Consider the following 144,179-nt stretch of genomic DNA (forward strand, 5'->3'; position numbering starts at 1 on the left):
GTACTAAAAGCTGATTCAGATGCAACTGTGGTGATTGGAATAGCTAAAATGTCTCTAGCAACCAACCTCAAAGTTGGATAACGAGTTCCCTCTAACTTCCACCAACTAAGGATGTCAAAGTTGTCATTCTCATAATTAGGTAGAGTTTCTTCTTCCAAGTATCGATCCAGCTCATTCTTACTTCTAACAAAGGTAGTAGTCTTTTTATTTGCAGCAAGTGTCTTAAAAATTGACAACATTGCAGCTGCACTAACAGTAGAGGATCCACTAGAAGAGGGATCCACTAGAAGAGGAAGTTACAAACTCTGGTTCTTTCACTTGGTAATGCTTCATCAATTCAGTTAGCAATTCATGGGCATTTAAGATATGTTGTTCAGCTACTTCTTCACCAAACAAAGCAATATAGCAAGCATGCAACATTGTCATCTTAAGGCGTGGGTCCAAAATCACAGCAACAGCCATAAGCCCATGGATGTCAGTCCAATACTTATCAAACTTTGCTATCATAGCAGCAGACATTTTTCTAATAATTTCATTCTCATCATGACCTCAATTGTTCATTTTAAGTTTAACTTCACACACTTTAGGAAAGAAAAGATTAACAGTCACATATTTTGTCCCAGAAAACAGCATGGTTAACTCATAGAATATTTCCAATTTCTCGCAAACAGTAGTTGCAAAAGTCCAATCATGATGAGTTGGGCACATATAATTTCTATCAAGGTCACCCAAACGTTCAAAAACCCTCCTATAACGGATAGCAACACTAAGCATGATAAAAGTTGAGTTCCATCGAGTTTTGCAATCTAGAGTCAATGTCCTATCCAATCTAACATTTTCATCCATAGCTGTTTTCTCAAACTTTTCATACCTCTTTGGTGTAGCAATCCAATAAGCAACACTCTCTCGAATGGCTGCAATAGATTCTGCAATAATTTGTGTACTTTCACAATGAGATTGAGAATGTGAGCACAACACCTCATATGCAACACCCTTCCTCTTAATAACATATGATTTGCACCGAGTCTTGTCACCATTAGACCAGCCATACTATTATTGGTGGTGCAATTGTCAAGGGTCACCGTTGAGACCCTACGGTCAATATCCCAACTTTGCAAACATTTGTGCAATGCGTCACATATAACTTCTGCTGTATGCGGACATGGAACATAGATAAACCTGTACAACCAACAAAAAATAGCTAGTGAACACAACAAAAACAACCAATGAAAAACAACCATGACATTTATGTAAGACAGTACGCCATGATAAAGGAATCACCTCAATATGCAGCTTTTAAGTGTCCATGAATCATCAATGAAATATCCTGTAACTGCCATATAGCCTCTTTTTTGATTATCAGCAGTCCAAAGATCAGTTGTAACAGCAACACAACAATCGATCTTTTGCAAAAATATTCTAGCTTTCCTTTTCTCCCCTTCATAAAAACTCATGATATCCCTTCTAATAGTATTCCTGGTTCCCATCTTAAACAAAGGTTGCAATGCACTAACAAATTTACGAAAGCCATGATGATCAACAATGGACAGTGGATATTTATGCAGTATAATCATGAAATAAAGTGCTCTTCTAGCTACATCTTGATTGAATACATAATTTTCTACAGCCACTTGCCCCTTTTCTGTTGTAGCAAACCTCAGATTAGTTTGTATTTTTATTCCTTTCTTCTTTTGATTATAAACACAAGACTTCAAATGCGCACGCAAATGTGATGTACCATTTCTTGTGACGCCCGAAAGTTTCTTCTTGCAATGTTTGCATTTAGCCTTCGATACCCCATCAACTTCCACTGGTTCAAATTCACTCCACACTTCAGATCTGAGCTTCCTCTTTGAGCCTGAAGAGGCAGGTACGTCCCCCTGCTCCTCTTGCTCCGATGAGGAATCCACGTCCATGGTAGGACGGTCGTCAACAAGGGCTAGAGGACCGGTCGCTGAGCCTTGTTGAGTGCTCCCACTCCTAGTCCCAGTAGTGGTATCCATCACAATTCACAACTGCATTAATTCAAGAACTTATAACAATCTAGAATATTATTTTCAAGCATACCAGAACAATAGGACAATAGGATAATTATTCAAGGGCTCAAGGCATATTACCAGAACAATAGGGAGAGGGGCGGTGGCACAGGGAGGAGGGGGAGGGCACAGGGAGGAGGGGGAGGGAGAGGGGCGGCGGCACAGGGACTGGGGGAGGGAGAGGGGCGGCACAGGGAGGAGGGGGAGGGAGAGGGGCGGCGGCACAGGGAGGAGGGGGAGGGCACAGGGAGGAGGGGGAGGGAGAGGGCGGCGGCACAGGGACTGGGGGAGGGAGAGGGGCGGCACAGGGAGGAGGGAGGGGTGGCGGCGGCACAGGGAGGGAGAGGGGCGACAGCGGCACAGGGAGGAGGGGGAGGGAGAGGAGCGGCGGCACAGGGAGGAGGGGGAGGGAGAGGGCGGCACAGGGAGGAGGGGGAGGGAGAGGGGCGGCAGCACAGGGAGGAGGGGGACTGGGGGAGGAGGGCGGCGGCGGCATAGGGAGGAGAGGGAGGGAGAGGGGCGGCGGCGGCACAGGGAGGAGCCCAGGAGGGGGAGGGAGAGGGCGGCGGCACAAGGAGGATGGGGAGGGAGAGGGGCGGCGGCGGCATAGGGAGGAGGGGAGGGAGAGGGGGGCGGCACAGGGAGGAGGGGGAGCCGGAGAGGGAGAGGGGCGGCGGCGGCACAGGGAGGAGGGGCGGGCAGAGGGGCTGGCGGAGTGGCGGCTAGGGGCCTGGGGCTGGGGGCTTCGGCGGCTGGGAGCTGGGAAGAGAGAGTAAAACCCTAGATTCGTGTATATATATAAGGATACGTGGGCCCACATGTCAGCGGGTATTTCGGGTATACGGGTTCGGGTATCATTTTTTCATACCTATTTACAAAATATCCGTGGGTTTGAAGTTGTACCCGTGCCCGTACCCGCGGGCACAGATCCAGACCCGTATCCGCGCCCACCGGGTACGGTACCCGCGGGTACGCGAGTATTTTCTACCCGTTGCCATCCCTAGGGAGGAGGTTTGTAGAAAAAGAAGAAAAGGAAAGGAATGGAGGTGAAATTGTGTGTGTGACCCCCGGGGGCACGTACTACGTTACCCACGCAGCCGTGGGCCCGGTCGCGTAGCTACGGCCTACTACGGCAGGTGCGCGATGACCCCGCGCGACTTGGCAGCGCGGCGCGAGCAGGAGCAAGCAAAGCGACAGCGGCGCGGCGCGGCCACGCGGCGTACCCGCGGACCCGCCCGTCCGCCCGCGGAGCCCGAGCCCGAGCCCGAGCCCAGAAAGGTAAAAAACAACACCTCACGCCGTCGCATCGCACGGACCACCCCGATTCATTCGGCCTTCCCCTTCCCCTTCCGCCTCCCTACCGCGGCTGCTGCGGCGACCCAACCCGACCCCACCTCCCTCCGCCGCCGCCGCCGCCGCCGCCGCTCTCCGCGCCGTTGCCGAGCAGAGCTAGGGTCCCGGCGGCCGCGAGCCCGCAGCGCCTCCATCTCCGTCCACGCGTCCGCGCGCTACCGGAGGCTCTCGCGTCCTCGGCTCCTCCGCCCGTCCCCGGCGGCGATCCGGCCGGCCCCAGAACCCTAGGGTTTCGCCGCAGCAGGTAGCTGATCCTCCCTCGCACGGGGCCTCTCTCTCGCCTCCTCCCCGCTCCTTCTGTCGGATCAGGATTCGGGACGGGCGGTGCGCGGGCCCGCCCTTGGTCGTGCGCTCGAGATCGTAGACCTAGGCGCAGTGGATTAGATCTGTGGGATTGGGGGCGCGTGGGCTCTGGGAAAGCTCTGGGGCAACCGTTGCTGGGGTCGGATTTTGTCTGAACCCGCTTCTGCGATCCAGATTTTTTGTGCCAATGTGATGGGCTAATGCCTTTGAGCTAGTTACCTTTAGCTTTGCTGGGTATGAAACAATTTTAATGTAGCTTTGTGGGAGTTCTGTCTCTGTGGACGCGTTGCTGCTAATCCAGCTGCAGTTTAGCTCCAGCTAGCATGACACGGGCAGTGCCATCAGTTGCAAATATACAATATATGATGTTGCATCTAGCCAATCATTTTCTGTTTCCAGTAATCGACTTTTTGTCATTGGGATCCTGTTGCTTGTGTTGAGATGGTGTTGCATCTAGCCACTCAGTAATCATGACGGTCCCAAACTTAGTCTTATGTAATCTCATATGACTCATTCAGTTTTAACAGCTTATACACAATCTCCAATTGCACACTCTGTTAAGGGAACTGTGAAAGTATACCATGATGACTTAGACCACATGAAACGACCTCCTGCAAATTTGCTTTTTAATATGTTATCATCCCTTCCATAAGAAATTCGTTGGGGCGTAACCCTCTTAGCGACGCGCTACATCGGAACCCGGGTGTGGTGTTAAATGGGCAAGGGCCGGGTCGTCATCCCCTCAGGGGTGCGTCGTATCGTGATCCGGGTACGATGATAAGTGAGCAAGGGTCGGGTCGTCGCAACCTCTGTGGCGCGCTACATCTGCGCCCGGGTGTAGTGAAAAATGAGCAAGGGTCTTCGCATTTCTCTCGACGGGTGTGAAGGGTAAGGAAGCTAGCCGAGCCAACTAGGATTCGTCTAGGTAGTTGGAACGTAGGGTCTTTAACAGGTAAGTTAAGAGAACTAGTCGATGTAGCAATTAGGAGGCGTGTAAATATTCTATGCGTGCAGGAGACTAAATGGAAGGGCAAGAAGGCGAAGGAGGTGGAGGGTTTTGGCTTTAAGCTTTGGTACACGGGGACAACTTCAGGTAGGAATGGTGTAGACATCTTGATCGATAAGAGCCTTAAGGATGGAGTTGTAGATGTTAGGAGGCAAGGCGACCGGATTATCCTAGTGCGGTTGGTCATTGGAGATTTGGTTCTGAATGTGATCAGTGCCTATGCCCCTCAGGTAGGTCTTAGTGAGAGCTCCAAGAGTCATTTCTGGGAAGACCTCGATAGCATGGTTAGTACTGTGCCTATCAGTGAGAGGCTCTTCATAGGAGGAGACCTCAATGGCCATGTGGGTGAGAGTAATGTAGGATATGAGCGAGTACACGGGGGTTTCGGATATGGTAGTAGGAACGAGGGGGGGGGGGAGGATGTTTTGAATTTTGCGTTGGCCTACGACCTGCTGTTAGCGAATACCCTCTTTAGGAAGAGGGAGTCCCATCTAGTGACCTTCCATAGTGGACAATACTCGAGCCAAATCGATTTTATCCTTGCTAGGAGAGAGGATAGACGTGCCTGCTTAGATTGTAAGGTGATACCTGGGGAGTGTGTTGTCCCCCAACATAAGCTTGTGGTGGCGGATTTTTGTTTTTGGGTACGTGCCCACCGGGACAAACATGCCAAGATTGCGAGAACGAAGTGGTGGAAGCTTAGAGGGGAAGAGGCACAAACGTTTAAGGAGAGGATGCTAGGCGAGGGGCCTTGGGAAGAAGGAGCAGATGTAGATGATATGTGGCTAAAGATGGCGACATGTGTTCGGAAGGTGGCCTCAGAAGTGTTTGGTGTGAGTAGGGGAGGCAAGCAGGAAGTGAAAGAGACTTGGTGGTGGAATGACGAGGTGCAAAGGGCTATTAAGGAGAAGAAGGAGTGTTTCAAACGCCTTCACCTCGACAAGAGCGCAACCAACATCGAGGGCTATAGATTAGCGAAGAGGTCTGCAAAGCGAGCTGTAAGTGTAGCGAAAGGTCAAGCTTTTGATAATCTTTATCAACGGCTAGGTACGAAGGAAGGAGAGAAGGACATTTATAGGATAGCTAGGGCCCGCGAGAGGAAGACAAGGGACATAAACCAAATCAAATGCATCAAGGATGGGACAGATCGACTTCTGGTGAAGGATGAGGAGATCAAGGACAGATGGCGAGAATACTTCGACAAGTTGTTTAATGGGGAAAATGAGGGTCCTACCTTCGAGCTGGACGACTCATTTGATGATACCAACAGACGCTTTGTGAGGAGGATTCAGGAGGCAGAGATCGGGGAGGCTCTGAAGAGGATGAAAGGAGGTAAAGCATTGGGTCCCGATGGCATCCCCATTGAGGTGTGGAGATGCCTGGGCGAGAGGGCGGTAGTATGGTTAACTAAGCTTTTTAACCTAATTTTCCGGTCAAACAAGATGCCGGAGGAATGGAGGAGAAGTATATTAGTACCAATCTTCAAGAACAAGGGAGATGTTCAAAGTTGTACTAACTACCGGGGGATTAAGCTGATGAGCTATACGATGAAGCTTTGGGAGAGGGTTATCGAGCATCGCCTAAGAAGATTGACAAGGGTGACCCAAAATCAGTTTGGGTTCATGCCTGGGAGGTCGACCATGGAGGCGATTTTCTTAGTACGACAGTTGATGGAGAGATATAGAGAGGAGAAGAAGGATTTACACATGGTCTTTATTGATCTAGAGAAGGCGTATGACAAAGTACCGAGAGACGTCATGTGGTGGGCCTTGGAAAAACACAATGTCCCTACTAAGTATATTACCCTCATCAAGGATATGCACAAGGATGCGATGACTTGTGTTCGAACATGTGATGGCGATACCAATGACTTTCCAATTAAAATAAGTATATGATGTGCGACTTTAGCCCGACTAGGCATGAGGATGGGGACGTTAGCCTTGAAGGTCAAGTGGTGGCCAAGAAGGATATTTTCCGGTATCTAGGATCAATGCTTCAGAAAGATGGAGACATTGATGAAGATGTTAGACATAGAATTTCAGCTGGTTGGTTGAAGTGGCGGCAGGCTTCGGGCGTCCTCTGTGACAAGAAGGTGCCACAGAGGCTAAAAGGTAAGTTCTATAGGACGGCGATTCGCCTAGCGATGTTATACGGTGCTGAATGTTGGCCTACAAAAAGGCGACATGTCCAGCAACTGAGTGTAGCAGAGATGCGTATGCTGCGTTGGTTCTGCGGGCATACAAGAAGGGATAGAGTCCGGAACGAAGAGATTCGAGATAGGGTCGGGGTGGCACCTATCGAGGAGAAGTTGATTCAACATCGGTTGAGATGGTTTGGACATGTACAACGGAGGCCTCCCGAGGCGCCGGTGCGTAGTGGAGTTTTAAAGCAGGGCGATAATGTAAAGAGACGTAAAGGTAGACCTAGACTAACTTGGGACGAGACGGTTAAGAGAGACCTTAAGGAGTGGAATATCGCTAAGGAATTAGCTATGGATAGGAGCGCTTGGAGATTAGCAATTAACGTACCTGAACCGTGACCTTTGTTACTTTTTGTTTAACCCCTAACTTTGGCTTGTGCCCTTTTTGTGTTTCTTATTCTTGTTTTCTGGGGGTTTCATCTCTAGCCTACCCCAACTTGCTTGGGACAAAAGGCTAAGTTGTTGTTGTTGTTGTTGTTGTATCATCTCTATATGTTCTTTGTTTCAGCACACTTTTTTCTTGAAAGATAATTGAAACTTGCAGTAATTCATTTCTTAGTAGTGTATTTGTATACATAATGTAGCAAATTGGATTCACAATCTAGATACATCGCATTGTAGAACTTCATTGTTATATTGCTACCTTTGCTCCAGTTGCCATTGCATGACCTTGTTTGGTTGTGTGCCAAATGAGTTATGTGCAATCTGTCCAGCTAGCACTTTTTTCCGTAGTTTTTCTGCTTTTTATTAGCTTTATAAGGTTGATAATGCTGCTTCTGATCTAGATGCCTCCATGGCAGACTTTTTATAGAGTGCATGAAATCTTTATAGGTAATGGTAACCACGCAAGCAGATCTTACACAGCCATTTAACTAGGATATGCTTAAGGTAATCATGTAACCATAATATCATAGTATGATGACCAGCTTCTAAATACTTGTTCTCTGATCAGTTTGTCTCTAGTAATCAGTACATTTTGTATCTGGTGTATGCAAAGCTAGTAATCAGTGCAATTTGTGCCTGGTGTATGCAAAGCTTTCTTATTATACTCAGCATTAATTCTGAGTTTCTTATACAGGAATGATGAGTCATCAACAGCAAATGGCCCCTCCGAGTAGGGGTTCTGTGAATGGATTGCCCCATCGAAAGCTGGACAGGGAGAGCAGCGGGAGGCATGACAATAAAACAAATTTAGTGAGATCATCATCTGGTGGTCTTAGTGGTGCAGGTGAACATCACACCTCATATTAAATGCTTTACTACTTCAAAATTCAAGAGCTATTGTTGATAATCTTTTTTTTTAAGAAAATGGCATCAAACTTGGGCATGCAAGCCATTCGAAGGATCGGCTAATCTATGTTCTAACGCAACTTATTGGGCATCACGTGGATGTGCATGTGAAAAATGGGTCTATAATCTCTGGAATTTTTCATGCAACAAACTCTGACAAAGACTTCGGTACACCTCTCTCTTTATCTTTTCCGGCTTTCAAGAATCCTTTTCAGCTTTCTATTAGGAGTCTCATTCCTTAATTGTATGGTCATATTCGCTCAATACTTAGCTTGAAGCTTCTTCTACAGGAGTTGTCTTAAAAATGGCTCAGGTCATAAAGGATGGTTCTGCCAGAGGGCAAAGATACGGTGCTGATGTTGTAAAGAAGCCTGAGACTATGATAATACCAGCAAGGGAGCTTGTACAAGTTTTCGCCAAGGTTTCTTTTTCATTTTCATTTTATGGTCTATGGTTTGCAAATTTTTCACTTGTTCCCTCCATCATTATTATTTGTTTGATTTCTGTGGGTATCTTTGATGTTTTTATTGGTTGAATTGACAAGGTGTCATGTATTAGTATTCTGTTTCTGTGTCATTAATTTATTAAGTTGTGACTATCTATTATCAATTATCAGGATGTAGCACTTGGTGGTGATGAGCTGCCAAAAGGTCCTGGCCATGACAAAAGGAAAGACTTATTGATTGATTCTGCTATTTCCCGCACTCATTATCTTGAAGAGAGAGAACTTGAGCGGTGGGCACCGGATGAAGGAGATTCGGAGTGTATCGAACTGGAGAAATATGACAGAAAAGGGAATAGGTATCTCTTGTGCTTAACCAAATTTAAGCTTTTTTCTTTTTCTTCCATTAGTTGCAACAATCAACCTGCTTAACTGATCAAGATTTATGTCTCATCATGTCAATTGCTTTATCAGTTTCTGTTAATTGTTTCATGCTGATCCATTGTATAATTAGATCAACAACACAGTAGAGAACCGAGCGTGACATGTTAAACAATGGAATAAACAGACTGTATAGATAATAATATTGATCAGCAATATGTGACTGACCATTGTGCATTGTGGTGCACTTTTCTTTTATAGTAATGCCCTAATCATAGTGCTCTCATCAGTTTGTATGTTTTGGATGGAAATATTGCTGGAACATGTCTGGCTTCACTGTAACTTGTACAAAACTATGAATGAAGAAAAAATGTTTTATGGAATGAATGTTGCATAATCATTCTGGTGTTGATATATTTTTTCATGTGCTTTGGTTGTACAAGGCTGCATGGTAATTATAGCAATCATATGTTTGTAGGAGCTGGGACCAGTTTGAAACCAATGCAGCTTTGTTTGGGGTAAAGAGTACTTTCAATGAAGAAATTTATACCACAAAGCTTGAGAGAGGTCCTCATATGAGAGAACTTGAAAAGCATGCTTCAAGAATAGCTAGAGAAATTGAGGGAGAAGATACCAAAGATATTCATCTTGCAGAGGTAAGCCTAGACATATCTGTTTTTGGTCCCACTCTTGAAAGTATTCAATATTAGTTAAGACTGAAGTGCATAAAATATATTATACAAGCAGATACTTCTTAGTAAAAATCTGAAGTATTGAGATTACATTTGCAGGAAAGGGGCTTATTCCTGGGTGATGACTTGGACCATGATGAAGAGATAAAATATTCAGCAGTGCGTAGAGACACCGATAACAGCAAATACAAGTCATTTACAAATGTCCCAAGCAGTACACGTCATATTGATTCATTTAACAGGACAGCCAACATTGATCCCAAGGATTCACTGGCATGTTCATCAACAATGGTACAGAATAACTTTATATGAATGTCGTTAATTAAGGTTTTAGATGTTTAGCAGTCTCTACTGTACACTTTTGCTGGTTAATTTAATTTTTACAGCAAGTTTGACTGCATGCATTCTCAAAAAGCTGGTGTGTAGGAGGATAAGAGTCTGTCCTTTACATGTTTCTTTTTAGCCAGAAGTTTGGGGAGTGTTTTTCTTTTGTTCACTTGCTGCATTGTTGGATTTTTCATTCTAGAGGATCTTTCAGGCCAAATTACGATTTTGTTTCCAGAGTATGACCTATCGACACACTATATACATAGACAATAGCTATTGTAATGCAGTATTTCAAAGCATGACATGTACAATTTTCTTAGTTTGTATTTTTTGATGTGCAGGATGAAGAATCATCTTCCTACATATTTGATGATACTGATTCATATGCCATTATCCAAACCAATAATGTTAGCCAGCCAACATCTGATGACCCATCAAATAAGCCCTTTTCCATTGACGAAAGCAGGTACAGAATCCTCCACGAGCCTTCAATTTATGAGCATATTAATTGCATGGAAGGCAGTCCCAATGAGTTCATGTTACCTTTTACATAACTACATCAAAATGTTATCTTTTTATGGTGTAACCTCAATTACATCAAAATGTTGATTTTTAGGTATTCTGTTTTATCTCATCTTCTCCATCCATGCACAGCCCTGGTACCTACCCTTCTGATAAAATAAATTCATTAGCTCGATAAGCTTCTCATGCTCATGTGAACAACGATTACACAAATGTGTGCCATGAACCGTAATGAAAGTATTTTGAAGCATGTGTTGTAATTGCAAGTAGTGTCAAAGACCACATTGCCTTAGATCTGCAGATGTTTTCGCTGTTGGGGATGGGAGCACGGTGCACTCTATTAAGAAACATTAAACAGGACATAGAACAGAATGGGGTGTCTTTAGAAATAGAAGAATGCTGGTTCATTTACTGAACATTTCGTTGGTCAAATCACATTGATGGGGTAAAAAACAATTTCAGACCTTACCAATTGGCACGCATGCCACCGACTTCATTTCTTTAGATCTTCCTTACATGCTGCTGGACGTCTCAGAATTTTAACTTGGTGCAAACACAACTGATGGTGAGTGGGTGGTCATCTTGCTGCTGACTGCCGCGAATTTCAACTTTGACTTCAGACAAATCTTGGAACTATGGACAACGCTAGAATACAGTTAACTCTTAATCTTTTATGATAACTCTGAAAACTCACTTCGTCCATTGTCTCAACTAGTGAACTGTTTAACATAATACAAATTGTCTTCCTCAAGTGTAAATGTTGTTTGGCATATAACTGCTATGCTCATTGTATATGTTCCTGCCCTAGTCCCATATATCATTGTGCATAGTTTCCTAAAATTCTACTCATCTGGAAGGCTTTGTTGCTGTTGTTTTAGTGATACAAATATGGAACCATTAGAATTCATTCCTATCGTCATGATTTTATTGTTACTAAATTATTACATAAGAGAAAGTTGTGATTGAAGCTTAACTCAGAAGATCATAAAATGTAAATTCTGTCTTGTAAAATTGGACAGAAGCATTCCAGTGTTAACTGGTTATACTCGACATGTTTTCCAACTGGACACTTTAATAGTTGCTATGGTAATGCACATTGTCCATTGGACTGTACTAATAAGAACATGTTAGGACAGATGACAACATAGTTGATTCATACAGCAAATTTGATATTGTTGGGTGCCTTAGGTTGGACAAGAAGCTAAGCAAAGATGGTAATGACAACTTGGATAAAAGAAAGTTGCAACCTGAGAATACTGTAAGTTTATGCTACTGTGTTAAATATAAATATGAAAACTTTTCTTTTCATATCTGAGGGTAACTTATTTTCTTTTTAGCAGTTATCTGGTGGTGGCAGACCGCTTATTTCTGAAGGTGAGTGGTAATTAAGGATGCAAGTGGGTATCCAATAGTGTTTTTTGGGTCAGCTAATTAATTACGATGGCATGCCACTCTAGTTCATTTCTCCTCCCAAATTATTTACGCAGAATGCCATTCTAGTTCATTTTATCAACATTTTGGGTCGACCCAATGATCCAATATATATATAACTTGCATCCCTAATGGTAATGCATCAGTTGGAAATTTGCTATACTTGTAGCTTGCTATACTTCTTCTCTCTTTTCTTTTTTTTTTTGGGGGGGGGGGGGGTTTGGGGGGTGGGTGTTGTTTTTTGGGACCTGGTTGTTGTTTTGTCCTATTAGCTATTACTGAATGTACGAAGATAAATTCTAAATGAGTGGTTCCATCTAGTTACATTACATTTACAGCTGTTACTGTGGACTTCTGCATCCCACGAGCAAATTCAACATGTTAAGTGTTCCAAAAATTTGCGGAAAAAATCATGTAACATAAGTTAAGTAAACCAGCTCTAGATGTCAAGAAGAAGCAAATAGACTATTCAATCCAGTGTTGTTCATCCTTTGCTTTGTTCTTTCTGTTATTCTGACTTCTATAAACTGCATCCAAGTTCAACAGCATACCTTATGATGCTCAACTATTTTCAGGGTTGGATGGGCCACCTTCAAGTTCACATGCATATGAACCCTCATCTTCTGGTCAAGGATTCAAATCTCCAGAAACCCTGGATTCAACAGTATCTGTCAAACATCCTTCTGCTGTGGAACCTGTGACTTCCTCTCAAAGACCTGGTAGTTCAACGTCTTCGACGTCAGAGCGCATTGCTGCAAACTCGGTTGCAAGTGCTCCTGGCTTGTCGCCAAGCTCTTCAATAGGATCTCTTACCTCAGAAAAGTCAACTCTGAACCCAAATGCTAAGGTCTGGCTGACATAAAGTTGTTTATATACCCCATCCGGTCACATTTCATAATGAATCTGCTAACATCAATCTTAAGTTGCAAATCTACCTAACTTTCTATATATTGGACATCAAAGTTTAAAAGTTTGACCGTAGGATTTAAACAATATGTATTTATGATCTGACGTATTATATAATCAGGAACTGCATTGAGACTGATGAGCATCTCTCCATTTAGCTTCTTTTGGCAAATTATCAACAACAATCATAGTTGTTTTTAATCAGGAATTCAAGCTAAATCCTAATGCCAAGAGCTTCACTCCATCGGTACCTCTGAGGCCACCACCTCCTCCAGCATCTGATGCATCATACTACTATCCTAACAACATGCCGGCGGCACCACTTGGACCTGGTTTACCAGTGGGCATGGGGGTGAGCATTTTAGTACCTTTTCCATCATGATAGTAATATTATCGTAATGGTGGTTTACATACAAATTATTTTCCCTGAAACACTGACTTTGGATCTCTTGTTTTTCGGGAAGGACCTCACTGATGATATATTTGTACTGTTTTATTGTTCTTGAACATTAATGAAGTGTTAACTGTTTTGAGTAGTAGTTCTTCTCAGTGGGTTGTACTTAATTTGTTGTCTTTGCTTCCAAATGAGTAATACATTATAGTCACTTACTTCATTTGCTTAAATTAAATTACAGTTCCCTCCAGCATATGGTGGCCAGCCTGTCATGTATAATACTCAACCAGGAACGCCGCCCCAGGGTTACATGCATCCTGCTGGGCCGCAGGTGAGAAAGCTTCACCTGTAATCAAGTTAACTTCACGTTTTTCAGTTTGTTAACACATCCCTTGATATCATGTCTTGGGCAATGCTTGATGTTATGCATGCCAACCCCCCCCCCCCCCCCCCCCCCCCCCCCCCCCCTCTTCCCTCTCCTCCTCTGCGGCAGCTTGAATCCACATCTAGTTTATTCATAGTCCCTTTAATTCTCTTGGATGTATTATCAACACAGTGCTGGTATCTCATGTATGGCTGACCAAATGAAGTGGATTTAAAAATATGCTGTCTGCAAACTGTTTTATGATGAACTTTTGCCATTTATTGTTCATTACTTTACTTAAAACTGCTTTGTTGGGCAATACCTCTCTGTCTGTCCTTTTTTTGTTCTTCCGTCTTATGGTAACCATTTTGATTTCCAATGATTAGCAGCTTTATATCTCAACTTGTTCATGTTTCACATATTGGCATTATATGGAGCACCTTGTGTCTAATTGGAACGTGATGGTGTTGCTCCTTCAAGTTAGTGTTTGGCTAAGTCGCCTTCTTTTCTATGTGCAGTATGGGCAGCAGATGATGATGGGACAGACTCGTCCTGTTTATTATTATGCACCTGTAAGATAACGACTTCTCTTTCATATGCGCTTGCAACACGAGATAAGCCTACATTAGTCAGGTTCCCTTAATTGTTTTTGTTTGAAATATGTTTTGCAGGAGATGCAACAATACAGAGGAAGAAACTTCTAAAGCATACTATTTTGAACTGCTGCTGGATGAAAGTCGCAGCGACCCCCACTGATTACAACCAGGCAAAAACCGCTATTAGAATGGAAAGAACTGGCGATGATCTCACACCGACTTGTGTGCTGCTTGGATTGCTTTGACAAAAGGCTCATCATTGCTCCTTACCTGTGTTCAACTCTGGAGGAAGTTCATTATTTTTGTCAGACTTTTGATGCTGTAAATTAAATTGTGGGTCGTCTGTTGGACCCTAAAATGAAATTCATAAATGCGTGAGTTTGTCCCATTGTAATGTTTATGCGTTGCGTTCCTTCAGCTTGTTCTGATGTAAGATTTGAAAGGAATTCTCAGAGTTGAAGGCGATTAAACTGCTAACTTGATATCTGCCCATTTGATGGATTCTGGTTTGCGTGACGCATTTCACTTTTTGGTAGCGTGAAGTGTCAGTGCGCGCTCTGGCAATCTACTACGTTTTTTTTTCCGAAGCCGCGCTTAGGCCTCTAAAACTGCCGCCTCCCTGTCCGCTCCGCGCCGTGCTTGTTGGTCCCAACCGCCGTTCTTGCCATACACTGTGATGCTTGCGTCAACGTCTAGATTGATCCAGGGATAGTATCATGGTCCACTGCTCTCTTCATAATGCAGCTTGTCCTTTATGTAAACTTTCCTTTATGTTTGTCTTCATGTATTTTAGCTTAAAACTCTATAACGTAAGAGTCCGGCAATTTTTGAACCTGGTCCTTAGGTTACCTATGTCAAATTTTAGAGACTACCCTACCGCGATTCCGCGCTGGGCGGTCACATTCACCAGAACCCTTGCGTGCTGCTTGGCGCTGCGCCGTCGTTCAACGCGTTGGTTCTTCTTTAGTTCACCTCCAGAATCAGACGGATATGCCTCCAATCAAACAGCCATCAGCCCATCAGTGCTCACCTTTTACTTTTTCTACCATGTCCAGGCGTCCAGCATTACGGATTAGAGGTTGCATCTATTGCTTTCTACTGTTCTTTGAAAACAATGGTTCTATCGTCTATGGTGTCCAAGCCTCCGAGGTGCAATAGCCTCTCCTGAAATTAAGCCTACACATGGATATTAGAATAGCATTTTACGTACTAGTGTTAGTTTTCCGCTGTGTGAATGTTTTCTCTTTTTTTGAGCTTTCAGATCTTTTGCTGGTAAGGAAGCAAATTTCAGATATTATTTGAGATCTGAATTTGTTTCAATAATAAATTTGATCAAAAGCATTTTCCATCTGAGAAAGTTTTCAATTGACAAATTTTAGTGTCTCAAGGAATGCTGACAAGTTTTTAGTAGCAAATCCTTGTGTGTATTCCTCCTCCTAATGCACAATTGTTCCTTACCGTGAAGTTTCTGGCTTTCGTACGATGGTGGAGTACTCCCTAGACGTCATTTCTGTAGATATCAAGAACATCTTTATTGAGCCATCTTCAATGTTTTGGTGTATATAGTACTAGTGGTGGATATGTACGTGCCACATGTATGTTTTTTAAAAACATAGTAACCAAAAAGTTTCTATGGTAAATTAAAAATGTTGAACATCTTCAGTTAATATCAAGTAAACCGGCAACTCTCCATATATTTCACCAAGCAGAAGTTTTATATTCAATTGGACCAGACACCATTTGAATCAATCGTTTCTAGACCCTAAATAATTATGAGCGAATCTGTAATTCTTAAATTTAAAATTCAGATTTTTTTAAAAAATTATTTTATTATATGATACACGCTAATATAACGAAAACAGAAACAAAATTGAAATACGGGTCACAGTAAATGCAACAACGAATAAAAAACTAATTGAAAGGATATCATGCAAATCAATTGACCAGTTTAACCCAGTCGGTTGCACAATCAATTTTGCAATAAATAAATAATTGAACACCATTGGTCGTTGTAAATTCAATGAATGGAAAAAATTTTTGTAACTTGAAAGATATTGCAGAGCAATTCAATTGATCAGTCGGTAGACCAGCTGCTTGCATAATCAATTTTTCATATATACACAGAGTATTTTATAACCAGATAGTACTAACAAACTATGAGACTGAGAGTTTATTAACCAAATATTAATAAACTCACCTGATGTTTTTACATCGGTAGATTCTTGATGGCGAGCACTCAACTTTGCTTAACAATTAATATGGACAAGCGAAAATGGCGTAGCTGAGCATGAAAACACATGTAACACAATTCAATTGAAAACTTTTATAGATGCATGCATACATAGCACATTGTTGACTAAAAAACCGTCGGTTTTTTGCGTGGCCACACATGAGGACCTTAGAGATTTGCTTTGCTCCAGGCGAAGGCTCCAATTAGCTTCACGTAGGTGCTAGACGTGCCAGACAATTTGTAATTGATAAGAAATAAAGCAATCGTCAAATACTAGAATGCATCGGCTGGATTTCCGAACCGTTCCAAAGAAGTATCGGCTAGAAGCTCGATACAGATTTAATAAGAAATCGGCTAAAAACAGCCGATTCTACTATGAGGCAATACCGATTACTCAGTACTACTTTACGAACAACCCTTAGATTCAGATCTAATTAGCTATATTCTATACGAGTAACTTAAAACAATAAAATGTAACTGTAGCCAATAGAAAACCTAAGATCTAAGCTGGATAAATTGTGATAACTAAACTACACAAGATTAAACAATATTAAACGAATCAACCTTGCAAATTATAACAAATATTGATAACGGTGAGGAAGCGATGCGCCGTCAATCAAAGATCTAATTTGCTCGATAAACACGGAACTTACCAGTAAGCTGGAGATCGAAGCGATGCATCCCTGCTACCGGAAGAACTCGTCAAAAAGAAAAAACTATGAAACTAGGGTTTGGCTAAGTCGCCGATAATGAAGATAAGGGTTTAATGTATTGATTTTCTGATTATTATGATTACAAGCGCGCAGGCCAATATTTATAGCCTAAGCTAACAAACCCTAGTCGATCACGACACAATATGACTTGACCAGAAAGAAAACAAACTTTCTATAACTAATCAACTAGTAAACTGCTCGGACTCCACGTGGTAACTTGCTGACGTAAACCATCAGCGCCAACTCCATTCCATCGGCTGCGACACCATATCGGCCAGATGATCCTGCTTCTATCGGCTATCTTTCTTGTCTCAGTATCGGCCAGACACGTGTTAAAAAATAGTGTCAACACATGCCCCACAGTTTTGGAATAAAATATTTTTTGTTCCGAAATTCTCTCCAGTCATGATTGTCTTTCTAATTCTGTGCGTGCATACACAGTGTTCAAACACTCCCTTGCACTCCGTGCGGGCGGCGCTTCAATTTCCATTTCAATCCCTGAGTGCAGAAACTATAAAGACTCACCCACCACGACCTTTCTTCTTCCAAGCAAACTGCTCTCAAGCATTCTCTCTCCTCAAGAACACATCCCCATTTTCTCCACCAAGCGATTCGTAGGCGACTCTCTTCAACAACTCTTCAGCATCTTCTATAGCGACGGAGTTCCTCCTCAACAATCGGGGCACGGATCTGATCTGCATCAATGGCTTCCCTCTCAAACATCCCCATGGTACGAGATCTCAACTGTTCATTCCTTTGCATTTTCCGTCCCATCTTATGAAACTTCACTTTGGACTTGTAGGGCGTTAGAGACAGAATCACCATAGCCATAGAAGACAAACCAGGACTAGTTCTGTTAGGCCCCATGGGGAATCCGGATCCCATAGATCTGATCAATTTAGAAATCGGCCACATTCCGCTCAAACACTCCACCATGGCTATGCAAGATTGGAATAATGTCTTTAGGTCCTGGCCAAGTGTAACCCCTGGATAGAGAAACTGGTACCTTAGAATGGTTGCCTCCAAGAGAACAATCTGGGATGAATATGACATCGGTCAGTGTATCAACCTTTCCTTATCTAACATGGCCAGAAATGAATCTATGCTCATTGCAGCCTCATATTTCTGGTCAGATACCCTTAATGCATTCCTGTTTGGTCATGGTCCGATGACTCCTACCCTACCCGATGTCCTCATGTTGACAGGTCTTAACATCTTGGCCCCTGATTACGCTTATAGTCTCATAACGAAACCTTCACATCGGCTAGAGACAAAGAACATTGGTGGTTGGAAAGGTTACATTGATTGCCATGCAAGAACATGGCTGATAAGGGATAGGGAACACACAGCCTTCTTGAACATGTGGCTAGAAAAGTTCATTTTCAGCAAAAAAAACTGTCGGCCCGACCACCAACATGCAATCTATAGCTCAATCTTTAGCCACATGACACTTGATTCCCTTAGGCAAACATCTCCTGGGCTCAGTCTACTCTCTATTGCATCAAATTTCTGTTGAGTTATCGGCTGGACAACCAATTGGTAATCTCGGTGGTCCTTGGTGGTTCATGAATCTATGACTGAATCTGTACATGCGCAAGGTTCTGGGTCAGGATCTCCACAAGATGAGCTTCCCATTAGACCACACTGAAGAGGAGAAGCCTAAAACACGCCGATGCATGTCTTATGGCAAAACGACATCGACATTCTCTTGTGACAAGCTAACTCTACCGGAAGTGGCTATTTCTCCAGATGCTTTTACAACGGTTTCACCCAAGAAAAACCGTTTGGTTGCTTACTATGGTGAGAACAACATATTTGAGTTGCCCGTCAAGTTCAGCATCAAATCTATTGATATAGATGCTGATAGTATGACAAGTTTTGGCGAAGCAATTACCCCAGGGATCCTCCCCATCGATTTTTTCACCGGACAAAGCCATCAACCATCATACGAGTTCTACTATCCATCCATAGTAGCTCGTCAACTTGGCTTCGGCCAGTTACCAGTTCGCCTTTTCTTCACCGATCTAGTGAAACCAAGAGAGACTGTCAGCAATCGCTTGGAGTATGACCGACTGAAGAGTCTGGTACTCGATGCCGAAACCATTGACCTGGAAGGCTGGATCACCGGTTCTTTTACTACCAAACCCTTCAAACAATGGTGCTTAGAATGGAGTCTCCATCTCTTTTGTGCATCAGCCAAAACATACTACCAATAGTTGGACCCCGACTTCATTGTGCCTGAAAATGAGGTAACCCGCGTTTTACTATTCCATAATTCTGCATCAAAACATTACCTGACATTCCTTTTCCAATTATTATGCTTACAGGATACCGATACCACTCCTCCAAAGACCAGCAGCTCCAAACGTGCGATCAACTATGCTCCCCCTTCGGTAACGCCATACATCGGCCGCAACACACCATCCCTCAAAGACGTAGCCGAAGGCCGATCTTCTAAGCGCAAGGCTCGGAGTACTAAAATGTCTGCGCGGAAGAAACCATCTAAGGGAGCATCTCCATCAGTTCAACTAGCCAATCCGGCAGTAGTGGCAAGTCTGCTAGTGACAGCTCTCCAGGTAAATCACTAAGCCGATTATCACCTGAATTAACAATTAGTTGCAACACTTATCCTATGGAAAATCCTGCAGGCATGACAAGCACCAACTTCATCAGTGCCGGTGTCATCGGCTCCTTTACCTGCCCATCCAGATACAGCTGATCTGTCGCTGCTGACCAGTAAGCCATCGGCAACATTGAAAACTCCAGATGTGCACATCCCATCGGATCCATCTAAGCCAACAGAGTTGACGTTGGATCCCCTAGCACCTCAATCTCTTCTGGTATAACACAATCCCCTCAAAAGATTTTCGCGCAAACGTGGGTATTTTATGATCCTCTCAACTCTTTACCATACGTTGACAACCATCATTCAAGAATAACCCCATGGAGCTACCGCATCGGCCCAGTTCATTCTGCTACCAGAAGAGCAAGAGGACAAAACACAGGGAACCGATGTAGGCACCAGTTCAAGAACTGAAACACCCCTTGCTGAACCGATAGAAAAGCAACCTTCCACAGTTCCCATGATGACGATGCCTACTCAGTTTGATGAAATCAACTTAAAACAAGTAATTATCTCACATCTTTCATTGACTTATTATCGCAATATCATTTTTAACTTGATCCATCTATGTAGGCTCAAGATACTCCAAACAATAGCCTCTTGTCTTATCAAATTGGAGATCTCCTGGAGGAGGAAGAAGTCACATCAAGAATCGTAGCGCTGGGAGAAGCTCCTGATGATGTAAAGACCAAGCTTCAAGACATTCTACAACTCCTGAATCAAGACATCAGCTTACTGGTCCAAGATGCAGAAGGAATAAGGGGCATATTCCGCCACTTAAAGGGCCAGTTACCAGCCAATGTTGAGGTTGCACTGCTTCCCGCTGCCTTCATAGAGGGCCATCAATTTAAGGTCCTTCAAGCCAAATAGCGTTTGTTCGATCGTGCCTCGCAGGCGGAACTAATCACTCAGAAGGAGGCTAGCCGATCTTGAGCAAAATGATATCAAAGCTAGAGTTGAAACTCTCAAGAATTCTTGCCCCATCATCATGAGTGAGATAGATCAGCTCAAAGCAAGAAGGGCAGAACCCTCGCGCTAGCAGAAGAGGAAAAGAGGCTGGAGCAACTCCCCAATGCTATTGGAAAGATGAAGGCTGATATGAAAACCCCAATCCGTGAAGCTATTCGCCTCCGTAAGCTCATCAAGCCAATTCCGGGATCTGCTGAAGACGACCACTGGGAGATTGACGAGGTGGACTAAATCCGCCTACGTGCGGTTGATGCAATTCGGAGTTTCCTCAGATTATTGTAACAAACTCTTTCCAGCTTACAGTTCTGCGATCTGAAGTTATCATGATGATGCAAAACAATCTTTTGTTTGTAAATATTTTTACACTAAGGGCGACACATGGCGTGTCAGCCATGAAGTAACCGATAATTGCTAAGCACCATCGGCTAAAAACACATCTACTTTGTGCGTTCCTCTTCCTAATCACACGTTTTATGCTAAAGGCGATACCTCTTGTATCGGCTGTAACCTTTATTGACTAATTCTTTTTACATTCCAGATCTAACTTAAACTGATGAACGTCGGCCTTGATTTGTCATTGTCTCCAATGACATGTTCTAACTTATCGCCCGATGTAAATCTATGCCTCAGCCCGCCTTCATAATCTAGCAGGAAATCATTCATCACGATGATTCTTCAAAGCTGACTGCTTGGATGGGCTTTAGTTTGAAATTGGACATCTTCAGGAAAACACCTTCCCAAACCTTGCCTGATATACACTCCATGCCATCATACCCCTATACCTGAGGATCGGCTGTTGCACAACTGAGCGATGAATCGGTGTAGGCTGTTGCACAACTGAGCGATGAATCGGTGTAGATGATCTTCACAGCGTCCTTCAACTATTGGCTAAGACATTGATGCGTGGTAGATGGAATACAACAGTTGGCATGGATCCAATCCCGGCCCAAGAGCAAATTATATGAACCCTTGCCATTGATGACGAAGAAAATAGTTGGGAGGGTCTTACTTCTGATCATTAATTCAACGTTTATTGCCCCCCGAGCTGGTGAGGCTTTTCCTTCGAAGTCCTTGAGCATTATATCGGTTTTGATCAGATCCTCTTCGCCTTTTCCCAGCTTCCGCTACGTGGTGTATGGCATCACATTGACGGCAGCCCCACCATCGACTAGCATCTTGGTCATCGGCCGGCCATCCACGTATCCCTTGATATACAAAGGTCTTAGGTGCTGACGCTCCTTCTCCTCCGACTTGTCGAATGTAGTTGGCATCGCCTGCTCCTTTGTTTCTTCATCATTGGATGGAGCCTTGAACTCCATCGACAAAAAGAAAACCGTATTAGCCGATGCTGACGATAGGTACGCTGATGCTCAATCTCACGGTTCAAAGGTTCTTCATCTGGCACCAGATCATTGGCATCGTCCTCCAGCAGATCTTGCTCCTCAACCCTGGCTCCCAGCCGATCATGAACAGGAACACGTTTCTCCTCGTGCCTATCTCTGCTGATCGGCCAAAGGCTCCTATCATCATGGCACTGTCTCTTGGATGAATGGAAATCTTCACGTGACCTGTTACACTCATGATAGTTGTCGGTGGATGACAGTCTCCACCCCTCGTTCCAATAGAAAGCAAAAAAGGGCACCGCCAGTGATCCTCGTCGCATCGGCTTCTTTCCTCTTGATAGCGTCTCTCTCTATCTTGCTGATGCTGATATTTATTCAATATCATTTGGGACGTGACAATTCTGCGAGGCCCTCCGGAGCTTTGCCCTTGGTCATATCGGCTTTGACTCTTTAATTCGTTAGCTGATATCTACATTTTGGGGTCTACATCTCCTATCTGCTTGGCCCGTTCTGAAGTCAACACTTTCGCTTTCCATTTATTGCTAGGATCATTGATTTCTACCATATTTGCCGAAGGGAAAGGATGCACATATATCTTCATTGTCTTCGCAGGATTTTCAAATTTGATCCTTCCTTGCTCAATGGCCAGCTGGATCTACTGACGGAAGGTCTTGCATCCGTTAGTATCATGGGACACATCATTGTGCCACTTGTAATACTTACAATTTTTTAGCTCCTCGGCCGATGGGATCGTATGATTAGGAGATAACTTGATTTGCCCTTCCTACAGCAGCAATCAAAGATCCTATCGGCCTTGGTGACGTCGAACCCGTACTTCTCTGTGTCCTTCTTGGCGAACCGGCACGAAACTAGCTTTTTGTTACTGGTCCACTCTGCCAAGCCGATTTCAGCCCCGTCTTCAAAATCAGAAGAGTATTCAACGTTATTAACTTTCTTCTGAAAGGTGTTCCCTCTAGAATTCTGTACGCAGACTTCAACATTCGACAGCCTCTGAGCAAGATGACTCAAGCTGTCAAACTCTTGCGAGGAGAACTTCTCCTTGATGTGAGAGGTAAGAGTCCTTGAAAAGCCAATTCAGCTAACTGGATATCGCTGAGAGATAAGATGTAGCATCGGCTTCTGATGTCCCGGAATCTCTGGATGAAATCGGGGACTGGTTCATCATTCCTCTATTTTATTGTAGTCATATATGTAAGCTTCATCTCGCAAACACCAGCGAAGAAGTACCTGTGGAATTGCTTTTCCAGATCGGCCCATGTGATAATGGAATTTGCTAGAAGAGAAGAAAACTAGGCAAAGGCTGATTCAGAAAGAGACAACGGGAATAAATGAATTTTTAAAGTGTCATTCCTGGAAGCTTCCCCGCATTGGACTAAGAACCGACTGATATGTTCGATTGTTGTTACATTGTCCTATTCAGAGAATTTGGTAAAATCCGGCACCCTCTACTGGTGAGGCATGGCAACTTGATCGTAGGCCTCAGGATAGGGCCTGCAATACATGTAAGTTGGCTCCTTAGGCTTTAAGCCAAACTGACTCTTCATCACATCATCTATTTGGCTGGCCCAATCAATGCTCTGGAAGACATCACTTTGTTGTTGTACTGCCGGGTGTGATTGTTGCATTAGAGACTGAGGCTGATAAGTAACATGCTGGTAAGCCATCGCCTGTGGCTAACTAATGTGTTGCATTAGAGGTTTGGCCATCGGCTGCGGAGGCGATGCACCTATTTGATAATCTTCAGCCTGCCTGTTGATGATACGGGACCATCGGCTGAGTAGCCGATGTATGCGTCTGGGGGCCACTTGGCTGCTGCTAAAAAGTCAATGGCTGGGTGAATGGTATTGGTGGCTGCGACCCCTGAGACATGAACGATGTGCCCTGAGCTGATCCCCCTGTACCTGTAGCATTTTGAGTCTGGACGGGCACCTCTGTACTAGCAAAGATCATATATTTAGGAGGCATCCCTAAAGATGTATTAGGTATGTAACCATTCGGGGTGCTGAAGAGGCCTGCATGTGCTGATGACACCTTCAACGGCAAGCTAGGAGTGAACACTGGAGCTGTCGGGATAGGAGTCACCATTGGCTGATGAGCCGTGGCTGGAGCAGATAAGGTGGCATCAGATATCCTCCAGCGCCAGTCTGCGCCGTGTTGAGTTGTGGTTGAACGCCAACGCCTGACATAGCAGTGCCTCCAGCTCTAGCTCCTGCTGCAGCCGATGATTCTAGTTGGGAATAGCACGGCCCTTTATAGCCCATCTACATACCGCTGGCCATAGTTTCCTTGACGGCATTCGGAATCAAATTCATGAGGATGTTCGACTGGTTGATCATTGCATTATGCATAGCTTGATCGAACATCTCTTGGAACTTGGCCGAGTCTTCGGTGACTGTGATTCCTCGCGGCTTTGGGAGGGCAGCTTTCTGTATGGCCTCTCCTCTTTTGGTGATACTGAAGGCTCCGAGGCAGGCCTGCTTGTAATCTTCTATTGCCTTCTCCAACTGCTGCTTCTTAGTGACGTTGAGATCTTCCTCGGTGACCTTGAATATGTTATCATTGTCCACTTCAGATGGCTTCTGGATGGTCATGGTGAAGTTGTTGTCTGGTCCCACTGGGCGTGCCAAAAGCGTGTTGACACAAAAAAATTGGCGATCAGCTTTGTGCGTGGCCACACACGAGGACCTAGGAGATTTACTTTACTTCGGCGCAGGCTCCAATTACCTTCGCGTAGGTGCTAGGCGTGCCAGTCAATTTGACCTGTAATTAACTAAGAAATAAGGCAATCGTCAAATACTAGAACATATCGGCTGGATTTCCGAACCGTTTCAAAGGAGTATTGGCCGGAAGCTTGATACAGATATAATAAGAAATAGGCTAAAAACAGCCGATTCTACCGTGAGGCAATATCGATTGGTCAGTACTACTTCACAAACAACACTTAGATTGAGATCTGACTTAAAACAATAAAACGTAACTCCAGCTGATAGAAAACCTAAGATCTAAGCTAGATAACTTGTGATAAAAACTAAACTACACAAGATTAAACGAATGAACCTTGCAAAGTATAGCAAATATCGATAACTGGTGAGTAAATAGATCGAGAAGGAAGCGATGCGCCGTCAATCAAAGATCTATTTTGCTCGATAAACATGGAACTTACCAGCAAGCTGGAGATCGAAGCGATGAAGCCCTACTGGAAGAACTTGCCGAAAAGAAAAAAAACTATGAAACTAGGGTTTGGTGAAGTTGCCAACAATGAAGAAAAGAGTTTGTTGTATTGATTGTGTGATTATTATGATTACAAGCCCATAGGCCAATATTTATAGCCTAAGCTAACAAACCCTAGTCGATCACGACACAATATGATTTGACCAAAAAGAAAATGGACTTTCTATAACTAATCAACTAGTACACGACTCGAACTCCACGTGGAACTTACTGACGTAAACCATCAGCACCAACTGCGTTCCATCGGCTGTGACACCATATCAGACAAATGGTTCTGCTTCCACCGGCTATCTTCCTTGCCTCAGTATCGGCCAGACACGTGTCAAAAAATGGTAGCAACACACGTACCTATGTCTGGGTTGGATTTAGATCCATGCTCTCCCAACAGTTGTGAATACAAGTCATCAGACGTCGGGATGGAGATGCCAGAACAACTACAATAGAGGTTATGTTGTGTGTGTTTGGGGTACAGCTGTGGCGCCTCACTTATATAGAGGCAGACAGAGAATGAGTTAATAGTATTAAAGATAGTTAATTATAGAAGAAAATAATAATCCATGATTACAGTCTTCCTTAATAGTAGAAGGAATCATCCATAATTATAGTCTTCCTTAATCATAGAAGGAATCATCTATGATTATAACTTTCCTCAAATTACTTGCAAGACATGGGAAAGAAGAAACACTAATGTGATTATTTGTGTGCATGTCAATTGTGGTAATTTTGGAAGGCTGGGAATAGACCATTGACTTAAATCCAAACATGTTGACATAGGGAATGCTACCTAGATGGTCAATATAGCTAGAAGGGATAAGAGAGCCAATGAAACTTGCATGTGTCAGAATATAGCAAAAGGATGTTTGAAAGTTTCCTTAACTTGTAGGAGTTTTTCTACTTTGTAATTTCCCCATCGTCTAAACTTAGCATGTCTACATTACTTGTTTGTTCCATTATTAAAGAATCATTTGAAGGTGAAGATTAACTTCCTAAGTAATGTAGACATGGTATCATCTAGAGTTCATACCTTTGACAAGAAGAAGAGCACACTCTACCTCCTTAAGAAGAAAGATAACAAGGTGGTGGCCCACTTGATCAACAAGCAAAGCAAGGGGTGGAATCAACCTAAGCTATTTGGGTGCCTAAGAAAATCATCTCTACCATGAAGGGCTCCAAGAAGGTTTGGGCTCCAAAGGCGACTTAGAGTCCATGGCACTCAGGGGGATTTGCAGACTTGGCTACATAAGAAGAGCAATTCAAGCCAAGGCCAAGTACACCAAGATTTGCAGACTTGTGTAGGTTTGCATGAGCATATTTAAATTCCTTTTCATTGCCTTGAGTAATCTTTCCTATGGTAGGTTGCTTGTGTTTCTTTCTAACCCATGAGAAACCTACACGTTTTATTAGTTGTAGGAAAATGGCACTATCCTTATTTCTTATCTTATGTGCCAAATCCAAGTCATAGGATAACTTCCCAATGTCGTCATTGATTAGTGCATGTCTTCCAAGAGTAATTAGATTACTTGTATGCACATATTTAGGGGGAGCTATCTTATGGTTTGTGATTTTGATATTAACCTTATTTGCAAGCTTATCATGTGTGTAGTCTCAGTTGAAAAAAGAACATCCCCAGGTATATGCATGAATCTCTCTTCAATTGGTTTCAATCTACAAGTGGTATCTTCATCTTTATTGATTCCATATCTTTCAATTCATTTGAAGCTATCTCCATGCAAAATATAGATTAATCTCATCATCTTGTCTTAGTTAACTAGTTGTGCATATGCTTTACCTTCCGCCATATGTATGCACACACATAGGGGGAGCTTAGTTTATGTTATGTGAGTTTCATGTTCATGATCTTGTTTGCGTTCCACATCCAAAAGATCATAATCTATGAAACTCTTCCTTGTGCATTTGGTGTCTTTCTTTTCGGTGTTTGATTCCAAAGGGGGAATTTTAGCGACCAAAACAAGTATACCTTAAGAAGGAGCCGCTCTTACGGGGGAGCATGCAAGAAAGCAAGAACCTTAAAGTACATATCGCAAGTTCATATCACTATCTTGAAGGAGATTGCAAGAATTTGGTCCAAGAAAAGGACAAAAGTGGCATTCGAACAAGGGGAGGTCTCATGTCCATTGTGACCACATAAAGGGGATTTATATTTCAAATGGTAAGAGCAAGGTATGATCATCTCCATTTTCTCAATTTGTATCTTTGTATATTTCAATTAGCATATGTTCTTGCTCTTGCATTGCATCCAAGCAAATAGTTGTTTTAAATTTATATTATTATCATCTCTTTCTTTGGTTATGTTGTCATCAAGAACCAAAAAGAGGGAGATTGTTAGGAAATTCCTTAAGCCATTATTTATGATTTTGGTGATTGAATAACAACATAATCATTGTGACTAATGTATTTGTCAAGATATAACTTTATAGGAGTTTATAGGTTTCAAGGATGTAACGGAAGCCATTCAAATGATCAAAGAAGCAAGGAAACAAAGGCAAAATAAGCGCAGAACCTCATCGACGCATTTGACCGATCCATTCGGTGAGGAGAATATGAAGCACCGAATTAACCATTGATCAAGGGCGGCAGAAGCAGAAGCTACCGGTATGGCCGATTCATTCCGTCATGTCCATCAAGTGGAGTCGGTGGCACTGGGAAGCTGAAGATGGTCTCTCGAATGACCAACTCATTCGGTCATAACTATGAAGACCACCACCAAATCAATTGGTGGCTCTGGAAGGAAGAAGGACGGCTTTGGAATGAACGATTCACTCGGTCATGTCCATTGGAGCACCACCAAATCAGTCGGTGAGGCTCGTGGAGCCCGGGAGCCAGTCGCTCAACGTCTACCTTGCACAGTTTCACCGATTCATTCGGTGGTTGCTTTGTGAGCTGACCGAATCAGTCGGTCAAGGCAGAATTTCTATCCGTTGGAGCAATGGCTAGTATCTTTGGTTGGGGCTATAAATACCCCTTTACCTGGCCATTTCAAGGGTGTTAGAGCTTGGAGAAGCTATAGGGTTGGTTCCTATGTATATTCAAGTGCTCTATCTATCAAAGTGCTAAAGAGAAGATTAAGGCAATTAGCAAAAGTCTTAGGGCTTCATTAGTGCTAGCTTAGACCTGTTAGCGTATTGCTTTGGGTGTAAGCCTAGAGTTAGGTGAGGTTTGCACACCTCTTTGTTATCGGTGCTTGCGCGCACCAAGAGTTGTAAATCCGGAGCTTGTAAGTCTTGCAAGACCCTCCAACCGAGTTTGTTGAGTGGCCGCCGGTGCATGTGATAGGGAGGAGAGGCCCTAGGCATTTTGCCAAAGCTCTTCCTAGTGAAGACGACAAGAAGCAGCTGAGAAAGGCAAGGAGGAGACCCACTTTTTTTTAACTGAGGACATCCCCCATTTCTATTTCATGAACGGAAATACCGATAGTTCATACAACAACAGGGAGGAGTAGAGAGGGGGAGGAAGGGGGGAAGGGGGATAACCGGCATAAGTCTGAATGAGACATCCGATGGGACTGACATTTAGTCCACCAAGCGCCCAATTAACCGATTACCCTTAAACCTAGGCTTTCTAGGCTAAGTCCTGGAGGAGACCCACTTGTGCGTGGGGAAGGCCCGTTGACTATCCATGGAAGCTTGGCCCTTGCGCGGGCATTCCCTCGCGATGGGCTCGAACAAGGATTGGTGGAAAGCGAGAGCTTTCCGATACCTCGGTAAAAAGTCATCGTGCCAGGAGTTTGCATTCTCTATCTCAATTACATTCCATAGTACTTCTTGCACTTACCTTCCGTGTTTTCCTTTCCTAGAATTGCTTTGTGTAGTTTGTAGGATTGGATCATAGGGTGCAAAACTTTTGTATGGTAGAGATAGCAACACATAGAAATACCTAGTGCACATCTACATAGATTTTGAAACAGGTTTTTGTATGTACTTGGAGCCTTAGTTTTTAGAATACATAATTCACCCCCCTCTAGGGTGTCACGGTCCTTTCAACATGGTTTTGACATGTAGGTAATATAACTGTTGATGCAAAAATCGACCTCCTGACTTCTGATAATTACTTTTTGCAAAAATCTGGTGTCAACAATAATAAAAGAATGTAGATATAACGTGGTTGCTGCAATAATGCATGCATTCCCTCTTTAATGTTTTCCTATGTTTTCGTGGACCCATTACACATCATTCTGATTCCCTCACTTGTGAGTGGAAGATGAACTCGGGAAATGCCATGGTGATATCCGGCATATAATATGAATACTAGACTTAGCATACATCACTAGACATAACATAAACATATTTTTAGTACTATCGAGCACTTGATTATTCATAAAAATCTAGCAAAAAATTCATTTAAGTTACAATTACTTTAACGTTTAGGAGATTCACCTATTTTTTCATCAATGCTGCTAATTTTCCATCAATCACAAAAGAAGTAAACTACTTCCAAAAGAATGTATTTTTTTTCAGAAAAAAAAGAACCCCTTCACAATCACTACATGATATCAGTTGAGTTGAACTCTTTAACAACAAGTAGATATTCTTTCTTTTCTATTTGCTTAAAGTGGGAGTTATGAATTATCCTTACTTGAGGTATGTGAGTGTCATATTTTTCAGCAGAGAAGGATGTTCCATGACAAGACTGTGCCACTCCTTGAAATCAATCTTCCCATCTTTCTTTGTATCTGCTTCTTCAAAAGTCTGCCATGACAAAGTTATTTAATTTGATACACAGCACTCTCGCGTATTCGAGAAAAAAGTAGTTTAACACTTTAACTTGCACAATTGTTATTTGTAGTTTTAAAAGGCCTGGGTAAGTTATTTTTTATGGTTTTAACTTCTATCTGTGTGTTACATAGAAATTTAATACCTTGTCAATGATGATTTCAATAACCTCATTTGAAAGATTTACATTTGACTCGGCAAGGGTTGCCTCAATCATTTGCTTCAGCTGTAACCAAGCAAAGGTCCATCAGAATTGAAGTGTGATCAGGTAATGTAGTGATAACAATGTGGTTGGCCAATTTCATGATCACCTCTGGTCTTTCGATGAAGCCTTGGTTTTTTATATCATACGGTCTGAAAGCAACTACAAAAATAAAAGTGTGTAACCACTCCTTATTTTTAATATTTTAAGCATGGGGAGATATTATACTTATCACAATACAGAAAATCATGAACAACCATTGATACACTATGGAGCTTGCCTAATAATGTAAATCTCCATTTAATCAAACTATGATAAAGAATCAACAATGTTAGACCCGGGGCTACGGGACTGTGTACATAACATAGTTCAAACAGGGTTAGGAGATAAGTTTTGTCTTATCTCTTATTTATGTTGTTCTCTACTTGTATGAGAGTAGGACTAGTCGGTACAGAAGGAAACTACTCGAGTTGTACTCGGGTACGATTCCTTGGCTAGTATTGGACTAGGATTCATGAAACCCTGTCCTCCCGAATATATAGGGGGGGTAGGGATCCCTTCAAAACATAACATCTACACCCAAGGCAATACAAACCACCATACAGGACGTAGGGCATTACACACATTGCGGCCCGAACCTGTCTAAATCTTGTGTTCCTAGTACCTTTGAGTTCCTGATCTCGGCTTCTCCTCACCTAAACTTACCACCTCGGGTATACCCCTCGGTGGGCAGCCGGTCAAACACCGACAGCTGGCGTGCCAGATAGGGGAGCGCATCCAAGATCCACCGGCGAACTCGATGGCATCTTTCCAGTTCACCAGGTCAGTACCCTGTCAGGGCACGACATTTTTTTGGCTTGTGGGTCTGCGTCGCAGATGGCGCGGGCAGTTCTCGTCGATTCCTCGTCAACATGAAGCCGAAAATTCCCGTGGCGAGTTTTCCTAGCGACCTCGATAAGTTCGTCAATAATCTCGACGACTTGTCAATCCATGGATCCGCTATGAGGACCGAGGAGGAGTCTGCTTTCGGCGCGACTCCATCCAGCGCTGCAACAACCTTGCTTGGGTTGGACTAGTTCCAATCTGAGGTCTCGCGTAGCCGATCACGACTCGGTCTACGCAATTTGGCCACTGATCTTCAGGAGGCCAACATCTCCGAGTCCCTCTCCACATTGGAGAAGGACTTGGACTCTTTACTCCAACTCGGAAAGCCCGAAGCCACCACACGTCGAGGGGCTGCGGGTTGTTTTCGTGCCAATGGTCTGGTGACCACCTCCACTCCAGAGGGGCGTTTCGTGCATTGGAAGGGCATGAAACTTTCTGATCTACTTAAGGCCGAAGACCGGCTTGTGGCACACCTTGATCCCTTACCTTTTTAGGAGGGCAGGCCATTAGCCACCGTGGCAGAGGAGTCGACCGAGCTAGTTGACGCGAGCTCTGATGAGCTCATCTCACGCCAGGTGCTGATGGCGGAAGAAGGCGAGGATGATGGCGACTTGCCCATCGTCGACTTTGATGCGGTATCTGAAGATGAGGCCACAGCCAACGCCGGCGATGAAAACGACACCGATCGTGAGGCACGGAGGATCAGGAACAGAGCTCATGCAGCCCGCTGAAGGAAGGTCAATGAGCGCATGCGATCTATGCATCGCGAGCTTGATGCCGAATTCGCTGCCGTAAGCGAGCGGGGCTTCAGGACTCCGGTGGCCAACATCGCCAGGGTAACGGCTATACTCGAGCACAGTAATGATCCAAATGTGCATCAAGCACTTCGTTACGTACAGAGGGCTTGGATTTAGCTTGATCAACAAAACCCGGCGTCTACCGTTAGGGAGGAGCGCATGGGCGAAAGCCGGAGCCAAGCTCACAATCGAACGGCAGGCGGCCATCCTCGACCTCAGCGCAGCAACATCAACGACAACGCCCGCGGGAGTCAGGCCCCTGGTGGGAGGCAACAGCCACCTCCAGGGGGTAACCCGCGTCCGGCCAATCATCGGTCTCCTCCAGAAGACCTGCGCCAGCGAATCAATGAAGGACGCGATGCGGGGTCAGTAATCGATTCCAGGCGCAGAGAGCGCGAAGTAGCCGAGACAGAGGGTACTGACTGCAGCGACTGTTTTCCAGCTTTCTCCGCACGGTTTAGCAGTTACAAGTACCCTGAGGACTTCAAGCCGATCAGCATCACCAAGTATCATGGCAAGCAAGCTTCTCAGCAATGGCTACATTGCTACTCCACTGCCATTGAAGTCGCAGGGGGCTCCAACATCACCAAGGTCGTCTACTTCCCGATGGCTTTGGACCTTGCGCCGCTCACGTGGTTGGAGAGTCTCAGCAACAACTCAATCTACTCCTGGGAGCGGCTCAAGAAGGTCTTCATCGACAGCTTCTAGGGGGCGATCACTCGCGCAGGTACTCATCACGATCTTGCTCAATGTAAACAGGAACATAACGAGCTCCTACGATCCTATACACGCCGTTTCTTCGACGTTCGCGCTACTATTGCGAATATCTCGAAGGAAGACATCATCGACTGCTTCTACAATGGTATCACCGACCCAGCCATCTACAGAGACTTTGAGCGGAACAGATCGAAAACTGTTGCAGGGCTTCGTGATATGATGCACGACTGGTCCGAGCAGGAAGAAAAGATGCAGGAGCAGCTCCTGAGGCGCAATGATAGCAGCCTGAGGCATCCAAATGACAACCGTAACGACAAGAGCCAGCGGGACTACTTGGGTCCATCCCGAAAGCGCAAGCCAGATGATCTCGTCGTGGCTGTGGATCATCCCTCGCGAGGCAAGAAGACAACAACGCAGGAGGAGTTCGAAAAGCTCCTGCAGAAGAAATGTCCATGGCATCCAGGTGCCAATTATGCGGCAATTGATTGCTACCACCTCCGGAGGACATTTAGCAATTCCGATGGCGGAAAGAAGAACAAGCCAGTGGACAAAGAACCAGAAGACAACGACCAAGGGGACAAAACGCACAATGTGAAGTTCTAGGATGCTTCAAAGACCGTCAACGTCATCTTCGGGGGACATGGAGACTTCGGCTCCAGGCGGGACCAGAAACTGCTTCTCCAGGAGATCATGTCCGTCGAGCCGGCGGTACCACGACCACTCCGTTGGTCGAAGGTCCCCATCTCATTTTCCCGCGATGACCAGTGGACAAGCTTCTCAGAGCCCGATAAGTTCCCCCTGTCCTGGATCCAGTGGTGGCAGAAGTCAGGCTCACCAAGGTGCTCATCGACGGTGGGAGTGGTCTCAACCTTATCTTCGCCAGCACTTTGAGAAAGATTGGTCTGGACTTCACGGACATGCTGATTCCGAGCAAGTCTCTGTTCTACGGCATTGTCCCAGGTAATACGGCGCACCCACTTGGTATGGTGGTTCTTCCAGTCGCCTTCGGCACGAGGGAGAACTACCGCACCGAGTTCATTAAATTCGAAGTTGCTAACTTCGAATCTTCTTATCATGCCATACTGGGCCGACCGGCACTCGCCAAATTCATGGCAGTGCCGCATTATGTTTATTTGCTTCTCAAGATGACAGGACAAAGTGGAGTACTCAGTCTCCAAGGTGACTTGAAGAAGTCATATGATTGCAACAAGGAGGCGATCCAGTACGCTTTGACTACGTGTATGCCAGATGCTTCAGGGGAAGTACTCGCGGCCGCACAGTAGCTCTCCCAAGCTGGGCTGAGATTCCTTCAAGAAAGGACAGCAAGTCGAGCATCCAGTCAGCTGGCGACGTGGCCCTCAAGTCGATCCAGCTCCAAGAAGGTGACTCATCCAAGACCGCCATTATCGGTGCAGGCTTCGAAGAGAAATAGGAACTCGCGCTCGTCAGTTTCCTTCAGGCTAACCGAGCCATATTGGCGTGAAAACCAGCGGATATGCTAGGGGTGCCCAGGGAACTGATCGAGCATAGTTTGAATGTACACCCACAGGCTGTGCCCAAAAAGCAACGCCTTCGAAGATTTGCTCACGATAAGCGTGAGGCAATTAAACGGGAAATAGCTAAACTCCTCGCAGCTGGCTTCATTAAAGAAGTAATCCATCCAGAGTGGGTAGCTAATCCTGTCCTTGTAAGGAAAAATAATAATGAATGGAGAATGTGCGTTGATTACACCGATCTTAACAAGCATTGCCCAAAGGATCACTTCGGGCTACCGTGCATTGATCAAGTCGTCGACTCGACGGCGGGTTGTGTACTCCTCTACTTCCTTGATTGCTATTCAGGATATCACCAGATCGCGCTCAAGGAGGAAGATCAAATTAAAACCGCTTTCATCACCCCGTTTGGGATGTACGCTTACAAAACTATATCTTTCGGGTTGAAAAACGCAGGAGCAACCTATCAGCGTGCGATTCAGATGTGTTTTGCTGATCAGCTGCATTGGAACGTTGAAGCCTACGTGGATGACGTGGTCATTAAGACTAGGAAGCCCGATGACCTGATTGTAGACTTAGAAGAGATGTTCAGCAGCCTACGCAGGTTTCGGTGGAAGCTCAACCCAACTAAATGCATTTTCGGAGTACCATCAGGGAAATTGCTCGGGTTCATCGTCAGCAACCGGGGAATTGAAGCCAACCCTGTAAAGATTTCGACCATCACTGATATGAGGGCTCCGACCACAATCAAAGATGTGCATAAGCTAACAGGATGTATGGCATCCTTGAATAGGTTCATCTCCCGGCTCGGGGAGAGAGGACTGCCCTTCTTCAAGCTCCTAAAACGCCAAGACAAGTTCCAGTGGATGGAGTAGGCCGAGCGAGCCTTTCAAGATCTGAAATATCACCTTCGGTCTCCTCCGGTCCTTACAGCACCATTGTCGGGAGAAGATCTACTACTCTACATTGCGGCGACAACTCATGTTGTCAACAGCGCCATTGTAGTCGAGCGCAGCGAGAAAGGCCATGCGTTTGGAGTGCAAAGGCCCATGTACTTCGTCAGCAAGGTACTCTCCGAATCAAGGGTACGATACCCGGTAGTTAAGAAACTCTTATATGCAATTCTGATTACATCGAGAAAGTTGCGCCATTACTTCGACGAGTTCAAGATCACTATGATTACGGATTTTCCGTTGGCAGATATTCTCCATAATCAAGATGCCACGGGGCGTATATCAAAGTGGGCAGTGGAACTGGGGGCTTTATCAATCGATTTCAAGCTATGCACTACAATCAAGTCTCAAGCTCTAGTCGATTTTATGGCTGAGTGGATAGAGAATCAAATTCCAACTCCAGTCGACAAGCCAGATCACTAGACCATGTACTTCGATGGATCTCTCAAGCTCGACGGCGGTGGCGCTGGAGTCCTATTTATTTCTCCAAGAGGCGAACAACTGAAGTATGTCCTCCAGATCCTTTGGGAGGTATCCAATAATGAAGCCGAGTATGAAGCATTGCTTCACGGGCTACGTTTGGCGATATCACTAGGCATCAAGCGACTACTTGTATATGGCGATTCACTTCTTGTCGTTCAGCAAGTCAACAAAGAGTGGGACTGCAACAAGGAGACGATGGACGCTTATGTACAAGAAGTGCGCAAGCTGGAAAATAAATTTTCCGGCCTGGAGATTTATCATGTGGTACGGGCGCATAATGTTGGCGCAGATATACTGTCCAAGCTAGGATCCACCCGCGCATAGGTTCCAGCAGGAGTTTTCGTTCAGGAGCTGAAACAGCCAGCCATCCTCAGGTAACCACTGATGCTAGCCTTCATCAGCTTGATCGGGAGGTTATGACGCTTGGAGAGGACTGGAGAGAGGCTTATATCGACTTCATCCGGGATCAAAGACTACCAGCGGGGATGGACGCAAGAAGCGCAGAGGCAGCTCGTGTCATGCGCATAAGCAAAGGTTTCGTCCTAGTCGACAGTAAGCTCTACCGGCGTGGCGCACTGTAACACCCAAAGGTAAAATATCGAGATTTATAATGAATTTAATTGGGCTCCAGTAATTCTTTTCTAAGGATTTATTTTGCCTAGCTGGCATTTATTTATAATTTAATTCACAAAGAATTAAAATTTATTTCTAGGTTCAACATGTTTGTGCATTCATGCTGGTGCATAAGTTTTATTTGGTTGGGCGCATAGGAGTTGAATTCAAATTTGAGTTGAATTCAAATAGTTTTGAGTTGGTGCGGGAAAAGAAAAGGAAGGAAACGGAAAAGTAGGTCAGTCTTTTCTTCTTTTCACTCAGTCATTCCTTATATTCTCAGTCATTCCTTATATCCTTAGTCATTCCTTATATCCTCAGTTATTCCTTATATTCTCAGTCATTCCTTATATTCTCAGTCATTCCTTATATTCTCAGCCATTTCCCCAGCTCGACCCCACCTGTCGGCCCCTCCTTCCTTCTTCCTCTACCGGCCGCGCAACGGCCCCCGAAACTTCCGGCGAGCTCTCTCGCTTCGGGCCCGCACGCCAATGTGGGCCGCTGCCCTACAAGAAGGTTCCGCGCCCTAGAACCCTAAACCTAGCCGCAGCAGCACCTCTGGAGACCCGCAGCGCCGCCGCCTCCTTCTTCCCTCCGCCGCGCAGACACCTCGTCCTCACCGCCGACCGGCCGTTCCGCTGCACCCCGGACCACCACAACCCCCGGGTTCGCTCCCTCTCGCCATCCCGAAGCTCCGCGAGCCCAGCATCGAAGCCCTACGCCTCGGCATCTACCGAATTTCCCGAAGGAACCTTCGACGGTGAGCCGCTCCGCCGTCGGAATTCCTCATCGTCGTTGCATCCTGATCCGTCTTAACCCCCTGGTTACCTCCGCAGGGAGTTCCCCGACCGATCCGCGCGTCCAAGGGACTTCGAGCCCCTCTGCAGCAGCCTTCCCCACGAGCGCCGCCGTTTCCGCCGCTCGGACCTCGTCGCCGACCATCTTCCGCTGCCTCTCCGGCCCGTTCAGGCCCTCGGTGAGCATCAGCACGTTCCCTTCTCCCTCTTACGCTAGCAATCATGAACCGTAGGCCGCACCCGAAGTCGCGACGCCGTCGCCGGCATGCGCCGCTGTGCAGACCCGCCGTCCCCGCGAGCCCAACCAGATCGGACCGTCCGAACCCCGCTATTCAAATCGGACCGTCCGACCGGAATGCGTCCGAACCGTTCGATTTAGATCCAACCGCCCAGATTAGAAGCTGCGTACCCCCCCTTCAGCCGTGGCAGTTTTGTTAAAAAGCCCCTGCCCTTTTGAGGAATTAACCCGCCGTCCATCTCTAGTTCAAAAGTTTTCGCAGACAGGTCCTTTCCTTCCATTTTAACCCCTGAGCTTCCTGGAATTAGTGCCCGCAGTCCATGCCTTGCGTTTTCATGTGTTAGCCCCTGCGTCTAGCCTTTAATCATGTTTAAGCCCCTGGTTTTTGCGCAGAAACCCCTGGAAGTTCTGTTTTTCTCGCAGATAGGTCCCTGAATCTTGTTTTAGCCCTAGATTTCGCGTCTTAGCTCCGTTTTAGGTGTTCTTTATGTTCACGCGATCGTTGTAACGCGTAGAATAGTTCTAGCATAGTTTTGTATGCGGTTTTGATGAAATGTTGTACTGTTTCTTATCCTTTGTCTTTGTATGCATGTATGTGTATGTGTTGGACCATGTTTTGGCGTTGCGATCGTGAGTAGACGCTGAGCCTTTGGACCAGTACCAGGAGCCACCATCTTCTGAAGCTTTTGAGCAGCAGCAGGAGAACTTTGAGGAAGGCAAGTATAACATGAACATCCTATCACTTTTAAATACAATTCATACTGCATTTTAATATTGTACGCCTATAAGGATTTCCTAGCCACTTTTATCCGGTATATTATACCCTGGGTTGCATTTTGGTTAGTTGTGCTAGGTTGCTGCGCTATAACAAACTTGGTCCTTTTTAATTAAATTTGATTAATGGTCTTATGCAACTTAATCCTGAGCGTGGCCCTCTGTGCTGTGTGCTTGAGTGGCTCACGTCTCCGTAAAAGATGTTTTGTTAGAAACTTGGTTTAGGGGGCCAGCACGGTGCTTAGTGCTTGGTTGGCCACTCTCCGTAAGGACCGGTTCATAGAGCGACAACCTGGGACAACCGCGCAACCACAAGACTGGAATGGGACGGTCTTGACTTACTAATCAGGTCGTGTTGGTTCGGAAGTAACTTACCTGCGTGGGCAAGAGGGGTGGTAAGCTTCAATGGTCCCTGCTCCTCCGGCTTGGTCTGTGCTGTGTGTCTTGTACCCCCGGAGGTGGGCCCCATCGTTGTTGATCCAGAATCCTTAGCGGTTACACCTTACCAACGTGATCCTTTGTAACAGTCTCGTAGTGTGCTTGCTAGCCATCTCACCTAAGGAAGTGTGATGAACAACTAGCGTAGCCCACGACTTGGGGGTAAAGTTGTGCAACCTCTCGAGAGTGTAAAATTGATATATCAGCTGTGCTCACAGTCATGAGCGGCCCAGATCCTCCTTTTGATTAGTGGGGTTATCAACCTTTGATTAGGGAGATTTTCCCGGGTGGTTTTGGTTTGGTTGGTTTCTCAGTAGTTCTTAATTAATATTGATTAATTTCTTATGCAATATGGGTTTATGGTAATTCATCCACTTATAGTAAATAGTTTTAATAAAATTTGCCAAGGCTAAAAGCTACTGCAGTTGAGTCAGCTAACCCTAGAGCCTCATACTCGTGTTATACTTGTTGAGTACAAGTTGTGTACTCACACTTGCCTCTTCCTCTCTTCTGTTCTCTTTGGGATATCTTCGACTGCTGCCCAGTACCAGGCGACGTGGAGGACTACTTCAGCGGACTCGACGATTTCAAGGCGTTGTCTCCCAGTTGACGTCCCTGTGGCGTCCTACTCTTCATATATTTATTTTACGCTTCCGTATTCCTTGAACTGATTCTTGATTCAGTTGTAATAAAGATATTCATTTTATAATTTATACGCTTTTATTCGTGACATGTGTTGTGATATCTTGATAATCTGTTGTATATATGCGTGACTTGATCCTGGCGCATATATGATTGCTCGATTTATGTTCTTATAAATCGGGTGTGACACGCACGATCAGGTGTGCTCATGAAGTGCGTCACGAGAGAAGACGGCTAAGACATACTGCGGGAGATACATGAGGGCATTTGTGGCAACCACGCAGCTTCAAGAACGCTAGTGGGGAAAGCATACCGAGCTGGTTTCTAGTGGCCCACCGCAGTGTCCGATGCTGAGGACCTCGTGCGGAGATGCCAAAACTGCCAATTATTTGGCAAGCAATCTCACGTCCCAGCTCACAGTCTCATCACCATACCGCCATCATGGCCGTTCTCTTGCAGGAGCCTTGATATAATTGGGCCCTTCACAACGGCGCTAGGCGGTTTCACCCATGTATTGGTGGCTATCGACAAGTTTACCAAGTGGATCGAGTACAAGCCGATAGCCAAGCTCATAGCAGATCGAGTCGTTGATTTCATCTCCGATATCTTGCATCTCTTCGGCTTCCCAAACACCATCATCACAGACCTGGGATCAAATTTCACGGCCAACCAGTTCTGGGAGTTCTGTGAAAATGCGTGCATCGAGGTCAAATATGTCTCTGTTGCACACCCAAGAGCCAATGGTCAAGTCGAGAGGGCGAACGGCATGATAATCGAGGGCCTCAAGAAAAGACTCTATGATGAAAATAGCAAGAAAGGAGGAAAGTGGATACACGAGTTGCCACATGTCGTCTGGGGGCTCAGGACTCAGCCGTCCAAAGCCACAGGACAAACACCTTTCTTCCTTGTCTACGGCTCCGAAGCTATCTTACCGGCTGACATCATGTGGAAATCCCCAAGGGTTGAAATATACAATGAAGGTGAGGCGAATGAAGCAAGGCGGTTAGAGCTCGACTCTGTTGAGGAGGATCGCTGCACCGCTCTTGTTCAGTCAGCTCGATACCTGCAGGGGATCCGGCGATATCACGATTACAACATGAGGGAACGGTCATTCAGTATAGGTGATTTGGTCCTACGCCACATCCAAGATGAGTCCGGCTTACACAAGCTCAACTCGAGGTGGGAAGGACCGTTCGTCGTCAAGCAGGTTACAAGATCGGGGTTGTATCGACTACAATACACCGAGGGTCAAGACGTCCTAAATTCTTGGAACGTTCAGCACCTGCGCAAGTTCTATCCATGAGAATACATGCGGGGATAGCTGTTCTCTGGGCGCCTAGGCGGTCTTTTTCTTTAGAATCAATTTGGAGGCTACGTGTCACAAAATTCAGAATGTAAATTTTTTCTGATAACATACGGAGGCTGTAGCCACGTTCATGTTTTATATGAATCAACCTCTCGCCATGAGTTTTGACGGAGGCTACGACCATGTTCATGTTTTATATGAATCGACATCTCGCCATGAGTTTTGACAGAGGCTACGGCCACATCCATGTTTTATACGAATTGACTTCTCGCCACGGGCTTTGATGCTCGTTTGCGACGATGATCGCGTTTTTCCCAACAAGTTAGATCCGTTCGATCGGATTATATCTAACTTGTTGGACGGGCTCACATGAGGAGCTATTTCAACTACGCCCAGAGTCGTTGCACTCAGGGTAGTTTCAACCTCTTGCCATAAGCACGGCAGTCACGCGACGATGCTCGCGTTCTTTCCTAACTGATTAGACCAGCTCGATTGGGTTATATCTAACTTGTTGGACGGGCTCACATGAGGAGCTATTTCAACTATGCCCAAAGTCGTTGCACTCGGGGTAGTTTTGACCTCTTGCCATAAGCACGGCAGTCACGCGACGATGCTCGCGTTCTTTCCTAACTGGTTAGACTGCTCGATCGGGTTATATATAACTCGTTGGACGGGTTCCTATTCGGAGCTACTTCGACTACTTCCAGGGTCACTGCACCCGGGGTAGTAACTCCTACTTAGCCTTTGAACTTGGATGACAATTCAGAAGTCATAAGGCACATACAGGTGGAGACATCAAAGACAAATATATACAAAGAGAAGAGTACTTGTTTTTATGACATCTCAATCCTGTAGTACACTTTTTACTATCTTCTCTGCTACAGGTTGGGCTTCTTGGAGGTACTCGTTGAATTGCTCTTCAGAGCACTCTGCAGCCACACCCTTCGCGAACGCCTCTAGTCGAGCCTCCGGCCAAAAGGATTTGACAAAGCTAAGAGCGTGGCTGACACACGCGATGGGGGCTTTAGTGAGGAAATTGAGGACCTTCTGCGGCGCTCCGAGAAGTCGCTCCAGCAAGGACCACTCATCTGCTTCACCGCCTTCTTGTGAATCCACCATGTCCACAAGCTTCTGGGCGGCTCCCTTGAGGTCCTCCAGCTCCTTTTGCTGCTGCTCCTTCTCTTCATCCAGCGTCTTGATCTGCTGAAGATAGTCGGCGAACTGTTGTTCAGTATCGGCGATTACCTTCTGTAGCCTCTCGACGTCATCTGTATGATGATATATCATATTCTTCACGTCAGTAAGCATCTCTTCTTTATATGTTAAGATTTTCCTAAGCTCTGCGGTGAAGATATTTTCAGAATTCAAGATAAATTGTTAAGTGAAAGTACTCGAGGGAAGAAAGGGCTTGCCTTGGTGCGCCTTCTTCTGTTCTTTGAGTTGTTCCTGGAGCTTGGAGTTGGCCTTCTCAAGATTGCAGAGGTCGTTCTTGAGGAGCCATGTTTCTCGCATCCGCTCCAGCTTCAGATTATCGAGCTCTCGCTGGAGATATATGTTTTTCGTCAATTCCTCTGATATGTGTTTATCCTTTGCGTTAAGTTCCTGGAGGCCACTCACGACTGCTTTCAGCTTTTCGGACTTTCGCTGTGAGAGTTTGGCCACATCCTGCATAAGGGGAAGGATTAAGACAAGCAACTCGACAAAGTATAACGGCAGAGGAGTAATCATGCCTTACCACGGTATATTGGTACATCTCTTTGAAGATCTTCTGGAAGTATCGCATGTTGCTGATGGTCAAGAGTGGATCATCCACTAGATCTGTGGTAATGATGTTCTGGTATCCACTCCCGGGCACCAGCAGATCTTCAGAATTCCTTGAGGTACCCGTCGCGTTGTCAGTCAGTGGTTGCGGGGTACTTGCAAGTCAAGACACATTCAGTACGTGAAGTTTGTGGTCTAAGCAGTTAGCCAGGGGAGGTCAGACATTTACTTGTGCCATCTGCAGGAGCGACATCAGTAGCCTTGACTTGTTCTTCACCACCGGCGTTGGCTTCGAGTTGCTGGGGCTCGGGGGGTGATAGGTCGGGCAGTGTTGTGTCCTCCTCAGGGGCTGGCTCCTCGGGTGCGAGCTCCTCTAGGGCTGGTGGCTCGGGGGCTGGAGTAGCTGCGGTAGGCTTTGGCTTGTACCTCATGTCGATTATAAACCTAATGAAGCAGAATCAGTTATATTATTACACAAGTCGAAAAGAACAGGATGTTCATTATGCAAAAAGGATCTACACTTACACTGAAGACTTCTTCATGACAGCTTTCTTTATTCTCAGGGCCCGTGGTTTTTTAACCACGGTACTCGTTGCCGGCGGCGGGGTCACACCAGCTGGTTGCAAGGTTCCCGCCACGGCAATGGTTACCATCCTTTCTGAAGTACTCGATGGGTCCGTCCTAGCAGTTTCTGCGGCATCATCTGCTGGAACATCATCCCTAGCAAAATCGGTCCTGGTCACCTTTTGGCGCTTGGGGTCGGGTGGAGAAGCCGAGGGACTGCAAAACAGACAATGTAAGCATGCAACAACTTTGCTATTTGACAACTCTACAGGACAGCAACTTCATACCTGGGGGGTTCGACTACATGCGCTTTGCATTTGCGCACTATCCGATGACCCCGAGGGACCACTGGCAACGCTTCGACCAACTCCACGGATGATCCAGGGGAGTTGTTCTTCGCTTTCCCTTCGGCTTCCTTTTCCGCCAGGGGGCTCCCGCTTTCAGTGGTCTCGCTGTCGGGCAGAGCCTCGGCCGCTTGAGCCCTTTTCGCTTCGGCTGCGGCGCTGGGGAGAAGGTGGTCCGGTCGGGGGATGTCGGGTTGTGGTGGATAGCTCCGGTACAACTCTGTGTGTCCCTGCAGAAGATTTTCAGTTAGCAGTGGCAGAACAGCAGAGCTTGTTCTAAAAAAGTAGTCGAATATTTACAGGTTTTGGAGGAGTTTGCATAGAAAACAACTGCGGGACGTAGGGAACTGCGTTCACGTCTAGCAGCACTCGCTTGACCCGGATGAGCACGGCATCGTCAGTCAATTCCTCTGCGCACATCCGAGAGGGATCTTCAACGCCTATGTACTCGAAGCCTAGTGTGTGGCGTTGTTGGATTGGCTGGATCCGGCGTTTGAAGAAAGAAAACATCACAGACGCTCCGATCACTCCTATTTCTTTATGAGCTGCTATGATGGCAAGCAACTCGTCGACTTGGTCCAGGTCTCCTCTGGAGAGTTCGGTGTTCCATTCCGGCCTAATGACAGGGGGTTTTCCGGATTTTTCAGGTAGCTGGGGGGCATGGTTCCCGATGTAGAACCAATGGTTTTTCCATCCTGAAATATTGGAGGGGAACTTGTAGGAAATGTACCTATCGCCGGCTTGTTGTCTAAACTGGATGCCGGCGCCCCCTACGATGGATGGATTTTTGGCAGTGGGTTGCGGCTTTACTCGGAAAAGGAAGCGGAAACGATCCCAGTGGGGTTCAATTCCAAGGAAAGCTTCGCAAAAATGGATGAAGATGGCTATGTGGCAAATTGAATTCAGGTTGAGGTGATGGAGCTCAAGCCCGTAGAAATAAAGAAGGCCTCGGAAGAAAGAGCAAGAGGGGAGGGCCAAACCCCGTTCGGAAAAATGGTAAAATGTGACGATTTCGTCTACATTTTCCATGGGAAGAGGTTCGCGAAAAGAGGGGCGTCAGATGACAAGACTTTTTTTCTTGAAGCAAACCCTTGGAAACAAGTTTTATGAGATCATTGTTGGAGCACTTACTGTGAGTCCATTCCCCAGACGGCGGCTGCGACTCCTTCTTTTTCCCATCCTTCTCGTTGGATCTTTTGGGCGCCATTTCTATATCTGCTCGCCACAAGTTGCTCGGGGGCTGCGGAGAAAGGGGCGGAGAGATTTGGCTAGATTGGGGCTTTTTTTCAAGGGGGTGAAGGCAGAGTGTGGCTCTGATTGGGGGATTCGGAAATTTCTTAGCAGATTGCATATTGGAAGCACGGATTTTACCTGGCGTTACCGCGGGGTTAAATAACCAGCGGCCGGGTACAGGATTACTGTTTCGAAGTTGAAGAGTCGTTTTAGGGAATATTCCGAAGTTGAGGGGTCGTTTGATGGATTTTTTTAGATAAAATATTTGATTAATCATTTCTTCAGGGTTAATTGTGCCGAAAAAAGGGATTTTTCGAATTCCATATCTAACATTCATCCTCTGCACCATCACACTAATTATTTATCACGGGAACATTTTTGTACTGTATGCCATGACCTTTGGATCCTTATTTCCAAACCTGAGAGATTTGGATTCAAGGCTCGGGGGCTGCGGGATACGTGGCATCGACTATTTATTTTTTCAAATTTATTTGAAAAGTAAGTAAGGAAGATTCAAAATATGACCCTCAATCTGATTCTCCAATTCAACCTAAAGCTCGGGGGCTACTCCATATGGAGTGCGATTTTTCAATCGCACACCATACCAAATTCGGAGCATGAGCACCTCATAACTTCGATGCAGCTAAGAAAGTACTCGAAGAAGAACTTCAAGACGGAGTTTTAAAAGAAGCCGAAGACTATTTCAAAAGTACTCGAGAAGCCTGCAGTACTCAGCTACGAAGAGCTCGGGGGCTTGTCAGATGCGGGGCTACGGGACTGTGTACATAATGTAGTTCAAACAGGGTTAGGAGATAAGGTTTATTTTATCTCTTATTTATGTTGTTCTCTACTCGTATGAGAGTAGGACTAGTCGGTACAGAAGGAAACTACTCGAGTTGTACTCGGGTACGATTCCTTGGCTAGTATTGGACTAGGATTCATGTAACCCTATCCTCCCGGATATATAAGAGGGGCAGGGACCCCTTCAAAATATAACATCTACACCCAAGGCAATACAAACCACCATACAGGACGAAGGGCATTACGCACATTGCAGCCCGAACCTGTCTAAATCTTGTGTTCCTAGCACCTTCGAATTCCTGATATCGGCATCTCCTCACCTAAACTTACCACCTCGGGTATACCCCTCGGTGGGCAGCCGGTAAAACACCGACAAATAAGGCAATAATGAAGTTTTAGCATAGTTATTGCAAATGTTTAATTAATATTTGAAAATAATGAATAATAGAGAGCAATCTAGCTACATGGTATGGATGAAGACAACCATAGTAAGATTGACTTACAGTTGATCTTATCATCAATAGGGGTGTCAGGATGGAAGACCGAAAGAGCACGTGCAAATTCCTCAAATTCAAGTCCCTTAGTCTCATTTGAGTCAAACAAATCAAATAACAAAAAAAAAGTATAAAAATATAAGCAAATAAAAAAAGTGTGCATGTTTTATTCATTCCTTTACCCATAACTACAAACGATGCCATTTCTAGATGTCTAAGCATGGTTTTGGGAGTAAAATAAATTAATTTTCTCTGTACCAATACCAAATTTAGCAACTTCATCCTTAACTAGCATGCCGAGGGCCGTGCTTGAGGGCAACGTGAAAAATGAGGATGAAATAAAAACATCAGCCTCATGTGAGCATGTAACGTACCTGGTCAACAAAAATAGTGTGTTGTTTGCTGGCATGGTACCAAAGACTTTGAGATTGAACTCTTCCTGCAAACAAAAGGATACAACCATGAAAAAGATATAACATCGATGGATGGACACAACATGTAAGTTTCCTCGAAATTGAAGCACAAAAGAGCCAATAAAGAGAACTGATGTTGGGCCTTGCTCGCTCGTCCAATTCTAGTAATAGTCTCGATGCAGGTGTTTATCATTTCCAAGGATCGAAATGCGTACATGAATACGGAATCCATGCAAATATACCGGTATGTTGCACTATGTTGAACAATTAGGTGCACTAATCTTAGCAAATTCTTATTTTGGAGTAAAAGTTCACTCCGTTAATTAGCACTTCTGAAGCAGTATAGCAACTTGCAACATTCCCTAAGTCCATATAGTGAAGTACTCTCTCTTCCAAAATGTAGACCTAAGTCAAACTTTTCTAAATTTTGCATATAAAATAACAAATAAATGCATTATGAAGATATATTTCATGATGTATTTAATGAAACTAATTTGATGTTGTTGCTGTTGTTGGTATTTTCCAATAAACATGGTAAAAAATAGAGAATTTTTAAATTGGCCAAAACTAAAATGTCTTATAGAGTATTCAACAACGTTCATGTTATTCTGTATATACCACCCCCTCCCTTCCAAATTGTAAGCCGTTTTGGTAAATCTAGATATATAGTTTTTCTATATATCAAGACGTAGTGTATGTCTAGGTGCATAGTAAAAGCTACCTATCTAGAAAAACTAAAATAATCTATAATTTAATTAGAAAGGAGGAAGTATATCTTAGTTTTGGAAACCCAAAAGCTACACCGAGAGGGCTCTCAATATAATTTAGAATATATCAAGAGCCCTCTTGTTACTCCTATGATCATAAGAGGGTAGTAACTTCACCAAGAAGAAAGTAATAAAGGGAGGAAGAAAAAAGTTCAGGCAATGGACGGTGCTCTGGCGACGTTAGGCTTTGAGGTTCTTGTATGCTCCCAGATCTAGAGGGAGCTCTGGGGAGGCGTTCGGCTCGGTGGTGAGGTGAGGTGGCGATGACGCCGCCGACCGGGGTGGTGGAGGACATCCGGTGGCGGCATTCGTTGAAGATAAAGATACGGAGGGGAGGGATAGAGTGGGAGGAGGGCAGTCCTCGCTAGCATCGGCGGATGGAGGCCATATGGCTTGAAGAAAGGGGAAGCGCAAGGGGAGGAGAGGGAGAGGTGGGAGGAGGGTGGTCCTTGCCAGCATCGGAGGCGACATGGGCGAACGAAGCGTGCAATCGGGTTTTTCTCACCCCCCCCCCCCACCCCCACGTGATGAGCGGATAAGGGCGGGCAGGGGCCTCTCTTAGGTGCAGCCTTGACTACAGCATTGCAGGCATGCAGGCGTCAAAATGGAGCTTAAAACTAATCAAACTTCATATCACAGCTCAGACCGGACCATGAAATTTCAGATCAATATGTCAGAATTTGTCAGAATTCAGACGAGAGCATCAGATTGGACCTCAAGAGCAATGAAATTCAGATCAGAGCTGAACTTCAAGTGTTTGCGTGTAGGCGGTTTATACCGTCGCTTGTGTCGTACGTGTACACCTTTATTCTTTATAGGTGAGAACGTCATTGGCAGGATTCATGGGCCCTGTTTTGTTTCAGCTTTTCTGAGAATTGATTGTCTGAGAAGCTGGATTTGCTACGAATTTACTATCTGGAGAATCCATTGGCTGGCTGGATAAGGTGGGCGTTTGGCAACCTGATTATTTGTATTAGATTGTAATGATCTGTATGCCCTTGATTATTTCCTGCCGCCCCGCCCCGCCTCCTCCCTCCAGACGCGTCGGCGCCATGCAGCACGGACTCCTCCCTCCAGCCAAGTCGTCCCGCCGCCTCGCGCCACCTCCCATCCACTCGCCGTGCAGCACCGCCGCCTCCCTCCAGCCGCGCCGCCCGGCCTCACCCCAGCCGCGCCGCCCGCCCTCCTCCCCACGCCGTGCAGCCCACCCTCCTCCGGCCTGCCGTGCCGCCCGTCGCGCCTCCCCGCTACGCCCGCCGTGCGAGTCCGCCATGAGGTCCTCCATCCTCAGGCGGCACGGGATCTGTGGTGCGACCGAAGAGGAAGATAGCAGACTGGGGGGTGGCGCTGACGAGCTCGCAAGAGGAAGGGAACGGGAGGGAGGAGAGGGTATCGGTGGAAGCGGAGGAGGATTTTTCGTACCGCAGGGGCAAGTCGCGTTTTGACGGAAGGCAAGCTGCGGTGGGGGACGGGGCGTCGCGACGCGGCCATCGCGGGGCGTTCGGCGGGATTTTCCACGGTCCGCTGCCGCACCGCGACCACACCGCCGTCCCAAACGGGGCCATGAATTGCTACGGCACCGATGAAACTGGATTTGTGTTGAATTAGCTCTTAATACTCTGTCAAACTAGAGAGATTTTCCAGAAAAGGAAAAGAGAAAAAAAATGTAAGCTCGAACAGAAGATGGAGCAACGAGGTTATCAGGAGAAGCTCCAGCCATACCCTTTCATTCACGCGCTCTTCACCATCTGATCATCTAACACGAAATACGAAGCAAACCATGCAGATATGGGGAGTAAAACAAAGCAAAGACGTGCGGATTAGGGTCTAATGATTAACTGAGCCCCAGCCCCCAAAACAGAGACTAGAAATAACAGTCACACACCATGAGACCGTCAGCGCCATGCAACATCAGAGGGAGCTCCAAACCCGCCCAATTCTGCTTTTCTTCTGTTGAATGCGTAGTGCCATGAACTGAAAGTGGAACAGACGGATGATCACCAGAGATCAAAATCCTGGCTCCTGGATGGTGTCCGAAGCATCAGGTATCAGATGGCATGCCACTCTTCGTGCTGATTGCCCTTCAAATCCAAGGTGCCCCCTCTTAACATTACAACGGAAAGCTCAATCTTCTGCAGTATACATTCCTCGTGTATTTGACCTGCACGTTATCAGCGATCCAAGGTCAGACTTTCCACTGTATCTACCTGATGCATTTCCAATGCAATGGCTTTGTGGTTCTTATTGCTAAGCCAATCTTGCCAGCCACCAATTTTCACAATTTCAGCAATATCAAAACAGAAAATAAGTGCAAAATTGACCCGATTCCATTGCAGAAACTATAGTTCCGGTTTAACAACATTATTTTTACCAAGTTCCCTGACTTTTATAAGTTTGCAACATCCTTTTCTTTTTCCCTCGATTACACAGAACTACACGTCATTGTATCAGGATTATGAAAAGGTTTTATTACAACACACCCACGCACGCCTTGCTTTCAAAACAATACACCTGTGCCACACTGGCTTAAAGACCACCTTTCTAAACAAAGCAGACACACGATCAGATTTACCATAGAAAGTATTAAGCCTTTGCTCTGCTTCCCTTATTATGTCAGAAGCAAAGCCATTCAATACCTGGTTCGGGACCAAGAGCTAGGACACATATAAGAAATGGAACAGTGTAAAATGAAATTTAAAGAATATTATTAACACAGTCATCACTCTGGTTGTAGTATTATCCAGATAATCCGAAACATGAGTATAGTTCAAAACTTATAATGCACTAGCATTGTTGCTTCTATTTTTCCACGGGAGCACTTAAAACAATTTGCTCTGTTGCCTAGCTATCTTAAAGTTTTACCTTGGCTAAAGATTTCATGACATATGGCATAACATCAAAGTTTCTAGCACTGCTTAAATGATTTTGTAGAGTTAGCCAAAAGACAATGAGAGAAGTGATACAGATCATTATATTGTGTACAAGTTATGCATAGGAGAGTGACCAGCAATTGGTCAACAGAATTGAGACGACCTTGATGCATGCAGCGTAAATGTCAGAAATGATACATATAAAGTCACAGCGCCAACAGCAAGCATGCCATCTTGGGCCTCTATAACCTGTCAAAGGACTATAATTCAGTGTTCTGCGAGCCGCAATTATAACATCTATACAATATAGACAGTGAATATACAAAAGAAGGATACAGCCATATTACACAGTTCCAACCCACATTTCGCAGCTGGTACGATATGCAAGTCAATAATAAAATATTCAAGAATTCATCAACTGCACATTATATGACAGATGATTGATAAGAAACAGCTAGAGTTTCATCAAATAACTTCACAAAACTTCAACTTGCAAGAAGTATGGCAAATTCATAATACCATATAATTCATTAATGTCAAGAATATACAAAATTCACCTTGATCAGGTGATCTAGGAATGCTTACTTCAAAACTTGAGGCAGCATGGTTTGACAATCTGTCCATTGATTGAAAGAGCGCTGTTTCAATATCAACAATTCATTGAAAAAATATATTTCTTTAAAAATACAAATAAAAATTACATGCGAATTCCTAAAGTGAATACAGCTACAGTATTTAAAATTTACACGTCATTGAATCTATTTATTGATTTATTCTACAAATACGACAGCAACCAAACATGCAACTCATAAATATGCCAGATATTCTACTAGCAAATAGATTGTAAAGTTGTATTTTCATCATCTATCAATATCATGACTGCAAGGTAAGCTGATTACGAACATAATTAGGTTTAATAACTTGTCGCATTCATCTTTCATGATAAGTGTATGATAAAAGGAAAAAGAAAAAGGAAGGCACATTCTGCCTTAGGTTACATGCCTGCAACAAACCTGATGCTGCATCCGGATCCAGAATTTGGTAATTTCTATAAATTTCTGTAGAACATATTTGAATCCGTCATTAATGGTTTCAGCATCCCTGCATGATTAAGATTACAAAACATGTCCAGATATAACAAGAGTCCCAACTCCCAGCTCAATGAAGTAGAACTAAGTATTAATAACTGCCACATTTATACTTATCCATATTCAGGCAGGGTCACTGCCCACTGGAGACAGAAGTTGGAATATACAAATGTGCGCTCAGATATGGTTGGAAAACCTCTTGCAAATTAATGACAGAAGGTTGATGACAAAGTCAGCAATCAATGCACAGGAAGTTGTAGCACTGAGATGAGTACAAAACTATATGAACTATGGAGATTGAAGAGTACACAAGGGGCGACTAGTTGCATTAGTGCCAGTGCATCCTATGAAAAAAAATAGTATATGATTTGTTAAAATAAAAAACTGTAATAATAATTGAACAACATCATATTGACATCATGTGGTTCAGATCTAATGCTAAGTTTACCATAGCTGTTGAAGCAATGTGTGGAGGTACAAAGGTATCCTTTGACTTGCACAACAATCAATGGTATCCTCTGATCATGGCACATCCCCAGTATTCAAATATAAGAGCCAAGGGCCAACTGACAAATATGTCGAGTTTCAGTAGTAGGTTATACACAATGACACGAAGATAAGTCGACACGAGAGACCCAAGAGTCGAACCATCTGCCAGGTCCTGGAAAATCAGTCCCAAAAATCTACATCCCTAAGCTGAAGGTCACAACAATCATGACAATTGTTGATAAATAGTTGTTTTTCATCACTGACATTAATACCAAAAGCAATGTACCACATCCAGCAAGTTCATTACAAAGGAATGTGCAAGTTGATAACAGCATGGTGCAAGTTCAGGACTCCACACTATTCTAAAGCAAATGTTAGCTGCACGTGATGTAACTCTGCAACTGCATAGCCATAAAAGCAATGTCCAGCTCTTCGACCAGCAACACATTAAATGCAAACAGTTCATGTATGAACTCTACTGGCCTCGACGATTACTTCATTAGAGTGATAATGTGCAGAACTGTAGCTTTGTGCAATATTATGATACCTTATCATCCAGGGATGCAAACCTACAATAATAGCTCACTACTTTTTGTGTGCATGCAATTGCAATAGTCTAGAAACACAAAATACAGTAGTTTACTCCAATGCTAGCATATTTATGAAGCAAGGAAAAAAATGCTGGAAAACAACAAAAGGAGTTGTAAAGAATACTGAAGAAAAATTTACTTTGTTATTTCAAGATCTGGTGCATTTTGTACGGCATTCATGAAAAGCCACACTGAAAAGAATATATTGTGAACTCCTAAACTATATGAATCAACTAAGCTGAACAGTTGTAAGAAGCCTTGTGAGTTTACTAAGGGTTTCTCGAGCAGAAACAGTGTCAGGATGGTGCTCGCCACAGATAGAAGTGCGGATAAATATTGCCTTTCTTATCAGGTCATCTCCAATGTCATATTGTCCACCTCGGAGCATCAACTTGGCCCTTGTTTCCAATACAGAAGCTTTCAGAAGAGCCAGCTCCTGCCAAAGATAAGTGTACTGGGTTTCCGACTGAGCTTGCCTGAAGCAGGAGAATGATGTTTCTCTCCATTTGCCAGCATGAGCAAGCATGGACTCAGCTGCTCTCTCTAACGCATCAGTGCACAGGCGCAGCAGCTCCAGTGCTGCGTTACAACGGGAGTATGTTATAAATGTGTGTATAGCAAGTGGCACGACAATCTGTTTCACAAAGAACATCAGTTCAGATGGCCTCAATTCTACCAGCAGTGGATCAGAACCAAATCCAAAAACCATGAAGCAGGAAGCCCACAGGTGCTCAGAAGAATGTTTGATTGAGCCTTGGAGGTACACTGATTGGACCACAGCCTGAGCTGTTCGTGTGCCTCCTCGCTGTCGAGCATATAGCCTGATCAGATCATGAAACTGTACATGTTCAGGCTTTGAGCTGCATCTCGCAATTCCAAATCTCATTAACATTGCAGCTGCTTCAGCTTCAGATCTCTTCATCCTAGAAGTTGCAAGGCCACAAGTTAGTGTCCGCCACAACTTCTTCCACCTTGGACCCCTCCGGTGCTTCTTTGGGACTTTATGTGCAGCCAGAGCCAACATGTGAACTGGAATCGCAGAGGGTGCAAACCAACCACTCACTTGAACCATCCGAGTTGCCAGACTCCTAGGACCATCTGCATGGTCAAATATCGATAAGCACACATCCAGCAGCCGTACAAGAATTTCATGATTTTTCAAGCTGAGAACTTCTCTCTCGTTCCACGAGAAATTTCTTATGAGTGATGTCCGATTCAATGAGTCAAGTAGCCTAGTCGGAGTGATTGGGAGCTCCGAGAGTATAGCTCCAACAATACTTAGGCCAAGAGGAAGTCTTCCAAGCTTTTCCTCAATGGTTTTGAGAGCATCAATTTCCACCAGTGGATAGTCTTTGACACCTCCCTTCATTAAAGCCATTGCCTCAGCACCAGATAAATAAGAAAGCTTCATTGGCTCCAAATTCATCATGCGTGGAAGACGTGTTGTTATAATGAAGTGAGTCTCCCCACCAAAGTGGGGCAGAAGGTCCATTATTACTCTCTTATCCCACCAGTCCTTCTCACTCTCCAAATTATCAATTATGACTAAGAATGGTATGTCGCACATCAATTCTTGCCGGATTTTGGCAATGGCTTCCTCTTCCTGCTCTTCAAAGCATCGGTCACTTCCCTTTTCATGCATGTGACTATCCACGCTTAAATCTACTTCCAGAAAAGTTCGCAGAGCCAAATAGTTCTGTTGAATATATCTGTTTTCCCCTCTGACCCATAAAACCATCTTATATCTCTGGAAGAATCTATACGCATACTCCAAAACCAACTCTGTCTTGCCAATTCCAGGCTCCCCTGATATGCAAGCAATACCCTTTCCATAAAGTATCTTCCTAGATCTTCTCTTCCTTCCATGCCTTACTCCATTCTTCACTCTCAATGGACGCCCATGTAGTGATGGACTACCCAGTCTCTGCATCTCAATGTCTTTCTCAGTCTCCTTCCACAAAACTGGCTCCTTACCTTTGCTGTCATCGGTATTTACTTGCTCATGATTGTTAGCAGACCGCCTAACCGCGAGGCCTTTTCTTCTCTGCTTTGTCTTGAGCTCAAAATATTCTCTCTCTCCATCTCCCGTGACGTCACCAAACAAAATGAGCTCCAATTCTGAGAGTTCTTTTTTCCTGCCGACAAAATCGCCGTTACGGGGGAAAGGAAATTCCTCCTTCTCCATCCTCCCTTTCCATCTGTTCACCCTATCAACCACACTTCTCCTTCCTAATTTTGTGGCCAAAAGAATAACTGCTTGCAGTATGCAATCTCTCCAGTTGCCATCATTCGCTTCTAATTGCACATCTACCACCCGAGAAAGAGAATCAACTGATTCCATCCACTCATGTTCCATCCCACCATACAACATCCACAGCTCACCACCATGTTTCTCCCACAGTTCTCCTCTCTTCTCGATGATATCCCTGGCAAGGCAATCGGCTGCATCCAAGTCGAAAAATATAGGGATGAGATTTTTCTTGCCAAAGAAGTTCCTGAGCTCCTCAATGGTATAAGGGTTGCCAAATGACTTCTTTGTGAGAATAACAACTCCATATGTGGAAGCATTCATTATCCTCTCAACAGCATCGTGGCTGTGAGAATTCCGGCATCTAGACCTGTCAGAAACAAAGCAGCTGATTCCATGGATCTCTAGTTCTGCACGAAGCCAGTTTGTGAACCTCAGCAGCGAAGCCTTGCGGCCATGAAATCCAATGTACACATCATAACTCCGAAGCCTACTGACAGAGGCAGCTGATGTTGTCGGTTGGGACGATGAAGATTTCCGATACATTGCCCCCAGCCTCTTCTGCTTCTCTTTCCGTGCCGAATGACCACCATTGCTGGTTGCTGATGAACTACCTTGACATGGGCCATTGAAAGTGGAAATGAAGCTGGGATTGTTGTAGACAATTGCTGGAGTGCCAAAGTTGCTTGAAGTGCAAAGGCTGATAGGAGGAGATGCATCTGATGGCAAGACCCCGACGTTGGCTGAAGGTAGCTGCTCCGGCTGTAAGAAGGAGTCACCAGAGAGTATGTCACTGATTTTCAACGCAATGCCATTCGCGGAGCACTTGTTCTCAGGACCAGCATGCTCAGGGGCACGAGCAGACAGCGAGCGTGGTGTGAAGAAGGGGGACTGGTTCGCTGAAACAAATGCCGAGGACGAGGAAGAGAGGTTCCTTGATGCTGCCGAGACCAAAGCCTCGGCATCGGAGGTTTCATGCTGAAGCTTCATGAAACCATTTTCAGCACTGTCCCGCCCTCAGACTAGCTTGGAGTCCAGCTCATCCCTCCCATGGCAATGGTTATCTGCAGAAGTTAAAGAAATAATCCACTTAGTGATCTGAACGTACAGGACAAACTGACAATACATTGGAGTGCTGGCAATCAACATGATGTGTAAGCAGTACAGAAGAAACGCCAAGCACTTGAGTGATCTTTGAGATGAGGAAACAGACAAACAAGTACTAGCAGCAACAATGACTCAAACAGGAGCAAGAGAGACTCAAATAAAGAGAGAGAGAGAGAGAGAGAGAGAGAGAGAGAGAGAGAGACAAGGTGTAAGCTTAGCGGCGCATTAAATCGGTGATCCAGAGAAAGCAGCCAATCAATGGCTCAATCAGTAGCACGTACAGTAGTAGCCGACCAAGTACCGCGAGACAAATAAAACCACTCCAGAAGGAAAGCGAGGAGGAGGAGGGGGAAAATGTACAAAAAGGCGGCGATGCCTCAGTGTGCGCGTGCTCCGCTGTGTCGGCAATCAATGCGCGGCGCGGGCACGATAACAGCGGCGTCACTGGGTGAAGGTAACCACGGGGATGGGGGTAGGTAATTAGACGATGATGCTGCCGAAGGTAGAAAAGCACCTCCGAGTACGACGAACCTGGAGGGGCCGGAGCGGCGGCGGCGGCGGGCTCGGAGCGCGGCCGCGCCTTCATCTGGCGGGCGGGAAGTGCAGTCCGGCGGACCTCCGGCGTCGTCGGCTCGCGGCTTCGACCTTGAGGCGGCGCTGAGGATGGAGCAGGGATCACCTAATAATCGGATCGAACAACAGACGGAGGATGGATTTGGATTAGCAGGGGCGGCGAACAAAACAGCCGAATACAGAGCGAGCGAGCGAGGGGGAGAGAGAGTGTGAGATTCGGATCTGGATGGCAAACGTACCAACCGAATCTCGGGGGGAGCGGGAGGACTCACCGGCGACACGAGTCCCCGCCCTCCGCGCGGATCTCGGCTGGAAGAGTACGCTCCGCCCCGCTCCGCTGGACGTGGGGAGGCGGCCGCCGCTTTCGCTGCTGGTGGAGGCCGGAGGGAGGATCCAGCGGGGGGGAGCACGCGGGAGAGCGCGCGGGCGGCGGGGAGGCAGCGGAAAGGTGAGGCGAGGGAGTGAAGCGAACGGGGGTGGGATTAGTGGGGGGAAGCACCGAAGCAGAGAGGCTAATCGCCGGGGGTGGGGTGGATTAGGATTAGATTAGAGTGGCAGTAGTAGTCTAGTAGAGTGGTGCGTTCCATGCCATGCCGCGTTCCCATGTGTGGACGCGGGGTGAGCGCTGGCTGCCAGTGCCAGGCCGGATGGCTCGCGGATGGGGCAGGAGCGAGGCCGACACGGCGCCCGCCCGACAGCGGAGCCAGGCGGAAGCTGACCCAGGCGGCCAGGCCCGACTGGCGAGTTGCGTGTGAACGAACGAACCTGCTGCGCGCTGGAGGGACGGCGCAGCAAGCACGATCCCCACCCGGACCAGTGGCATAGGGCCCAATGGCAGGGAGAGGATGGCGGGATGTTTCGGAGAGATTATCGCGTCCAAGATAGAATGCGTTATCGTCGCAGGACCATTTCACGAGTCCTGATTAGTGGTTTTTAATATATCATGATCTTAATGTTATCTTCACAGCCAATTTGACTCTCATTTATTTTTAGTTTAAAATATTTATAAAATATAAATCCGATCGTTAGATTATCTAGTCTAAGTTTTAAAATACATTACCACCCTTAGTTCTGATAGAATAATACCTTTCCTCGTTAGTATCAAGCAGCTTCGTCACGGAAGGGGGAAGTTGCTTTGTTTACAATATCATCAGCAGCACTCCCTCCTTTCTGCTTCGATTTTAATGTACAACAAGATGAAAGCTCTTCGAACTCTTGAATACCAGCAAGAATCGGTAGTGTGCTGAGTGTAAATTCTACTTGCACTGATTCTCCATTTAATTCTAAACATGAATTTTCATTTGCTCAGTTGACAAACTTTCTTTCTGTTCCAAATACTTGTCCAAGCCAGTTTGAACACCGACATTTTTCCATATTTTTTTCTTCTTGTAAAATTCGCACCATGGCATCTTGCCATAAAACTCCCTAAGGTGAATGACAGTGTGAGATTCGGGGTAGGGTTCCATTATCCGGTATCCTCAATCTTACCCTTTTTTTCTGGATGGATGGATGGATTAGCGACGGGTAATTATTTCTTCATACCGTATCATACCCTATTCTTTTTTATCAGAGAACATTTTGGAGCGGATAATATCACAATAGCTTTTGGTTGGTAGGATAAGTGTCAAATATCCACTCAACACAGCAGATTAAATAATATAGGGGTGCAATAAAAAAAAGCACAATGAAAATGCTTGTGGAAACAAGAGCACACATTATTCTTTTTGTCTACTAGTTGGTGGCAATTTATCCATGTGGTTCCATGTTCTTAAGTGAACAGTAATCAAAATGTACTTGAACATTAAACTGAACATTTGAATATGTACTTTGGATGGACACCCCTAATCCTGTATCTTATCCAGTTTTTTTCCCTCAGAGTCGGAATCAGGCATAATTAGTGTCAAAAAACATTGTTGCATGCCTGCATTCCATATCGTGTTGCCAGCGTTTAATTGGTCAAGAAAAATGTGGGGTGGGTGGGGGTTGGGGGGGGGGGGGGGGTGTCCAGGTTGGCAAGAAAAGAAATCTTGTTATGGTTGTCAGATTATAATCAAAGTTTCTTGAAAGGAATATTTCTATAGTTAGTTTTTTTTCTGAATTGGTTCATTTTATGTTTGGTTCATATCTATATGTTACGATACTTTTTTTTGCCAAACCTTGTTTATGGTGTGGCTAACAATTTGTTTGCCACACCTTTAGCAAGGTTCGACAAAGCAATGGGCCAACGACACGTGTGACATGTGGCTAGCCATAATCGTGACTAAGAACCAAACAACTGACTAAGAAGACTAACTGTGTGTTTGGTTGGGGAGCGAGTCGGAGTGGAGCCGCTCCGCTCCCCTTTTCTGCGTGTTTGGTTGGAAGCAAGCAAGAGCGGAATGGCTCCACTGCGGAATATTCGTGTGAGATTCGGAACCAAAGCGCTCGCCTGAAACGACCGGACGGGAGCGCTCGTTTTTCCTCTCCCGCGCGCGTGAGATAGGGGCACTGCTCCTCTGTTCCCCCCACGCGGCCACCGCGCGCCGCCCCCACGCGTTGCCCCCCGCCCGCCGGCCCCCGCGCGGCCTGCTCCCCGCGCCGCCCCGCGGCCACCGGCCCCCGCGCGGCCTGCCCCCCGCAACGCGCCAGCCCCCCGCGTGGCGCCCACCCCCCACCCCCGCCGGCGACCGCCTGGAGCCCCCTCGCCGCCGCCCGCCGCCACGGCCCGCCACACCCCCCGCCGACGGCCGCCTAGAACACCCCCCCCCTTGCCCGCCGCCCGCCCCCAGCACCGGCGGCGCCCGCGCCCCCTCCCCCCACCCCCACCGGCGGCGGCCTGGAGCCTCCCCGCCCGTCGCCGCACAGCTCCCGCCAACCCCCCCCTCGGGCGCCCGCCGCACGGCCCCCACCAGAGCCCCTGGCCACATGGCTCCTCTGTTTTTTTTTGTTGATGATCTATTCGGTTTTAGTGAGATAGGTGGTAAGCTCACCCCAACAAATCAGAGTAACCACACTCACCTGGCTCTCCAACCAAACACAGAATGGAACGGTTCTACTCTAGCGCACTTTCCAACCAAATAAAAAATGGAGCGGCTCCATTCTTCTTACCAAACGTAGAACGGAGCGGCTCCATTCTCAAAAATTGGAATGGAACCATTCCATTCAAATTGGCTCCCCAACCAAACGGACCCTAAGAAGCCTGGTGTGACGAACATTTGGTGTGGCATTACGAATCAAACACGCCAACAACAATTCAAAGTTTTTAACCTTTACCTTTTTTATTATGATAAAATATCTTTGCATGTCCTCTATGTTTACATGCTACTTCCTCCGTCCCAAATTATTAATCGTTTTGATTTTTATAGGTGCATAAATTTTACTATGCATCTAGACATATATTATATTTAGGTGTATAGCAAAATATATATATATAGAAAAGCTGAAATAATTAATAATTTGAGATGGAGGGAGTATTTACCGTGGTTCAATGCTGCCTTTCAGCCGATCAGGATTCATGAAAACTAATTGCAGATGAGAATTGTTCCATGGGTCCTTTGAGAGAACCTATGTTATAATTATTCTATCATTACTTAATTACCTAAATAACAAAGAAACTATATCCTGACAAAATATATTCTAAACACACTTCTAGAGGAGATAGTGTAAATGAAGTTTGTTAGATACAGACAATGCTGTTTTCTATTTTGCTTTGGGATGAACATTGCTCTTTTCTTTTTAGAAGGGGAATAGTGTTTTCCCCTTTATTGAAGCACAGGGAACAAACAGTCGTGGACTGGCGCTGGCCCATGATCCCTGCTCCGTCGCGCCCGGGCCGGCCCAAATATGCGCCCCGCTCGTTGCCAAAAAAAGAAACTTCTACTGTGCGCTGCTGCTCCAAACCCCACCTTCCAGTATTTATAGCCTCCTTCCCCCAACTCTCCCCCGCCCTATTCCTTCCATCATTACTGCTGCCTCACCAACAAGGAGAGAGATTGAGAGAAGAAGGTGGAGATTAAAAAAAAAAATCAACCAGAGAGGCAGAGAGCGGAGATGAACGGTGGTGTGAATGAGGTGAGCATGGAGGGGAAGGGCGGCGTTGGCGGCGCTGTTCGTGATGGCGAGATGGGGGCGGCGACAGAGGCGGCTTCGGTGGCGGCGGTGAGCCTGGAGGCGCTGCGGAAGCGGATGGCGGACTTCGCCAGGGAGAGGGACTGGGAGCAGTTCCACTCCCCTAGGAACCTGCTCCTCGCCCTGGTCCGTCCCCCCTTTACTCCTCTTTTCCGTTCTCTTGTGATCTCCATGGCCAATTTACGTTTGTCCATTTGGAGATTGCTGCTCTAAATTAATCAGCGAATTAATTAGTTTTAGGGTTTATTTTTGTGGGGGGGGGGGGGGGGTCTTGGTTGATTCTGCGCCGGGGTTTTTTTTAAAACAAAATAAAAATGGGGATAAGGATGGGTGTAGACGGTCCAGTTCTTGCTCAGACAGAAGAGAAGAGAGAATGATTGGGCGCAGAAAAGCCTTTGCCGTCCTCCCCATAGTTGTCAGGTCTGCCCCTTTTTGTTCTCTTTCAGGGCCACATTGCGAGGAGCTGCTGTCCTGGTCGAAATCCCACGCGATGCGTATGGTTTCGCCCACGGGGAACAGAAGGGAGAAAAGAGGGTACTAGTGGAAAGGGAAGGCGCTCAAGAATCGAACGAACCCTTGTTGAAACGATTCCCATATATTGTGATGCGGAATGCCTTTCATTATCTGATAAAAAATATGGGCGGTCAAATGAAATGCTAGTCGTGTTGATGTCGCAGGGAGGACTGCATTGTAGCGGCTAGAATGCTGATCTGTACGGATCAAACAGTGAAGTGCAGTCCTTTTGGGGGAAAAGAGTGACGTGCTACATTGCTTCACCTTTAATGCTGGCATGTATGGACCAATGGTCCAAAAATACATGTATGTTCATTTGCCAAAATCGTGGTCAGTAGCAGCAAATTTTATTAGGGGGCGTTGCATCTGCCAAAATCATGGAGTTCATATAGATTTCATGTGCCTCGCAGCAACCCATTTTTCATTTACGTTGAACAGGGATATGTATGGATGGCTGTATTTCCTTCATCAGATATACCCCCTCCGTTCCAAAATGTAGGTCCCAAAATGTAGGTCGTTTTGGCAAATCTAAATACATAATTTTTTGCAATGTATCTAGATATAGTGTTTATCTAGATGCATAATAAAAAATATGTATCTAGATTTGCCAAAACGAACTACAATTTGGAACGGAGGGAGTACTAGCTTTAAATCTTGATGATACTAGAAATTTGGCTTGTCATATGAAAAGTTGATGACACAAACCTAACTAGAACTTGTTTTGCTGCGGCCCTCATGTTCCATGAAAATCTAGTTCATCAATCTGGTGTCTAATACCTTCTGAAGTTGTTTATTTGGTTGCTGAAATGTTCACAGTTTTCTTTGAAGAAAAGAGCATTAGACTCTTCTACCTTGTTGGAAATGTGTGCTCATGATTATCGAGGCAATCCACCAAAGCAAAAGGTTTAGTAGGAGAAATTGATTTTTTTGTGGACATTTGTTGTGGACCATGTGAAGGATTTTCTCTTAACCTTTCCACTAGTAATTTTACTAATTTATATGAGGGAAATGACGGGGTACTATAGGCACTTGTTTATTATTTTTTTTGCAAAATATGAAATAAAACTAAACAATATATAACTGCTGCTGCTTACTCCAACCTTTTTGAAAAGCTCTGCTTACTCCAACCTAGAAACGGCATAAGCCATCCATCATCCATGCCTGAATGGGTTCTCCCAGAGAGACTGTGGAAAAGTACAGCAGACAAAAAAAAACAAATCTTCAATCCTGTGTACATGGGACTATGGGAGTGGATGCCCATATGCATCCTGTTGCAAGTTCTCTTTCTATTTTCTTTTTCACCATCAGATTATCCAAATCAATAGTTTGAATGAGTTGGCCTTAGGCAACTGGCTGCACCAGATGCCAGTTGGCTCTCTCCTTCTGTACTCTGGTGTTGGTGGGGGCTAACAAAAAGTTTATACAGCACCGCTTTGTGCCCAAGTGTTGCCCAGCTAGGAGATGCCCATGAAGGGCGATGTGGGAGCAGTACCAACTAGCTCCTGGGCCTAGTCTATCTGATTGGCACCCAGCAAAACCTTTTTTCATGGATTTTCATGTCCCTGATCATGCGTGCTTGCTTCATATTGTGCAGGTTGGGGAGGTGGGGGAGCTATCTGAGATATTCCAATGGAAAGGGGAGGTGCCCAAGGGGCTGCCAGGCTGGGATGAGGCTGAGAAGGAGCACTTGGGCGAGGAGCTCGCCGACGTGCTCCTCTACCTGGTCCGGCTGTCGGACATGTGCGGTGTCGACCTTGGCAAGGCTGCCCTTCGCAAGATGGAGATCAATGCACGCAAGTACCCAGTTGGCCAGTGCAAGGGCTCATCCAAGAAGCACACCCACTATGGCTCCACTAACAGCGTTAGCGCCAACGACAATGTTAACACCATGAACAAGGAGCATAACAATGGGGTCTAAAAAGATACCAGAGCCCTTGAAATGGTAGTTTGGCTGGTCCTGCGTTACATGACCTAGGTTAAATGCTGATGAAACGGGGATCCTCTATTTTGGTGGTAAAGGAACAAGTATGTGGGTTCAAGTTCCCCTATATATTAGATGCCAAAAGAACCAAGTGTTAACCATAAAGCTCTGTAGGCTACATATGTAATTGGACTGGCATTTAGCTTGTGCTGTTTTGGTTATCCAGCTGCATATGATGCAAAAGAAAATCTGGCTGCTATTGACACTGCTTAGTGATGCAAAGCTGCTTTCTGGCAATTTCGCATATGATGCAAAGTCTTCAATTGAGCCTATGCATGGCATTGACGCTTAGTCCTTGTATCAGTACAAATGAACGAAGATTATTATGAGGGCTTTATGAAGAGAGGCTGACAAGTGGACCTGACATGTCCAGGTTCATCAAGCTTTGCTAGTAAGTGGAGTGCAATGGATGCTGCCCCCATTTACTTGTTGCTTGGGGGACCGCCAGACTGGAACCACCATGTAAACATTGTGGGGGGCTTTTTTCTGGGTGTTCTGAATGCTTCCAAGTTACCTGATTCTAGCAGGCCCTGATCAACAATTTCAGGATGGATTATCTCCTTCCAAATGAAATAAATGCCAAATTGTTAGTACTAGGACCGGTTTGGATGGGCTAAAGTTAAGTGTAAAATTTTAGCATCTATTAGTACTTGTACTCTTGTAAAGTTTTTGAGTCTTGGCTAAAGTTTAGACCACTCCATTAGCATTGCATTCCTATTTGGATAGACTAGTGCTAAAGTTTAGCACTATTGGGTATTATCACTTGGATCCAAATACCCCCTTATTCGTATAATGTTGAGACACTTTTCTGTGTTGTTATTATTCATTTGGAAGAAGGTTACGCGTATTCATTTGGAAGAAGGTTTGATTTGTCCTAGACTTCTCGTACGTGCTGTTGCATATAAAATGTTAAACCAAGCTGCTATGGAAGCATTAACGTTAACAATGCAATACTGCTGTATTGCATATTCATAGTTATATGTTCTGCTGCAGACAGAGGTTTAGGTTCTGCCACCCGGCTCCCAAGTCGTACCCTATTCAGAAATCTCACGCCGTTGAGTGCGCAATGCTCAACCACAGCCAGGATCTGAGGATCAGCAAAGAATTAAACGCCAAAACAAAAACTGAGAAAAGAAAAGTTAATTGGAGGATGCGATTCGTAAGTCGGGTAGTTAGTACATCATATATGCAGATGACTGGCAGTACCTGCAGCACGGCCTTTTGTCTCGGTTATCCGACACAAGATTTGTTGGCTGATCATTGCGTAGCCTACTACTGCCTCCAGCGTTTCAGACAGAAAAAATCAAACTAAAAACAACTAGCTTTCCCTGTCGGAACGTCAACGAGACAATTATAACCGACTACAGATAGCAGCATGCATGAAAGGACAAAGAAAATATTTCGCATAATTGGTTCATTGTGTACCTGGAAAGATACGTCTATGCATCGCCGTTCTTTCTCAAAAATATAGAATCTCGCAGCAGAGCTAGAGCTGCCGAATGCCATACATTAGAACAGCATGACAATACTAATTTGCATCTATCCATTCCCTAATGTTTTAAGAGAAAAGAGTTATTTCCGGCCTATACAAGTGCACCCAACCAAGTTCTTACATAAATCTTAGCACAAACGTTGATCATAGATAATAGATGAAACAAGCATATATAAGAACACTAGTACAAAACAGCTCTTCATCCACCTTTTTAGTCCCGGCCGGGTTGGGCCCGGGACTAATAAAAGCATTAGTCCCGGGTCCGACGGCCGGGGGGGGGGGGGAGGCGGAGCAGGGAGGGGCCTTTTGTCCCGGTTGGAGCCACCAATCGGAACTAAAGGTCCATCATTAGTTTGCTAGCAAAGCCAACCTGGTAGTGGCAGGGAAGTCTTTGATATGGTAAAGGATATAGAAGTTGTATTTGTGTCACACCCAATTTTGTAAGCAAAACCGAATGCATCATACATGTGATAGATGTCATAAGTGAACATATCAAAAGACAATGTTCAAAACGTAAACAAAAGAGTAAATAACTTTATTACACTCCGATAGTTTAGACACGAAGGTCTTTAGTCGTTCCACCAATATCCTAGACGAACTCTGTAGCAACGGCTTCTTCCACAAGCACTTGACTGATGAACACGCTTAGAACTCCTCAAAGTCGCTAAAGTGCTCCACTTCCATGTTCTCTTCTGAACAACAGTTAAGCAAGGGTGAGTACTCTTATGGTTGGTACTCAATAAGTGGGGGAAAGATGCAAGGCCATTAAGGATAGGCTGAAGGGCTTATAGCGGTTAGCATTTTTAGTTGATCATATTTCATTATCAAGCATCTATTTAACTAGGCGTAAGTTTATACCAACCCCAATATTAATCATAAATGAACAACGATGTTATAACAAAACCAAGGAACCACAAATTAATTTATTATTTAAGTTTGATTATCATGTGAGGGTCCAAGCCGCTCGTAACCGTGAGCACGGCTGATATATCAGTTTTTACTCTGCAGAGGTAGTACACTTTCACCGTAATTTGTGTTCCCCAAAATCGTCTGGGTTTGCAAGGCCCTTGAACACTTCCTTTGCTGAGTAGCGTGGGGTTCACTACGAAGCCTTTACAAAGACACATAGAAAATTAAATAGCCCGTTAGAGTTTCAGTAGCGGTGTGGACCATAACCCTCCCTAGTGGTCAGTACCTTAGCAAAGGCTACTACCCCAAGAGGACTGGGCTATGCCCCTACACCTACCCTCTTCTTGCCCTTTCAGTAAGGCTATCAGTTATCCACATGTCTAATTAATTGGCTAAGGTCAGAGCTATGTGACAATTGTTGTTGTACGATTTTCTTAGGTGGTTTTTCTCCATGTTCCATTTAAACAAAGTGATCTTGTAATTATTCAGGTATAACAACAAAGTAAAGCCATGATTAACATTTTCAAAAGATCATGATATCACAATTCCCAAAGTTAAGCAACTAAGCATTTGTACCCAACAAAAGATTAAACCTGGTGTTCAAGGCTTGGGTGAAAAGGCTACGTAAATTCTTAATAGGTATCCCGTCAAGTTATGCACTACATAAATAAAGTAGAGTGTATTATCAGACTGCTAGGTCTCTTCTTCGAATTGCTGCTCTAGACCGTCCTCTAACGTCATGTCGTCTACATGATCACACAAGAAAAATATACAAAAAAATAAGAAACAGCACAATAAACAATACAAACAGAGAAGATAAGGTGATAAATATATAGAGCATGCTGCAAGGGTCGTGTGAGCGCAAGAATCGATGAAAATGGAGGAGAAACGCTAAAGATATGACTAAAACAAGGTTCCAGGGGCTTATTTGTGAGAGATTTGAACTTCAAGGGGCTAAGATCTAAAGAAACCAGGGGCTAGAACCTAATTACACATATAAACAGAAGGGCTAACGCGCAAAAGAACGAAGACAGGACGGTTGGCGGAAAAACAAGAAAGTTCAGGGATCTAAATAGAAGAAAAAGGACCTTTCTATAAACACTTTTGAACTGCGCAGGACAGCGGGTTGAATTGTAGGAAACAGAGGGGCTCTTTAGCAAAACTAGCTAGGTTGACCGGTATGTTGACTCGGGTTTGACTTGGATATGATCCGTTGGATCAAGATCCACCAGCAGGGCGGCGCTGGGGTGCCGGCTCCAGGGTCTGCGGCGGCGAGCTCGCCGGAAAATTGTGAAAACGTGATTCTGGCCACGGTTTGGCTCGGGAAAAGGACTGGGAGAGAGAGGGGAGCACGGGGAAGGTGATGGCTGGCTCGAGAAGGCAGCGCGGCAGCCACTGGGAGGTGGTCGATGGCGAGCGGTAGAGTGAGAGCTCCGGCGAGCAATTTCGCCCATGGGAGAGAGGGAGAGAGGAGGAAAAGAGGGGCACTACCTCGCTTACCTCAAGGTGGAGCTCTGGCAGCGGCTAGAGGTGAGCAGAGAGCAGTGAGGAGGCGATGCAAGGGTGAGCCGAGGGCTTGGGTGGCAGCGGGGTTTAGGAGTGCGGCAGCACTGCACAGAGGTGGCGGGGCGGGGCTCGAGAGCGGGGAAGGAGCGAGGCAGGGCTCGGGTGTGGCTTTTATAGGGCAAGGGAGGGAGAGGAAAGGCCGGCGGCCAGGGGAGGGGCGGGAGCTTGGGTGCGCCATGATGGCGAGTAAACGGAAGGGAGGCGAAGGGGGAGAGTAATGGCCGGCTCATCACGGGCCTTGATGGCGGGCGCAGAGTGAGGGAGAAGGCGAGTGGGCGCGGAAACGGCCAGGCGGGGCGTGCGGCATGGAGGAGGGGGTAACGGCTGGAGGTAGAAGAAGGCCTGACGGGTGGGGCCCACCTGTCAGCGAGAGGGAGAGAGGAGAGTGGGAGCGGATCGGGCCGAGGCAGGTCGGGAGGGGCGAGTTAGGCCGTGCGGGAGGGAGAAAAAGAGAGAGAGAGAGGGGGAGAGAAGAGTTGGGCCGGGCTGGAAAGGAGAGAGGGAGAGATGGGTCGGGTGAACTTTCTTTTTTTTTTGTTTCTTTAACAGGGTGTTATAATTTTGCAAGGGACCTGGTAGCTAACTTGTTCCGAGCGAAAACGGAATGGCGCCCATGTGAAAGAAGAAGTCTATTTTTTGGGAGCTACCATATTAGGAAGTCTTAGATGTTTGCAATGCAATTGACGTGATGCACGTCACGAAGAATTTTTGCATCAAACTGATAGGATTCCTGGGAGTGTACGGGAAGATAAAGATACACTAGAAGCATGACAGGAATTGCAATGTACGGAAGAGCGAGATGGCCTACATCCAAAAATGAGAGAAAATGGACGATACTAGTTAAGTCATGCAAGCTATACTCTTAGCAAAGAAGAGAAGGAAAGCATGTTTGAATGCTTGAGCAGTATCAAGATCCCATCTGGATACTCCTCAAACATAAAAGGAATTCTAAATATGTCAGAGAAGAAATTCACAAACCTAAAGTCTTCATGAGTGTCACGTGCTTTTGACTCAACTTCTTCTGGTTGCGTTGCGGGGGATTTTGCCTGAGAACGTTCGATTAACCATCGTAAAGCTATGTGCTTTCCTCAACGCAATTTCTCAGAAGGTAATTGATCCAGACAATCTCATAAAGCTGCAGAACGATGTGGTACAATATCTAGTTGACTTTGAGTTGATATTTTCACCATCATTCTTCAACATTATGACACATCTCTAGTTCACCTTGTTAAAGAGATTGATATTCTCGGACCTGTATTCCTACACTATATGTTCCCTTTCGAGAGGTTCATGGTGGTGCTAAAGAAATATGTCTGTAATCGTGCTCATCCTGAAGGAAGCATCACCAGTGGATATGGAACAGAGGAGGTCATCGAGTTTTGTGTTGACTTTATTGATGACCTTAAACCGATCGGGATTCCTGAATCGCGGTATGAGGGGAGACTACGTGGAAAGGGCACACTAGGAAAGAAAGCATATTGAAAGGATCTCAAGATGCCTAGAGGGGGGGGGGTGAATAGGCAAATCTGAAACTTAAAGCACTTTAGACAATGTCAGTAACACAGATGTCCGGATACTCTGGGTTTTGTGTCCGGAGTTTCCGGAAATATATTCCAGAGAGTCCGGGTATGAAACAATGTTTGCACTAACAAGATATTGATGCTGCAATTTAGATCGAGTAAATTTAGGCAAGCTAGTGGTACTAGGAGTGTTTCTAAACAGTTGTCTTGCTCTAGAGACTAATATAAATGTAGATTGACCTCAAACCCTACAAGACTAGTCTCACAAGCAAATATACAATAAAACTAGTAAGAAGCACAATAAGGAGATAGAATTTGTTTCTCGAAGTTCACTCCCAAAGGAGCTACATCTCCGTTGAGGAAGGATTCAAGAGACGGTGCTCAAGAATCCCTATACTCCTCTTCCAAGGGTGAGACCAACGCTCAAACCCGAGGATACTTACTATGAGTTCCTCCACGAGGAATGAAGATTACAAACTTCTTGTGGTGCTCACAACTTGCTTGAACACTCACAAGCGACGCCTAGCCGTCTAGGAGCTTGAAACTCCAAGAGTAATGAACTTGAATCCACCGGCTAAGGGTTTTGTGCTCAAGAGATGGAATGGAAGCTTGCTAGCACGAATCTTTGCTCTTACAACTATCTTACTTGATTCCCCTAAGAAAATCACTCAAGAATGAAGAGGGAAAGTGAGAGAGCTCTTCTTTTGCTTGTTGGCTTGTTCTATTTCGAAATGAGCAAGAGAGAGGTAAATGAAGGGGTATGGGGGGGGGTATTTATACCCCCTCTCACAGAAACTAGCCCTTGGGAGAAGGATACCCGAATACTCCGGGTATATGTCCGGATACTCCGGACATAGGGGTCCAGAGACTCCAGTCCCAGAGAAACTTCAGATGAGTAACAGTTATCCGGAGACTCTGGGCTACTGTCCGGATACTTCGGATCACAATGTCCGGATATATTCCGGACATTGTGCCGGACATTCCGGATAAACATGGATTTTCACAAGAAGGCTATTTTTAGTGGTAGGTTTGATTCTCATGGCTTTTGTAGGTTCTCTTGAGTACAACTACCACATCAACACCTGTGGATCAAAGTCGCTCTTGATAGTATGGCGTTCCTATACTCAATTTCAAAATAAAATCTAATTCTTGAAGTAAATTTGAAACACCACTTTTCATTTTCCTTTTTGAGGGGTCATATTTTTGTAATACGCTTTGCTTCATCATTCTTAGCCCCTGCACACATGCTCGATAATATGATTAGATATACATGTGCTTTGTCATCTTCCACCAAAACCCACTATGGGGCCTAGATATCTTTCACATATTATGTACAGATGGCTCATTAAAAAAAGCACATTACGCGGTTCTTCAACAGTCCTCCTTGGTGGATCCTACATCGATGAACATAAGAAGATTGTGTGCTCCGAATTCCTAGAAAAGTCTGAGGCCTGGATTACACGTCGACACATGGATTCTTTCACCAATTGTTTGTGGAAGCATCTAATGCATAACATGGATATACCAGAACAACTGGCGTGGTTGGCTAGGGGACCATCTTGGAATATCCTAACATTCCAAGGGTACGAGATAAATTGAAAGATATTTTATACGAGAGGGTAAGATAAAAAGAGCACCAACCAAAATAGTGGTGTCCGTATGGATGCCACAGACAACGACGGAGACATATTATGGTTACATAGAGCAGATATAGGAACTGGATTATGGACCTATTTTGAAGATATCTCTGTTTCAATGCCAATGGGTGAAGCTGACTCGAGGAGGGGTAACAAAAGATCAGTACAGAATGACAATAGTGGACCTCAACAATCTTAAGTATAGAGACGAGCCATTCGTCCTAACCTAGGATGTCGCTAAGGTTTTCTACGTGAAGGACATATCAACAAGCCAAAGAAAGGGATAAACAAGCAAACAGAACAGCCAAAGCAGTACATAATTCTTCCAGGAACGTTGGAGTCGAGGACCAGACAGACGTGTCATAGGATTATAATAAGTTTGTTGAGATTCCGCCTTTCGCGGTGAATGCTGATCTATGCATCCTGTTAGCCAATGAGGATGCTCCATACTTACGCCGCGATCATAAGCAAAGGACATATGTGAAGAGGAAGTGTGTTACTGTACGAGTAGTAGATGCCGATCTTTAATGTATTAGAATCATTATGTATTATTTTATAAATATGTGATGAACAATTTGTATAATTCAATTATATGTACTTTATATTTGTTTGTTGTATTTTATATAATTTTTTAGTTTGCTACTTCATTATTAGGTTGAAATAGAATTTTTAGATAATTTTTTAGGTTAGTACTCAATTATCTAGATTTATTTCATCAAACTTATAGTAACACACACTCACTCACTAACACTACTCTCTCTCACACACTAACGCACACACTCACTAACACTACTCTCTCTCTCTCTCTCTCACACACACACACACACAGTAACATACACAAACACAGACACACACACACTTATTATTTATTATAGTGATTAAAACAAGGTAAAAATTCATGGATATCGCATAAAAAAGCTTATTATTGGCAATAATATTATGCCAAGGCTCATTTTAAACGTTAATATGGTGAGAAAACTCATTTCCTCTCGAAAAGCAATGATTTCAAACATTTCATTTAGCTAACACATATTGCATAGTCAAAATAAAAAATATAATGTGTGCCAATTTATGTATTTCATAGATCAAAACTTATGATTATAAATTAAAGATTTTTCTTATGTATATCAAATCTAACAATGCTAAAAACTTTGTTTGGCATTTTTTGGACCCATATTTTATTTTTTATGCAATTAACAATAATCAGCCCATTTACTAATAGAAATAAAACAAAACAGTAAGATAAATGAAAACAGCCCATTTAGTCTCTGGTGAAGTCTCGGGTGAAGTCACCACCCGGGATTAAAGGTGGGTCGAAATTTTGCCACGGTCCGCCAAAATGACCTTTAGTCCGGGTGAAACCACGATCCGAGACCAAAGGGTCTTTAGTCCCACGTCGTGGATTCACCCGGAACTAATGGCCACCCCTATATATCCCTGCTTCTCCTCTCCCTCTTCTTCCTCTTCTATACTCAGGCGTTTCTAGATCTCCGCCGCTGCCGCCTCGCCATCGTCGTCATCCCGTGCTCCTCTGCCGCACCTTCGCCGCGCTCTGCTATCGCGCCGTCCCCAAGTGCCGCGCAGCCGCCACCGTCCTTGATCTGCGCACCACGCGGGCGCCCCCGCCCCGGCCTGTACTGAGCGCCGCCACCTCACCATTGTCGTTGTTGCTGTGTTCCACTGCCACGCTGTCCCCACACTCCTCTTCCGCGCCGTCTCCATGGTGCCATCCCCGATCGTCCACACCATCATCGCCGTCCTCGATCCTCGCCCCGCGTGCGCACCCACTGAGCGCCGCAGGCGTCCGTGCGCCCACGGTCTGTCATCACCCGCCCTCACCCGGCCGTCGTCCATCGTGCCGCGTCCCTATGCCCACTGGCCCCCGGCCTCCTCATCCCCGTACGTGCTGCGCCCCTGGCAAGCGCACCGGCCGCCGTCGTCGGCCGCCGGCATGCAGTGCGTGTCTGTGTGTGTGGGTTTGTGAGTGGGCCCCCATGTGGGCTGTGGGTGTGTGAGTGGGCTCGTGTGTGCAGTGTCAGGTGTGTGTTTTTTTATAAAATTAAGGTGTGTGTATATGTGTATGCATGTGTGTATGTGTGTAGTGTATGTGTGTGTATATTTATTATAATTTAACTGATTAGTAAATTTTCATTTATGTAGTCTCTCGCGCGCTAATGTCCGATCCTCACCAGCACCGCCGCCTTCGCTCCTGCCCTCGGCCTCGCGAGCTGACATCCATCCTCGCTGGCACCGCCGCCTTCGCCTCCCGTCCACAGCCTCGCGCGCCGGCGTCTACAAAATTGTACGTCCTAGAAAATTACTAGCAATTTGTATAGTGACTATTTTGTCTTGATTAATTTGTAGAAAATTGCATTGTGACTTTAGTGACTAGGAAAAATTCTAGATGAAATTTCATGTATATTGCATAGTGACTACAAAAAATTCTAGAAATTTGTATATTTACTTTAATACTAGAAAAATTTCTAGAAAATTTGTATAGTGGCTACTGTGACTAGATTAATTTGTAGAAAATTGCAAGTGACTTTAGTGACTAGATTAAATTCTTGAAAATTTCATGTATACTACTTTGGTGTATATTTCTTGAAATTTCATGTATAAGTCCTTAGAAATTGTATAGGGCTGAGTTTAGCGTTATTTTACATAAGTAAACCTGAAGTCTATTATTATTAATTACGTATAAGTCTTTAGAAATTGTATAGAGCTGATCCTTAGCGTACATGTATTAGTGTTTGGTTCATTTGTAGTGTTTGGTCTAGTGTTAGTGTACATATATTATTCTATTGATTTTTCAAAGATGATGTATGTAATATATATTACTTAATTATAAAGTGTTATGTCATGTACAAGTGTTATATATGTGTTATTTTGTGGATTTATTGATTATTTCATAGATAATCAATTTTGCACTCACACACATACAATGAATTAGTGTTTTTTCTATAGATTTGTGTGTAGTTTGTGGTTTTCACAAAATCAATTACTCCGGCCAATTACTTATATTAATGTCACACACACAGTAACTTAGTTGTATTCTATTATTAGTTAAGATAGACCCGAGATGTGATGATAATCAGTTCCTGATGGACATGATTGCCGGGGGTGATGCTCATCATCATGTCGAAGAAGAAGCCACGGGTGATGCCAGCAATACCGACATATACCTCAATATGTCCGGTGACGGAATTGAGCAATCCGATGATGATGCTGATCAACAAACCCATAATGCTGACCAAGATGATAATGTATATATCTAACATTTCAATTCTTTTATGTCTGTGTGTGTGAAACAATGTAGATTATTATTGAGCATGAATAATATATCTTTTATTTTTAGCTTCGGCATCGGCGAAAAGAAGTAAAGAAGGCCCAACCAAAAGATTGGAAGGGCGATACATTATCACAGAAGTGGCACATGATGGCGAGCCAATTACTCCCACCAATGCTGCAGGGAAATACGAAGACAATGCGGACGTCTTGTGAGGGATTATATCCCAATCAGCTGTAGGTTATGGAAACCCAACAATCCGTATGAGCGAAGTGTGGTGCCTTAAAGAGAAAAGGAAATGGTTTGGCATGAATTAAAGCTGCAGTTCACACTTCCAGCAGGATCTAAAGAATTAGTTAAGCAGTGGACTCTTAATAAGATGGCCGAACAATTCCATACCTTCAAGAAGAATTTGACCGATGCTTATATCAAGCAAGGGAAAATGCCAAAATTTACTGGAGACCTTGAAAAGTTGACGGACCACTGGGATGACTTTGTGGAATATAAGTGTTCGGATATTGGTATTCAGTGGGTGCAAAGGAACAAAAAAATGCATCGAAGAAAGTATATCACCAAAAGCAAGGGCAAGGTGGCTACAAGCGTGCAATCCCTAAATGGGAGAAGATGGAGCAAGATTTGCTTGCTAGAGGTATCATACCTACGACTATGAACTGGCCTGAATGTTCAAGGAACTGGTTTTATGGTCATAGCGAAAGCTTGAACCTAGAGAATGGCGAGTGCATCTTGATGAGGACATCTCTTCTTTGCATACAATGCAAGGACCGATCACTAGAGCACGGGCCCGACAGTTGGATCTCCAGGTACATTCTAACCTTGTCAATTGTTTTTCAGAACTTACGCTTGGTTCCATGAATGTTTTATTAATTAGAAATAATGGAGAGGACCAGCAAGGACTTGGAGAAGGTCAAGAAGTCAAGGAGGAGGAGCTAGGACGTCCACACCAAGGAAGAGTCCATGTCCAACTCGATTTTGACTCCACCTCGGATTCCAGAACCTGACTTCACCAAAATTGATGTCCTGGCCACATACGGAGTCGGATTTGGACGTTCTATATATGGTTGGAACCAGAATTTCATAGAGCTTCCAATGGAACCAGTCCCACTTCAAAAGTCCTTCTGAGTCGACAGGAATCGTCGACACAAATGGACATCCAGAATCTATTAGGGTGCTATGTCACCGTCTATTGGGCCGTTGGCCCGTGTCCCGTGTTGGAACCCATTAGGGTTGCGTCTAGGGGACTTGCACACCCCTAACTACTTTTTATTCAGTAGCCATCACCATATTAGGGTTTGGGTTTTTCTTAGATTCAATCTGTCATCGAACAGTGTCGCCGTTCATCGGTTTGTGAGATCCCATCTTGTAACCAAGTTGGTTTGATTGCATCTCCTGTTCTTGCTTGTGTTCTTTGTTGCACTTGCAGGGATAAGCCTTCATGGCGAGGTCATTCGTATGTCACAGGTGATAACCAACAGAGCAGTGGTGTAGTGATTGTGAGGTTTTGTTCGTTTTGAACCTTGGTTCATCAACGTCGAGTTCTCCACCAATCAAGTTTACCATACCTCTCGTAAGATCGGGACTCATCTTCCTATCAAGTGGTATCAGTTATCAGGTTGCCCGTGAGGTATACTCGTGTGCCTTTAGATTCATTTTGTTTCCATCCTATAGTCCATAAAAAGCCACAAAATTTTTTACTCTTTCCGACCTACAACCCTCGCTCAGCCTTTTACACAATTTAGTTTCAGAGTCCGTAGTTCTACAACCCTCGCTCAGCCTTTTACACAATTTAGTTTCATAGTCCATAGTTCTGAGTTCGTATCCTAGGTTGAGTTTGGTTGCTGGTTTAGATTTGTTTTAGTTCAGTTTTGTTTCTTCCATCCACTGCCATCTACACAAAAAAAAAATCAATCTATAAAAATTTTTCCATCCACCGATTCGCATCCGATTTAGTTTCCACCGCCACAAAAACCTAATTCGGATGGTTCTCCTTAAAATGGGTATAACTTTTCGCTCGGAACTCCGATTGAGGTGAACTTTTTTTCTCGGAAAGCTCTCGAAAAATTGCACATGCGATTGCCCAGAGTGCCAGGTAGGGCGTTCTAAAAAAATTCAAAAAAATTCAGGAAGGCACTTGATTCGAGCTCCGAAGTTCCAGCACCAGTTTTTCCAAACGCTCCTGAATTTGTATCGATCACATCTTTCATTAGTTTGAGCTGATATTTGGTGCTGTTCATTCCTTGTGCCCCTGGTTGAGAAAAAATATAAAAAAACAAAAGCAAAAAAACAAAAATATTATTCCTACTAGTGCTAAAAGACAAAACAGGGGGATACTTGCTGTTTTTCTGTGTGAGCTGTTGGATACTTGCTGATACTGCCTTTGTTGTTAATCATCTTTCATTCTTGTTCCTTGCTTGTTGCCACAACTGTTCTAATATATTTTTAGGCCAGCAACTAGGTCAAGTTCTTTGGACACTTATTCAGCATTGCTATCTGTTACTAACTTGTGTGCCACATACATATACTGCATTTGAGCCTTCCCAAGCTCCACCTTCTCCCGAACAGAACAGGTAACCTTTGCATTCACACCCACTCTTTTCGTGTTGTCATACCGGTCACCGTTTGCCACCTGCAGTGCTGGTAAGACACTTGTAAGAGCGGGGTAAGACACATCTGACTGCTTGTTTTCCACTTCCACTTCAGAGAGTGTTGTCGTAGGGTTCATAACGTTTTGCCTTCATTTCTGTTTTGTTCTAACCATGACAGGAAAGGCGCCGATGGATGAGACCTCTCCTTCTACATCTCTAGACGATAATGAGTGCGTGTCCCATATGGAACTAAAAGACATGATGCGGGCGATGACTGATGTTTTCAACAAGTACTAGACCACTACAATAGCCACCTTTCAGAGGATTCATACAAGTGTTGAAGGTCTTGCCGCACGGCTGGACATTGTGGAGGCTCGTTTTTCCCACCATGCTCCAGCCCCCATCGTCCTTGCTGCGGTGGCCTTGCTCACAACGACACAGAGGATGAGTTCGACGATGACGAGGTTGATGCACAGCAGCGCTGTTGCCTTCTACGTCATCGACAAGGTATGGGAGGTAATGGTAGACGTTGTCCTCATGCTCCTGAGCAAGATAATGATCATTATGCTAAGATTAAGTTTTTCATTCCACCGTTTTATGGATCTTATGATGCTGAGACTTACTTGGATTGGGAGATGACGGTAGAACAGAAATTTAGCTCCCATCTTGTTCCCGAGCATCATAGAGTTAGACAAGCCACTAGTGAGTTTAAAAATTTTGCTATCATTTGGTGGAATGAACTTGTCAATGCACGTAATGCCCCACAGACATGGACTACGTTAAAAGAAGAGATGCACGCTAGGTTTGTTCCTTCATCATATAGACGTGATCTTCATAAGAAATTACAACGCTTTGATCAGGGTGACATGTCTATCCAAGAGTACTACCAAAAGTTGCAGAAAGGTATGCTTCGTTGTGGGGTAGTTGAGGATCAGGAAGACCAGATTGTTAGGTTTTATGGGGGCTTACAGCATGAGATCCAGGACATAGTTGATTATAAGGAATATCATTCTATACAACATTTGTTTCAACTTGCTATGTTGGCAGAAAAAGAACTGCAGGGTCACCAACAGCAGCGGCGGAACAACACCTTCACGCCACGGCCGCTTCCGGCGCTAGCCAAAGCGGCGCCCTCCTCGAGCTTACGTGCGGCCACACCTTCCTCCACTGGTGCTGTACGCAGCACCGCACCTTCAACATCAAATGGACAAGACAGCAGCAAGTCCCAGACGCCTCTTGGTGTTGCAACAAAGGCTATGATGCCCAACACTTCCATTGGTTGCAGGCTATGATGCCCAACACTTCCATTGGTCGCACATCTGACATCAAGTGCCACCGCTGCCAGGGATTTGGCCATATGCAGCGAGATTGCCCTAGGAAATGGACCATCATTACTATTGCTGACGGTGGGTATGCTAGTGCTTCTGATATTGAAGATGAAAATATTATTGCAACTAACATTTCAGGTTCCGATGACGGTGCTGAGGAGGTTCTTGGTACATCTGCGACCAAAAACTACATGACCTTAATTTTGCACCGAGCTTTGAGCGCCACGGTTGGAGAGGAGGACAAACGCCAATGTCACAACCTTTTTCAACATGTTTCTTGTCATCAAGGACTGCCGTGTGCATACAATCATTGATGGAGGTAGCTGCAACAATTTGGTGAATGTTGAGGTGGTCAAGAAGCTTGGCTTGTCCACGCGGGAGCATCCATATCCTTATCACATTCAATGGTTTAACAACAACGGTAAGGTAAAGGTAACAAAAATAGAAAGGATACATTTTTCAATTGGGTCTTACCATGACTTTGCTGATTTTGATGTGGTGCCTATCGATGCTTACTCTCTTTTGTTGGGACATCCTTGGGAGTTTGATACTGATGCTCTTCACTATGGTAGATCTAATAAGTATACTCTCATGCATAAGGGCAAGAAAATTGTGTTGCTGCCAATGACTCCCACTGAAATTGTGCAATTTGAGAATGAGAAAAATAATAATGCTAAACAAAAGGGTGTTTTCAATTCTGAAAATCAGCAACCTATTAAGTTAAAAAATCCTGTTTTGTTTGCAACTAAATCTGATCTTGATGAGTTATCTGCCTCTACTGGACCTTGCTATTCTTTAGTGTGCAAACATGCTTTATATTCTATTGAGGTCGCGTCCATTGCTTTGCCACCTACTGTTGCTAACCTTTTGCAGGAGTATATAGATGTCTTTCCATCAGAGCTACCCCCCGGATTACCACCTGTGCGAGGCATTGAGCACAAGATTAATTTGATTCTAGGGGCGAGTTTGCCAAACCGTGCTGCCTACAGGACCAACCCCGACGAGACTAAGGAAATTCAGCGACAAGTCCAAGACCTTCTGGACCGCGGGTACATTCGTGAGAGCCTTAGTCCTTGTTCTGTTCCTGTTCTTTTGGTTCCTAAGAAAGATGGCACTTGGCGCATATGTGTTGATTGTAGAGCTATCAATAACATTACCATTTGATATCGCTATCCTATTCCTCGTTTGGATGACATGCTTGATGAGTTGAGTGGTTCTGTTATTTTTTGCAAGATTAATTTATATATTGGATATCATCATATTTGTATGGCTTTAGGGGATGAATGGAAAACTGCCTTTAAAACCAAGTTCGGTCTTTATGAATGGTTAGTCATGCCTTTTGGTTTAACTAATGCGCCCAGCACTTTCATGAGATTGATGAACGAGGTTTTACGTGCTTTCATTAGCAAATTTGTGGTGGTTTATTTTGATTATCCTTATTTATAGCAAGTCATATGATGCACATCTGAAACATTTGCTTGCTGGTTTTAATATCTTGCGCGATGCACGTTTATTTGGTAACTTTGAGAAGTGCACCTTTTGCACCGATCATGTGTCTTTTCTTGGTTATGTTGTTACATCGCAGGGCATTGAGATGGACGAGGCAAAGATTGTTGCCATCACAAGCTGGCCACTTCCGACTACGGTCACACAGGTTCGAAGTTTTCTTGGTCTTGAAGGTTTTTACCGGCGTTTCGTGCGGGATTTCAACACCATTGCAGCACCTCTCCACGGGTTGACAAAGAATGGTGTGCCGTTTCGATGGGGACCAGCACAACAACAAGCTTTTGATGCTCTCAAGTCGAAGCTCATATAGGCACCATTGCTGCAACTTCCTTATTTTGTGAAGACCTTCGAGCTTGAGTGTGATGCAAGCGGGATTGGTATTGGAGGAGTGCTCATACAAGGAGTAAACTTGTTGCTTTCTTTAGTGAAAAATTGCATCGTCCTTTGCTGAATTATTCTACATATGACAAAGAACTTTATGCTTTAGTGCGAGTCTTACAAACTTGACAATATTACCTATGGTCTAAAGAATTTGTCATACATTCGGATCATAAATCTTTGAAGTACCTTAAAGGGCAAGCTACTCTGAACAAACGTCATGCTAAATGGATTGAGTTCATAGAGTCATTTCCTTACATCGTTAAACATAAGAAAGGGAAAGAGAATATGATTGCTGATGCTTTATCTCGACGTTATACCATGCTGTCCCAATTTTCTCATGAAATCTTTGGTTTAGAGACCCTAAAGGGATTATATGCTACTGATTTGGACTTCAAATCTTCTTTTGAAAATTGTAGAGAGGGAAGAAGGGAAGAACGTGGCAAAAATTTCTGCTGCGTGAAGGCCTTCTCTACCGTGCTAACAAGCTGTGTGTTCCAGCTAGCTCTGTTCGTCTTTTGCTATTGCAGGAAGCGCATGGCGGTGGTTTGATGGGACATTTTGGTGTTAAAAAGACGGAGGACGTGCTGGCCGCTCACTTCTTTTGGCCATGGATGCGGCGTGATGTGGAGTGCTACGTCTCTCATTGCACCACATGCACCAAAGCTAAATCTCGAACTTAATCCACATGGTCTTTATATGCCTCTTCCTGTTCCTCATGCACCTTGGGAGGATATTTCTATGGACTTTGTTTTAGGATTGCCTACATCAAAAAGGGGGAGGGATATTGTCTTTGTGGTTGTTGATCGTTTCTCTAAAATGACGCATTTTATACCCTGTCACAAGACCGACAATGCTTCACATGTTGCTGATTTGTTCTTTAATGAGGTTGTGCGTTTGCATGGTGTACCAAATACTATTGTTTCTGATAGGGATGCTAAGTTTTAGAGCTATTTTTGAAGAACTTTATGGTATAAATTGGGAACAAAGTTGCTATTTTCTACTACTTGTCATCCACAAACTGATGGGCAAACGGAGTTAGTTAATCGTACCTTGTCTACTATATTGCCGGCTGTTTTTAAAGATAATTTGAGGTTGTGGGAGGAGTGTTTGCCACATATTGAGTTTTCTTATAACAGATCTATTCACTCCACAACCAAGTTAAGTCCGTTTATGGTAGTATATGGTTTCAATCCTTGTGCTCCAATTGATTTGCTACCTTTACCACCTTCTAAAATTTTAAACTTAGATATTACACAACGTTCTGAATTTATTCTTAAGTCGCATAAAACTACTAAGTTGCAAACTGAAAAAATGAATGAAAAGTATCGAATTGCTGCTAGTAAAGGTAGGAAGGTGGTAAAATTAGAACCCAGTGATTTGGAGTGGGTTCATTTGAGAAAAGATAGGTTTTCTGATTTGAGAAAGTCCAAGCTCATGCCACGTGCCGCTGGACCTTTTAAGGTTCTTGAGTAGATAAATGACAATGCATATAAACTTGAGTTACCTCCCGAGTTTTGTGTTAGTCCCACATTTAATATTTCAGATTTGAAGCCATCCTTGGGTGAGGAAGATGAGCTTGAATCGAGGATGACTCTAATTCAAGAGGGGAGGATGATGAGGACATCTCTACTTTGCATACAATGTAAGCACCGATCACTAGAGCACGTTCGTGACAATTGGATCTTCAGGTACGTTCTAATCTTATCAATTATTTTTCAGAACTTAAGCTTGGTTCCATGCATGTTTTATTGATTAGGAACAATGGAGAGGACCATCAAAGACTTGGAGAAGGTGAAGGAGTCAAGGAGGAGGAGCTAGGACGTCCACACCAAGAAGAAGTCCATGTCCAACTCGACTTCGACTCCACCTCAGATTTCAGAACCCGACTTCACCAAAATTGACGCCCTGGCGACATACAGAATCGGATTTGGGCGTTCTATTTATGGTTGGAACCAAAATTTCATAGAGCTTCCAATGGCACCAGTCTGGCCTCAAAATTCCTTCTGAGTTAACGGGAATCGTCGATACAAGTGGGCGTCCAGAATCTGTCAGGGTGATGTGTCACCGTCTGTTGGGCCGTTGGCCCGTGTACTTTGTTGGAACCTATTAGGGTTGCATCCAGGGGACTTGCACGCCCCTAAATCCTTTTTATTCAGTAGCCATCACCATATTAGGGTTTGGGTTTTGCTTAGATTCAATCTATCATTGAACAGTGTCACCGTTCATCGGTTTGTGAGACCCCATCTCATAACCAAGTTGGTTTGATTGCATCTCTTGTTCTTGCTTGTGTTCTTGATTGCGCTTGCCGGGATAAGCCTTCGTGGCGAGGTCATTCGTGTGTCATGGGTAATAACCAACGGAGCAGTGGTGTAATGATTGCGAGGTTCTGTTCATTCGGAGCCTTGGTTCATCAACGTTGAGTTCTCCACTAATCAAGTTTATCATACCTCTTGGAAGATCGGGACTCATCCTCCTATCACATCTTTTGCCAAAAAATTCAGGATGGAGCCAATAGGCTAAAAGAGGCAATAGAAGCAGTTGCCTAGGGAACATTCAAGCCTGGTAGAGAAAAGAATGAGTTGACTTACGCCCTTCAGAATCCAAAACATCCAGGCCGAACATGGGGGCAAAGGCATGATTCTGTGGAAATATGGGTTCAGTGAGTACATCAACTCTTACAGAAATTGACAAAGAAGGAAGAACGAGGAGCAAACGCACTTGAGAAGGCTTGAAGAACAGTTGTTATCTCAAGATGCTAGAATGGCGGAGGAAATAAAATGACAAGTTGCCATAGCAATGAGCCAGCAGCAACAACCAGGACCGACTCCAAAGCCTAATGTCAATGCATCAAATTTGTCTTAGCTAAGAAGTAGCTGTGCTTCCACAGGTCTACCTGTCGACAGCGCAATCCCCGCAATTGAAACCAGCCCGCAGTGCTATCCTGTGGATGATATCACTCAGCGGACACCTTGTGAGCTGCAAATTCATTATAAGGGCATAATCAAAAAGGTTGCCTTTGCTACCGCTATGACAACCCTAACAGGCGAGGTCTACCATGGACAACCGATTCAGGTTTTTACGCTATAGTCGGCATGGAGAAGGTGTGCATGGGTTATGAAACGCTCGAGCTCGATATTCCTGGAGGTGACGGGGAGAAGACACTAGCAGAGGCCATAATGGTTATATCCTGTGGGAGAAGCGCAACATCATCCTCAAGCCTACCGATCAGGCATCAAGGCCAGCATCTCCGCAACCTCCTCCAAGGGCACACAGCACGAGTCCACTGTCTTCGCCGACTGCACCACAACATTCTCCTTCACCATCATCTCCTAGGCAGCCGACGTCTCCTGCTTCACCTCCTCCTAGGCAGACGTCTCCTGCTTCATCATCTCCTCCGCCGCGGGCAGCAAAGAAGCAAAAGAAGCAAGCTAAGAAGGCTCCTAAGCTACCGTGGGACAAAACTTATGAGGAATGCTGTGAGGATGCTAAGAAAGTGGTTGATGACCACTTCAAACCGAAGAAGCCAGAGAAGAAGATACCCATAAATCCAGCCGATTCAGGCTTTTTCTTAAAAATGACTGATGCAAATTGGAAGAAGTTCATTCCACCATTAGACTACGACCACTCGATTATCAAGTCATACAAGAAGAAGAAGAACTTTGCTGGGTCATCATCTGATGTTCCACAGCTCGGAGCCCAAAAGAAGCAATCAATTGAACCGCTCGTCGTGCTACCAATAGAACAACAAGGGCTAATTGATTTTCTGGGCACCTCGGGTCTCTCGGCGGTTCAGGTTGTAGGGCATAAAGAAATTACAATACACCCTGGAGTTGCTAGATGGACATATGAGTTTGGCAAGAGCCTTGTTCCCAATAAAGTCATGCATGAGCTTCCATCGCAAATGCGCAGGCTACATGATTACTATATGCTCGCGTCTAGCCATGGCGACATCATGCTGGGTGTATGGATTAAAGATGAAGATTACTTTCATGATGAGGATGTGATATGGTTGAATTTCGAAGAATTATACCAACTATACCATCAAGACGCTCTCGACATCTCTTTCGTCAGCACCTAGCTTCTATAAGTGGTGTTCTTTATTTTTCATTTACATAATTAACGAATCTTATTACATACCCTCAATCAATATCTTGTTTCTTTTGTATCATGTAGAATGGAGATTTAAACTTGCAGGAAGAATGATTACTTTCACTTGGGTTTCGTCGACCCAATGGTTGTGAATTGCGTTATCCTAAGGACAACCCTCAAGAAATATTTGATAATTTATACAAGTTCTTATCCATTCAGCATTACAAGCGGAATATATTGTTTCCTTACAACTTTCGGTGATTGTTTTCTGCTGTGGAACACTTTTACTTTTGTATAATTAATTTTTTTTAACCCTAACAAAAAGTGGTTCTATATAATCTTGCAGAAATTATTGGATTGTAATTGTGATAAATCCTGACATGCGCTTAGTGATTGTTATGGACTCATTAAAGAAAGATCCAGAAGATTATGAAAGCATGACCGACTTGTTCAAAAGGTAATTACTAATTGTGATAATTCCTGATATGCGCTTATCGATAAATATATTTATTCATTCTCGATCATGCGCAGGGTTTGGAAAAAGTTAAGTGAAAAAGAACCAGGTAATTTCATAGGCGAGCTTAGATTCGAGATAAACTTTCGGTTCATACTGGATGCTGATTTGCATGTTTTATTTGTTTTATTATATATTCATATGGATACCTGATGACTTCTTTTTTCTTAAAGTGTTTGAGGCAGGCACAAGGCAATAATTTATGCGCATACTATATTTGCGAGAAGATTCATAATTTTATAGGTCCATACAAGATATATACTTCTTAGGAAGTGGAAGTAAGTAATAAACAACATTTCGCAATGTTTCATCTAATTTTAAAAATTTTTCATAATTAGTATTTTTCACTTTTTTATATATCGCTAGGATGCGGGATCATCTGTTGGAAATTTTTTTGGCGATTCAAGAAGCCCTAGCAGGATTTATTTATGAGCAAGTCGTCAAACCAAATGGCAAATTCCACTATGATGGACACGATCTTGATAAAAGTAGTAAATATAGCATAGATGTTATATAAAACTTTGTTGCACTTTGTATGTATATGTGTGTGTATATATTAGTGTATTTTATACTCAGCTCGAACAAGCATGTAGGAACATATAGCAGTACTATAGAAGACTACGTAATTTCGAATATCCAAATATAACTGAAACAAAAAGGAAATGAATGGAAAAACACAGGAAAAATAAAAAACCTTTAGTTCCGGTTGGTGACACCAATGGGACTAAAGGTCTCCATTAATCCCGGTTGCCTGACCCGGGACTAAAGGCCGAGCCTTTAGTTCTGAATTGGTGGTCCCGGTTGGGAAACTCGGGACTAATGAGCATTTCTGTAATAATGGAAGAGAATAATCAAAAGCATTATTGCTTCTTGATCCATCTGTTCTTAGTGAAGATGTCCAAGGCCAGGACCTTCGGTGCCTGGCTTGCCGAACGGACGACCTCTCTCGTGCTGTCACTCTGCAACTGGGATTATAATAGCAGCCAATATACTTCCTTGAAAACTACCTGCATAAACGAAGAGAATCATTTTTTTCTCAAACATCAACTCATTACGTCGCACAAAGATTTATTTTCTTTCTTTTCTTATCAATGCTTGTTAATTAACCAGTTCCAAGCATATGTGCTATTAATCTTTGTGGGATTATCCTTGTAGCATTCCCTAATTGCCACTATGATTAGTGTAAATCCCTCATCGAGTCACCGAGAAGATCTAATCAAGTTTGGTGGTACTGTAGCCTAAGGGGATCATGCAACGACAGAAAGATTAACCATCATCGTGGGAACGCCAAAGTGTTCTGTTCAGAAGAAGAAAAGAGCTAGCAGCAACGGGGACATGCTGGGCCCGCTGTTCCTTGGACTGAATGCGTGGGCTGGACAGTGAGGTGATGTGGTGGCATTCCGGAGACAAAAAGCTCCCCAGCAGGGTGCTTATCCGCTTATCTGCTATGCCTCTCGCCGAGGGAACGTGATCATGGCAAGTCCTGTCAGCTGGGATCTCGTCTCCGATCTGCTACGTTGTTCTTTTCTTCCGAACTTTATCTGCTCGGTTGTCGATGGAGATGGCGACGCATATGGGTATGGAGCTGGGATTTGACGCCATTGCTGGGCATTGTTCATCCTGCCCACTAGCAAACTAGCAAGTGTGAGGCTTAAAGATGGCACGGTATCAATGTATCATGCATGTGCCCTTGTGGCTTTGTAGGCTCCTACAGCATGCACAATTATTGGATCTACGAATGAGCTCTCCAAGACTCCAGTGCAACAAGATGTAAACCAAAATTGTTTTCGACAATCAGGTGCTGATGTGGGGGTGACAGCAATCATTCATGCTGATTTGAACTTACGAAATAAGAAAGGTTCCTTGTGTGTATATCGGCGCATTGGGGAAGGTTGCTGCTGCCCACATCATAGAACTTCAATTTTTTCAGTTTTTTTTGAAGTGTATAACATTACTCGCTAACACATACTAATGGTTTTATTAATTTGGTTGAGTGAAAGGAAGGATAGCAAAGACGCAAGTGGTAACAAATTGTTACCATAGTATACTCCAGATCTATGTACTATTTCTCCTTGGTCCATATATTGACAAAGCTAAGGGTCTCTCCGTGTATAGCAACCCAGAGTAAGGAAAGACAACAAAACAAAAGTGCAATTTCATTCGTTTCAAGTGTAAGCGATATAACTAAACTTATCAGACCGAGATCAAATAGGGTGCAACGGTGGTGATGGAGTGACCACGAGTCTTTGCGCTGCAGCCTTCACTGCTACAAAAAAGGTTTCTAGGGCAGGTAAAAACGTATTTTTAGGGATGCGTACCACACCCGCCCTTACTTCTCGCACCTAAAAAGAGCTAATGTAGGGACGAGTAACGCGTCCGCCTCTACAATCTTTTTGACGAAATATGCACCACTTGCATCACCCGGGGTTTGAACGGGGTTTGAACCGCTTACCTCAAGCCTCGCGCGTACTTCCTCTCCACCACACTACACAGTCACTTATGAATCTATGGGTATGCTATTCTTTTATATTAACTCTGAAATTGATTTCTAGAGGCGAATGATGTAAAAATATTTTCTATTTTATTCTGAAAATTTATTTAAATCTTTATATATAGCAAAACAAATAAACAAACTTCTACACTATGGTTATTGTGAACTATAGAGTATATTTTAGTGTATATAAAGGTTAAGATTGTGAAAATCTCAAAATATGACTTGAGTTGTATGAGATACCATATAGTCATAGCTGTCAAACCCGGGACTACGGAAATGTCTACATAACATAGTTTATACAGAAATTGGGGATATGACATGTCCTATATCTTATCTGTGTTGTACTCTACTTGCATGTGAAGTAGAACTAGTCGATACAGAAGGAAGCTACTTGAGTTGTACTCGAGTAAGATTCCTAAGCTTGTATCGGACTAGGATTCATGTAACCCTATCCTCCCGGATATATAAGGGCGGGCAGGGACCCCTTCAAAACACATCAACACCCAAGGCAATACAAACCACCAAACAGGATGTAGGGTATTACGCACATCGCGGCCCGAACCTGTCTAAACCTCGTGTTGCTTGCACCTTCGAGTTCCTGATCTCGGCGACACCCTACCTAAAACTCACCACCTCGGGTATACCCCTCGGTGGGCAGGCGGTAAAACACCGACAGCTGGCGCGCCAGGTAGGGGTGCGCATTGAAGATCCACCGGTGAACTCGATGGCATCATTCAAGTTCACCGGTGTCGTGCTCCCCAAGGGCACGACGCTCATTTTCGGCTCATGGGTCTGCGTCGCAGACGGTGTGGGCGATTTCCGTTGACTCACCATCGACGTCATGAAGCCGAAAACTCTCGCAGCAAGTTTTCACAGCAAGCTCGCGAGTTTGTTGACAATCTCGATGAGGAGGAGTCCGTTTTCAATGCGACTCCACCCTGTGCTGCAACAACCATGCTCGGATTAGACTTGCTCCAATCTGAGGACTTGCGTAGCCGATCACGACTAGATCCACGCAATTCGGCCACTGAACCTCAGGAGGCCAACAATTCCGAGTCCCTCTCCGCATTGGAAAAGGACTTGGACTTTTTACTCCAAATCGGGAAACCCAAAGCCACGGCATGTCGGGGGGCTGCGGGTCGCCTTGGTGACGATGGTCTGATGATCACCTCCACCCCAGAAGGTCGTTTCGTGCATTGGAAGGGCATGAAACTCTCCGATCTACTCGAAGATGAAGACCGACTCGTGGCACACCTTGAGCCCTTGCCTTTTTAGGAGGGCAGGCCATTAGCCACCACGGCAAAAGAATCAACCGAGCTAGTTGAAGCGAGCTCCGACGAACTCATATCATGCCAAGTGTTGATGGCAGAAGAGGGGGAGGATGATGGCCTCTCACCCAACGAAACACTTGACATGATAACCGAAGATGAGGCCACAGCCAACGCCGGTGACAAAAACGACATCGAGCGTGAGGCACGAAGGGCTAGGAACAGAGCCCGCGCAGCCCGGTGAAGGAGGGTCAACGAGCGCATACGATCTATGCATCGTGAACTGGACGCCGAATTTGCCGTCGTGAGCGAGCGGGGCTTTAGAACCCCCGTGGCTAACATCGCTAGGGTAACCGCCATACTCGAACGCAGCAACGATCCAAACCTGCGCCAAGCACTTCACTACGTGCAGATAGCATGGATCCAGCTTGATCGACAAAACCCGGCGTCAGCCATCGTAGAAGAACACATGGGCGAAAGCCGCGGCCAGGCTAATAGTCGAACGGCAGGCGGCCGTTCTCGACATCAACGAAGCAATAACAATGACAACGCTCGTGGAAGTCAGGCCACTGGTGGGAGGCAGCAGCCACCTCCAGGAGGCAACCCGCGACAACCTAATCATCCCAACCATCGGAATCCTCAAGACTTACCCATGGAAGACCTGCGCTAGAAAACCAATGAAGGACGCGATGCGTGATCCATAATTGATTCCAGACGCAGAGAGCATGAAGTAGCCGAACCAGAAGGTACTGACTGCAGTGATCGCTTTCCAGCGTTCACAGCACGGTTCAACAGTTACAAGTACCCTAAGGGCTTCAAGCCAATTGGGATCACCAAGTACGATGGCAAACAAGCTCCTCAGCAATGGCTATGATGTTACTCTACCGCCATAGAAGCGCAGGAGACTCCAACACCACCAAGGTCGTCTACTTCCCGATGGCTTTGGACCCTGCACCGCTCACATGGCTGGAGAGCCTCAGCAACAACTCGATTGACTCCCAGGAGGGGCTCAAGAAAGTCTTCATTGACAACTTCCAGGGTGCGATCGCCCGTGCAGGGTACTCGTCATGACCTTGCTCAATGTAAGCAGGAACGCAATGAGCTCCTACGATCATACACGCGCCATTTCTTCGATGTGCAAGCCACCATTGCGAACATCTCGGAAGAGGACATCATCGACTGCTTCTACAATGGCCTCACCAACCCAGTCATCTATAGAGACTTTGGGCGAAACAGACCAAAAACTGTTGCAGGACTGCATGACATGATGCACGATTGGTCTGAGCAAGAGGAGAAGATGCGTGAATGGTTCCCGAGGCGCAACGACAACAACCCGAGGCACACAAATGACAACCGTACTGACAAGAGCCAGCGGGACTACTCGGGTTCATCCTGAAAGCGCAAGCCAGACGACCTTGTCACGGCTGTGGATCGTCCTCCATGAGGCAGGAAGACAACGACGTAGGAGCAATTTGAAAAGCTCTTGCAGAAGAAATGCCCATGGCATCCAGGTGCCAATCATGCGGCAATCGATTGCTATAACCTCCGGAAGATATTCAGCAATCCCAGCAATGACAAGAAGAACAAGTCAACGGATAAAGAGCCCGAAGAGGACGACCAAGGGGACAAATCGCACAACGCGAAGTTCCAAGATGCCTCAAAAACCATCAACGTCATCTTCAGAGGTGACGAAGAGTTCAGTTCTAGGAGGGAACAGAAACTACTACTCCGAGAAATCATGTCCGTCGAGCCGGCGGTACCACGACCACTCCGATGGTCGGAGGTCCCCATCTCGTTCTCACGAGACGATTAATGGACCAGCTTCTCGAAGCCCGGCAAATTCCCACTGGTTCTGGACCCAGTGGTGGTAGAGGTCAAGCTCACCAGAGTACTCATCAACGGCGGAAGCGGTCTCAACCTCATCTTCGCCAGCATATTGAGAAAGATGGGCTTAGATCTAACGGACATGCTTGTCCCAAGCGAGTCTCCCTTCTACGGCATTGTCCCAGGCAACGCAGCGCATCCATTTGGCACGGTGGTCCTTCTAGTCACCTTCGGCACGAGGGAGAACTACCGTACCGAGTTCATTAAATTCGAAGTTGCCAACTTTGAATCTTCATATCATGCCATACTAGGCAGGCCAGCACTGGCCAAATTCATGGCAGTGCCGCACTATGTTTATTTACTTCTCAAAATGCCAGGATGAAGTAGGGTACTCACTCTCCAAGGCGACTTGAAGAAGTCATATGACTGCAACCAGGAGGCCATCCAGTACGCTTCGACTACGCGTGTGCCAGATACTTCAGGAGAAGTACTCGCGGCTGCGCAACAACTCTCCCAAGCCGGGCTGAAAATCCCAACAAGGAAGGCAAGCCAGTCGAGCATCCAATCCATCAGCGACGTGGCCCTCAAGACGATCCAGCTCTAGGAGGGCGGCTCATCTAAGACCGCTATCATCGGTGCAGGTTTAGGTGAGAAATAGGAAATCGCGATCGTCAGTTTCCTTCGGGCTAACCGAGATATATTTGCGTGGAAACCAGCGGATATGCCAGGGGTGCCCTGTCGGTGTTTAACCGGCTGCCCACCGAGGGATATGCCCAAGGTGGCAAGTTTTGGGTGAGGGGACGCCGAGATCAGGAACTCGAAGGTGCAAGGAACACAAAGCTTAGACAGGTTCGGGCCGCAAAGCACGTAACACCCTACATCCTGTATGGTGGTTTGTATTGCCTTAGGTGTAGAATGACCTAGATATCTTGTTTTGAGAGGGGTCCCTGTCCTCCCTTATATATCTGAGAGGCCAGGGTTACAAAGATACTAACCAACACAAGCTAAGTAATCATACCAGAACATGTCTCGGGTAGATTCCTTCTGTATCGGTTAGCTCTATCTCCTATTTAAACGGAATAAATAAGAGATAAACGAGATAAATAAGAGATAAGACGAACTTAATCTCTTAAACCTCTTTAAACTACGTTATGTACACAGTCCCGTGGCCCCAGGTCTGACAAACCCCCGAGCTCTTCGTAGCTAAGTACTGCAGGCTTATCGAGTACTTTCGAAATAGTCTTCGGCTTCTTTTGAAGCTCCGTCTTGAAGTCCTTCTTCGAGTGCTTACTTGGCTGCATCGAAGTTATGAGGTGCTCATGCCCCGAATTTTATTTCTGTTATGGTGTGCGATTGAAAAATCGCACTCCATATGGAGTAGCCCCCGAGCCTTAGGTTGAATCAGAGAATCAGGCTGAGGGTCACATTAGTCTTGAATCCTCCTTACTTACTCTTTCAATTAAATTTGAAAAAATAAGTAGCCGATGCCACGTATCCCGCAGCCCCCGAGCCTTGAATCCAGATCCCCTAAATTTGGAGATAAGGATCCAAAAACCGTGGCATGCAGGCTAAAAATGTCAACTTGATAAATTACCAAAATGATGATACAAATTATGGAATTTAGATCACGAATTCGAAAAACCCCTTTTTTCGGGCTTATGAACTTTGAAAAAATGATTAATCGAATATTTAATCCAAACAGTCCACCAAATGACCCCTCATCTTCGGAATATTCCCAAAAATGACTCTTGAACTTCGGAACAGTAAACATTTCCCCAACCGCTGGTTATTTAACCCCACGGCAGCAGTGAGAAAAACTGTGCTTCCAATCTGCAATCTGCCCAAAGCTAGAAAAATCCCCAAATTGAGCCGTGCACCCGCCGCCAACCTCCCAGCGAAATCCTCCTGCCCCGATCTCCCCGCCCCTCTCCCCGTAGCCCCCGAGCGACTCGTGGCGAGCGAATTGGAGATGGCGCCCAAAAGATCAGAACTCGAAGGGAAGAAGAAGGAGGCGCATCCACCGACCGGGGAATGGACATACAGTAAGTGTTCCCTCCATGATCTTAAGAGGCTAGTTTCTAAGAGGTTGCTGCAAGAGAAGAATCTTGTCAACTGGCGCCCCTCTCTCCGTGAACCTTTCCCCATGGAAAATGTTGACGAAATTGTTACATTTCACCATTTTGTCGAACGGGGATTAGCCCTCCCCTCTTGTTCTTTCTTCCATGGCCTTCTGTATTACTACGGGCTTGAGCTCCATCACCTCAACCCGAATTCCATCTGCCACATTTCAATTTTCATCTATTTCTGCGAAGCTGTCCTCGGAATTGAACCCCACTGGGATCTTTTCTGCTTCCTCTTCCGCGTCAAACCACAGCCCACCTTGAAAAATCTTTCCGTTGTAGGGGGCGCCGGCATCCAACTGCATCAGCAGGCCGGTGACAAATATCTATCATACAAATTCCCCTCCAACCTTCCTGGGTGGAAAAATCATTGGTTCTATATCGAGAATCATGCTCCCCAACTCCCAGCAAAATCAAATAGACCGCCTGTAGTGAGGTCGGAGTGGAATCTTGAACTTTCCAGTGGGGACATGGATCAAGTCAAGGAACTGCTAGACATCATAGAGGCGCAGAAGATGATGGGAGTGACCGGTGCCTCCATCATGTTCTCATTTTTCAAACGCCGTGTCCAGCCGATCCAACAACGCCACCGACTTGGATTCGAGTACACAGGCTCTGCTGATCCTTCTCGCATGTGCGCAGAGGAACTATCAGATGAAGCTGTACTCCTCCGAGTCCAGCGGGAGTTACTGGACGTGGACGCCGTGCCTTACGTGCCTGAGTTGTTTTCCACGCGGAATCCGCCCAAACCGGTGAGTATTCGACTACTTTTTGTTGAAGACGAACTCTGTTCTGCCGCTGCTAACTGAAAACCCTCTGCAGGGACACACCGAACTATACCGCAGCTACCCGCCGCGACCCGACATCCCCCGGCCGGACCACCTCCTCCCCAGCACCGCTGTCGAAGCAAAGAGGGCTCGCATAGCCCAGGCTCTGCATAGCAGCGACTCCACAGAGGACGAGAGCCCCCTAGTGGAGGAAGAAGCCGAAGGAGAGGCGAGAAGGGACAGCTCCTCCGGGCCAGCCGTGGAGTTGACCGAAGCTCTACCTTTGGTACCACAGGGACATCGGTTGGTGCGGAAGCGGAAAGCTGAAGCAGTCGAATCTTCCAGGTATTGATTTGGTGCTATGGTGAATTGCTGAACATCAATATTGTTATACGCTGACAGTGTCCTCTTTGTAGTCCTTCCACCCCTTCAACCAGGACCAGGCCCGAAGAGGCGGGAGCAGCCCCATCAGCCGCTGCGGCCGTCACCATCGCCGTGGTGGGGACCACGCCACTGGCTGGTGAAACCCCACCGCCGGCAACGGAAACGCCACGACAGGCCCTGCGGGTGAAAAGGGCCATCAAAAAGAAGTCTACACTGTAAGTTTGCATCTGGTTGCACAATAAGCGTTCTGATTTTTTGACTTGTATGACTGACTCGACTTCTTTAGGGCTGCAAGTGCCGTGGACCTCCAGCTGAAATCGATCGCGACTACCCCAACCCCCGGGTCATCGACCCGAGAGGAGTCTGCAAGCGCGGGGCCAGTCACAGCTGCTCCAGCCCCCGATCCGTCAGCCCCCGAGGGGTCGACGCCCGCGGAGCCAGCCCTCGAGGCAGACGCGACGCTTCCCGACTTGCCGCCTCCCGAGCTCCAACAAATCGAAGCCGAAGCTGGTGGCGGTGAACAAGTCGAGGCCCCTGATGCCGCTCCTACATATAGCACAGGTAAGCATCTGACCGCCCACGGCTAACTGCCAAGACCTAGGCGCAATATTCTGAGAAACATTTGCACTTGTAGGTGCCCAGCAGACACCACCGGAAGAAACCGCCAGGACATCAAAGGATCCCAGAGAAATGCTGAAGGCCGGGCCTGGATGCAAGGGCATCGTCAACACCAATCTGGTGGACGACCCGAGGCTGACGGCCGAGAACATAAGGGGCTTCAGGAAAGCCTACAAGGAACTGTATGACTTGTATGCGTTGTCGAACAGTTTTGACTCGATCTCTTCTTTTATACAGGATGTGATCACTGACTCTTAGAAGAAATCAGAAAAACTGCGGGAGGTTGCGAGTGATCACCAAGAACTCGCTGCTTTGGAAAAGCGCGTCGACGACGAGAGGACGAAAAACTTGCGTCTCGAGAGAGCCAACTCCGAGCTCCAACGACAACTCGAGGAACAGAGAAGGGCGCTCGAGGCACAAAAGAGCACGCATCAAGAGCAGCTCAAAGAGCAAAAGAAAGCGCACTAAGGTAAGCCATTGCTCCCCTCGAGTACTTGCACTTATCGATTTATCCTGGATTCTGAAAAAGCTCTTCACCACAGAATTTAGGAAAATGTTAATATATAAAGAAGTGCTGCTTACTGACGTGAAGAACCTGCTATATCAGCGTACAGATGACGTCGAGAGGTTGCAGAAGAGGATCGGCGACACTGAACGACAGTTTGTCGACTGCCTTAAGCAAATCAAAGTGCTGGGCGAGAAGGACGAGCAGCGGCAGAAGGAGCTAGAAGACCTCAGGGGGGCCGCCCGGGGGCTGGTGGACATGGTGGATCCCCCAGAAGAAGGCGAAGTGAGCCCACGGCCCCTGCTAGAGCGACTCCGTGAAGCCCCGAAGAAAGTGCTCAAATTCCTCACAGAGGCTCCGGTCGCGTGCGTCAGCAACGCCCTTGCCATTGTGAAGTCTTTTTTGCCGGACGCGCGACTAGAGATCTTTGCTTAGGGCATGGCTGCGGATTGCACCGAGGATCAATTCGACCGATACCTCCAAGAAGCCCAACCTGTATCAGAACATATAGTTCAAAGTGTACTGCAGGAGTAGGGTGTAAAAAACAAGTATTGACTTCCTTGTGTATATATTGTTTTTAATGTCTCTACTTGTGTGTGTGCCTTGGCTGAATTGGGATCCAGGCTGAAAGGCTAAGTAGTAGACATACCCCGGGTGCAGCGACCCTGAAGGTAGCCATAGTTCCAAGTAGGAACTCATCTAGCAAATTAGCCACAACCCGATTGGGCGGGTCTAAACTGTTAGGGAAGAACGCGAGCATCGTCGTGAGATTGCCGTGCTTAAGGCAGAAAAACTACTCCGGGTGCATCGACTCTAGATGTAGTCGAGGTCGCTCCTCATGTGAGCGCGCTCCACGAATTGGGTAGGAACCGGATTAGTGGATCAAACTCGTTGGGAGCAAACGCGGGCATCACCGCGGGTCTGCCGTATGTAAGGCAAACAACGAAACTACCCTAAGTGCAACGACTCAGGATGTAGTCGAGGTAGCTCTTCATGTGAGCCCATCCAACAAACTGGGTATGAACCAGTCGAACGGATCGGTTTTGTTGGGATAAATGTAGTAGTGAGCAACCATTCAAGGCCGCGGTGGAAGTCGATTTGTAGAAGGTAAAAACAGAGCTGAGGCTGCCGTCAAAACATGAAGCTGATAGGATATGAACGTGGCCGTAGCCCCTGTAAAATTCATGACAGGAAGTCGTCTTATATAAACGTTGCACGTGGCCGTAGCCACCGTATGTTCACGAAGAGATTTACAACCCGAATCCTGTGGCATATGGCCTCCAAATTGATTCGAGGAAAAAGACCGCCTAGGCGCTCAGAGATTCAGCCATCCCCGGACATCTTCTAATGGGTAGAACTTGCGCAGGTTCTGAATGTTCCAAGAGTTCGGGACATCTTGGCCATCAGGGTATTCTAGTCAATATGACCCTGGTCTTGTAACCTGCCTGACGACGAATGGACCTTCCCACCTGGAGTTGAGCTTGTGTAGGCCGGACTCGTCTTGGATGCGATGTAGGACCAAGTCGCCGATGCTGAATGACCGTTCCTTCATGTTGTGATCGTGATATCGCCGAATCCCCTGCAGGTATTCGGCTGACTGAACAAGAGCGGTACAATGAGCCTCCTCAACATAATCGAGCTCTAATTGCCTCGCCTCGTCCGCCTCGCCTTCGTTGTACATCTCAACCCTTGGGGATTTCCACATGATATCGACCGGCAAGATGGCTTCAGATCCGTATACAAGAAAGAAAGGCGTTTGTCCTGTGGCTTTGGATGACTGAGTCCGAAGCCCCCAGATGACATGTGGCAGCTCATGTATCTATTTGCCTCCCTTCTTGCTATTTTCATCATAGACTCTCTTCTTGAGGCCGTCGATTATCATGCCGTTCGCCCTTTCGACTTGTCCATTGGCCCTTGGGTGTGCAACAGAGACATATTTAACCTCGATGCTTGCATTTTCACAGAACTCCCAAAACTGATTGGCCGCAAAATTTGATCCCAAGTCTGTGATGATGGTATTCAGGAAACCGAAGCGATGTAAGATATCAGAGATGAAATCAACAACCCGATTTGGTGTAAGCTTGGCTATCGGTTTGTACTCGATCCACTTGGTAAACTTGTCGATAGCCACCAACACATGGGTGAAACCGCCTGGTGCCATTGTGAAGGGCCCAATCATATCAAGGCTCCAACAAGCAAAAGGCCGGGATGGCGGTATGGTGATGAGGCTGTGGGCTGGAACATGAGACTGCTTGCCGAAGAATTGACAGTTTTGGCACCTGCGCACGAGATCCTCCGCATCGGATACTGCAGTGGGCCACCAAAAACCGCCCCTATATGCTTTGCCAACCAGCGTTCTTGAGGCTGCGTGGTTGCCACAGACACCTTCGTGGATCTCTCGCAGTATGTCGTAGCCATCTTCCTTTGTGACACACTTCTTGAGAACACCTGACCGGGCGCCGCGCCAGTAAAGCTTGGTGTCGACTAGGACAAAGCCCTTGCTTCTGCACATGACGCGTGCCGCCTCTGCCCTCCTGGCGTCAATTTCAGCCGGTAGCCTTTGATCTCGGATGAAGTTGATAAAAGCCTCTCGCCAGTCTTCCCCCAGCACCATAACCTCTCGATCGTGTTGTTGGGGACCCGCATTGATGGTTACCTGCGGAGAAGACTTGATGGATGGCTGCTGGAGCTCCTGGACAAAAAGTCCCGGTGGAACCTGAGCACGAGTTGACTCGAGCTTGGACAAAGCATCTGCACCAGCGTTGTGCTCCCATAGCACGTGATGAACCTGCAAGCTGGAAAATTTGTTTTCCAACTTGCGCACTTCCTGCACATAGGCGTCCATCGTCTCCTTGTTGCAGTCCCACTCTTTGTTGACTTGCTAGACAACAAGAGAATCGCCATAGACAAGTAGTCGTTTGATCCCTAGTGATATCGCCAAACTAAGCCCGTGAAGCAATGCTTCATACTTGGCTTCATTGTTGGATACCTCCCACAGGATCTGAAGGACATACTTTAATTGTTCACCTCGTGGAGAAATAAGCAGAACTCCGACGCCGCCGCCATCGAGCTTGAGGGACCCATCAAAGTAAATGGTCCAGTGCTCTGGCTTGTCGACTCGAGTTGGGTCTTGATTCTCCCTCCATTCAGCCATGAAATCGACTAGAGCTTGAGACTTGATTGCAGTGCGTGGCTTAAAGTCGATTGACAAAGCCCCCAATTCCACTGCCCACTTTGATATACTACCCGTGGCATCTTGATTATGAAGAATATCCGCCAGCGGGAAATCCGTAAACACAGTGATCTTGTATTCATCGAAATAATGGTGCAGCTTTCTTTATGCGATTAGAATTGCATATAAAAGCTTTTGAACGGCGGGGTATCGTACCTTGGATTCAGAGAGTACCTCACTGACGAAGTAGACAGGCCTCTGCACTCCAAATGCATGGCCTTCCTCGCCTCGCTCGACTACAATAACACTGCTGACAACATGAGTTGTTGCCGCGATGTAAAGTAGTAGATCTTCCCCCGGCAATGGTGCTGTGAGGATCGGAGGAGACTGAAGGTGATGTTTCAGATCTTGCGGAGCCCGCTCGGCTTTCTCCGTCCATTGGAACTTATCTTGGCGTTTTAGGAGCTTGAAGAAGGGTAGTCCTCTCTCCCCGAGTCGGGAAATGAACCTGTTCAGGGCTGCCATACAACCTGTTAGCTTCTGCACATCCTTGATTGTGACCGGAGCCTCCATATCAGTAATGGCCGAAATCTTTATAGGGTTGGCTTCGATGCCCCGATTGCTGACGATGGACCCAAGCAATTTCCCTGAAGGTACTCCAAAAATGCACTTGGTTGGGTTGAGCTTCCACCGAAATCTGCGCAGACTGCTGAACGTTTCTTCCAAATCTGCGATCAAATCGCCAGAATCCCTGGTCTTGATGACCATATCCTCCACATAGGCCTCAACGATCCGATGCAGCTGGTCCGCGAAGCACATCTGGATTGCACGCTAATAGGTTGCTCCTGCGTTTTTCAACTCGAAGGACATAGTTTTGTAGGCATATGTCCCGTACGGGGTGATGAACGCTGTCTTGATTTGGTCCTCCTCCTTGAGCGCAATCTGATGATATCCTGAATAACAATCAAGGAAACAAAGAAGGACACAACCAGCCGTCAAGTCGACAACTTGGTCAATGTGCGGGAGACCAAAGTGATCTTTGGGACAGTGCTAGTTGAGATCAGTGTAGTCAACACATATTCTCCATTCATTGTTCTTTTTCTTTACAAGAACGGGATTAGCTACCCACTCTGGATGGATTACTTCTTTAATGAATCCAGCCGTGAGAAGTTTAGCTATTTCCCGCTTAATCGCCTCACGCTTGTCGTGGGCAAACCTTCGCAGGCGTTGCTTTTTCGGCACCGCCTTTGGGTGTACATTCAAGTTATGCTCGATCAGCTCCCTGGGCACCCCTGGCATATCCGCTGGTTTCCATGCGAATATGTCTCGGTTAGCCCGTAGGAAACTGATGAGCGAGAGTTCCTATTTCTCACCTAAGCCCGCGCCAATAACGGCGGCCTTAGATGGTTCGCCCTCCTGGAGCTGGATTGTCTTGAGGGTCACGTCATCTGTCGACTGAATGCTCGATTTGCTGGCCTTTCTTGAAGGAATCTCCAGCCCGGACTGAGAAAGCTGCTGCGCGGCCGCGAGTGCTTCTCCCGAAGCATCTGGCACACGAGTAGTCGAAGCATACTGGATCGCCTCCTGATTGCAGTCATACGACTTCTTCAAGTCGCCCCGGAGAGTGAGTACCCCACTGAATCCTGGCATCTTGAGAAGCAGATAAACGTAATGTGGCACTGCCATAAACTTGGCGAGTGCCGGACGATCCAATATTGCATGGTAAGAAGATTCGAAGTTAGCTACTTCGAATTTGATGAACTCAGTGCGGTAGTTCTGCCTCGTGCCGAAGGTGACTGGAAGAACTACCGTACCATGTGTGGCAGAACTGCCTGAATTATTCCGGCTCAAGTGCGCTAGTCATCGCTACTCAGCCGATGCTAACTCAACGCACTTCAAATGGAACAACCCATTGGTCTGTTGGGTCTCCGCCCGATACAACCACGGTTCAACAGGATCAAAGCAGGTTTACCTTGCATGAAGGCGAGTTTATAATCACAGTACAGCTCATCAACTTTTAATTTATAGATACGCAAATATTATTACAAACCCTGTTCAAACTTAATGTAAACTTATACAAAACAGTGTTTAAAATGACAAGCTAAACAACTTGTCCATGCTCACAGTGGAAGGAAAATAAACACGCGACTACACACATCGCGAAGGTTGACACCATGCTCAGCCCAAAGCCTGGTGTCACTCAGGAGGGTCACTGCCAGCCGGGGACGGATCCCACTCCACGGACCAGCCATACGGAACAGAAGTTGGCCATGCAGAGTTATCCGTGGGGTTCTCGAAGGTTATACCTGAAAATGTTACTAGCAAGACTGAGTATTCTAATACTCAGCAAGGCTTACCCGGGATTGGGTATACTTAGCCCATAATTAGACTCATGAAGGCATTGCAAAGGTTCTGGGTTTCATTTCAGCTGAAAAGCAACAAAGAGTATAATCTATTTTCCAATTTTAGCTTTCAAATTCTAGTTGATTATCCATTCTAGGTAAGCACCTACACTAAGCAAGCAAGGTTGAGATTAACTTTCATCAAGACAATTCCATCAATAGTTACACTTCTTACTCTATGTGGCAGAAGGAATAAGCAGTCTCAATCTCTGCGAGAAACGGATGATTTTGAATCGAGTTTCAACCTTGCAAGGTAAACCTAACTCACACGCTTGGAACATCCAAAGATCGTTCCGAAGCAACCGTTTCCCTCATATTCCGGGTTATGGATCAGGGCCACCACAAGCGACTGCAGGACCGTACACACACCAATTGTGCAGAACGTACGTCTGTAGCGCGACTACATGATCGTACTCCTGTCTGCCATGCAGAACGCACTCCCACACATCGGTGCGTGTGTACAACAGAACTTAAAATGATCGAGTGGTGGAGACATGTCCATTTGCCGGGCCATTCAGGTACTAGGCTTACCGCTTTACCATATTTCGCGGCATATGGCTAGTACTTTCAAACGCTTAGCCACCACTACCACATATTGTGACCTTAAAAACTTTTATCAAAAGAGACAGGGTAAACCTCCTGGTCATGATACCGCACATGACCCTGTCCATTATCCTTATAGTGATTGCAGAATAGTAAACATGCAACTCCTATATCGCGCGAGTGACAGGAAATCACTCGACTTTTACCGGTCCTATTAAGCAGAGCATCTATACGATAAGGACTCGGGTACAATACATTGGATTCCTAGGAGTTATGCAACTAGGGTTTCATTTCAACTCCTAGACGTAATGCAATATATAAAATATATAAGTGAAATAGTAATAAATTGAAATACTGGGGTATGCATCGGGACTTGCCTTCTTGAGTGGGATTGGGGGCAGGAGAGTCAGAGACTTCCGAACTTTGGTTCGGAGCTTCAGTTAGATTCTTGGCGACGTTTGTCGGGTCTTCAGAAAACCCCTGGTCTTGTTCCAAGACTAGTTCGTAGTCTCCGCCGTCGAGCGTTGTCGGTTCTACATGACATGTAATGATTTAAAAGAGATGGTACTTGAGTTAAAGCTCTTATTTCACAATAAAGTTGTAATCCAACAATTTAATCAATATAGACTTATAAAGCAAGGGGGTTTAGTCTTAAGTTACCATTTACACTTAAGTTATGGTTAGAGTACTTGAATTACTAAAAACAGAAACTAAAACATTTGAATTTGAATTCTAACTGCAAGTTTAAATTCAAATCTTAGGTAAATAGAATTATAAAGTCTTGAAAATCTAATTATGAACTAATTATCAATATATTAGATTATGGTAAAAAGATCTAAATAAATAAGCTTTAAGAACATGCTTAATTAACTTCAAATCATTTCAAATTGAATTGCCCAAATTCAAAAGAACTTAAACTATAAAATAATACTAAACTTGAACCTTTGATACTAGCTTACACATGATCTAAAGATGCTTCTTACCAAAAATCTTAAGAAGCTAAGCTTGTATGCAAGAGTTATGTATAAAATACTGTCGGTGTTTAACCGGCTGCCCACCGAGGGATATACCCAAGGTGGTAAGTTTTGGGTGAGGAGACGCCGAGATCAGGAACTCGAAGGTACAAGGAACACAAGACTTAGACAGGTTCGGGCCGCACGGAGCGTAACACCCTACGTCCTGTATAGTTTGTATTGCCTTTGGTGTAGAATGATCTAATGATGTCCTGTCTTGAGAGGGGTCCCTGACCTCCCTTATATATCCATGAGGCCAGGGTTACAAAGATACTAACCAATACTAGCTAAGGAATCGTACTAGAACATATCTTGAGTAGATTCCTCCTATATCGGTTAGCCTTATCTCCTATTTAAACGGAATAAATAAGAGATAAGTAAGATGAATAAGAGATAAGACGGACTCAATCTCTTAGACCTCTTTAAACTACGTTATGTGCCCAGCCCGGTGGCCCCGGGTCTGACAAATACCCCTTTTACTTAGATTTAAAATAGATTCAAAAGTATTTAGTTTCATGTGACAGTTCATGTACTTGTAAGCTAGACATATATTTTGTTAGTGTGAAGTATGTGCTTGTTAGTGTAAAGCTTGTGTGTGTTTATGTAAAGCTTTTGAAAAATTTAAAGTGCGAGTAAAAGGGGTATTTTTGTAATTATGAAAAAACTAGGGTTGTTTTTGCAAAATGTAATTGGATAGGAGGTAACTTCAAAATAAGTGAAGGGTGGTTTTGCAAACATGTTTTTCTTACTTTATGTCCTATAAAAATATATATTTATCCAAAAAGTTACATTAGAAATGCATGTGTTGAATTGTATAAAAATTTGGGTAAAGTTGTGAAAATAGGGGTATTTATGTAATTTTATAAAAGTATAAGTCCTTTTGTGCAAGTAGTTGATTTACAAAAGTAAATTTCAAAGTTACTCAGGACTAAAGTGTAAAAGGTGCAAGTCATCATGACATGTCTATCCAATCATTATAACGTGTCTATCCCGTCATCATGACGTGTCATAAATGCTTGCATTTAGGTCCTAAATTTTATAAAGTTACACTCTTTAGGACAAAAGTAATTCAAATCCGACCTTTGTTCAAAATTTAACGTTAAAAGATATAAGCTTTGAGTTTTTGAACTTGAGCCCTAAAGCAATGTTGTAGAGATTGAAAAACTCTCCAACTTTCATTTTGGGCATTTCTTCATTAGGGTTTTAGATTAATGAGAAATTTATGTTTTACAGACAGGTCCCTGTAGTTTTCTAAATTTATGCATAAGTCCTTGGGAAGTCTCTTTTCTCTTTCTCCTCTATTTCTCTTCTCCCTGGCGCCCTTTCTTTTTCTCCCCACCGGCGGCACCTCTCTCTGGCCCCATCCTTATCCCTACCCCGGTTTTCCCCCCTCTCTCTCCTCCAAGCGGCGCTGGCGACCGCGGCGCGGACGCAGGCGCGCGGTGCGGGCCACGGCGCGGCGGATCCAGGTGCGCGCGAGCCGGCGCGGCGGCTCGGGCGTGGTGCAGGCGGGCCACGGGGGTGGCTCGGCTCGGGCGCGCGGGCGGTGCCAGGCTCGGGCGGGGGCGAGCGGCTGGTGGCAGCGCAGGAGCGTGGGCGAGCGGCTGCTGGCGGCGCTGGAGCAACGCGCGACGCGGGCGTCGCGGGAGCTAGCGGCGCAGGCGACGGCGTGCGCGAGCGGCTCGCGGAGCAGGTGCGCGCGAGCGGGCGTGGCTCCAGGCGGCAGCGCGGAGGCAGGCAGGCGCTGGCGGCGTGAGCTGGCGCGGGGTGGCGCACGTCAGGGCTAGCACCCGCGTCGTGCGAGGCAAGGGCCGGCGGCGCCCGCGGTGACGTGCGAAACAAGGGAAGGCGACACCCGCAGTGGCGCTGGCGGCTGCTGTCCAGGGACGGGAACCCGATCTTCAGGCCGGCACCGACACGGGCGGGCACGAGAAGGAGGCGGCCGCCAGTCAGGGGCGCCGCCACAAATGGAGCATGCATGACGAAGGCCGACGGATTGAAAGGAGAGGCGGCGACCGGACGCGATGAGCTCGGAGGAGCCGCGGTGCAGCCAGGCACGACGAGCTCCCTCCACCCGTGCGTAGGTCGAGGCAGGAGCAACGCGGCGCGGGTTCGACGCGCAGCGCAAGACCAGCAGCGGTGGTAGGCCGGCCCTAATGGTGTCGCAACAGGTGGAGAGGACGGCGGAGTTGCAGGACCCGGAGGTCCGAGCGGAATTGGACCGGCGCATCCGCGGGTGCGAGCGGGAGTGTTCGGCCGATAGCCGGCTCGGCTCGATTCCACAGGCGAGTGCGCGTGCAAAGCAACAGGCCACGCGCGAGCAAGTTGAGGGCCAGTGGTGTGAGAGCAGAACGGGAACAGCGCGCAGGAGATGCGACTGGGCGCGGTGATCCTGCAGGAGGCTACGCAGGTGTGCCGACCGTGTTTCTGCAGCACACGCGCGTGAGCAGTAGAGGCTTAGCCCGTGAGCAGGAGAACCTTGAGGTTCGCGGAGGAGTTGGCATAGCGAAACAATCCGGCTCCATCATCTTGTCCCATGGTCCACGACATCCAGCAACTCCTATTCCTCGTCGATCGTCCGAGCAAGACCGCAACACCTCAAGAAAGCTCCTGGACCCTCTTATCGAACCTCTCCGAACCCCTTCGCCGAAACATCGTCGCCGTGGCAAAGCCGACTACCGCCACCACAAGTTACCGTGAGGACTACCCCTCCGGCCATCCTCCACCCACCACAATCCCTGGCCAGCTTCTTCGTCACCCACGGAACCTCGTCACTGTCGAGCACTTCTCATCGCCGATCGTGTTCACCATGGGAATTCATTTTCCACCCGTTCTCCCCCACAACCAAAGTTACCCCAAGGTTTGCCCTGATCCACTGAATCTTCCTAATGCCGGCGACCCCTTTGCCGGAATATCGTCGTTATCTTCCTGTTCTCTGTTTTCCCCGACCAGGGACTTAATTGCTTTGATTTAGAAAGTTCTAGGGTGTTCTTTGTAAATTTTCCAGAATCTTCTTTATTTCAAACCAATGAACTTCTACATTTCATAGGAATTAGTAAGAAGTTCATAAAATACAAAAACAGTTTTGTTTGAATCTTTAGGTCAAAATCTACAAGTTTTATGTTGTGATCTTGAGTTGAAAGTCTTTGATTTGTGGTCTAAGTTAAATATTAGAAAATGAATGCTTTATTTGTATCTTATGTGATATGCATGTGTTGTAGCTGAAAGGTAAATCTTAGGATGTATGTCTCAAGTGGAGATATGTGATATTTAGTTAATCCTTTCATATGAGTGCTCATATCCCTGCCATCAAGACGTTATCCTTGTCTTGATTGCAGTCTCCTTAGGTCCTTTTCGTATAGGAATCTTTGTTAGTTCATGTGCATCTACTGCTTAGCTAATACATCTCTGCAGCTATACTTCAGCATCGGCTATCAGCTCAGCCGCTAAGCATCTGTTCCTTTGAGTCTATGTTGTTTCTGTGTAACAGCTGTCAACCGATGCATTTCTTTTGATATGCTTCTACCATCGGCTGGTTAGCTGATACGGTTGATATCTTTCTATTATCGGCTACTGCCGATACAATTCTTTTGTTCTGTCCTACATCGGCTGCACATAGTCGATGCATCGGAGATGCACACACGATCTTAAGGTTCTTACTATCGGCCGATCCAAGCCGATTCTAGTTGTTTTCCCTATCGGTCAAATATAGCAGATCAATCCTTAGTCTTCCCACACACTTCTATCAGCCGATTTATTGGCTGAGAGATTGGCTATATACCTATCGGTCACATACCCACAACCACACTCCTATCAGTTGCACATCTGTAAAACATGTCCCATCGGCACAAACCCATCATCCACATCCTCTTTAGTCTAATTCCGTACTTGTGGTCTCGTCAGCCTCGTCCGATATTAGTGTTCTGTCCCACCTAATTCCTGTAACAGGTCTAACTTAGATAACCCCATCGGCTATACATCACTCAATTGTGGTGCTGACGTAATCAAGCCAATACAACCACACCTAGTTACCTAGGATAACACTTAAGCACATCTCAGTTAAGACATAGCTGCTTTAGGAATCACCCCTTTGCTAAAGTAATCGATGCTTTCATCGATCAACTAGGAATCCGATACACCTATCAATCGGCTACACAGGCCAAAGTACCCAACCCTAGATCAGTAAGATAGCATAGTCGACACACCTCTGTTAGGCACGACCAAAGCACATCAATCGGCTAAACCTGATGCATCCTCATCGGTTAAGGCCAAGACCAATACACCAACCAATTAGATAGACCAGAAACATGCTGATAATCCAATCGGCAAGATCCTCCCTTGATCTACCTTTGAAACACTGTGCCTTTAATATTCCTATCTCTATCAGCCATTTTAACCTTTGGTGAAACCAAACCGGTTAATCTCTTCTACTCATATACAGAGATTGCTCTTACCGATTTCCCTTCCAAACAAGAAATCAGCAGATTTTCTAAAACTGTATAGATAGCTCCCCTCTTTATCAATTCTATCAGTTAAAATCTTTTTGTTCCCAATCGGCTCTATGATAATCCTCAACATATAGCCCTTTTTAATCAGTTGTCCTATTAAAGCTCTACCCAAGTTAGTTTCTAATCCTTTTTTATTGTTATGTGAGTAGTATGTTAAATGAGTGTTGAATTGCAACCTTATCGTGAATTAAGATAGTTTCATATGCACACTTTGAATGTAATGTTGCATTGCATGTAGATACGACTACTTCTGCAGACAGTACCCACAAGATCTCCCAAGAGTCTGCAGAGGATGTTTCTGAAGACCAAGTGAACATCACCAAGGGATTATCGGAAGCCCCGAACCAAAGTTCGGAAGATAATAATACTAACATCCCTGACTCCAGCCCCACCAGTAAAGGCAAGCCCCGATGCATATCCCAGTATTTCATTTTATTACAATTTCACTTATATATTTTATTTCTTGCATTACGTCTAGGAATTGAAATGAAACCCTAGTTGCATAAAATCTTAGGAATCCAATATATTGTACCCGAGTCCTTATCGCATAGATGCTCTGCTAAATAGGACCGGTAAAAGTCGAGTGATTTCCTGTCACTCGCGCGATATAGGAGTTGGATGTTACAATTCTGCAATCACTATAAGGATAATGGACAGGGTCATGTGCGATGTCATGACCTGAAGTTTTACCCTGTCTATTTTAAATAAAGTTGATAAGGTCGCAGCATGTGGTAGTGGTGGCTAAGCGTTTGAAAGTACTAACCACATGCCGCGAAATATGGTAAGTGGTAAGCCTAGTACCCGAATGGCCCGGCAAATGGACACGTCTCCACCACTCGACTTTTATTTTATGTTTACACGCACCGACGTGTGGGAGTACATTCTGCAAGGCAGACAGGAATACGGATCATGTAGTCGCGCTACAGACGTATGTCCTGCACAATTGGTGTGCGTACGGTCCTGCAGTCGCTTGTGGTGGCCCTGATCCATCACCCGGAATATGAGGGAAACGGTTGCTTGGAACGATCTTCGGATGTTCCAAGCGTGTGTGTTAGGTTTACCTTGCAAGGTTGAATTCGATTCAAAATCGTCCGCTCCTCACGAGGATTGAGACTGCTTATTCCTTCTGTCACATAGAGTAAAAAGTGTAATTGTTGATGGGATAATTTTGATGGATGATAAACTCTATCTTGCTTGTTTAGTATAGGTGCTTACTTAGAATGGCTAATCAAACTAGAATCTGAAATCTAAAACTTGAAAGTCGATTATACTCCTTGTTGCCTTTCAGCTGAAAATAAGCCCAGAATCTTACAATGCCTTCATGAGTCTAGTTACGGGCTAAAGTATACCCAATCCCGGGTAAGCCTTGCTGAGTATTAGTATACTCAGTCTTGCTAGTTATATGATTTTCAGGTAATGTCTTTGAAGACCCTACTCTTCTCCCCTGTCATGGCCCTGTGCTCTTCCAGACGGTTGGTTCGTGGAATGGGATCCGTCCCCGGCCAGCATGGATGACACCAAGTGATGTCATGCCCGGGCTTAGCATGACATCCATCTTGACGACGTGTTGTAAATCATCGCGTATGTTTTCCGCTGCCAAAAACCATAACTTTAACAGTTGTAATAATTTGTTTTCTAAATTTAGAACCTCATACTACTTTTGGGAACCCTTGTATTGTAATTCCCTGTGATGTACAATATGATGGTGACTGTATCTCTAGACTCACCTTCGTGTGAGGTAACCTTATTTGATCCCGACAGGCCAAGGGGTTATACCATTTGAAGTACGTTGGAGCCCTCTGAAGTGGACTTGCGTACTTGAGCCGGTATAATTCAGGTTGGTTCTGCCACATTTCATACCCAACTCTATTAATAATATTTGTAGAGCTTGAATTCTAGTTTCTAACAAAATCGGTTTGACAATTTTTGGAGTTTCCTACAATTTTCTACGAATTTTAAAAGCTAGCTGCTTTGCACACATGAAATAATACAAGAGTTCACAGGTATGCCCTCGGGTTCTTACACTAAGGCCCTTGGAACAGGAAAACTATTCATAGATAAGCCCTTGACTCTCCCCGACGTCGCCGGTGGATCTTCTCCGGCGCGTTCTCGCCGACGGCGAGGTCTCTGGCGAGGATGGATGGGCTCAGCATGACCTACGGGACATGTGGCACTGGTTGGGGGGGTGATGTGCTCGACTAGCAATGGCGGAGCACGGCCGGCGATGAGAGATGGCGGCGGCCGTGGTGGCGCGTCGTTGTTCCCGGCGAGGGGCCGGCGAACATGGAGGAACAAGGCGCGCGTGAGCACCGGGGGAGTGCGGGGATGCTTTCCCCCAACTTAATTTGGTCGGAGACCGAGCAGAAGGTGGTAATCGACGGCGGGGTGGATCTCGGGCTCTTACCGGCGGCGATGGCGGCCGTCGTTCTACAGGCTGGGGTGACGGAGGGTGGTGAAGGAGGGGCGGGATCGCTTCAGGAGGATGATGTGGTGCGGATGGTGCCTTTGGTTGGGGTGGAGGGGTTCTATACCGGCTGGTCGACTGAAGGCCGAGTGGCGGCGGAGGAAGGAGCTCGTCGGAGCTACGGGGAATGGTGCTGGGATGCAGGAAACCAAAATTGGAGGGGTTGAGGAGCACTAACGAATCACGGTGTAGCTCTGACTGCACTGGATCGGGGTTCAGGGGTGATGTGGGCGGCTGTCGACGGTGGCCAGGGACGGCGACGAAGGCCGGGTGGAGGAAGGTGATCGGAGCAGAGAAATTGAGTGGAAAAGAGATGTGCAAATGCCAGGACATGTGCTAGAGAAGCTAGAGGAAGAGCTCGGGGTCCAGAAGAGGATGTGGCCGCGCCCAAGCAGGAGCTGGCGCACTGACAGCGCGCGTGGTGGCACGGCGAAGCTCGGGAGCGGTAGTGCGTCGTGGAGGACGCGGGGCTAGACAGCACAGGGTCGAGAGGGCGGCGGCACGGCAGGGGAGTGATGCGTGGGATCACCGGAAGCAGGAGGTGGTGCTGGAGTCGCTGCGATGGCGAGCGGCGGTGAAGCTCGGCTCGGGCAGACGGCGGGCGACGTGGCGAGGCAGGGAGAGACAGCGCGGCTCGGGAGGGGGGGGGCAGTGGCGCTGGGCGGGGATGGCACGTGGCTTGGCCTAGAGCAAAGCAGGGACGGCAGGGGCGGCGCACATGGCCGGGACAGCGGTGGCGGCGCGCGGCAGAGAAAACAGAGGAGAGGGGGAGAGAGGTAGATGAAGGAGGACCCAAATGCAATATGACAGAAATGCAGGGACCCTACTGTAATGCTCTAATAACTTTCAAACCAGTGCCCAAATGAAGATGGGTCCAAAAGCAAAAATGTTTGGTTTTTCAAAATGGACAACTTTGCTTTAAGTTCATCCGCAGAAGAGCCAAGGATTTGAAGTTAGTATAAAACTTAGCAAAGTTTCCAAACTTTATACAAATTCTATTTTAAAATTGCACTACACTTACATCCCATGTGTAGTTTCACCTACATTTACGATTTAAGCACAAGTTTTCGAATTTTGCAAAACAACCCTCATACATTTAAATTCTACCCTCCATGCTTACCAATTTAACACTAAAGGACCTCTATTAAAGTATAATTATATAAACAACCCTTTTTCCTTAGCATTTAAATTTCTAAGCACACTTTTACCACATTTTGCACACAACTTCATACTAACATCTAGGGTGTGACAATACTAATTACCTGAGTGTCACAGCCTTCCCCCCTAGAAAGAATCTCATCCCGAGATTCCAGAACAGGATAGAATTGAATGATCAAGTTCGGAGGTTGGCTTGAAAGAAGTCTGGAAAATTATGCTGAAGGTAAGATTCAGTTTCCCAGGTTGCTTCTTCTTCTGTGTGATGATTCCACTGAATCTTGAACATTCTAATGGTTTCTCTTCTAGTGCTTTTCTCTTTAGTGTCTAGCACTCTAAGTGGATGTTAGGCCAGATCAGGTTCGATTTTGATGGCTTGGGAATCGATGATCTCGGTAGGAACCTTGACGCATTTCCTAAGTTGAGATACATGGAAGATGTTATGGATGGCCGCTAACTGAGAAGAAAGTTGAAGACGGTAAGCTACGGGTCCACAAATTTCAAGGATTTCAAAGGGTCCGATGTATCGAGGAGCAAGTTTCCCTTTTACGCCGAACCTTTGAATACCTCGGGTAGGAGATACTCGAAGATATATGAAATCTCCAACTTGAAACTGTAATGGTCTTCTTCATATATCAGCGAAGCTTTTCTGTCAAGATTGGGCTGCCTTCAGATTGTTTTGAATAGTCTGCACCTTTTCCTCCGCATCAGTGACAAGGTCCGGTCCAAAGATTTTATGCTCGCTGGTTTGTGACTAACTCAAAGGAGTTCGGCATCTGTGACCGTACAATGCTTTGAACGGAGCCATCTTAAGACTGATAGCTGTTGTTATAAGAGAATTCTGCTAATGATAAGCATTTGTGCTAATTCTTGTCATACTGAAGGACGCAGGCTCTAAGCATATCTTCGAAGATCTGATTTACTCTTTCAGTCTGTCCGTCTATCTGAGGATAATACGAGGAGCTTCGGATTAACTTAGTTCCAAGAGCATGTTGAAGTTGCTCCTAGAACCGAGCAATAAATTATGCTCCACGATCAGAAATGATCATCTTGGGTACTCCATGAAGACGAACAATTTGATCTAGATAGATCTCGGCATATTTCTTGGCATTAAACGTAGTATGGACATGAAGGAAATGTGCAGTCTTGGTTAATCGATCAACGATTACCCAAATTGAGTCATGTCTCAGAGAAGTACTGGGTAAGCCAACAATAAAGTCCATACTGATATCCTCCCACTTCCAAGAGGGGATAGGTAGAGGTTGAAGAATACCAGCAGTTTTCAGATGACTGGCTTTGACTCTTTGGCTTATATCACATTCTGAGACATACTTGGTAATTTCTCGTTTCATACGAGTCCACTAGAAGTTCTGTTTCAGATCCTGGTACATCTTTGTACTGCCAGGGTGCATAGAGAATTTGGATAGGTGGGCTTCATCCAATATCTGTTTACGGAGCTTATGGTCCTTAGGTACAACGATATGTTCGTTGAACCATAAAACCCCTTCTGGATCTACTCGGAAGCACTTATACTTCCCTTCTCCTTGTGTTATCTTCTGCTTAATGATTCTGACCCCTTTATTGCGCTGTTGAGCTAGAACAACGCTACCCCTAAGCGTGGCTTCAACTGAGATATGGTTCAAGTCACCTTGGGGAACGATTTCTAGATTAAGCTTTCTCATTTCCCAACAAAGAGTCTCATTGAAAGCTTCTACAGATAAACAAGAACAATGTGCCTTGCGGCTAAGTGCATCCGCAACGATATTGGCCTTGCCTGGATGATAATGTACTTCCAAATCATAGTCTTTGATAAGCTCTAACCAGCGTCTTTGCCTCATATTTAGGTCTGCCTGTGTGAAGATATACTTGAGGCTTTTGTGGTCAGTAAAAATATGACACTTCGTACCCATCAGATGATGTCTCCAGATTTTGAGTGCATGGATGACAGCTGCAAGTTCAAGATCATGGGTAGGATAGTTCTGTTCATGAATCCTAAGTGCTCGAGATGCATATGCAATTACTCGGTTGTCCTGCATAAGCACACAACCAAGTTCGGTTCCTGATGCATCACAATAAATGTCAAAGGGTTTTGACACATCTGGTTGAGCTAAGACTGGAGCAGTTGTAAGATGATCCCGGAGAGTGTGAAATGCATCTTCTCATTTTTTATCCCAAGAGAATTTAACTCCTTTATTTAGTAGTTCGGTCATAGGTTTGGCTATTCTGGAAAAGTCAGGAATAAAGCGGCGATAATAGCCAGCTAGACCAAGAAAACTACGGATTTGATAGACTGATGTTGGAGGTTTCCAATCCATCACTTCTTGTACTTTACTGGGATCAACAGATATACCATCACCAGAGATAGTATGATCTAGAAATTTCATAGTATCTAACCAGAATTCGCACTTGGAGAATTTGGCGTATAAGTGGTAGTCTCTTAATCACTGAAGAATGACATGAAGATGTTTTGCATGATCTAGGTTTTTAGAGTAGATCAGAATGTCATCAATAAAGACCACAACAAATTTGTCGAGTTCTTGCATGAAGATAGAATTCATGAGATACATGAAATATGCTGGAGCATTAGTAAGACCAAATGACATGACCAGATATTCATAGAGTCCATATCTGGTAGAGAAGGCTATTTTTGGAATGTCACTTGGCCGGATTTTAATTTGATGATAGCCGGAACGAAGATCAATTTTGGAGAATACTTTAGCTCCGGCTAGTTGATCGAAGAGAATATCAATGCGGGGTAGAGCATATTTGTTTTTGATAGTCACCGCATTGAGAGGACGGTAATCTACACATAGCCTTAAGCTGTTATCTTTCTTTTTCACAAATAAGGTGGGACAACCCCATGGTGATGCACTTGGACGAATAAAGCTCTTATCAAGGAGGTCTTGGAGTTGGATTTTTAACTCAGCTAACTCGTTAGGAGGCATATGATAAGATCTCTTAGAGATAGGGGCTGTGCCAGGTTGGAGTTCTATGATAAACTCGATATCTCGATCTGGAGGCATTCTGGGTAAATCGTCTGGAAAGACATCTGGGTATTCACAGACGACACGGATATCCTTTAACTTAATCCCGGTTGCAGCGTAGGTGTAAGAGTTACTGTACTCCCGTTGTGGAAGATAGAGAATGATAGGTTCATACTCAGGTGAATCTATCTCCATAGTTCGGGAAGAGATATCTAATGACACATGGTGCTGGGTCATCCAATTCATACCTAAGAGGACATCCATTCCTTCTAGGTCCAGTAATGTAAATCTGTCCTCATCAGATTTTTACCCATTTGAATTGGCACGCTTCTACAAACTTGGTTTGAGGAGATTTTACCGCCAGGAGTTGCTATCATATATACCCCACTAATAGGGTAAAGGTCCAAGCCTAATTTTGTTCTACACTTTGAACTGATAAAACTATGGGTGGCACCAGAGTCAAAAAGAACAATTACGGGATGATGGTTGATAGAAAAAGTACCCGTCATTATTGGTGTCCCCTCGGGGAGTTCGGAGAGAGTGGTGAGGTTCACCCTTCCCTGGCGGACTTGGACCACTTGCCTCTTGCCCTTGCCCTTGCTGGTTGGATTGGGTATCTGCCCTTGGAAAGATTTCCTAGGTTGAGGGTGTCTTCCTGGGTTGTTGTTTCCTGGGTTGGCTGGTAGAAAGCTCGGTCGCGGACCTTGTTGTTGTTGCTACAGAGGTTGTGGTGTCGGTGGTCGATTAAATCGTGCCTGCTGGGGTGGTCTAGCTACCCATATGCCAGGCAAGTTGCTTCGGGGCGGGGCTCGAGGAGCAGTGCTCGGGACCAACCGATACCTTGACGGTTGCATAGTTGTAGGCCTTGTGGGTGTCTTCCTTTTCTTTTCTGCTTTGTGAGCTGAGATGCAGTCTTCCTGAGTGATGGCCATGTTGACCAACTCATTGAAATTATCGGCCTTCACCAAATTCAGTCGTTCTTTAAGTTTAGTGTTCAGGCCTCGGCGAAAATGATCTCGCTTGCGGGCATCATTGTCCTTATGGTATCCCGTGAACTGGCACAAGTGGTTGAAATCTTGTCCGTATTGCATGACGGTGTGGGTTCGCTGAGTTAAATTCAGAAATTCATTGAGCTTTTGCTCAATGAGTCCTTCGGGAATGTGGTGTGCTCGAAAAGCGGTCCGAAACTCATCCCAAGTGATGACATGATCGGCCGGCTGCATGGCATGATAATTATCCCACCAGATGCGGGCAGTGCCATGGAGTTGTTGGGCCGCAAAGAGCGCCTTGTTCTCATCTGAACAGGGGGCAGGCAATAGGCGAACTTGGACTCGATTGTGGAAAGCCAAGCGTCAGCGTCAAGGGGTTCGTCTGCCTTATGGAACAGTGGAGGCTAGGTACTGAGGAAATCTTGATAATTTGCCACCAGGGGGTGAGGATCATCACGACCTCCTCGTGATTGCTGGCGGTGTTGGTTCTGCTGTGCCTGCACTAGCAGATTGAGGAGTTTTGTTTGTCGGGCCATAACCTCGGTTAGATTTGGAGGTGGTGGTGGCGGTTGCTGGGCTCCGCTGGCCTGATCTGCCCGGAATCCTTCCGGGGTTCCGCGAGTAGCTCCAACCATCTGAAACAAAGGAGATATTCATTATCAATCATATCCTTAATCCAATTTCAGATGATATACAATTACCAAACAGGAACGTAATTCATATGCTCCATTCAATCAACTCATTTCAGATGCAAGGATATCGAGAAAGATGATAAAGCACGAGGTTTAGATTTCTACCAAACACTGGGGGTCCTTACATCTTACATCAAGGCACTATAACTACTGCATGCCATTCCTTGAGTACACATGCCACATGTAGCACAACAAGTGGCTCTAGATCTAAGTAGACTACGCACTATATTTGTCACATCTTTCTACACTAATTACAGCTAGGTTGTCACCAACTTAAACAAGACTAAAAGTCATCATAGTTGCCCACGGATGACTGACTGCCTGAAGAGGAGTGATGGGGACTCAGGACAGGATCTCCATGCTCGGAATCGAGGTCTGAAACTCCCTCGATTTCCTCTGGATCTTCTTCTTCGGCTTTGGGTGCTGGTACAGCAGGAGGTGCTAGCTGCTGTTGGAGATCGTTGATTTGAGCATGGGCATCATCAACCTCCAGGATGAGGTCGCGGATCTATTCCTGGAGAAACTCAATGATTGTGTTGTGTTGGGTGATTATCGCATCAGTCTCATTGATCTGGTCTTCTCGGTGATGAATGGTCTCCTCTCGTGCAGCGATGATTTCTTCCTTCTCTGTCACCGAAGCTTGAAGCTGTTGTATTTGGGTGACTTGTCGATCAGCATTCCTGAAATGACCTTGCGCGATACTGATCAACTGACCCATACCGCGACGTAGTAGAAGCTGATAATGATGCTGAACATTCATAAACCGCATAGTACCCTGAAGCGCTTCTTCTGTTGAGCCTTCCAACCTGTGACTTTCAGGGACTTCCCTGAGGTTCCACTCAGGATCATTTGGATCCGTTGTAGGGAATAGACCGATAGGCCGTCCTGCAACTTTCCTTGGATGCTGGTTGCAGAAGAGGTGGATGGCTTCCAGAGCTGCTCCCTCAATTGTATCCACTATCCGATAACCTACCACGTCGACTTCGATAGGTTGCCATTGGGAGCGGAAAGGATGTTGAGGAATAGTCATTCTGACTCGATATCGGCGGACACCTTCTTCTAGATACTCCACTGCGTCATACTGTGGAGGCTCCGTATAAAGGAACGATCTTAGTGATTCCCAGAGAAGATGAGGAAAACCCTCCCAATGCAAGGTATTAGTGTGGAGATGCCCTGCAGGATCCCAGAAGACATTGGAAGGGGCTGCCATCTGCAACAAGAATGCAAATGGTGAGACTTATTTACCTTGCTAAAAATTCACAAGGTAAATGGAACGAGATAATCAATTCTGATAACAGCAAAGACTGGAAATCAGATGGATGCTTTAAGATACTCAACTTAGAGCTACCACGAAAATCCTATTAACCTTCTAGAGATAGGCAACACGCTATTCATCCTTAATAGAACAAAACATACATTGCATTCATTTATTTGATGATGGATTATGCATGCACGTACTATTCGACCTCACAACCAAAAACAACTGCTGAATATTTCCGGACTTACGTGGTTAATTTCGGTGGCATTACCCATACGTCTCTCCCTAATAACTAGTCGATAAGTCCTATCCGTCTTAACCTATTAATCGTGGTTAGTATACCTGCAGAAGATCACATTTATATATTATGAACCTTTCATGGCAGCACGACATGAAAGCGTTCCCAAACAGTACTGTTCACTATAGAAACAACATCTGTATAATTACCGCCGTACAGACAACTTTAACATACGTCGTTAAACAACGTATTCATGGGGGTACCGCAAAATGCGGGGGTATGAACAGCGATCGCCATACCCTGCGCCGAACCATATACTCCCAATATAACCAACCTAAGTTGATATATTGGCAGCATCTCAAGTAGGCCACTGCTTGAGAAACAGCGTTCGGTTTGCATCACCGACGGGAAGGCTAACTCCCCAGTTAGTTGAGGACCCTTACCTTCTTACCTCACAATCGAAGGTGTCGTTACAGAAAGTAAAATTGGGTTGTACATGAATTTAAGTTTTGGCGAAAAGTAGTGCTGCAAGTTAGAATTATACCCTATACATATATATATATATTCTAGCAGCCACCTAATATTACCCATATACATCCCTAGGGCTTTGCGTTCACCAACCTTAACGGGTCCAACGCACTTTGTAAATTCATTTGTTTAACAAATTTTACCCTGAAAACACTTTTTTTAAGAGCTACTGCAGTTGTAAGAGCAAACCTACAGCTCTGATACCAGCTGTGGGAGAACCGCCTGAATTATTCTGGCTCAAGTGCGCTAGTCATCGTTACTCAGTCGATGCTAACTCAACGCACTTCAAACGGAACAACCCATTGGTCTGTCGGGTCTCCGCCCGATACAACCACGGTTCAACAAGATCGAAACAGGTTTACCTCGCACGAAGGCGAGTTTACAATCACAGTATAGCTCATCAACTTTTAATTTACAGATATGCAAATATTATTACAAACCCAGTTCAAACTTAATGTAAACTTATACAAAACAGTGTTTAAAATGACAAGCTAAACAGCTTGTCCACGCTCATAGCGGAAGGAAAATAAACACGCGACTACACACGTCGCGAAGGTTGACACCATGCTCAGCCCAAAGCCTGGTGTCACTCAGGAGGATCACTGCCAGCAAGGGACGGATCCCACTCCACGGAGCAGCCATACGGAACAGAAGTTGGCCATGCAGAGTTATCCGTGGGGTTCTCGAAGGTTATACCTGAAAATGTTACTAGCAAGACTGAGTATTCTAATACTCAGCAAGGGTTACCTGGGATTGGGTATACTTAGCCCGTAATTAGACTCATGAAGGCATTTGTGGCACCCTAGGTGTTAAATATAGCAAGCCAATAGGAAAAATTGTTGTGTATGGTTTGAATTGTGTGAAATTTGAGTGAAGTTATAAAAATAAGGGCATTTATGTAATTTCACAAAAATACAAGTTCCTTTTATGTAAGTAATGGAATGGTAAAAGTAACTTTCAAAGTTACTAAGGGATAAAATGTAAAAATGAAAGTAAACATGACCAGTCATAAATGTTTGCAGGTAAGCCCAGCATTACATAAAATTCACATTCCTAAGGACAAAAACTTTATTAAGTTTAAGTTGAGTGCAAAAGTGTAAATTAGAGCAGTATACTTTAGGTTTTGAATTTGAGTCCTAAAGCAAAGTTGTAGGATTTGAAAAGTTCTACAACTTCTATTTTGACCGTTTCCTCATTAGAGCTTTGGATCAGTGGGAAAAATTTAGTTTACAGTGCAGTCTAAATTCCAACGAGGTCCCCCGGACCTCTTCCCCTCGTCTTCCTCCTCTGGCACCTCCTCTGCTTCGCCCGCTGCTCCTCTGCCGCCGGTGTCAGCACCGCTTCCCCAGACATGTGCTGAGCCTGAGCCGCTCCCCAGCGCCACCTCCAGCTCCTAGCCGCTCCATGCGTCGCCCCCAACCCGAGCGCCTCTCTTGCGCGCGTGCCACGCCGTCCCTCGGCTCTGCCACCGCTATCTCGCCGCCGCTGTGGCACTGCCCGTGCATGCCCCCTCGCTCCATCTCTTCTGGTTCAAGAGCAGCACTAGCTCCCTCTCTCCCCATTCCATTCTCGTTTCTGCTTTCTACTTCCCCAGAACCCCGAGCACCACCGCCGCCATCTCCTCCAACTCCGGCGCCATCCTGTTCGCCGTGGGCAGCCCACTCCAATCCTCCCCGCACCACCACAACCCCCTAGGAAGCTTCCCCTCACCTCACTGATGCTCCCAAGCCACTCCCTGTGACCGGACCTCCACCGGAGCTATTTCGCCGCTGTTACCGCTTCACCGGTGAGTTCCTGTCCGCCGTCGAGCTCTTACCTCCAACCCTCCTTCGTCCAATTCGATTACTCCAATAGCTTCCCCTCATCCTCCTGCAGCTATCATGCTCGAGCTTGGCCCTCCTCCTCACTGGGAACCTCCTCGTCGATGAGCACCCCTCCGTCGACGCCTCGGTCACCGTGGGAACGCCCCCTCCGACCATCCCCTTCCCTTTTCCAGGCCCCCAGCAGGTGCGCCTTGAGCTCCTAATGGTCGTTGACCACTCCTCCTCCAATCCCCGCCATTCCCCTCACCAGAATTTGGCTGGCGACCTCCCTGTCCTTCTTCCCCGACGAGCCAAGGGCATATGTGCGAAGATTTCAAAAGTTCTAAGGGTGTCCCTGTAAATTTCCAGAGCCCCCCCCCAATTCAAAAGCTGTGAACTTCAAAAATATGTAGAAAATTGTAGAAAATTCAGAAAAATGCTAAACTAGTTTTGTTGGAATCCTTGAGTTAAATTCGACTACTTTTATGTAGTGAATTTGAGCTATATGTGTGTATTTTCTGATGTAGATTAAATACTAGAAAATGAGTGCTTTATTTGTATCTCATGTTATATGCATGTGTTATAGCTGAATTTTGGAACCTAGGTTGTATATGTCATGTATAGCTCTGTGTAAAAATCTCGAGTTCTTTACTACTCATTTACTTAGAAATTGGAGTACTTTTGTTATATGTTGATGAAATGTTTAATTTTTAATTAAGGATGTTTCTGTTAGTATTTTTAATTGAAATTTATACCATAACTTCCTTTTTGCATTTCTAATCCATAGTAAAAATATTAGGATTATTAGTAGTCCATACATCAAGTTATGAATTTTTGCTTGTTCCCAAAGATAATTCATTATGCTAGTTTTTATTCATGAAAAATTAAGAAAATATTTTGAAGTATTGTTCTTGAGTAGTGTAATACATTCCCAAATTCTCAAACCATGATCAGGTGTAGAACAACTAAAATAAATAAAACTTGTTAAGTAGATCCATATTAATTAATAACCTAGGGTTATTAAAGTTAATTAGCTAGTCCAATAATTAAAGGTGTCAAGTGTAATTAATTTAAATATCTAAGATAATCACACATGTTGCCTTATGCAGTTAGTTAAATATTTAAGGTTACCACCCATGTTACTTAATGTAACTAAGTGGTTTAATTAATACTCGATAAATGACTGCCCAGTAAGGGGCAATTGTGCTGTTTGTTTATATGCAATGTTAAGTTTATTGAATTACAACTTTATTGTGAAGTAGAATAAAAACCTATGCATTTGCTAAACTGCATCCTTTACCTCACATATAGATTCGACGCTTTTCGCCGACGGTGATTATCAGATTCTCCCGGAAATTGGAATAGAAGTCTCTGAAGACGCCGGGAACATCATCGAAGAATTAACTGAAGCCCCGAACCCGAGTTCGGAAGAATTTATTAACGTTCCTGACCCCAGCCCCGCCAGTGAAGGCAAGCCCCGGACATAAACCCAGTATCTTATTTACACTACAATTTACCTTTATATATTTATATACTTGTGCATTAAGTTCTTAGGAGTTGTCTGGAAACCGTAGATGCATCTCCCTAGGAACCAATGTACTGAATTTAGAAACCGAGTCCGACTAGTGCTATGCTAATAGGACCGGTAGAAGTCGAGTGATTTCCTATCACTCGCATGATATAAGAATTGATTGATTACAATTCTGCAATCACTATAAGGATGACGGACGGGGTTATATGTAGTATCTAAGGATACCCCGTCTATGTTCATGAATTTGGTTAAGGTCGCAGTGTGTGGTAGTGGTAGTTAAGCGTTTGAAAGTACTAGCCACATGCTGCGAAATATGGTAAGCGGTAAGCCTAGTAACCAATCGGCCTGGCAAGTGGACTCGTCTCCCACCACTCGACTTTTATTTTTATGTTTACACGCACCAACTGTGGGAGTACGTTCTGCAACGCAGACGGGAATACGGTCATGTAGTCGCACTACAGACGTATGTCCCGCACATTGGATGTGCGTATGGTCCTACAGTCGCTTGTGGTGGCATTGTTCCACGACCCAGAATAAAAGGCAAATAGTTGCTTCGGAACGACCTGTTGGTGTTCCAAGCGTGTGAGTTAGGTTTACCTTGCAAAGGTTGAAATTCGATTCCGAATCGTCCGTTTTTCGTGGAGATTGAGACTGCTTAACTCTTTTGCCACATAGAGTAACAAGAGTAATGTTGTAGATGAGTAATACTGGTGTATGTTTAAAAAAAATCTACCTTTCTTGAGTAGTTACAGGTGCTCACTTAGAATGGTTAAAGGAACTAGAATCTGAAAGCTAAAATATGAAAGTAAGGATCTACTCTTTGTTGCTTTTCAGCTGAAACAAAACCCAAAACCCCATTAAAGCCTTCATGGTCTCGTTATGGGCTAAGTATACCCAATACCGGGTATGCATTACTGAGTATTAGAGTACTCAGCCTTGCCTTATGATTTCATTTCAGGTAATGTCTCTGAAGACCCTACTCTTCCCATGCCATGGCCCTATGCTTTGACTGATGGTTGGTCCGTGGAGTGGGAACCGTCCCCGGCCAACACCGACCATAACGAGTGAGATCATGCCCTGGCTTAGCATGATGTCCATACTGGCGACATGTACAGTTATCGTACCTTGAATTCCTCTGCTGTGAACTTGAATTTTTTTTAAACTGGTGAAAGGATCGATGGACCAAGAGGGGGGGTGAATTGGGCCTTTTTCAATTTCTAAAACAAGATAAAGCAACCTTAACCTATGCAAAACTAGAAAGGCACCAATTCACCAATCGGATAACCAAACAACCTACACAAGCTAGATAAGATAAGAAGAGATAAAGCCTAGCAAGGTAGAGCTAACCAGTGATCCCTAAATCAAGCACATGAATGAATTGCATGAAAGATAATGCTTGAATAAGTAAAATGGACAAGGGACAACCGGATTTTTCCCGTGGTATCGATGTGTTGGCACACACCCCTAATCCACGTTGTGACACTCACAAAGAGTATTGTCACCTCCCAAGTCACCAAGACGAGGGCGCTCACTAAGAGTCTCCGTTCACCATCCCGGTGTGGTGGAGATCAAGCCACGTACAAATCTCTTCTCCGGGCTTCCACAATCCTTGGCAAGCTCCGCGAGAATCACCTCGATCACCAAGATCGCCTAGGTGATGCCAATCACCAAGAGTAACAAGCTAAGGCCTTCACTTGAGCAAGAACCAATCACAAAGAATGGATGCACACAAGCTTCTCTCTACTCAAGTCCTTAATCTTGCTTCCTGAATGATTGAATGAACAAGTGTATGAAATGTTGAAGCTCAAGGTGGCTCTTGACTAAAGTAAGTGTGTTTGGGTGTTGCCTGGTGTCAAGAGTGGTAGAATGACCCATTGGAGGGGTATATATGGGCAGCTCACACGAATAGAGCCGTTGGAGAAAAAGCTGCCAGAAAAACTGCGTAGCGCCGGTTAATCCGACGTCCCTCCAATAGTCATCGTCGGTTTAACCGGTGAATGTAAACTGCCCCTTCTGAAAACTAGCCGTTACAGCTTGGGCAGATTAACCGTCGTTGCATCGGTTTAATCGGTGAGTGTAGTCATCCATTGATCAACTGAAATACCAAGTCACTGGACAACTGCACCGACGTCCAATTTCAAATAGCGTCGGTTTAACCGGTGAGTGTAGTTATCCATTGATCAACTGAAATACCAAGTCTCTGGACAACTGCACCGACGTCCAATTTCAAATAACGTCGGTTGAACCGGTGAATAGACTTGTCAAACTCAGCTGACCTTGTTTAACCGACGTATAGAAGAGTTGAAGCGTCGGTTAAACCGGTGAATAGGATTTTTCTGATTTTGCCTTTTCTGACTTGAGTCTTGAATGAAATCCAAATATTTCTTGAGATATAAGTTGAGAACCACTTATTTGAGCTTCTAGAAACTTGAGTGACCATTGTGTGCATCTATTTTCAAATGACCATGTCCATGCTCAAGTTACTAAGCCTAAACCCCTCTTAATAGTGCGATCACTACAAAACTATAAAACCTATACTAACCTAAGTGTCCTTCTCAACCTTATGACACTTAGGACTAGAAAGATCCTTAGTCTTGACATATTATTGAGTTCAATGCCGAGATCGCCTTTTTGAATAATGAAAATTAGGAGCCTCTTTTGACATATAACCAATATGAGCGATAATGATCTAAAAGTCTGCACAAACTCATTAGTCACAATAATGGTTGTCATTAATCACCGAAACATACCTTAAGGGCCTAGATGCTTACAATCTCCCCCTTTTTGGTGATTGATGACAACACAGACATAAATAACGAGAGAGCGAGAAAGATATGGCAAGAATAAACACAAGCAAACTCGAAAGAAAAGAACCAAAGAGCTCAACGGCTCAAACGAAATCCATAGATATGTCTCAAAAGCTCAGCATGCTCAAATGACAAATGTACATATCCATGAACTAAAACCAAATATAATACAATAAGAAACAACAAAGTCCTGATCGAGCTCTGCTCTCTCTAATGCTACCCTCCCCCTGACTCTCACTCCCTCTCCCCCTTTGGCATCAAAGCACAAAAAGGATAGCTACTGATCCGGCTGACGAGGGACGGCGAGGAAGCGATCCGGGTCATCATCATCGTCGTCGTCAGACGGAGGATCCTCGGTGACGGAAGGGAGCTGCTGATCTGAGCTGCCGGCAGGTGCTGAGCTGACTGGAGGTGTAGCTGTCGTCGAGGCTCTGGTGCTAGCACTGCCGGGGAGAGGATCCGTGGAGGTAGTAGCCGGCTCAGCAGAAGATGTCTCAACATCTGAAGTAGTAAGAGCTGATGCTGCCGGCTGTGACGACTGCTGAACTAAGGACACCTCTCCGCCTCCCCCTGAAGGTAGTGGCTGTGGTACGACGGGGAGGCCAACTGACTGCACTGCTGAGGATGACTCCTGGAAGAGTGAGGTCGCAGGCAGTGGAGAGAAGAGAGGACGACTCGCAGACCCAAGTAATGCTGACAATGAGAACATGATCTCCGGGGTCGCAGAAGAAGCTGGAGCAGTGGAGGCCGGAGCTGGTGTAACTGCAAGTGGTGGTGCTCCGGTGCCCTGAAGGCCTGACTGTCCTGGCTGCTGTGGGGCGAGTCCGGTGTGAGAATATAGCTGTGAAATCATCCCGAACATCGCCATCATGCCCTGCTGCATCTGCTGAAACTGAGCGTCTGTCCTCTGAGATACTCGGTCAATGAGGCCGACAAAACGCTCCTCTGTAGCAGCTCGCTCTCGGGCGGCCTCCCTCTGAATCTCTGCAAGCTGGGCCTCATGGGCTCTCCTGGCCTCCTCCTGAGCACGGCGATCCTCCCTCTGCTGTGTGACCAGCTGCTGCAAAAGTACGGTGAGCTCAGACGGCTGAGACACCTGAGACTCGGAAACTGTGGTAGCTGCAGCAGCTGACACTGGAGCTGGCTCTCCGGAACCTCCTGCCTCGTGATCATGACTCGCTGGAGCAGGTGCAGGGAAGTACTCCTCATCCTCGGAGGAGTCTGACTCTAAGTCTGACCAATGAATCTCATCATCTCCTCCGGGAAGCTGTGCCTCTGCGGCTAGCAGTGCCTCGTCCTCCTGGGCAACACGGGCCTGAACCTCAGGTGACAGCCGTGCCATGGCAGCACGATCTGCCTGTCTCCCTCTCCTCCTGTCTGAGGGTGCTGTCGGTCGGTAAACTGGAAACCAGGGGACCTCGTCCTGCCGGTATACAGCACTGACCGGTGACTCAGCTGGCACAATCATAGAGCAGATAAAACTGATCCAGTGAGCATATGGAAACTGACGCACGACCCCCATCCCATCAGTGATAACATCCTCAATCTCAGCCAAGATAAAATCAACTATGTCAAAAGGCTCATGAGTGAGTATGTGAAGAAGTAGTAGCTGCTGCAGACCTGTGAACCCCTCTGGGTAGCCACTCCTCGGGAGTAACGTCCTCCGGAGTGCCATGTGAACAGCGTATGCTTCGGGGGTCAGCAGGCTGGGGACTCTGGCGTAGGAGGCTGGAAAGGGCTGGCGGAAGCACTGTGAGATTGCCTCATGAGAAGGTGCAATTCCGCCAATCATGGCTCTGCGCGGTGGATCTGCATCACCATATACCATCTCGTGCAGGGAGACGTCAACAAGGTCAACTCCAAGAATCCCAGCGAGAGTCGCTCTGGACAAACCAAACACCTGCCCCCCAAACATGAAGTGAACAGCTCTGCGCTCTGGGGCTATCCAAGCTGTGGCATAGAAAACCCTGACCCAATCCTCAATGTATCTGTTCCTCTCAATCGAGAGCAACCTGGGCAGACCCCTGAAGTGATCAAAGTGTTCCCTGACATCGGCTCCCCCTGCAGCTGTCCTCAGTGAAACCCAGTCTAGTACTCTGTGAGGAAAGATCCTGTGGCCCCGCCTCTGATAGGTCTCGTAGAAACTGGCCTGAAGGAGCGTCCAGAATCTGCGATCAACCCTGCTGTCTCGTGTCACCGGGAACCACTCCTCCTCCTGTACACTCCACCTGAGCCTCTTGACCTTCGCCGCATTGGCCTTGGTCAAGTTCTGGAGCAGCACACCTGGCTCCAGACGCACGACAGTGTCCATGCGGAACACTGCGCGCTCGGCCGCTAGGGCCTCGGCTCGACGAGCTGCTGCAGCTGCTGCTGTGGACCTGCGAGGCTCCTGGGGCTGGTGACCTCCTCGCGTCCTCGGTCCAGTGCGACGCTCGGTCGCTGGTGAAGTGTCCTCTACGGGGACGTCTGCCGGGTGCGGCCAGAACGTCGCAGAGCTGGTGACTGCTGTGTATCCTGCCCCTGAGACTGCTCAGACTGCCCTTTCTCTGAATCTGAATCGGACTCTGCCGCTGAAGGTGACTGCTCTGACTCTGCTGCTGCTGCGGCTGTGGCTCTGGTGGCCCTGGCACCTCTGACTCGGCCCATCCCTCTGCCTCTGCCTCTGCCCCTGGCTGGCGTGTCCCTGATAGCGAACGGACGAGCACGGCCTGATGCCTGCTCCTCGGCGGCCTTAGCCACCATCTCGGCCCTCTCGGCCTCTCTCGCTGCGCGAGTCCGCTTGCGAGCGGGCTCCTCGACCACTATCTCCTTCCCCTTCCTCTTGTCACGACCCATCTCGACAAGCAACGGAATCAAGAAAGCGGAGCGGTGAGCGAGGGCTAGCGCGATGGTTCGAGCAAAATGCCGAACACGTGGCGTGCGAGGCGTGTATGCGTGTATGTGGTGCAATGCGCGGGCAGTGGCACGGTGGAGGTGCAGGTCGTGCAAGCGACGGCGTGGATTGCACTGGCAATGGGACGGTGGAGCTTGGGCGGCGCTGTGGTGGTGGTGACGGCGCGGTGGCACACGGGCGCAAGCGTGCGGGGCGGTGTGCGTGTGCGCGGGCGGCAGGTGACGGCGGCGGCGCGGGCGCAGGCGGCAGCGGGGTGAAAGACGGTGGCGGCGGCGCGGGAATGCGGCGGCGGCGATGAGCGGACGGCGAGCAGCGGTGGATGGCGACGGCGGTGGACGGTGATGGCGGCGGACGACGGCGGCGGTGACGGGAGCGAGGGCGAAGACGAGGGGATGAGCAAAACACGAGTGGGAGTGAGAAGTCGTGACCGGTCAAGAGAGAAATATGACATGTGGCCCCCGCAGTTTTTCTAATCGCCGGTTGATCCGACGCTTAGGTTTTGAACACCGGTTGATTGCGTCGGTGTAGTTTACCAGAAACTCTGCCAAATCTGCATCAGTACGCCGGTTGAACCGATGATCTGAAAAGTGAACTCGTCGGTTGAACGATGCAAATATCAGTTGATTTTCAGGTCGGAAGCATGTTATGTTCACCGGTTGATCCGATGATGCAAACTTTGTATACACCGGTTGAACGTCTGAAATGACTGAGCTGAGGCTGACACTTAGTATCGCCGGTTAAACCGATGGGTATAGATCCATTGAACGTCGGTTTAACCGGTGAACCCAAAAACCCTCTCTCAGCTCACTTTTCTATGCTAAGTCCAATGAACTTATAAGATTCAACTAAACTCAAGTTAATGGACTTGCATAGGCGACTTTACCCCTCAAAGTAATTAGAATAGCTTAATAACTTAAATAGTTTTTCTTTTCAAAATCAAGGATAAGTCGCAAGAGAGACAAAGCGCCAAATTAAAATGTATGAGCCATGTCATAGGAATATTGAAGGAGGAAGGCTTCAAACTCACCATGACATTGCTCACTAGGCAATAACGCACCTAACACTTTACTCTTTTCACTTCTCATGAATTAAGATCTTGCACGTAAAACAAGTCTCATTTTCATCAAGTGATCTCCTTTGTGACCTTTACGCATGCAATGATAATGCAAATTACAAACACATGCGAAAGAAAGGTAAACATGAGATGCACAACTATATGACAAGAAATGCATAGCGAGAATTTAAGATCTACTAGTCAAGTTTGATCCCACGGAAAGCTTCATCATGATGAGCCTTTCTACAAGCCTAGAGGAAAACAAGTGGACCACCACCTCTAGCTAAACCCTTGCTCATCACTATCTTACCATGGTTAGACAAGTGTCCTATATGTATGCATTTTTCTATATGACATGGCAACTTACATGACGTTTGCCGCATCTAACACATTTAGCTCATTTCTTAGCCTAACAAAGGTACTCTCGTCTAAAGGTTTTGTGAAAATATCCGCCAATTGCTCCTCGGATCTCACACCTTGAAGGGAAATGTCCCCCTTGGCTTCGTGATCACGCAAGAAGTCATGGCGAATATCAATGTGCTTTGTGCGAGAGTGTTGAACCGGATTCTTGGCAATTTTTACGGCACTTTCATTGTCACAAAGGAGTGGTATTCTTCCCAGTTTCACACCAAAGTCCAAAAGGGTTTGCTTCATATATAGAATTTGGGCACAACATGCACCGGCTGCTATATATTCCGCTTCCGCGGTGGACAAAGCCACGGAATTTTGCTTCTTACTCGACCAAGAAACTAGAGAACGCCCAAGCAAGTGGCAACCCCCGGAGGTACTCTTGCGATCGACACGGCTTCCGGCAAAATCCGAATCCGAGTATCCCAAGAGATCTAAGCTAGCGCCTTTAGGGTACCACAAGCCTATGCTAGGAGTGTGCTTGAGATATCGAAGGATCCTATTCACAGCAAAAAGGTGTGATTTCTTAGGGTTAGCTTGAAAACGGGCACACAAGCACACACTAAACATTATATCGGGCCTAGATGCGGTAAGGTAAAGCAAAGACCCTATCATTGAACGATAGAGGGATTGATCAACAGGTTTACCGTCCACATCCAAGTCGAGATGCCCATTTGTAGCCATAGGAGTCTTAATTGGCTTACATTCATCCATCTTGAACTTCTTCAGGATATCTCTAGTATATTTTTCTTGATAGATGAATGTCCCTTCCTTCATTTGTTTGACTTGAAAACCAAGGAAGAAAGTCAATTCACCAATCATGGACATCTCGAATTCCCTAGACATCATGGTAGCAAACTCATGGCTTAGTAAATCATTAGTTGAGCCAAAGATAATATCGTCAACATAAATTTGACAAATGAAAAGATCCCCGTTGACGTCTTTTGTGAACAAAGTGGTGTCCACCCTCCCGATCTTGAAACCTTGCATGATTAGGAAGTCACGAAGCCTCTCATACCAAGCCCTTGGAGCTTGTTTGTGTCCATAGAGTGCCTTGTGCAACCTATAAACATGGTTAGGATTCCTCGGATCTTCAAACCCGGGAGGTTGCTCAACATAAACAAGTTCGTTAATAAAGCCATTTAAGAACGCACTTTTCACATCCATTTGATATAACTTAATATTATGATGTGAAGAGTAAGCAAGAAGAATGCGGATAGCTTCAAGTCTTGCGACCGGAGCAAAAGTTTCACCAAAATCCAAACCTTCGACTTGAGAAAATCCTTTTGCCACAAGTCTTGCTTTGTTGCGTACCACCACCCCATGTTCATCTTGCTTGTTTCGAAAGACCCACTTTGTGCCGATAATGTTCTTGTCTTTCGGAGGAGCTTCGAGGACCCATACTTCATTGCGGGTGAAATTGTTCAACTCTTCTTGCATGGCATCACCCAATCCGAGTCCTCAAGTGCTTCCTCTATGCTAGTGGGTTCAATACAAGAAACAAACGAGTGATGTTCGCAAAATGAAGCATACTTAGAGCGAGTTCTTACTCCTTTGGAAGGACTACCAATGATTTGACCGATTGGATGATCCTTGGAGATGCGACCATGCTTCACTAGCGGTATTTGCGTGGATGCTTGTTGGGGTGGATCATGAGTGACTTGCGCTTGTGGTGGAACATTTTGCTCTTCTTGTTCTTGGATTTGGGGTGTTGGCGTTGACACATTTTCTTGAGGTAGTGGATCAACTTTATCTTGATCTTCATTCACTTGGGGTGCCGTGGAGGTGTTTGGCAAAGATGAGGAATTTCCTCCCCCTTGATCATTGTCTTCATGCACCTCTTCCGGCTTGATATCCCCAATGGACATCTTCTTTAAGGCTTCTTCAATCTCTTCATCCCCTACATTTTCATAGCCAACAACCTCCTCTTGGGAGCCATTAGATTCATCAAACTCCACATCACATGTTTCCTCAACTAACCCGGAGGTTTGATTGAATACTGTATATGCTTTGGAGTTTGATGCATAACCAAGAAAGAAACCTTCATCACATCTACTTTCAAACTTACCGAGCCTTTTCTTCTTATAAATGAAGCATTTGCAACCAAAGACTCGAAAGTATGATATATTTGGTTTCCTCCCGGTGATGAGCTCATATGGAGTTTTCTTGAGGAGTCGGTGAGGATACACTCGGTTGGCTGCATGACACGCCGTGTTGATTGCTTCCGCCCAAAACTTCTCGGACGTGCCATAATCATCCAACATTGCTCTTGCTAGGGTGATGAGTGTCTTGTTCTTTCTTTCCACCACACCATTTTGTTGGGGCGTGTAGGTGGCGGAAAACTCATGTTTGACTCCTTCTTCATCGCACCATTCTTCAATCTTCATATTTTTGAACTCGGTGCCGTTGTCACTTCGGATCTTCACGATTGGGGAATTGTATTCCCTTTGAGCTTTTCTTGCAAATGACTTGAAGATTTCCGGAGTTTCACCCTTATCGCCTAGAAACATGACCCAAGTGTAACGTGAAAAATCATCAACAATTACTAGGCAATAGAGGTTACCGCCAATGCTCTTGTATGAAGTTGGACCAAAGAGATCCATGTGTAGTAGCTCGAGCGGCTTGGAGGTAGACAACATCGTCTTGATAGGATGATGAGTTGCAACTTGCTTCCCGGCTTGACATGCTTTGCATAGCTTGTTCTTGTCAAAAGTGACGTCCTTTATGCCGGTGATCATCCCTCTCTTGTGGGCTTTCTTAAGGTTGCTCATGCCAATATGAGCAATTCTTCTATGCCAAAGCCACCCAAGAGACGACTTGGTGAAGAGGCAAGTCATGGTGCTTGTTTGCTTTGTAGAGAAATCCACCAAATAGATATTGCCATGCCTAAACCCCGTGAATACCAATGACTTGTCTTTTTCATGAGTCACTACAACACCATTCTTGTCAAAGGCACACGTTAGTCCAAGATCACATAATTATGCAATAGAAATGAGGGTTAAAACTAAGTGCTTCTACAAACAAAATATTTGAGATGGATAAATCTTTTGTAATTGCAATTCTACCCAAACCTAAGACTTTCCCCTTGAGTTATCACCATAGGTGACATGTTCATGATCGCCGGGGTCTTCAAGTGAGGTGAACATGCTATCATTGCCGGTCATATGTTGAGAGCAACCGCTATCAAGTACCTAATGTTTTCCACCGGCTTTGTAGTTCACCTACACACATGAGAATTTATTTTGAGTTTTCGAAACCCAAACAAGCTTTGGGCCTTGCACATGTGTGACGAGAGCTTTTGGGACCCAAAGTTGCTTGGGGAGCTTCTTCTTCGACTCCTTAGCAATTTTGCCAATGAACTTGGCCTTCACCTTGCCCTTCACTTTACTCAAGAGAAAATGATTATTTTGGAACATTGATGAGTAATTCTTGGGTAATTTAGGAAGAGGACGTGATGGTAAAGTGCACTCCCTAGTGTGGTGCCCGGTGACTTGGCAATGTTGGCAATATGAGCCAACTTCCTTGATGAAGCTTGTCTTGATCTCCGGAGAAGGAGTTGTAGCCATGTTTGGCTCCGGAAATGAACCAAGACCTCTCTTACCATAGTCACGGGCATTGTTAAAGAGAATCTCCTTGTGGATGTATTCTCCCCTTGAGAGTTTCTCCACACTACTCTTGAGGCTTGCCACTTGATCCATCAATTCCTTTTTCCTAGAAGAGGCAAGCTTGGGCACAACATTAGTGGCATATGCATCAATGAGTAGGTCATCACATGAAGTAGAAGCATTGACCTTTTCATGAACAACTTTCTCAAGACTTGGGTCAATTACTTCATAAGCAAATTCAAGTTCTTGATACTTGTGAGCCAACTCCCTATGCTCTTGTTTGAGCTTTTTGTGGCTCTCTTCAGCTTGCTTAGCAAGTACAAGTGACTCATTGTGCTTTTTGAGCAAGTCATTGTACTTACTAAGTAAGTCGGAGTGGGCAAGCTCTAACTTGGCATGAGTGCTCTCAAGAATTTTGACTTTGCCTTTTCCCTCTTGATGACGGATGTATACTCATTGATGAGGTTAGTGAATTCATTAGGATCAAGCTCTTCATCACTATCATCTTCACTATCCACCTCACATACCTTGGTGTTACCTTTTGCCATGAGGCACATAGGAGGCGGTGGTAGAGGTGGTTCTTCATTGGTGAGGGCGATAGTGACAATGTCTTCTTCATCACTTGAGTCTTCGCTTGATGAGACATCGGTCACCCACTCTTGTTTCTCTACCAAGAAACTCTTCTTGGTGTGCCCTTTCTTCTTTGGGAAGAGCTTGGTCTTCTTGTCATGGGTCTTCTTCTTCCCAAATCTCTTGTTTTTGTTCTTTCTCTCCTCTTCTTCATCATCGCTTGAATCATGGCGATGCTTATTCTTGTTGTCCTTGCTTCTTTTGTCCGGCTTGGGGCAATTTGGACGGATGTGTCCTTTTTCGCCACAATTGTAGCAAATCTTGTTCTTGACATCCATTGGCCGGAACATTCCCTTCTTGGAGTCAAAGTTGAAGCCCTTCTTATTGATCTTCTCATTCAAGCGTGTGAACTTTCTCATCATGAGAGCAAGCTCTCCATCATCTTCAACATCGGATGAGCTCTCATGAAGATGATCTTCTTCATTGCTTGAGCTTGAGTCTTGTTTGACCATCTTGAGCTTGCGGGATTTGTTTGTCTTGGTCTTTAGAGCAATTGACTTGCTTGATGTTGGCTCTTCGGACATACCAAGAATGCTCATTTCATGAGCGCGAATTTCGCCCACAAGTTCTCCTACTTCCATTGTGGCGAGATCCTCCTTTTGAAGCATAGCATTGATAATGTTATACTTGGGCTTCGGGAGTAGCATGAGGATCTTGCGATTGATGGATGCACTTTCAATTTTGGATATTTCAAGTGCATTAATGTCCTTGACAATGACATTCAAGCGAGAATACATATCATTGCAATTTTCATGAGCTAGCATTTTGAAGGAATCATACTTAGCTCTAAACAAGTGATATTTTTGCTCACGAACTTTGATGGAACCTTCATGTATCTCAATGAGCTCCTTCCAAATATCACTTGCTAGTTCCATACCATTTACTCTAGCAAAAACCTCCTCACTAATAGCTTCAAAAATTGCATTTCTAGCTCTAGCGTTCCATTTTAATTGATCGGGGGTGGGATCTCCGGTGAACCCGACTTTAGTTGCCAACCATACTTCGGGGGCAATCGCATCAAGGTATGCGGCCATGCGGACTTTCCAATAGGCAAAGTTCTTGCCCTCGAAGTGAGGCGGCGAACCACCCATCTTGGCCATAGCTCTAGGCGGTGAAGCCTAATGATCCCAATGAGCAACGAGGCTCTGATACCAATTGAAAGGATCGATGGACCAAGAGGGGGGGTGAATTGGGCCTTTTTCAATTTCTAAAACAAGATAAAGCAACCTTAACCTATGCAAAACTAGAAAGGCACCAATTCACCAATCGGATAACCAAACAACCTACACAAGCTAGATAAGATAAGAAGAGATAAAGCCTAGCAAGGTAGAGCTAACCAGTGATCCCTAAATCAAGCACATGAATGAATTGCATGAAAGATAATGCTTGAATAAGTAAAATGGACAAGGGACAACCGGATTTTTCCCGTGGTATCGATGTGTTGGCATACACCCCTAATCCACGTTGTGACACTCACAAAGAGTATTGTCACCTCCCAAGTCACCAAGACGAGGGCGCTCACTAAGAGTCTCCGTTCACCATCCCGGTGTGGTGGAGATCAAGCCACGTACAAATCTCTTCTCCGGGCTTCCACAATCCTTGGCAAGCTCCGCGAGAATCACCTCGATCACCAAGATCGCCTAGGTGATGCCAATCACCAAGAGTAACAAGCTAAGGCCTTCACTTGAGCAAGAACCAATCACAAAGAATGGATGCACATAAGCTTCTCTCTACTCAAGTCCTTAATCTTGCTTCCTGAATGATTGAATGAACAAGTGTATGAAATGTTGAAGCTCAAGGTGGCTCTTGACTAAAGTAAGTGTGTTTGGGTGTTGCCTGGTGTCAAGAGTGGTAGAATGACCCATTGGAGGGGTATATATGGGCAGCTCACACGAATAGAGCCGTTGGAGAAAAAGCTGCCAGAAAAACTGCGTAGCGCCGGTTAATCCGACGTCCCTCCAATAGTCATCGTCGGTTTAACCGGTGAATGTAAACTGCCCCTTCTGAAAACTAGCCGTTACAGCTTGGGCAGATTAACCGTCGTTGCATCGGTTTAATCGGTGAGTGTAGTCATCCATTGATCAACTGAAATACCAAGTCACTGGACAACTGCACCGACGTCCAATTTCAAATAGCGTCGGTTTAACCGGTGAGTGTAGTTATCCATTGATCAACTGAAATACCAAGTCTCTGGACAACTGCACCGACGTCCAATTTCAAATAACGTCGGTTGAACCGGTGAATAGACTTGTCAAACTCAGCTGACCTTGTTTAACCGACGTATAGAAGAGTTGAAGCGTCGGTTAAACCGGTGAATAGGATTTTTCTGATTTTGCCTTTTCTGACTTGAGTCTTGAATGAAATCCAAATATTTCTTGAGATATAAGTTGAGAACCACTTATTTGAGCTTCTAGAAACTTGAGTGACCATTGTGTGCATCTATTTTCAAATGACCATGTCCATGCTCAAGTTACTAAGCCTAAACCCCTCTTAATAGTGCGATCACTACAAAACTATAAAACCTATACTAACCTAAGTGTCCTTCTCAACCTTATGACACTTAGGACTAGAAAGATCCTTAGTCTTGACATATTATTGAGTTCAATGCCGAGATCGCCTTTTTGAATAATGAAAATTAGGGGCCTCTTTTGACATATAACCAATATGAGCGATAATGATCTAAAAGTCTGCACAAACTCATTAGTCACAATAATGGTTGTCATTAATCACCGAAACATACCTTAAGGGCCTAGATGCTTACAACTGGTTTGTAATAATAAGTTTTAAGTTCAGAACCTTTGTTACTTCTGCAAACTCTTGTAACATAAGTGCTTGAGATGTAAAATGTGATGGTGATTGTATCTCTGGACTCACCTTCGTGCGAGGTACCTTGTTGGATCCTGCTTTCGGTGGTTTATCGGGACGTTACCCGACAGGCCAAGGGACTACACCGTTTGAAACACGTTGGAGCCCTTGAGAGAGAGGACTTGCGTACTTGAGCCAGTGTAATTCAGGTTGGTTCTGCCACAGCATTGCAAAGGTTCTGGGTTTCATTTTAGCTGAAAAGCAACAAAGAGTATAATCTATTTTCAATTTTAGCTTTCAAATTCTAGTTGATTATCCATTCTAGGTAAGCACCTAAACTAAGCAAGCAAGGTTGAGATTAACTTTCATCAAGACAATTCCAACAATAGTTACACTTCTTACTCTATGTGGCAGAAGGAATAAGCAGTCTCAATCTCCACGAGAAACGGACGATTCTGAATCGAGTTTCAACCTTGCAAGGTAAACCTAACTCACACGCTTGGAACATCCAAAGATCGTTCCGAAGCAACCATTTCCCTCATATTCCGGGTTATGGATCAGGGCCACCACAAGCGACTGCAGGACCGTACGCACACCAATTGTGCAGAACGTACATCTGTAGTGCGACTACATGATCGTACTCCTGTCTGCCATGCAGAATGCACTCCCACATGTCGGTGCGTGTGTACAACAGAACTTAAAATGATCGAGTGGTGGAGACATGTCCATTTGCCGGGCCATTCAGGTACTAGGCTTACCGCTTTACCATATTTCGCGGCATGTGGCTAGTACTTTCAAACGCTTAGCCACCACTACCACACACTGCGACCTTAACAACTTTTATCAAAACAGACAGGGTAAACCTCCAGGTCATGATACCGCACATGACCTTGTCCATTATCCTTATAGTGATTGCAGAATAGTAAACATGCAACTCCTATATCACGCGAGTGACATGAAATCACTCGACTTTTACCGGTCCTATTAAGCAGAGCGTCTATGCGATAAGGACTCGGGTACAATACATTGGATTCCTAGGAGTTATGCAACTAGGGTTTCATTTCAACTCCTAGACGTAATGCAAGATATAAAATATATAAGTGAAATGGTAATAAATTGAAATACTGGGGTATGCATCGGGGCTTGCCTTCTTGAGTGGGATTGGGGGCAGGAGAGTCAGAGACTTCCGAACTTTGGTTCAGGGCTTCAGTTAGATTTTCGGCGACGTTTGTCGGGTCTTCAGAAAACCCCTGGTCTTGTTCCAAGACTAGTTCGTAGTCTCCGTCGTCGAGCGTAGTCGGTTCTACATGATATGCAATGATTTAAAAGAGATGGTACTTGAGTTAAAGCTCTTATTTCACAATAAAGTTGTAATCCAACAATTTAATCAATATAAACTTATAAAGCAAGGGGGTTTAGTCTCAAGTTACCATTTACACTTAAGTTATGGTTAGAGTACTGGAATTACTGAAAACAGAAACTAAAACATTTGAATTTGAATTCTAACTGCAAGTGTAAATTCAAATCTTAGGTAAATAGAATTATAAAGTCTTGAAAATCTAATTATGAACTAATTATCAATATATTAGATTATGGTAAAAAGATCTAAATAAATAAGCTTTAGGAACATGCTTAATTAACTTCAAATCATTTCAAATTGAATTGCCCAAATTCAAAAGAACTTAAACTACAACATAATACTAAGCTTGAAACCTTGATACTAGCTTACACATGATCTAAAGATGCTTCTTACCAAAAATCTTAAGAAGCTAAGCTTGTATGCAAGAGTTATGTATAAAATACCCCTTTTACTTAGATTTAAAATAGATTCAAAAGTATTTAGTTTCATACCCAACTCTATTAATAATAATTGTAGACCTTGAATTCTAGTTTCTAACAAAACCAGTTTGACAATTTTTGGAGTTTCGTACAATTTTCTACGAATTTTACAAGCTAGCTATTTTGCACACATGAAATAATACAAGAGTTCACAGGGATGCCCTCGGGTTCTTGCACTAAGGCCCTTGGAACAGGAAAACTATTCACAGATAAGCCCTTGACTCTCCCCGACGTCGCCGGTGGATCTTCTCCGGCGCGTTCTCGCCAACGGCGAGGTCTCCGGCGAGGATAGATGAGCTCAGCATGACCTACGGGACATGTAGCACTGGTTGGGGGTGATGTGCTCGACTAGCAACGGCGGAGCACGACCGGCGATGAGAGATGGCGGCGACCGTGGCGGCGCATCGTCGTTCCCGGCGAGGGGCCGGCGAACATGGAGGAACAAGGCACGCGTGAGCACCGGAGGAGTGCGGGGATGCTTTCCCCCAACTTAATTTGGTCGGAGACCGAGCAGAAGGTGGTAATCGACGGCGGGGTGGATCTCGGGCTCTTACCGACAGCGATGGCGGCCGGCGTTCTACAGGCTGGGGCGACGGAGGGCGGTGAAGGAGGGGCAGGATCGCTTCAGGAGGATGATGTGGTGCGGATGGTGCCTTTGGTTGGGGTGGAGGGGTTCTGTACCGGCTGGTCGATGGAAGGCCGAGCGGCGGCGGAGGAAGGAGCTTGTCGGAGCTGCGGGGAATGGTGCTGGGATGCAGGAAACCAAAATTAGAGGGGTTAAGGAGCACCAATGGATCATAGCGGAGCTCTGGCTGCACTAGATCGGGGTTCAGGGGTGATGTGGGCGGCTGTCGACGATGGCCAGGGACGGCGACGGAGGCCGGGTGGAGGAAGGTGATCGGAGCAGAGAAATTGAGTGGAAAAGAGATGTGCAAATGCCAGGATGTGTGCTAGAGAAGCTCGAGGAAGAGCTTGGGGTTCAGAAGAGGATGTGGCCGTGCCCAAGCAGGAGCTGGCGCGCCGGCGGCGCGCGTGGCGGCACGGCGAAGCTTGGGAGTGGTAGTGCGTCGTGAAGGACGCGGGGGAGACAGCACAGGGTCGAGAGGGCGGTGGCACGGCAGGGGAGTGACACGTGGGATCGCCAGAAGCAGGAGGTGGCGCTGGAGTCGCTGCGACGGCGAGCGGCGGTGAAGCTCGGCTCGGGCAGATGGCGGGCGACGTGGCGAGGCAGGGAGAGACAGCGCGGCTCGGGGGGGGGGGCAGTAGCGCTGGGCGGGGATGGCACGTGGCTTGGCCCAGAGCAACGCAGGGATGGCAGGGGTGGCGCACATGGCCGGGACAGCGATGGTGGCGCGCGACAGAGAAAACAGAGGAGAGGGGGAGAGAGGTAGACGAAGGAGGACCCAAATGCAATATGACAGAAATGCAGGGACCCTACTGTAATGCTCTAATAACTTTCAAACCAGAGCCCAAATGAAGATGGGCCCAAAAGCAAAAATGTATGGTTTTTCAAAATGTACAACTTTGCTTTAAGGTTCATCCACAGAAGAGCTAAGGATTTGAAGTTAGTATAAAACTTAGCAAAGTTTCCAAACTTTATACAAATCCTATTTTAAAATTGCACTACACTTACATCCCATGTGTAGTTTCACCTACATTTATGATTTAAACACAAGTTTTTGACTTTTGCAAAACAACCTTCATACATTTAAATTCTACCCTCCATTCTTACCCATTTAACACTAAAGGACCTCTATTAAAACATAATTATATAAACAACCCTTTTTCCTTAGCATTTAAATTTCTAAGCACACTTTTACCACATTTTGCACACAACTTCGTACTAACATCTAGGGTTTGACAATACTAATTACCTGAGTGTCACAGTCTTCCCTGTGACACCCTAGGTGTCAATTTGTATCACATTAGGTATGAAATGTAATGCATGTGTTGATTTGTATAAGGTTGGATGTATTTGTAGAAGTAAGACCCTATGTGTAATTTTATAAGAATATGAGTCCTTTTGTGCAAAATGCATGAGTTACAAAAGTAATTTTCAAAAGTTACTAGGGGCCAAATTATAAGAATGCAAGTAATCATGACTTACCTGAAAACTTGCGTTAAGGCCCAAGTTATGTGTGAAATATTTAGCAAGGACAAAATCTTATAAAATTTAAAGTTAGTCCAAAGTTTTAAAATAAAGTTGCATACTTCGAGTTTTTGATTTCAAACCCTAAAACAAAGTTGTAGAGTTTGAAAAGTTTTACAACTTTCATTTTGAACACTTTTCCTTTTGAGCCCTAGCTTAAAAGTTATCGCTGGTTTACAGATAGGTCCCTGGAACTTCAGAAAATTGCAAATCAGTCCAGTCGTCTTCTACCCTCCCACGGCTCCTCTGTTTTTACTGCTCGCCGCCGCCGCCGCCGTTCCTCGGAAACCCGGCCGGTCAGTGCAGCCCCCTTGCTTCCCCCTCACTCCTAGGCGCCGCCCTAGCCCTGCCCTTTGCCCTAGCCCGCCCCCGTGGCCTCACCTCGCGCCCCCACGCGCTCAGCGCCGCCGCCGGCTCTGCCACCTCCACGCCGCCGTGGCGCCCGGCCATGCGCCCCTCCCTTCCCTTCTCCTCTCTATAAGAAGCTACCCCGGGACCTCCTGAAGCATTTTCCCCATCCCCTTGTGCCTCTCCCTCGCCGGAGCGTTGCTCCCAGTACCACCCCGCCGCCGCCCTTCGGCCTCCACGCCGGCGGACCTCCTCCGGCCGTCCCCTCTCCTCCCAAGCACGCCAATCGGTGCGCCTCAAGCTCCTAGTGCCCGTAGGCCAACTCTTCTCCACCCTTGACGCCCCACCTCACCGGAATTTGGCCTTAACCCGCCGCCGGTGCCCTGTTTCCGGCCATAGGGACCACATTGCAAGGTCTCAAATCTTTCCGAGGGCCTATATGAAAGTTTTCAATCCTTTCTCCCTTTTCAATGTGCTGAACTTTGGAAATTCCTAGGAAATCATAGAAAATTCAAAAAAATATAAAACCAGTTGGGCCTGAATCCTTATTTCAAACTCTATTACTCTTGTTTTATGACCATGTTATGAAAATATATGATTCGTGCTGTGTTTAAAATAGAAGTAAATGAATGCTTGTTATTTCATGTGAGTGGTATTTTTGACTTGTAAATTCAATAGAAAATTGTAGGAAATTCCAAAAATTGCAAAACTAGTTTTGTTGAAAACTAGATTTTGAACTCTACAACTTCTATTGAGTGAGTTTGATATGAAACCAAATAGATTTGAATCTATGTTAAATCTAAGATAAGAGAGAGTGTAATATCCATAGCTCTTACATGTTAACTTTATTGATTATGATTTTTGATATGCAATCTCCATAGATTAAGTATGAATTGATGTGGAATTTTCAAACCTAATCTTGTTTTGTAATTTAATTCTTTTAAGTTGATCAATTCAATTTGTTTTATAGTAGAATTAACTAAGTCTTTTCAGTAAAGCTTATCTAATTAGATCTTTTAGTCAAAATCTTTTAAGTGTGCAATAGAGCTGTGTTTAAATTTTCAAAACTTTGTAACTTTAATTATCCAAGCTTCACATTCAAATTTGAATTTAATTTTGAATATTTTAACTCTTGTTTACAATTAAATCAATGTTATAGTCATGAGTTAAATGTTTATGATTCAAAGCTTAGGTTCCTTTTTGTACCATGAGTTCTTGAGTGTTAGCTTTTGGATTGCAACTTTACCGTGAATTGAGATGAAAGTGTGTGTATCCATTGAACTCCATGTTGCATATCATGTAGACTCGACCACTCTCGCCGACGGAAATTACCAGCTAATCCCGGAACCAGAAGGAGGATGTTCTGAAGACCCTAAGGACTTCGTCAGGGGATTCTCTGAAGGCCCGAACCAAAGTTCGGATGTTATTAACTTGACTAACCTCAGCCCCACCAGTAAAGGCAAGCCCCGGTGCATAACCCAGTAATTAAATTACTACATTATGCAATCTTATACTTATATATTATATCCTGCATTAAGTCTAGGAGTTGAAATGGAACCCTAGATGCATTGATACTAGGAACCAATGTTTTGAACCTGAGTCCATATCGGCTAGATGCTCTGCTAAATAGGACTGGTAGAAGTCGGGTGATTTCCTGTCACTCGCGCGATATAGGAATTGTAATGTTTACATTCCTGTTATCACTATAAGGATGACGGACGAGAGTTTTATGAGGTATCATGATTGAGGTGATACCCCGTCTGTGTTGATGAATTTTGATAAGGTCGCGGTGTGTGCCGATCGGGGTTAAGCGTTTGAAAGTACTAACCACATGCCGCAAAATATGGTAAGCGGTAAGCCTAGTAGCCAATCGGCCCGAGGAGTGGACATACCTCCCACCACTCATCTTGCTTCTTCTGGTTACTTATGTTCGATTGAGGAAATACGTGTTGCAAGGGCAACCAGGAATACGGGTTTTGTAGTCGCGCTACAGACGTATGTCCTACACTTTGGAAGTGCGTATGTTCCTACAGTCGCTTGTGTTGGACCTATCCACAAGTCGGAATGAAAGGCAAACGGTTGCTTCGGAACTATCGTTGGATGTTCCAAGCGTGTGAGTTAGGTTTACCTTGCAAGGTTAAATTCGAGTCAGAATCGTCCGCTTCTCATGAAGATTGAGACTGCTTAATCCCTTTATCACACAGAGTAACAAGAGCAACTATATGATGAGTAATACTGATGGTTGAGATAAAGAGCTCTACCTTGCTTGCTTAGTTATAAGTGCTTATCTAGAATGGATAATCACATAGAACTTGAAAACTAAAAGTTGAAAATAAGGATTTACTCTTAGATGCTTTTCAGCTGAAACTAAACCCAGAACTATTATAAGCCTTCATAAGTCTAGTTATGGGCTAAAGTATACCCAATTCCGGGTAAGCCTTGCTGAGTATTAGTATACTCAGCCTTGCTAGTTATATGTTTTGTAGGTATTGTCTTGAAGACCCTACTCTTCCCTTGCCTTGGCCCTGTGCTCTTTCAGAAGGTTGGTCCGTGGAATGGGATCCGTTCCCGGCCAGCACTGGTGATATCGAGTGATGTCGTGCCCGGGCTTAGCATGACATCCGTCTTGACGACGCGTTGTAATCGTCGCGTATGTTTTTCCGCTGCCAAAAACCATAGCTTTAGCAGTTTGTAATATACTGCTTCTGAAACTCTTGTAATGTAAATCTCTATGATGTAAAAATATGTGATGGTGATTGTATCTCTGGACTCACCTTCGTGAGAGGTAACCTTATTGATCCTGTGTATCGGTGGTTCATCGGGATGTTACCCGACAGGCCAAGGGATTATACCGTTTCAAGCACGTTGGAGCCCTCGGAAGTGGACTCGCGTACTTGAGCCGGTATAATTCAGGTTGGTTCTGCCACATTCCCCCTAAAAAGAATCTCGTCCCGAGATTCCGGAACAGGATAGAATTGAATGATCAAGTTCGGAGGTTGGCTTGAAAGAAGTCTGGAAAATTATGCTGAAGACAAGATTCAGTTTTCCAGGTTGCTTCTTCTTCTGTGTGATGGTTCCACTGAATCTTGAACATTTTAATGGTTTCTCTTCTAGTGCTTCTCTCTTTAGTGTCTAGCACTCTAAGTGGATGTTCTGTATAGGCCAGATCAGGTTCGATTTCGATGGCTTGGGAATCGATGATCTCGGTAGGAACCTTGACGCATTTCGTAAGTTGAGATACATGGAAGATGTTATGGATGGCCGCTAACTGAGAAGGAAGTTGAAAACGGTAAGCTACGAGTCCACAGATTTCAAGGATTTCAAAGGGTCCGATGTATCGAGGAGCAAGTTTCCCTTTCACGCCGAACCTTTGAATACTTCGGGTAGGAGATACTCGAAGATATACGAAGTCTCCAACTTGAAACTGTAATGGTCTTCTTCGTATATCAGCGTAGCTTTTCTGTCGAGATTGGGCTGCCTTCAGATTGTTTTGAATAGTCTGCATCATTTCCTCGGCATCAGTGACAAGGTCCGGTCCAAAGATTTTACGCTCGCCGATTTGTGACCAACTCAAAGGAGTTCGGCATCGGTGACCGTACAATGCTTCGAACGGAGCCATCTTAAGACTGGTTTGATAGCTGTTGTTATAAGAGAATTCTGCCAATGATAAGCATTTGTCCCAATTCTTGTCATACTGAAGGACGCAGGCTCTAAGCATATCTTCCAAGATCTGATTTACTCTTTCAGTCTGTCCGTCGGTCTGAGGATGATACGCGGAGCTTCAGATTAACTTAGTTCCAAGAGCATGTTGAAGTTGCTCCCAGAACCGAGCAATAAACTGTGCTCCATGATTAGAAATGATCGTCTTGGGTACTCCATGAAGACGAACAATTTGATCTAGATAGATCTCGGCATATTTCTTGGCATTATATGTAGTATGCACAGGAAGGAAATGTGCAGTCTTGGTTAATCGATCAACGATTACCCAAATTGAGTCATGTCTCAGAAAAGTACTAGGTAAGCCAACAATAAAGTCCATACTGATATCCTCCCACTTCCAAGAGGGGATAGGTAGAGGTTGAAGAATACCAGCAGTTTTCAGATGACTGGCTTTGACTCTTTGGCTGATATCACATTCTGAGACATACTTGGCAATTTCTCGTTTCATACGAGTCCACCAGAAGTTCTGTTTCAGATCCTGGTACGTCTTCGCACTGCCAGGGTGCATAGAGAATTTGGATAGGTGGGCTTCATCCAATATCTATTTACGGAGTGGTCGTGGTACCGCCGGTGCGATGGACATGATCTCCCGAAGAAGCAGCTTCTGGTCCCGTCTGGAGCCAAAATCCCCATCACCTCCGAAGATGACGTTGACGGTCTTCGAAGCATCCTGGAACTTCAGGTTGCGCCCTTGATCCTCTTGGTCGTCATCCTCAGGTTCTTTGTCCGCAGGCTTCTTATTCTTCTTACCACCACCGGAATTGCTGAACGTCCTCCGGAGATGGTAGCAGTCGATAGCTGCATGGTTGGCACCTATATGCCATGGGCATTTCTTCTGTAGGAGCTTCTCGAACTCTTCCAGCGTCGTCGACTTCTTGCCTCGCGGAGGACGATCCATAGCCGCGATGATATCATCTGGCTTACGTTTTCGGGGTGGACCCGAAAAGTCCTACTGGCCTTTGTCATTGCGGTTCTCATTTGGGCGCCTTAGATTGCTATCTTGATGCCGCGGGAACCGCTCCTGCATCTTCTCCTCCTATTTGGACCAATCGTGCATCATATCACGAAGGCCCACAACAGTCTTCGGCCTGTTCCACCCAAAATCCCTGTAGATGCCTGGGTCGGTGATGCCGTTGTAGAAGCAGTCGATGATGTCGTCCTCCAAGATGTTCGCGATGGTGGCGCGGACGTCGAAGAAGCGACGTGTGTAGGACCGCAGGAGCTTGTTACGTTCCTGTTTACACTGAGCAAGATCGTGACGAGTACCTACGCAAGCAATCGCTCCTTGGAAGTTGTCGATGAAGACCCTCTTGAGCTGTTCCCAGGAGTCCATAGAGTTGTTGTTAAGCCTCTCCAGCCAGGTGAGCGGCGCAGGGTCCAAAGCCATCGGGAAGTAGACGACTTTGGTGATGTTCGAGCCCCCTGCAACCTCAATGGCTGTGGAGTAGCAATGTAGCCACTGCTAAGGAGCCTGCTTGCCGTCGTACTTGGTGATGCCGATCGGCTTGAAGCCCTCAGGGTACTTATAGCTGCTGAATCGCACAGAGAAAGCTGGGAAACGATCACTGCAATCAGTCCCTTCAGTCTTGACTTCTTCACGTACCTTACGCCTGGAGGAGATCACAATCCGCGCATTGCGGCCTTCATTAATGTGCTGACGCAAGTCTTCTGTAGGAGGCTGATGATTGGCCTATCGCGGGTTACCCCCTGAAGGTGGCTATTGCCTCCTGCCAGGGGCCTGGCTCCTGCGAGCATTGTTGTTGTTGTGGCTGGGCTGATGTCAAGGGCGACCGCCAGCCATTCGGCTATGAGCCTGGCTCCGACTCTCACCCACGCACTCCTCCCTGATGGTGGACGCTGGGTTTTGCTGATCCAACTGGATCTAGGCCCTCTGTGCGTAAAGAAGTGCTTGACGCATGTCCGGATCGTGGCTGCGCTCGAGGATGGCCGTAACCCTGGCAATGTTGGCCACCGGGGTCCTGAAACCCCGTTCGCTTGTGGCGACAAACTCAGGGTCAAGCTCGCGATACATAGACCGCCTACGCTCGTTGGCCCTCCTTCCCCGAATTGCGCAGGCCCTGTTCCTGGCCCTCCGCGCCTCGCGATCGGCGTCGTTCTCCTCGCCGGCGTTGGTAGTGGCCTCATCTTTAGAGACCACTTCGAAGTCGACGATGGGACAACCACCATCATCCTCGCCTTCTTCCTCCATTAGCACCTGGTGGGAGGTGAGCTCGTCAAAGCTTGCGTCGACTAGTTCAGTCAACTCCTTCGCCGCGGTGGCCAACGGCCTGCCCTCCTGGAAGGGCAAAGGCTCGAGATGAGCCACAAGTCGACCCTCAGTCTCGAGTAGATCAGAGAGCGCCATGCCCCTCCAATGCACAATGCGCCCCTCCGGCATGGAGGTGATCATCAGATCACTGGCGCCAAAACAACCCGAAGCCCCCCGACACGCGGTGGCTTCAGGCCTTCCAACCTGGAGCAGAGAGTCCAGGTCCTTCTCTAGCATGGAGAGGGACTCAGAGACGTTGGCCTCCTGGAGATCAATGGCTGGATTGCGTGAACCAAGTCGGGATCGGTTACGCGAATCCTTAGATTGGAACGAGTCCAACCCAAGGGAAATTGCCGCAACGCTGGATGAAGTCGAGCCTGGAGCAGACTCCATCTCGATCTTTGTTGCAGAAGCATGGGTCGACAAGCCATCGAGATTGTCGATGAACTTGTCGAGGTCGCTGCGGGGATCCGCAACGGAAATCTTTGGTTTCATGTCGATGAGGAATTGCCGAAAATTTCCCTCACCGTCTGCGATGCAGACCCACGAGCCAAAAATGAATGTCGTACCCTAGGAGGGAACTGACCTGGTAAATTTGAAAGATGCCATCGAGCTCGCCGGTGGATCTTCGACGCGATCCCCTACCTGGCGTGCCAGCTGTCGGTGTTTAACCAGCTGCCCACCGAGGGATATGCCCAAGGTGGTAAGTTTTGGGTGAGGGGACGCCGAGATCAGGAACTCGAAGGTGCAAGGAACACAAAGCTTAGACAGGTTCGGGCCGCAAAGCGCGTAACACCCTACGTCCTGTATGGTGGTTTGTATTGCTTTAGGTGTAGAATGACCTAGATATCTTGTTTTGAGAGGGGTCCCTGTCCTCCCTTATATATCCGAGAGGCCAGGGTTACAAAGTTACTAACCAACACAAGCTAAGGAATCATACCAGAAGATGTCTCGGGTAGATTCCTTCTATATCGGTTAGCTCTATCTCCTATTTAAACGGAATAAATAAGAGATAAACGAGATAAATAAGAGATAAGACGAACTTAATCTCTTAAACCTCTTTAAACTACGTTATGTACACAGTCCCGTAGCCCTGGGTCTGACATGCCCAAGGAACTGATCGAGCATAGCCTAAATGTACACGCACAAGTTGTGCCCAAAAAGCAACGCCTTCGCCGG

At 45.6% G+C, this 144,179-nt stretch overlaps 4 protein-coding genes across 12 annotated transcripts; 2 read left to right on the plus strand and 2 right to left on the minus strand.

The window, feature by feature from the left end:
• Positions 1-3,341: 3,341 nt before the first annotated feature.
• LOC112889704 (polyadenylate-binding protein-interacting protein 4-like) lies at positions 3,342-14,735 on the plus strand. Of its 3 annotated transcripts, XM_025956468.1 has the most exons (16): positions 3,342-3,633; positions 7,730-7,786; positions 7,977-8,126; positions 8,204-8,356; positions 8,479-8,609; positions 8,805-8,989; positions 9,490-9,667; positions 9,803-9,994; positions 10,372-10,496; positions 11,741-11,810; positions 11,890-11,926; positions 12,559-12,830; positions 13,095-13,241; positions 13,525-13,614; positions 14,166-14,219; positions 14,319-14,735. In XM_025956468.1, exons 3-16 carry the CDS (start codon positions 7,979-7,981, stop codon positions 14,349-14,351), a joined length of 1,815 nt encoding a protein of 604 aa, XP_025812253.1. In that variant the 5' UTR covers positions 3,342-3,633; positions 7,730-7,786; positions 7,977-7,978; the 3' UTR covers positions 14,352-14,735. The 3 variants fall into 3 exon arrangements, with proteins under 3 accessions (XP_025812253.1, XP_025812245.1, XP_025812257.1); XM_025956460.1 differs by lacking the exon at positions 7,730-7,786; XM_025956472.1 differs by lacking the exon at positions 7,730-7,786 and having other exon boundaries at positions 3,343-3,633; positions 11,893-11,926.
• A 14,825-nt stretch (positions 14,736-29,560) lies between these two features.
• LOC112896703 (calcineurin B-like protein 3) lies at positions 29,561-48,102 on the minus strand. The gene is made up of 7 exons (XM_025964805.1): positions 47,982-48,102; positions 46,011-46,076; positions 45,647-45,754; positions 30,415-30,467; positions 30,249-30,329; positions 29,967-30,079; positions 29,561-29,621 (listed from the first exon to the last, which is right to left on the minus strand). Exons 1-7 carry the CDS (start codon positions 48,100-48,102, stop codon positions 29,561-29,563), a joined length of 603 nt encoding a protein of 200 aa, XP_025820590.1.
• A 412-nt stretch (positions 48,103-48,514) lies between these two features.
• LOC112879585 lies at positions 48,515-56,306 on the minus strand. 7 transcript variants are annotated; one of them, XM_025943951.1, is made up of 7 exons: positions 56,055-56,306; positions 55,741-55,888; positions 51,994-55,166; positions 50,701-50,788; positions 50,245-50,303; positions 49,851-49,936; positions 48,515-48,978 (listed from the first exon to the last, which is right to left on the minus strand). In XM_025943951.1, the coding sequence occupies exon 3, from the start codon at positions 55,090-55,092 to the stop codon at positions 52,084-52,086; it is 3,009 nt and encodes a 1,002-aa protein (XP_025799736.1). In that variant the 5' UTR covers positions 55,093-55,166; positions 55,741-55,888; positions 56,055-56,306; the 3' UTR covers positions 48,515-48,978; positions 49,851-49,936; positions 50,245-50,303; positions 50,701-50,788; positions 51,994-52,083. The 7 variants fall into 7 exon arrangements, with proteins under 7 accessions (XP_025799736.1, XP_025799728.1, XP_025799698.1 ...); XM_025943943.1 differs by having other exon boundaries at positions 48,638-48,978; positions 51,224-55,166; XM_025943913.1 differs by having other exon boundaries at positions 48,638-48,978; positions 50,701-51,119; positions 51,224-55,166.
• A 3,414-nt stretch (positions 56,307-59,720) lies between these two features.
• On the plus strand, positions 59,721-62,674 carry LOC112889045 (dCTP pyrophosphatase 1-like). Its single transcript, XM_025955558.1, has 2 exons — positions 59,721-60,015; positions 61,997-62,674. Exons 1-2 carry the CDS (start codon positions 59,812-59,814, stop codon positions 62,318-62,320), a joined length of 528 nt encoding a protein of 175 aa, XP_025811343.1. The 5' UTR covers positions 59,721-59,811; the 3' UTR covers positions 62,321-62,674.
• The last annotated feature ends 81,505 nt before the right edge of the window (positions 62,675-144,179 follow it).

Source organism: Panicum hallii, chromosome 1 (genome assembly GCF_002211085.1).
Source record: "Panicum hallii strain FIL2 chromosome 1, PHallii_v3.1, whole genome shotgun sequence".
Classification (NCBI taxonomy): domain Eukaryota; kingdom Viridiplantae; phylum Streptophyta; class Magnoliopsida; order Poales; family Poaceae; genus Panicum; species Panicum hallii.

What these genes read in the sequence shown, in the direction of transcription:
- LOC112879585 (XM_025943951.1), bottom strand. Translation starts at nt 55,092, where the DNA reads ATGAAGCTTCAGCATGAAACCTCCGATGCCGAGGCTTTGGTCTCGGCA.
- LOC112889045 (XM_025955558.1), top strand. Translation starts at nt 59,812, where the DNA reads ATGAACGGTGGTGTGAATGAGGTGAGCATGGAGGGGAAGGGCGGCGTT. An exon ending in GGAACCTGCTCCTCGCCCTG is followed by an intron (nt 60,016 to 61,996) that starts GTCCGTCCCCCC and finishes CATATTGTGCAG; the next exon opens with GTTGGGGAGGTGGGGGAGCT.
- LOC112896703 (XM_025964805.1), bottom strand. Translation starts at nt 48,102, where the DNA reads ATGGAGGACCTCATGGCGGACTCGCACGGCGGGCGTAGCGGGGAGGCG. An exon ending in CACTATTTTTGTTGACCAGG is followed by an intron (nt 45,755 to 46,010) that starts TACGTTACATGC and finishes CTTTTTTTTTGT; the next exon opens with TATTTGATTTGTTTGACTCA. An exon ending in ATGACACTCACATACCTCAA is followed by an intron (nt 29,622 to 29,966) that starts GTAAGGATAATT and finishes ATATTATATGCC; the next exon opens with GGATATCACCATGGCATTTC.
- LOC112889704 (XM_025956468.1), top strand. Translation starts at nt 7,979, where the DNA reads ATGATGAGTCATCAACAGCAAATGGCCCCTCCGAGTAGGGGTTCTGTG. An exon ending in TGGTGGTCTTAGTGGTGCAG is followed by an intron (nt 8,127 to 8,203) that starts GTGAACATCACA and finishes TTTTTTTTTAAG; the next exon opens with AAAATGGCATCAAACTTGGG. An exon ending in TTTTCCATTGACGAAAGCAG is followed by an intron (nt 10,497 to 11,740) that starts GTACAGAATCCT and finishes TGGGTGCCTTAG; the next exon opens with GTTGGACAAGAAGCTAAGCA.